At 40.5% G+C, this 142,100-nt stretch overlaps 12 protein-coding genes and 1 pseudogene across 13 annotated transcripts in view; 5 read left to right on the forward strand and 8 right to left on the reverse strand.

Annotated features, from left to right (window-relative positions):
* Positions 1–209, forward strand: part of LOC141015677 (carbonic anhydrase 12-like) — a 2,394-nt gene extending 2,185 nt beyond the window's left edge. Inside the window, exon 9 of one of the 2 annotated variants that reach the window (XM_073489822.1) lies at positions 1–69. This exon is cut by the window's left edge and continues 206 nt beyond it. The gene's annotated coding sequence lies outside the window, so the exon portion shown is untranslated. The other variant, XM_073489821.1, reaches the window with a different exon arrangement.
* A 1,538-nt stretch (positions 210–1,747) lies between these two features.
* Positions 1,748–13,105, reverse strand: mmp25b (matrix metallopeptidase 25b). Its single transcript, XM_073488971.1, has 11 exons — positions 13,017–13,105; positions 12,841–12,936; positions 10,840–10,972; positions 10,571–10,712; positions 8,589–8,893; positions 8,222–8,401; positions 6,635–6,719; positions 6,288–6,370; positions 5,970–6,122; positions 5,176–5,469; positions 1,748–4,517 (listed from the first exon to the last, which is right to left on the reverse strand). The coding sequence occupies exons 2-11, from the start codon at positions 12,922–12,924 to the stop codon at positions 4,258–4,260; spliced, it is 1,719 nt and encodes a 572-aa protein (XP_073345072.1). The 5' UTR covers positions 12,925–12,936; positions 13,017–13,105; the 3' UTR covers positions 1,748–4,257.
* A 5,271-nt stretch (positions 13,106–18,376) lies between these two features.
* pax10 (paired box 10) lies at positions 18,377–24,583 on the reverse strand. The gene is made up of 7 exons (XM_073488972.1): positions 24,449–24,583; positions 24,096–24,290; positions 21,985–22,067; positions 21,719–21,875; positions 21,047–21,120; positions 18,716–18,848; positions 18,377–18,599 (listed from the first exon to the last, which is right to left on the reverse strand). Exons 1-7 carry the CDS (start codon positions 24,552–24,554, stop codon positions 18,499–18,501), a joined length of 849 nt encoding a protein of 282 aa, XP_073345073.1. The 5' UTR covers positions 24,555–24,583; the 3' UTR covers positions 18,377–18,498.
* Positions 24,584–31,985: 7,402 nt separating this feature from the next.
* Positions 31,986–36,961, forward strand: LOC141015115 (serine protease 33). Its single transcript, XM_073489037.1, has 7 exons — positions 31,986–32,073; positions 32,207–32,325; positions 32,509–32,624; positions 32,768–32,844; positions 33,818–34,089; positions 35,937–36,097; positions 36,280–36,961. Exons 2-7 carry the CDS (start codon positions 32,280–32,282, stop codon positions 36,532–36,534), a joined length of 927 nt encoding a protein of 308 aa, XP_073345138.1. The 5' UTR covers positions 31,986–32,073; positions 32,207–32,279; the 3' UTR covers positions 36,535–36,961.
* A 407-nt stretch (positions 36,962–37,368) lies between these two features.
* Positions 37,369–45,142, reverse strand: mapk7 (mitogen-activated protein kinase 7). Its single transcript, XM_073489036.1, has 7 exons — positions 45,055–45,142; positions 43,279–43,559; positions 42,966–43,131; positions 40,534–42,062; positions 39,328–40,445; positions 39,015–39,145; positions 37,369–37,711 (listed from the first exon to the last, which is right to left on the reverse strand). Exons 2-7 carry the CDS (start codon positions 43,553–43,555, stop codon positions 37,564–37,566), a joined length of 3,369 nt encoding a protein of 1,122 aa, XP_073345137.1. The 5' UTR covers positions 43,556–43,559; positions 45,055–45,142; the 3' UTR covers positions 37,369–37,563.
* Positions 45,143–46,901: 1,759 nt separating this feature from the next.
* Positions 46,902–48,879, forward strand: vkorc1 (vitamin K epoxide reductase complex, subunit 1). The gene is made up of 3 exons (XM_073489038.1): positions 46,902–47,184; positions 47,534–47,643; positions 48,458–48,879. Exons 1-3 carry the CDS (start codon positions 47,015–47,017, stop codon positions 48,667–48,669), a joined length of 492 nt encoding a protein of 163 aa, XP_073345139.1. The 5' UTR covers positions 46,902–47,014; the 3' UTR covers positions 48,670–48,879.
* A 7,283-nt stretch (positions 48,880–56,162) lies between these two features.
* LOC141015113 (uncharacterized) lies at positions 56,163–86,024 on the forward strand (annotated as a pseudogene).
* Positions 86,025–86,240: 216 nt separating this feature from the next.
* Positions 86,241–106,465, reverse strand: LOC141015402 (integrin alpha-M). The gene is made up of 30 exons (XM_073489467.1): positions 106,275–106,465; positions 104,023–104,125; positions 103,781–103,899; positions 102,312–102,382; positions 102,025–102,139; positions 101,527–101,654; positions 101,032–101,174; positions 98,434–98,584; positions 97,866–98,016; positions 97,381–97,454; positions 97,062–97,188; positions 94,440–94,576; positions 94,188–94,334; positions 93,885–94,097; positions 93,652–93,785; positions 92,438–92,580; positions 92,193–92,350; positions 91,985–92,110; positions 91,633–91,706; positions 89,360–89,501; positions 89,165–89,263; positions 89,008–89,087; positions 88,826–88,912; positions 88,647–88,716; positions 88,432–88,530; positions 88,208–88,288; positions 87,614–87,724; positions 87,302–87,415; positions 87,112–87,222; positions 86,241–87,023 (listed from the first exon to the last, which is right to left on the reverse strand). The coding sequence occupies exons 1-30, from the start codon at positions 106,309–106,311 to the stop codon at positions 86,928–86,930; spliced, it is 3,441 nt and encodes a 1,146-aa protein (XP_073345568.1). The 5' UTR covers positions 106,312–106,465; the 3' UTR covers positions 86,241–86,927.
* Positions 106,466–108,957: 2,492 nt separating this feature from the next.
* aldoab (aldolase a, fructose-bisphosphate, b) lies at positions 108,958–112,853 on the forward strand. Its single transcript, XM_073489468.1, has 7 exons — positions 108,958–109,025; positions 110,136–110,254; positions 110,486–110,752; positions 110,844–111,004; positions 111,624–111,882; positions 112,052–112,251; positions 112,404–112,853. Exons 2-7 carry the CDS (start codon positions 110,143–110,145, stop codon positions 112,494–112,496), a joined length of 1,092 nt encoding a protein of 363 aa, XP_073345569.1. The 5' UTR covers positions 108,958–109,025; positions 110,136–110,142; the 3' UTR covers positions 112,497–112,853.
* Positions 112,854–118,164: 5,311 nt separating this feature from the next.
* On the reverse strand, positions 118,165–121,894 carry LOC141015975 (chymotrypsin-like protease CTRL-1). The gene is made up of 6 exons (XM_073490203.1): positions 121,840–121,894; positions 120,410–120,424; positions 120,105–120,264; positions 119,325–119,593; positions 118,771–118,919; positions 118,165–118,527 (listed from the first exon to the last, which is right to left on the reverse strand). Exons 1-6 carry the CDS (start codon positions 121,892–121,894, stop codon positions 118,165–118,167), a joined length of 1,011 nt encoding a protein of 336 aa, XP_073346304.1.
* A 2,624-nt stretch (positions 121,895–124,518) lies between these two features.
* Positions 124,519–128,045, reverse strand: LOC141015976 (mast cell tryptase-like). The gene is made up of 5 exons (XM_073490204.1): positions 127,991–128,045; positions 126,741–126,924; positions 125,714–125,982; positions 125,108–125,256; positions 124,519–124,863 (listed from the first exon to the last, which is right to left on the reverse strand). The coding sequence occupies exons 1-5, from the start codon at positions 128,043–128,045 to the stop codon at positions 124,519–124,521; spliced, it is 1,002 nt and encodes a 333-aa protein (XP_073346305.1).
* Positions 128,046–129,966: 1,921 nt separating this feature from the next.
* Positions 129,967–135,669, reverse strand: LOC141015977 (chymotrypsin-like protease CTRL-1). The gene is made up of 6 exons (XM_073490205.1): positions 135,636–135,669; positions 134,122–134,136; positions 133,819–133,987; positions 131,259–131,527; positions 130,520–130,668; positions 129,967–130,275 (listed from the first exon to the last, which is right to left on the reverse strand). The coding sequence occupies exons 1-6, from the start codon at positions 135,667–135,669 to the stop codon at positions 129,967–129,969; spliced, it is 945 nt and encodes a 314-aa protein (XP_073346306.1).
* Positions 135,670–138,053: 2,384 nt separating this feature from the next.
* Positions 138,054–142,100, reverse strand: part of LOC141015978 (chymotrypsin-like protease CTRL-1) — a 4,860-nt gene continuing 813 nt past the window's right edge. The window contains exons 2-6 of the mRNA XM_073490206.1: positions 140,533–140,547; positions 140,197–140,365; positions 139,031–139,299; positions 138,658–138,806; positions 138,054–138,407 (exon numbers count right to left, since the gene is read on the reverse strand). Coding sequence (XP_073346307.1) covers positions 138,054–138,407; positions 138,658–138,806; positions 139,031–139,299; positions 140,197–140,365; positions 140,533–140,547 — 956 coding nt within the window. The remainder of the gene's footprint in view (positions 138,408–138,657; positions 138,807–139,030; positions 139,300–140,196; positions 140,366–140,532; positions 140,548–142,100) is intronic.

The raw sequence follows: 142,100 nt of genomic DNA on the forward strand, positions 1-142,100 counted from the left end.
GCATCGCAGCAACCTACACCCTTTTACCATCACTTCTCTGCTCTATTATGAAAGTATGCACTAAACCAATCATTAGTGCTCTGAAGAGCAGGATGTCTTTTAACAACTGAGCCCTGAAGCCACAATAACGTTATTGCTCTCCAATGTAGCTCTCTATTATATTAAAACTGTTACAGTGAAATGGTTCAAAATAAATATTAAAGCGATGATGGCTGCCTTGCTTTTCTGTGGTTGTCCATCATCATGCTTCCAGGGTTATGATGAGCTGTAAGGAATTATTTATCTATAATTGGATTTTAATCCATTGTAATGCTTGCTTGCAGCCTTTTGCATACGATATTTATGTTTTATATATAAGAATTTATTTGTAGTGTGAAGAATTCGGGCACAACCGTGCCTGTCTGAAGCTGCCAAAGGTGTTTGAGAAAGGGATGAACTTGCACTAAGTTTACAGGGTAGATGAAGTAAGTTTGGAGATCCAACAATGTCATGATCCAACAATGTGTGACTGTATTTAGTTGAAGTTAGCATGTATCTGTCTAGAGTTAGAAGTCAGTCTTTACCAATAGATGTTGCAAAATGTGATTTTTAATACAATGTTCATATTTTTATACTCTTAGCAGATGACATGTAGCCACATTAGCAAAGCTGAGAACTTAAAAATGAAACCCGTGCTGCCTTTTTCAGTTGGTGTGATGAAGGACTGATGTGTCACTCGCTCAGATGAACACCATTATTTATCAGAATTACACCATATGCATGACATGTTTCACCTTGTGTTGCACAACTTGCACATGTAACTGTGACCTCTTCATCTTGTTAAATGTTTGTAAATTAAAGTGATTTGGTGTGAAACTTGTTTCTTCAGTCACTTCACTTTTTTTTAAGCATTGCATTGTGGCATTAAATGTAATCCCTATTGTTACTGAACCTGAGCCGGACACTTGAGACATGGCTTTTGAGAGGGTCACCATTATACAAATCAAAACATTAAATGACATAAAAGCCTGTGATACTCAAAGTCGGTGGATTTTATTACATAGTTCACCCTTTAACTTTGCTTCCTTATAACCGATACTCCTCATTGTGCTTTTAACCATAAAAACCGGTGCCACTTTAGGAACAGAATAAATACTTCCTTGAACAACTTGAATGCACTTTGATCAAAGGATTTAATGTTTAACTAGATTAGATTACCTAGATATTTAACTAGTTATTATTTAATATTCCAAGTTACAAAGAAAAGAGGAAGCACTTTGGAGTAAATGTGCACAATCCTTCTTGTGGAGTTTCCACATTCTGCTTTAATTTTAAGTAAAATTTGAGCTGGTAATTATCAAGTCATCTGAGTGATGCCCAGACCAAATTGTGAAACATCAGCGAGGAACAATCGGAACCATGAAGTAATGCCAGTCCATCAGCCTCAACATACTCGCCACATAGACTCAATCAAGTGCTCACAACTCCACAGAACAAACATAAGTATGTCATGGCCCAGGGGGATGGGTGTTCCTAATGAAGATACTGATCTGAGAGTGACTCATATAGGACTGTCACTTGAGAATGACAGGCATGTATGCCTTTGTCCAAATGTATCATTTCATGTGATTCCTGCATGTGAACCATGAGATAAGAGAGTACACAGCTTTAGTCAGGAGGTGCTGAGATCACAAGATAATTTTCTAAACTATTTAAAAAGAAACTTGTCACATGAGCCAAGGACAAAGACACAACACAAACAGGAACGTATATATTAAGATTTCTGACATTTTATTAAGGATATTTTATATAATACTCACTTAAAAGTTGTTGATTTCTTGCATACAGACCTGCAGCTACAGTACAGCATATCTTTATAGAGACTACATCTGGCCTAACCTGAGAAAAAACATTCATTTTGATCAACAAACCCCAAAATCATACTAACTTTAAAGGTCCAATGTGTAGGATTTAGTGGGATCCATAGACAAAAACTAGAATATAATATTTAAAATTGTTTTCATTTGTGTATAATTTCTTAAAGCTAAAAATTCTGTTTTTGTAAGTGCTGTATCATAGAAAACTGGATGTGTTTCAGTTCCTTGAAGACGTTTCACCTCTCTAACTAACTGGAGGGGGGTTAGGACACACCCAAACAGGGTGTGAAAGCCTGCAACTCTCCTCTAGCTAGTTAGAACTGAAGAGCTGAAACGTCTTCAAGAAACTGAAACAAGTCCAGTTGGTTACGATATAGCACCTAGAATTACCATGACCTGGATGTTTTTGTATCCTTTGAATGTGCCTTTAATATCTTCAAACTGAGCAGGTCCTCCTCCACAGAGTCCTTTATGATGCTCCGCCATGTTTCTACAGTAGCCCAGAACTGACAAACCAAACACCGGCTCGAAAGAGGGCCTGTCGTATTTTAATATGTTTTTAGTGGCAACTGGGGCAGGGGGAGGCAAGGAGTCAACCCCAGATGCCACTAAATTTCACACATTGATGGAATGTAACTAAGTACATTTACTCAAGTAATTTTGAGGTACCTCTACTTTAATCAAGTATTTCCATTCTCTGCGACTTTATACTCAGCATTGGGAGGGTTACTTTAAGAAAGTTACTAATTACCTGTTAAACTTAATCCACAATATCAATGTAATGTAAGTTGATTACTTTCCATTACTTTTGAATTACCTAATACCAAACATATGCAAATAAAGAGAATATTAATATCAATTAAATGAGAAGAACAAATTTAAAGTAATTACTTTTACAGCAATTGGAAAAAACACAAATACTGATTCTGATCTGATCTGATAATTGAAAAGAGCATTAATCGTTTGACCCGTAGAAGTATATACATCCATGAAATTGTATGACTAATTTTACTTTTGCTTATACTTTTGATAGGTACATGAAATATTAGATCCTATAAGACTGTTTCTATTACCTAGAAGTAATATTTAACACTGTTACTCAAGTATGACTTTTGGGTACTTTTTACAACACTGATCTTATACACTGGACCTTTAAGCATTAAATGATTTACTGGATTACCTCTGAAGAGCTTAGCTCCACCTCAAAATCACAGTGACAGAATAAAACAAATTTGAACAATCATATAAAAAAGCAATGAATTTGCACAACAGCAAATCAGTAAAGAATAAGTAAAATATAAAAAGCTTGAATGTGTGTGAGCCGCAACGGCTGTTTCTGTTTGGTCATATTGCTCAATTTTTGCTCTTTTTCCATATTTTTTCAGTAACTCATGGGTATATGTCACTCAGTGGCTAGCTGTGTTGTGGGTAATGTACATGCTGGGTTTTGAGTTTAACAAACACAAGCTGTAAACACACTTCAGTGTGTAAAAATCTCAGTTACCTGCCTTTTCCCACCTGCAGTCCAGTCACCTGCTCTCATCTACCAGCACAACTGTTTCCCGTTTCCTCATTATCTCCCCCTGCATATGCTGTATATCAGCCCTCTTTCCTTGTTGACCGCAGCTTGTTCCTGGTTATACTTGCCAGCTTAGTTTGGCCCTGTGGACTGTTGACCTGCTATGAACTCTGCTTTGAACTCTTGCCAATTAAAAAGCTCTGTGTGTCTGTGTTCAGAAGCTGTACAACAACGATTCCATTTCGTTTTGAAATTACTCACATGTACAACTCAAAAATTTAAAAACCACATGACAAAACATGTTTCTTGTTCATCCTTCTTCACAATCAAGTTTGATTAACCAAAGCATATTCCTGTTTGCACTCTAAATATAGGTATGTGTGCAAACGCATAACTCTGAACTTTTAAAAAATGAGCTCTGATGAAGAAATTGCACTTCAGTGTGTTTGTGTTGCCTGTTTGCTGTCCAAACATTGGGTGGTTGTGTAAGGTCTCATTATGAGGGAGTGCTGGATTTCTGTATTGGATTTCCATACATTCTCCTATACAGACTGTGTGTAACCCAATACTCACTCTAGAAACAGGAGGGGCTGAAATCCTATACCAGGATGGAGAGAGGGAACTCAAGACGGACTATTTTCACGGTTCAGCAGTATGTTGTGATAAGCTACGTATTTACACTGACATAGGCCTTATGTTGAACTATAAGGCGGGTGTTTAACATAGGCTTTTAATGACACTGGCATGTAACTTGAAACCAACTAATGGGCTGTAATCTAAGGTGAGTGTATGATGATGTAAAGAGCCTGCATTACCCTCGAGTGGAAAAAAACAGGAGTAGTACAAAAACATCCTGCAGCCACACATTTCAAACTCAGGTGTCTATTTTCTAATAAACTCACTGATTACCAATATAACAGAGATCAGGAGGAGCCAGCTGCTTCTTTTCAATGAAGATGATCTGTTTAGTTCACAGATGCACGTCTTTGGGTTTCGTGTCCCGACTGGAGTGGAGGTTGTGGCAGGCAGAGCCGGACATCTGAGCCAGTCTACAGCGATGGATTTAGGAGTGACGACTTCTTGGTTCAGTCCTCCGTTCTTCAGCACCCAGTAAAGGTTGTCCTTGAAGAAATAGGCATCTCCTAAAAAGGAGCAGCAGTCAGTAATTTTGTACATTTTTAACAAGGGGGGGGGTGGCTCAGTGGGTTAGGTTTTACATGCTTTAATGCTCACAAAACACTTTGTTTTCTCATACAGCAGCACTGTATTCCCCCTTGAAATGCTGTTTCAGCACTTGTCTCTTTAAGCCATCAGGGAAAGTCATCATTCCCCTTAAAATGCCTACAGATTGCAAATTATAGGCTGACATACACATTGCATTGCACCGACTACATCTATCTGGCAGCCAATGCTTCTTACTTTTTGCAGCCACTTGTAAAAACATTGCTCTATAGTGGTCAAAAACTCCACAGGGACCATTAAAGTAAAAGACCTGAATATTTATTTCCCCACTGTGTAAAAAGTAACAAAATTAAACTCTAAAGATTAAGTTTATCAAACAGTCATCTGAGATTCATTTAATGTGATTTCCTGGTATTTTGTGCTTTTTATGTTTGGCTGTGTGGACTGCTGTTATTCAAGTCACTTCCATTGCTTTGACAATGCCTTCCACCTTCCAACTAACCTGCGTGTGAGTGTTGAAATATACCATCAAACAACCAACAACAACATTCTCTGTGTTTTTTTAAGCAAAGGTCACAGAAAGCCATCACATATTTACACCTCTGAACACAATGCTACCTTCGCCCCAGCTGATGATGTCATCCATGTGGTTTGGCACTCCTGCCCAGAGACTGTTGTCCCGTGGGTAGCCCGGCTCTGGCTGCATGTTCGTCTGTTCCCCCTTACGGCTTTCGTCAAACCTCCAAAACTCCCCACCGCTGAATAGGTAGGTCTTGCCGTTGTGGGCCCAGATGAAGGCTGCCTCCACCCTGTCCACCATCACCCCGCTCCTTCTCTTCATGTTCCATTCGGAGATGGGCCGAGGGTAGCCAGTCATGGCCACCGTGTCCTTGAAGACCCAGTATTGAGATCCTGGTCAGATGGAGGAAAGTTTGAGAATTTTAGAATGTTTTTGTTCAAGTTTAAGTCTGTCCTCGTTCTAGGAGGAAGAGAGAGGGTGGTCCGGATTTCATGTTACAGGAGGCAACATTTTTTGCTCATCATGACTCATTAGACAGCTGTTAGGTAATCGGTCTTGACTGAAACCTTGAATGTGTGTTCTTTTGTCTTTGTGTTCTTCATGTGTTGCTGAATGACTTATACTAATAAAGTCAAGTATGTGGTCAGTATGTCTTTTCATAGATATTCATGAAATATTTCGACAAAATGATTCATTAGGCTAAACTTTCTACATCACTCATCCTCGTTTAAAACCACCACGTCAAAAGTAGCATCATCACTGACAAGTTCCTGAGAAGAATCAACCACATTCACAACCTCTAGTCACACCCTCTGCTTTGGCATGTTTTTGCCATTGCTAAGATTAGATTCACCAAAGACACACCTAACTACCAGATTTTTTTGTCTCTTACCAATAAAGAAGATGATACGGCTGTCGCTCTTCCTCTCATACACAGCGTCGATCTTGTTCGTTCCTTGCGGAAGTCCCATCCAGAAGTTTTTGATCTGAGCCGGATTGAGGGACACCAAAGACCCATCTCGCTTGGTTCTCCAGAAGTGTGCACCTTTCCAGGAAAAAAGAGTGAAAATGACCTACATGTGTGTAAATTCAGACATAGTATAGATGAAGAAGGGGATCACCAAGTCTGTGTATAACATGCCAGGTCATTTTGAATATTTTTTTGTGATGTGAACAATTTAACATGATTTTGGAGATTTGACATCTTTACCTTTAAAAAAGAAGACCTCCCCCCTGATATTTGCCACTGCATCAAAGCCTCCCTGACAGCGCTCGGGGAACAAGGGCTCAGACCTAGGACAGAAAAGTTGAATAAAAACTCTGCAATTTGACAAAAAATTCACTAGAGGGTGCAACAAGACCAAACACTGCCACAGTGAGGATCGATCAGAGGGCTTTTATCTGCATCCACTTGTCTTAAATTACAACATCATCATTCATTTGCCTTAGATTAAACTGAGTGCATTGATAGGATATTCATAGTAAATGCAAATGATAAGTGCATATTATCCAGGTGGATATGCAGTAGCTCTTTATCTTTCCTCTGACTCTACTCACGGCTGTGTTGCTCTGGGAGGAGGTGGACTGGGAAGGCGTGGGAGGTCCGGATCAACCCCACCTGGTGGCCTCTCGTCCTTCACACCTACAACAGAATGGTGACAGCAGACAATGTTGAAGAGGCGGTGAAAGCTGATGAAAAACTGTGCAAGCAGTTGACATTCTTCTCAGTGGCCGGAAGAAGTTGACAAACAGGATGCAAATGCTATCTTAGGACACAGAAGGAAACTGATGAAAGGCGATGCATGAGTGCACCTTTACACACTTTAGTGCTACACTTTTAATTCCTTTATCAGAGGGTGGTTTCTGACTCATGATTGGGTTTTTATGGCCTTTTATATCATTTGTGGAGGGTTTTATTAAGCTATAATTCTAAATAATTTAAATTTGCAATTAACATTGAAGATTTCTTCTTAAATTTTAACTTATTAAACACGCTGTCATCGTATAAATTATAGGTAAACATCATTTACATTTTCTACTGGTTCAAGGCCACTTCTCTGTCTTTAGGAGGATATCACAAGACCATAGCCTACCATAAACCACCAACGGTCATGTTTATATGGACAGTAAGCATTTAATGCCTCAATAAATGAAGTGAAAGGACAATGCTGGACAGGTTAGAGGCCAAAAAGGAACCATCTGGGTTTTTCAGCCATGTTAGTGGTGCAGGATATCAATATTGGTCAATCTGATGGCTTGTCGGTTCACCACTTCTAGACTAAAACATTCAACACCACTGGACGGATTGCTAATTTGGTACAGACATTCATGGTTTTGACATGAAGTGTCAAATGAGTTTCCCTCTTCTGGCCGTCATTAGGTTAGAATTTTTATTTGTCTAATAGTTTGTTTTGTGACAAAAATATGTGCTTATCCAAGGAAATTCCCATCAGCCTCAGCTGCAGTTTGTGTTAAGTGCTAAATATTTAATGTTAGCATGCTATGAGGCTAAACACCAGTACAGCTTGTTTGCTTTGTCACTGTGACAATGTTAGCATGATGATGTCGGCCTTAAGCTCAAAAGGTTAGGGTTAGTCATGACTCCAGACGCTTTTCTGTTTCATTTAACATTTTACATCTTTTCTTTTCAATATTCCTTGTAGGTCAAATAATTTATACAGAATTTTAACTAAAATTATCAACAGAATGTAAAGAAATAACAGTGTTGATGTTATGATGTGTAGGTATTATGTTGCAGGGATATCGAAGCTAACCAGCAGTAGTTAGCAGCAGTTGGCATTTAAAGGAGTTAAAGTACATGTTATTCTTCATTTATCTGACCTATTTTCTGAGTGTGCCATCTACTCACCTGCACAGCTGGGTGGCTTTGCAGAAAACACAATTCTAATGAGAGGGCAACATTTTTGACTGGGGAACAGTCTTTGACAAATAAAGCAAGTGAAGGCCTGCAAAACCGTGTACAACTGCAACAATTCTAGTGAGTTTCATCTTTAAACTTAAATGACGATTTCACATCAGGCAAACATACCAACGGACATGAAAACCACCACAAATCAACACATGCTATAAGTGGGACAGATGTATATGTGCTATAGAATGTAGTCAGTCAAACTGGTTACTGACCGTACAGCTGTTGGATGGCCAGCTTGTCATCCAGGTCCAGCTTGAAGTTGAGAACGTCTTGCACAGCTCCCTGGTAGTACGGCCTCATGATGGACGGGTCAGAAGAGGAATGGGACAAGCCCAGTGCGTGGCCAAATTCATGCACTGCAACTGTGAACAAGTCTGTGCTGCTGCTGTCACCTGAGGAAGTGTGAAGCTGTTACTGGATCACATAAACAACCATGTATTTATGGTTCAACGCCACTGAATAAGCAGACAAAGGACTCTGTTTCCTTTATTCATTACTTTAGATCACTATGTCATTATAGCTTTTACATCAGACACATCCATCATATATCCATCCATCATCATTTCAATCAGTAAATACCTCCATAGCTCCAGATCTCATCATCATCAAAGTGTGTGTCACCCGCCACTTCATCCCTGCCGGGGAAAAAGGCGTGGGCCAGGGTGCCACCCTGCCCGTCAAAAGGGTACCCGTCTTCGTGAAGCAAGCGGTTAAAAGACACTCTGATGTCCCCTCCAGCTGCCGCCCCCCTGCTGTCAGTCGGCAGCCGACGGAAGTTCAGGGGGGCCGCGTCGCTCCAAGCTTTGAAGGCGCGAGTCAGGATGTTGTCCACCAAACCGGGTGCCAGTCTGGGTGAGAGGGCGGTCGATGGGTAGCTGTGGACACTGCGGACAGGAATAGATTTAAGATTTCAACACATTTTTTGACTTTTATCTTTTAATGATCTTCTTAATCTGTTTAATGTGTCTTGTCCTGGAGATTTTTGTTCTGCCTTTTTTGTGTTTTTTGTTTTTTACCAAATATTATATATCATTTTTAATGCGTATCACATTTTCAGTCGAGATTATGTTAAAGTGTCTGCAACTTAAAGTCTCAGACCTAAACAACTGAATAGGTTGACTGCCAGTGACTTTCATAAACGAAATATATCACCTTTCCAAGAACAACATGACTGCTGCGGCTGCCTACGCTCACAGTTTGGTCAGTTTTAGGAAATCATTGTGTGTTGGCCTAAAATAACCACATTACTCATGTAACTTCCTGTCAGCTATCGTTGCACCTACGTACCTTAACTACATTAGTAAATTAAAATAACTCACTTCTGACTTTGGGTTTCACAGTAGGTGCAAAAACTGGCCTATATGGACTTTTCGCTCCTTATACTACTTCGCCTGACTTCCTCTTTCACTGGCTGATTTTGACTTTGATTGTGACTTTATGCACATTCTCGAGTGCGTCATCTCAGTGACTCTCTCTACTTCGCTAACATAGAGCAACAGTAGCTGACGTTAGTTTAGAAATGGAGTCCGTTAACGTAAATAACCGGCTTCCAGCACAACACAGTAGTTCCACAGAGCCCGATTAAAGGTGCAAAAGTGATTCTGGAGAAAGAGAGTTTATTGTCGAGTTTTATTCCCAGGTCGTCAAATACTGGCGCTTTGAGTTGGTAGGCCATGCAGCAGCGGAAAGCGTCAGTATTTGTCAACTTGCAAATGAAACTCAATCATCAGCTATATTACAAATTGCACCTTTAAAGGATGAGTCTGGTCAACAAATCCAATGAAAAGACGAAAACCAATGATGACACTATCCTACTAACAAGTATTGCCTGTGTCGTCACAGCCTGACACAACGTTTGTTGTCCAAAAACTATTAAAAACACATCAATGAGCCTCTCTGTTGTTCTCAGGGACATTTTCCTTTTATGACTATAAACATGATTAATTTCAATCTTGTATACACCTTCCTGTTGCTGTAAATTCTCTCTAGAGCAACAAATGTGTGCTAACCCGCAGCTGACAATAGTCCACAAAAACCGCTGTTGGCGTAACGTTTGGTAAAAACAAAAATTCCCAGCTGTTCTTGGAAATGACTTAACTCTTCCTAAAAATGAAAAAATATTTTGTCTCCAGGAGGAATGAATTGGCCTGACTGCTGCAGGACACAGCAGTCAGGACACATTTGGCTCATTAATGGCACTTTTTAAACTCTGTGTTATGACATAGAGTTTACAAATCAACTTTGTCCTATAATGTGTATGCGATCATAAATGTATCTTTCTAATTTCTCCACAGATGGCGTATTGCAAGGTGCAAATTTCATAATAAACAAAGACATTAGAGTGGTGGAAGCGATAAATCCAAACAATTTGTATGGGCTTGTGTAAATATTTGTCAGATTGTTGGATTAAAAAACAGATTTCCAGTCAAAATGCACACAGAGACACAAAAAAGTCTCTTCCCCACATACTTCCCCAAAAAACAGACATGACATATAAGGCTATGATTCATACAGGGGAAGAGATAAAGCCACAATGTAACATGACAGGAAACATACTGTACCTCCATGTGAGGTCAGTCTTATGCCATTTAAGGCCTGACAGAGCATATCTTTTCCTCCTCCTCCTCCTCAGCATGTCCTCACTCCCAACAATATCCGGCAGGGAGCATCGCGGTGTGGACATGAGTTTGATGGTTTCACTGTCTGGAAGAGAAGGAGATCACATAGTGTGTAATCAAGAGCAGATTACAGGAAGTTTGAGACCTCATGTGGCCCCCGCGCTTGTGAAATCTAAGATACTCAGAATATATTTTGAGTTTTCGGTTGTTACCGAGCACGCCGGTCTCCTGGACGCCACCGAATCTCTGCATGACACGAATGGCTTTCTCAATCCCATCTTTGGTCTGCAGTTTACTCGTGCGTGGGTCAGCAGGAGGAAGGTAGCCATACCTGCTCAACCAATCCTGCACAGAAGACAAGGAAACCACAGTAAATTTGGTAATCTGTGCAGCAACAACACGCTCCAAACATCTGTGAACCAACAATATCAACACAGTCTTCAGGATAAAATGCTGGCAGTTAACGTTTCTGCAAATCACTGATACAGTCACACTTGTACATGTCACACACTACTAAACATATTGACATTTCAAAAACTGAGGCTTTGGGATGTAGGACGGGTCAGCCGCCATCCCACAGCGTCAGTGTTTGACGAGTTGGGATTGAGACTCATAGAAAACTCAACTTTTCTTACAAAAAGCACGTTTAACCCAAAACACAGTTGTTTCCTAACGTAAGATAAAATTGAAAATTGAACCTAAAGAGATGCAACACAAATACACTTCAACACATCCATGGCTTGCAGAAACAAACATTGCTAACATTTATTCTGCCGATACTGTTGAGACTATCACTGAAATCCAACTCTTACATGAGTCAACTCAAAGATTCTGGGCAAACGCTGACATCATGGAGGCCATTTGATCCACAGCTCCACCAGTACTATAAATCAGACCCAGAATGTTCCCTCATAATGCAGTGTGTCAGCCTTTTTTTCCCTCATTAATATTATATGAGCCTGTCCTTGTTGAGTGAGTTGCTTGATGGGATAAAGACAGTGTTGAATTGACAATTCGCATACCAGACGCTCTAATCAGAATAACTGAATGGAGAATGGACTGCAAGTGAAATAAGGTCATAACCTTGGCTCGGTATTGTTCCTGTTGATGTGTATCTCTGTCAAAAGGAAGAACGGTTTCATAAAAGAGATTTTGAAACCTGCTCGTCCTCCACCTTCTGTTGTGGTCGCAGAGAGGAAAAGGTGTTGTCTCGCACGTTAACAGTTAACAGTCTTTCAGTGGGTTTTGAACCTGCACCTCAGTCCTTAAGAAAAAATATATTTTTGCTATTTTTTTAATAACACTTAGAAAAAGGCAGGCTGTATTATGTCTTGAACCCAGGTCTGACCATACACCGGCAGCATCATACACAATGGCGACTCTGATGGTAGAAGAAGTGAAACTTGACTATTTCCCAGAGAAACACATCGACATGCTTTCTTGTGAAGTTTTCTTGTGAAATTGAGCAGCATTGATTTTTTGAGGAAGTGTGTGTGAGCAAACTGGAAATGAAAATCTTTCCAAATTGCGTTTTGCGATTTGAAATATTTGGTCATGACCGAAAATTGCACTCAACTTATTGAAATGTCTTGAGTATAGCAAGCTGCAAAAAAACACAACAACCACTTTAAGGGTCGTCATTTTCCCTCATAAAACTGACTTTTTCTCAATAAATAATTGTCTGAATGCGCAAAACAAGTATGGATTTGATGCCTTTTCTTTTGATTTTTATTGACCTCATGAGTCATCTGAACATGGCCTGGTGTGCATCAGACTCTTTGCCATATGTCATGCGGCCAATAAGACTTCCTGCTCATATAAATCAGAGAAAAGTCTGTGAGAGCCTGATGCAAAGAGAGGAATGGTCACATTTGAACACAACAAACACATACACACAAGAAATGCACAGTCATTTTCCTTAAAAAATAAATCACTCTCACTCGGTGTGTAAATATTTGTTCTTAAATTGACATGGCTGGCATTCAAAACGCCTAAAGTCACATATACAATCAACAAAGTGATCCTCCACTTGCCTATGGTCACATCTAAGAATGAGAAAGTGCATTTCTTCATAAAGAAAAATTTAGATAATCATAATGTGATTTAAAGACAACACTCAGTCACACATTACATTATTAATCAATAATGAAAGGACGGTGAGACACTTTTCAGAGTTGTAGTAAAATGACATTATTCCTCTGTTCAACACTCACCACTGCTCTGCTGTACTGGCCGGACTGTGCAGATGTGCCTCCCGATAGGGTCCAAAGCATCAACACCAGAAGACCCAACTCCATCTCAAACAATCACTGCAACAGAAGAGCTCCGTTATCATCACAACACTTCACATCTGGACACTTCTCGCTGCAGCATCTCAAACAAAGCTCACCGTTGTTTCTCCTGTGAAGCTTCAGTTCTTCTGGGACTAGGCGGTGCTGATCGATAAGTCAACAGTCTGTCTCTCCCCTCAGTATCAGTGAAGACAGCCGTTCATTGACTTCCTTTTTATTCGCCCGTAATGCGCGCGACACACAGCTGGTGAGAGCGTGCACCGCTGATCTCTTTATCAAATTAAACACTAAACCAACTTCCTAATATGCTTCCATAAGAAAGAGGTTTGTTATGGAGGGTTTCAACAGCTAAAACTAAATTAAATAACGGTATAATGACATGACTAAATACATGAGTGAATACATAAGTTTATAACAAAATGCTCAAATAAATAAATTATTATTTAACTTAATGCTTTTTAATGTATAAATACTCAATGTATTTGAGTATTTATTTATTTAACTATAAGTTTACCATCTATTAATGACGTTTATTATAAAGTTTTACCACAAAACATCTGCTATTATAAATGTTACGTCATTAATAAAAGCTTATTACAATGATCAGCTCTTATCCAGAAGGTAAGGGGTCCAACTATGCATTAGATGGATCTCCTTGAATTAAAGAGCTAAAAGACAAAGCAGGTGCCATGTTGGATTGATTCCAGCATGGCCGAGTTTACATGTTTAGAGGCCCAGGGGCAAACATTTGTTGTTGGCCCCCCCTGGCCCCCAGGTTCCCATTAATGCACTCACAGCACTCTGTAGATGAAACATTTACGATTATTTTATTTCAAAATAAAGTGTGCTGAATGATTCAAGTGTTAATAATATTTCAAATGGTCTCAGTTTGGTTAGGTTACCAAAAAAACTACTTGTTAAGGGTTAGGGTTGTGTTTTTTTTTATGTACAGTCAGTTACTTTCCTTACGTAATAACACAGTAGTTGTGATTTTCAACAAAAATCATTTTACCAGTATTATTCAAGACAAATTAGTTAAAATACATTTGAGGGAAATTGACAGCGCTCCAACAAGCTGGAGTGCACCGGCATCTCACATCCCATCTTAGAGTCCCATTATGTTTGTGGGTCATTCTCTCTGCAAACCATCACTGGTATTATATTTCGCTGTCTCTCCTCCCCCCTCTTCCTCCTCTCCAGTCTTTAATTTCTGTCCATACCCCAGGGAACTAAGTGAGTCATGCCATTAGCACAAATGCTGCCCTGCTAATGGGTGGTCAGTTTCCTTCATGTCCACCTCATGTCGCTGCACCAGTGGAAAACAACGGTTGGTTATGATGATGAACGTCCATTAATGCTGTTGTTCCTTTGAAGGCATATGAATACTTCAAGTAATTTACTGTGCATAAAAATCATACTGAAGCCTTTATTGGCAGTGAAATCCTTGTTCTAATACGAACAAGTGTTGGATAATTTCACTCCTCCAGACTGACCCTCATATGCAGCTGGAGCCTTAGTGAAGTCTGGAGTGGACTTCTGATGTTTGCTGCTTTTCAGGTTAGCTGTTTTCTGGTTTTAACAATATCCAAAGTCTGAAAGAGCACGATTGTGGACCTGCATTATCTGAAACAAATAACATACTGTATTTTAAACCTGCATCAACTGCTTTTAGGCCACCTGGGGGCAGCAGAGACATGCTGTAAACAAAACATTGACATATTTTAACCCTTTTAATGCAAAGAATGTGATTTCTTTCCCTAGGGGTAAATCAATCAAAACAATGAAACAAAGGAGTTTGTGGATGTTGATCATGGGAGGTGTTGTCTTCATTGTTAGACAGCCACCATTGCCGACGAATCCTCGGGTCAGGGGGATCCAGATTACCCCCTCCTGGGAACAACACAGTGTTGTCCCTCAACTGTCAAAATCTTTGTAAACATATCATTTTAAATTATATATGAAAATGCATAGAAAAACTTGAGCTAAATATAGACTCAAAACATTATCATTTTTATTATCTGTAACCGCTTGGGTCCCCCCTTCATGTGGCTCACAGTGGTGTGGTCCACTCTACCAACCTGCCCTCCCACACACATTAGTGCTTGGGTATGAGTGTCTCTGGGAGTGTGTTTGTGGTTGCGGCTGACTCCATTAAGTAACTACTTTGCAAAAGTTTACTTAAAACGAAAGATGTGTCTGACATTTTTATTTACATCTCCCTCTCAATAGAACAAAACACATTTACAATAAAACCACACTGCGTTCTGTTCCATCTACTACCACACAGTTGAACCTTGTGCATCAACGTAGCCACAGTTTTAATTGGTAAATGGGGCTGGCGAGAGCAGTGACAGTCCAACCAAATAGTCATTTTGCAGGCCAGAAAGTAATCATTTGATCCATTGTTAATATAAAAATATTGATTATAGCAGCTTTAACTGCTGCCAACTGTAGCTGCCATAGCTAGTTAGCTCAATTAGCAGAGCAGCTAGCGATTTGGACTTAGAGCCCGGGGACTAGGGAAGTTTTAGTGTTAACACCGCAAGCACAAGAGCTTTGGACAGGGATGGGATAGGGCTAGCTGCTTAGCATGCTAACTTCAGTAAATATTTCTGCAACACAAATTCAACGACATCATAATGTCAAACTTGCTATTTATTCACATTCGGTTGATAAATCTAGCTGATTTTTTGAATGTTTTAAACTAAAATCTTTACATATTGCCCCTTTAAATCAACCAAATCCTATCTAATTCTATTTTGTGTTGATTAGCTACACTTCAGTTACAATGTTGATGATTATCTTTTAAAGGTTTAAAAATAATCAGATCGATTAAATTCATATTTTTCAGATCTTACTGAATTTGCCCAAAAATGTAATTATAAAGAATAATTTTAATCATTTTCACCAAAGTTGGTGAATCATACGGCCATTATCAACCTTTTTTTCCCACTTTGAACAACACGGACAGTCAGGAAAATGTCACCTTAAATCAAAAATAAAGACCTGCAAGTTGATATTCATTACACACAGTTTTATTTTCATTAAAGGGATCCAAGGCCTTCACAAAAGGGTTGACTCTTGGTAGCTATACAGTACTAACACAACACACAACAACAACAGAAACAACACAGAGGACTTATGTGAACGAGTGAAAAGACAAATAAATAAGAGCTGAAAGATGTTTCATATGAGTTTAAACTGAGATGCATCAACAAAAACAATATAGTCAGAGGAAAGTGAGCAGAGGTGAAAACTCTGCAAAGTACAGTAACGTTTTTGTACAATACTCGATTTATTTCTGCAAGTAGCTGATTGTCTGTAACGCCTTGTTTTGGTCATGCACAGTTGATAATGTCGTTGCTATTGCATGGACAGTGTTGCAAAAGAAATTCACAGTTTCTCCATTTTTATCTCCTCTACTTCCAGCTTTGATTGTCAGTCTCGCAAGCAAGTGTTTGCATGTGATAGCTGAAGACAGCCTCAACGATTGTCACTGGCTGATTGATATGTTTTATTAGTGATGTGCAAAAAATCTCCAGCCAATCCAAGTATGTATCACTTCTAATCGTGTCATGGACTTGCTTCTCTTTTTTTTAATTGATTTGATTTAAGATGCATTATTTTTGTATATAAAACCAAAAGAAAATTGCTTAACTCTGGTTTTTGGCAAAAATCTGCAACACCTGTAAATCTGTAATATTTTCATGTTTTGCCTTGTATCAGACAATATCCGATACCAATACTGATATGGTGCAATCTTAATTTAAAGAGAAATTTGTGATTTTGAGTCCACACCGTGCTACATTCTTCCCTCCGATAATATCTGACAATATTCCACAGTTATCTTCATCATACACAGATGTCTGTACAAAAATATGCAGTATCAGTCTTAGTGTAACGTTGCTGGCAGGGTAGGTAGGATTTCATTTTTTTATGGTACATTTTTAAGTTTTAGTAAAAGTGATTGCCATAAGCGAGTCTAAAATCTTCACAGTAGCCTCAGACAGCGTAAGGGAACAAGCTCGCTATCACAATATCATTGAGCTGCTCAAGTAACAAGAAACTGTGGTCACACTTCACAATACAGACATCTGCTGGCATTTCCTTAGTACCACGGAAACACTTACTGAAGCATTTCTGAATGGGAGAGTCATAATTATAACTCTTCCATTAGTTCAGCATGTATAAGCAAAACATTTTTTCACTTTTCATATTCTTCCAGGCTACATTTGAAGCTGTTTTTTTAAGTTATTTAAAAAATAAATTAATTTGGGAGTAAATTTCAGTTTATGGGCTAAAAACCTCATAGAAACCTCAGATCAGCTTTCTGAATTGTCTATAATTCAAACCTCTTCTGCCACCTCAATGCATAACATATGTTAAAACATGTGTTAACAAATAATCTAAAGTCAAAAGTCCAGCTTTTCAGAGCTTTTAGGTAGAGCCTACCAACATATCGCCTGATATGAGAGGACGTGAAAACTTTTTGTTTTAGAGAGATTATCATGCAGCAAAAGATGCTTGGGATCATTTAAATCGATTCAATTTCTCAGTGAAGTTTATTGTTTCAGGTCAGTGTTGTCATTTTAGACACTTACATTTATTGGTAAACTGTAAAATATCCTCCCATCGTTACATATCTTAAGTGTTATATCACGATATCAGAATTTTTTACTCCAGATTGAGATTTCTGTTTCCCTAATTTTTGTTTGTTTACCTCCACCAACAAGGTTGTTTTCACCCTTGTCTGTTTGTTTGTTGGTTTGTCAGCAAGATTACACAAAAACTGTTGAACAGATTTCCACGAAACTTGGATGGAGGATTTTTTTTCTCACTTCCTACAATGTTGCAAGATGCCGACATTTTCCTTAATCTCTCAGGGAATTAATTCATGGATCTGCATGAAAAAAAATGAGGCGTATTTCGATGGCTGTTATCTATGAGTGAGAACAATTTGATGCGGATCCAAATAAAAATCTGGATCTAGCGGATTTAAATATGTTTTCTTTTATATTGGATATGGCTCGATTGAATTAAAGTGGACTGTGGGGCCTTGGTGGAGGTATGCTCTCCACTGCGTGCCATTCAAGGTTTTTGTGTGCGTTTTGTTTTTGGATCATTAACTTAAGTACCTAAAGGCCAAAATGTTCAACACAATAATACTAAATAATCATACTGTCACTTGCTGCACCCAAAGACAGTGTAATCTAAACCCTGAATGAAACCTGATCCTAATCCTGACTCTATTTTAATCCTACACTCACCTCAAATTGATCTCATTCATAATCCTCAACACAGCCCTAAGATTAACACACTATCCAATAAAAACAACCTCATAGTACTAAGCAAATACCAGTCTGACCAGAGTACTGTCAAGTGCAACCAAAGCTGCTCTTGGCTGAATTTGTAAACATTTAATGCATTTCGGGATGCAACTCATCCAGGCCCCCTTTATAGCTCAGTCCTGTGCTTCCTTAAAACCTGTGTGTCCCCCCATTTTCTTGACACTTTTTTGTTACATGCCCCTATTTTCCCCTCCATCTTTTCTGTTGCCGGTCGGCAGCGATTGTCTGTTGTTCACTGTAATCTGGCCCAGTACTGACCCAGGTTGTGACTCATGCCCTGCTGATCAGTTCCTGGAACCTGGACCGGCACTGAAACACCAGGCGATATGAGCCCTGAGCGGAAGAGAGGGAGAGAAAAACCAGAGACAGTTAGTCTGTGGCGCTTCTTTTAGCCTGCATTTCAGCAAGCAGTTAGCGATCACAGACATAAAGTGAGTAAGAACACTCACCAGTGTTGGAGTTGGCTGAGGACGGAGTCTGCAGATGTGGTGAGGAGTACGCCGATGAGTCAAAGCTGCGCGGGGCAGAGGGTGATGGAGGCAACATGCAGGAGTAGGAGGAGGCCGACTGGGGAGGAATAGACTGAGAGAGGAGGAAAGATTTGAGTAAGATTCACATTGAAACAACATAAATGACTATATTGTAGAAGAAAACGCCCTTTTCAGTATATATGGTCCTTGAACTACACCATGTGGTGTAAAGGCAGCATGGTTTCAGTTTAACCACATGGTGGTGCTAATGTAGTGTTGTATGGTAGAAATAAAGCACAGCAGGAACAGCTCTCATTCTTTGGATTGTGCAATTGAGAATTTAGCTTTTCACAGACACCTGAAAGACTACCAGTGGGTATCCAAATACAGAATACAGGGTTAATATAACGAGACACAAGAAGAAAACTGACTACTCTAAAATGTATCTGTAATTCAATTGAATGCATAGATAATATTATAATATAATTTTTTTTTTCTATAAGTTACAATTTGCAGTTCTTTTTTCGGGCTGTCAATAAATGCACACTTTGATATTTGGTAATTAAACAAAATTACTTGAATGCCACATGATTATTATTATTATACTGTATGTTAGCATATCTATTTATATTTTGGTATTCAGAGGCAATTGGTTAGTCATGTTCTTATAAGAAAAGTATAGCTAACGTTGTGTATGTTTGAAAATTAATAAATATATAAATGACTGGATATTCTTTTATATTTTTAAAATATTTCAAAATGTATGTTAAACATTATTTAAACTAGGTGGTTGTTTTCTCTTCTGTCTGGGCCCCCTAGTGCCAATAAGGCCCTAGGCATGAACCTACAATGCCTGGATTCTGCACAGCCCACAACGCAAAGTTTAATATGGCTCACAAGATGTTTCAAGTAAAAAATAAAAAAAACATTCTCATATAAAAACCTGTTTATACTGTTTTGTTTTTGTAAGGTAAAACTGCTCTTTAAACATGGATTAATACTTGGGATCATAAAATCACTTCACATCTTATCAATACATCACAATAGGTGTTTGCTTTCAGCACCACTGTGAAGATTCAGTTTTGGCATTCAGGTCTGGATACCACTGGTCTGATGTATTGGTATTGAGGTGTGTGCATGACATTTCATAGAAGAAGAAGAAGAAGAGAGTTTTGTACAGTTCTTAACATTCAAGTTTAACAAGAAAACAAAATAATGTGTCTGTTTTTTTACGCTGCTGTTGAGGCTGTAACGTTTAATTTTGTACAATTAAAAGCACTGTGGACAATAAGCAGTGTGTGTTTGTCCCTAACAAAGTGCCCCCAGGAAAAATATAATTAAGTCTAGTTCCCCAAGCTTTTATAAATCCATCTAAGTAAAGCAGCTTTGTAACTGCTGTTTCCCACCCTCTAGTTTTAAAATTAATTTTAGTTCTGGTGAGGCTCAAACAAAATGGCCAGGCCTGCAGACAGTGTTTTGTTTAATAACGTGATGAAGACTGTGGTTAGTCGTCACAAAAACAAATGTGCATCTCCAGTTGCTTGCACTGGGTGCTCCATGCAAACAGTCTTGAAGAAGCAACGTCACCAATATCACCTTCTTATGGAGTAATGGGTGAAGCTATTTTTCTGTATGATAATCTATTCACCCCTTCCACTGTTGGTCCAGTTCAGGCTTACATTATTTTCTCTACAGCCATTTCATAACTCTAATGACTCAAACAATGAGTTGCTGTATATATTATAATCATGTTTCATGTACATAAAAATCTTTGATGTGCATGTTAAATATGATATTATTAAGGAGTTAAATCTAATCAGAATCAAGATTTGAGGGATCATTGTTTTCAAGATTTAAAAAAAAAGAGTCAAACAAATCTTTGTATTAATAAAATAAATCTTCATTCTTGCTGCATTTAATTTTCATTTAATATTGTTGTTGGTGTTATTAATAAATACTAATGACTGGAAATGTATCAAGATTGTTATTGAAAATTGACCTGAACAACAGCAATATTAATAGTTCTAGTTTAGTTTTAAGTAATTAATTGTTTTATGATTTATGATGAATTATTTAATCATTATAATAAGCAGTAGTCATAGCAGCAGTATTAATATTTGCAGTAGTATTTATTTCTTTATTTCTTTACTTTCATTATTGTATGTTTTATACCCTTGACGTTGAGTTAAGGAGTTAATAAACAGGTTCTGCTCTGAGATGGTGACCTGCTTTGGTAAAGTTTGGAAGGTGCTGATGAATGACGAATGATGAATGATGATGATGATGATGATGATGATGAAGATGTCCAACCTGGACTCCAGATGAGAAAACTGACAGGGAGCTGTAGCTGGGCAGGGACGACTCAGCCTGACTCAACATGGACCCTGGAGAGAGACACACAGAGCGAGATGGTAAGCACACACACACATCGCTGTGGAGATGTTGTAATATAGATGCGCTCTAATGGAGAAACTCTAATGGTTTGGCTGCCTGCGAAATGTCAAGCAGAGGGGAGCTCTGACGTTTATAATTATGAACTAGTTATATATTTCTGTCACCAAATATATAAATCATACAGAGCTTCAAGTATCATTCGTGCTGTTTGAATGAGCAAATCCGCACATGTTATCAACGAGTGTAAGTTAAAGGGGCACTATGTAGTTTTGGAGAAGAAATCCAAACTCAGAATTTTAATATTTACAGTATTAATTAGATTGAAATATAAACTCAGAAATATTTATTTTTTCCGTAACTGAATAAACAAGCTGTTCTCAGAGGAAAATAAGGACCCCAGAACACTGTTTGAAGCTAAATATACACACAGTTAAACAGTATGAAATTGTGTTGTCCTTTCAGGTCAGTTTGTTTATTCAGTCATGAAAAGGAAGAGAGTTTGTTTATTTAGTTTGTCTAAATTAATAAGTTAATGAAGATCTTTCCATTGTGCACCTTTAAACAATCGTCCTTCGGTGTGGTGTTTACCTGAACTGCTGCCGTGCTGCTGATGATAGACGGACGTATTGAAGGAAGTGGTCAGAGGGGCTTGGCTCTGTGAACAGGAAGTCACGCCCCCTGACCTCCTTTGATTGCGCAGCTTCTCCTCCCTCCTCCACTTGGCTCTTCGGTTTGAGAACCACACCTGTCAATCAAAGAGGTCTTTTCATCATGTCGGTGTATATTACAAGACAATTCGACATGTTGTTACAGATTGAGCATCAGGGTTATATAAATAAAATGGGTTCAAGTACCTGTATCCTGGCCTCTGGTAGATCAATCTTGTTTGCCAATCTCTCCCTCGCAAAGACATCTGGGTAATGTGTCCTTTCAAACTCTGTGGAAGACATTAACTAATGTCAAACACGCAGTGTGAGTTGTAATCGAGGATGACAGGACGACTGGAGAGCAGCTCGTCTGATAACCCTCGCCGCGCGATGTTAACATGTTTTGCACTTGCATCTGTCTTTTCATGTGAAAGGAAAAAAAAATCGAGCTTCACGAAGATTCAAATGAAAACAAGTAATAATCATAATTATCCGATAATTTCAACAGATATTAACCTGCATATCGGGTGCTAAAGATCGGCATCGCTAATTATCTTGCCATGGGATATACAAATCCAGAAAGCTGAGATGTATTCTTACAACCATATTTGAAATATTTATCTGTTGCACTTTGTATAAATTATTTATCATTATGGAACATGCAGAAAGTTCAAATGAAAGGATTCAAGTTGAGACGCTGCCTGAGCACTCAGGCTGACTGAAACTAAACTGAAGAAGAAAATCCTCATAGGTTTTTTATTTTGTGGTCATTTATTCCCTAAATTCTTACTGATCAGTAGAAGCATGATGAATTTATGGTTAATTAAACTTTTAGGTTAATAAAACCGTTCGTTAAGTTATTTCATTATCAACAAATGAAAAAATGCTTTATTAACCATTTATTAAGCAACTGTTTATTGTAAAGTTGCAACTGATTTTTGTAAATTGTTAATAAATACTGTGTAGTTAATCTATAAACATTACTTGGATGGCCATTACAAAGTTGCAACTGATGTTTATAAACCTTTACAATCGCTTAATGATTCACAGAATGATCCCTTGTTTGTTAACAGTGCAATAACCATTAACTAACGTTTAATTAATTATACATTTAATATTTAGTATTGATGGATATTTTGTGTTTCTTTAAGTGTTACCTTAATGACCAGTATAACTATTTGGTGTGCTGACTCACAGCATATAACAGACAGAGAGTAACTTGAGGTAACTTAAACAACAGTGTGTTTGTGTCACTGAGACTTTCTGTATCAGAGTATCATTTCTCATTGTGGCAGTTAATTTATAGTTGACAAACTGCTGACATTTTTGTTGTTGACAAGTCGAAACGAGAATATGCCTCACCCACTAACTGACAGTCTGAGTCATCCTAATGAACTCTGAAGTTTCAGGTCTCGTAATGGAGATGTCTTTATAGATGTTACTGTCTGCGCTTATGTTAGTTTGGCAAATGTCAAGAGGGAAAACAAAGCAAATAAATCAGTTAAACTTTTGTTTAAGACAGACTTGAAAGGCAGAAGGATGAGTCATTATGTTTTTGTTTTTTTTAAATTGATGAAAATATAATATACAACACATCACCAACTGAAGTTCACACTGGTGACACTGGTTAATAAATCCATATTGCACAAAGAAAACAACGCTGGCTCTCTGAATTAAGTCTGTCTCACAAATTGTTATAATTGGCTTGGTTATAATTGGCGTCTGTGTCAACACATGATTGTTATTGTGCCTTGGCCGCGCACTGAGGTCAGTGTACCTCATTAATGTCATTTGCACAGAGTGACCACACTGATACATTTCCACTCGGCTGCACAGTGGACATTGCGTCCTTATTTAGCTCAAGGGCCCGCTGCAGCCATATCCAGTCAAGGGTGGCTTTCTGATCCCTCTCAGCGGATATCAGGGCTACGAGGGCCACATCTCGCTGCATAATACAGCCACAGTAATGATGCATTATCAAGACTGCTGCCAGAGGCTTTTTGGAGCAGATAAGGAATATTTGCAGAGTTAAAGATTCTGGATAATTTGCATCTGGAAGTGATCACGGGTGGCACTGTTTGCTCTTTCTTGCAGTGATAGATAAAAATCCTGTCTTTAAATCAAAAGTCAGGCACAAAATCAACCTGATTTTTGTGTGCATGTTTGCAATTTCTAATATTTAAGTCCTTTGCTGTAAAGGTGTTGGCAGGGGAAAAAAACAGCAGGATAAGCTGCGTCATGACACACTCTGGTCTGGCTCAAGGAGGGCAGCGATTGGCTGAAAAGCAGAGCGCTGTGCGTGCTTGCAATGGCCTGACCTTTCTCCAGAGCCTCGATCTGCTCCTGCGTGAAGCTGGTCCTGTTCCTCTGCAGCTTCCTCTTGAGCTGCAGCCTCAGCTGAGACTCCTCGCCCTCGTCCCTCTCCACGGGGACTCCTCCCCCTCGGCCTGTCCCTCCTCCCCCTGCCTCTCCCCCCATGCTGCCCTCGGTGTCCAGCAGACAGCCCTCAGACACTGGAAGGGAGGAAGGTGACAAAAGAGATGTGGAAGTGTCAAGAGAATTTCTAGCATTTTTAGAATAATGTGAGATACATGCTTTGAGCTAACAGGAAGTTGGTGAGACAGCCAGGAGGGCCACATTTAACTGACATGTGTTGAGAAGTTCCCCTCACCTGTGCTGTGTTGCGTCTGAACGCCGGTGGGGTCATGGTACCAGTTATTAGGCCCACTCCAGTTTGAGCCGCTCTGCAGGTTCAGCATGGTTAACTTCTCATACATACTACGAGTGTCCGAACCACCATGAAGAGAAAATAAAAACAGTCCTGTCCTGCGTGTGTCCGCCCCTGTTTACCGTCACCTTTGGCTCCTCTCTCTCCCTCCTTCGATCCTCCAATCCTTCCTCCTCCTGAGGGCTGGGAGGAAGGGGGGTAGAAGAGAAGAAGAAGAAGAAGGAGGGGTTCATATCGCATGAGTTCACACATGGTCGGCATTGTGGTGAATTAGCCTCATGATGACAGACAGAAATGGAGTTAGTTACATGCCTGCTGTCGTAACGTGTGTGTGTTATACATTGGTATGCTAGTATACCATGGGGAGCTAAGGTACATTAGAACCCACTCTGAAAGCTACAACATTTATTATGCTACTTGCTTTTAGCTCTATCTCTGCTGATGAGCCCGAGCATGCAAGCGCACACACGTATGCATGAAAAGACAAACTGGCATCGCACACACCCAAAATCTTTCATAAAACATTCGAACAAAACCCATATTTAACTTTCACTACGTGACTACGGTGTCAGAGTACGACCATAAATATCATTATCTGCATGTGTCAAAGTTAAAGATGAATTTAGGCTGTTATCTTCTCCTTCTATCTGATCTAGCTCTCCCGTTTTTTGGGGAAATTTCCTCTTTGGAGAGTCAGAAAGGAATGCAAAGGTATGTCAATACTCAGGCAAATCTCGCAAACTACTGCAGCAGCACGATGTCAAAGGTCAAACTTCTTTCATTTGGACAAAGCAGCCCCGGGACGACAATTAACTCACACCATTTTCTGTTAAATTAAAGAAATTATTAACTTGTCGTCGACCCCAAAGCCACGACCAAAGTCCGTTTTAAAGCTCTCGGCTCGCACACACGAAAAACACGGGAAAGACTAGATTTTTTAGCAAACTTACCAAGTGTCCAGGTAAAATGATGCGGGGGTCCTGTGTGTTACTTTCCTCCTCTGTGGACCTTTATTCCCCTGTTCCCCCTGTGTCCCTTGTTCTCCAGCTTTGTTGATAACACTGTGTGTGTGTGTGTATGTGTGTGTGTGTAAAGGAGAGAGTAGGAGAGAGATGGAGAGAGTTAGACAGGGTGAGAGAGAGTGAAAGAGGGAGAGGGGGGGCTCTGGAGAGAAATGCGTCTGCGGGCACTCTTGTCCTCCAAGCGATGGAGAGAGAGAGAGAGAGAGAGAGAGTTGGTGAGAGAGAGAGAGGGAGAGAGAGAGAGAGAGAGAGAGAGAGAGAGAGAGAGAGAGGGAGAGAGAGAGAGGGAGCCACCGAGGGGTGACAAAGTGAGTCAACATCAGTGTCAAGTTTGAACTTAATGCCAGCGAGAGGAGGAGGGGAGGCCGAGAGAGTAGAGCATAAAGCACAGATAATGGAGAGATAGTAGATGATAAATAGATGATGGAATTCAATTTTAACCATAAATTGCACATAAATATTGAGCGTGATTGGCAGTCAAGCGTGTCAGTTTTTTACACAAACCAGACGACCGTCATCAGCAGATCAAACTCAATGAAAACATGAAAAACACGTAATTCTTTACAACTGCTGTTGTCTGAATTAAAACAGATGTTCAATGTTTAAAAAGCAAATTGGAAGTCACCTTCCAAAGACGTGTGTAAAGCTATGATATCTAATGTACGGTTTCAAATGTATTTGTGTGGACTGTAATGTTTAATGTATGTTTTTTACATGAAAGTATGCTCTGTGCTTTAGGGCACAGCTAATGGGCATCCTAACAAATAAACAAACAAACAATGCCATTTTTAATTGACCCTTGTCTGAATGCTTACAAGCGATGTTTATGAAACTTTGACAAAGCTTTGACTTGTCCATGTGCATCTGCTGTTGGTTTGTGTTGTTGTACATAATGCAGTCAGCTAATAGATTCCTTTAGGTAAATTTATAATTATTAGGAGTTGACTCTAAGGCATAAAAACACATTGTTATATTGATTTTTCATATTGGTCTAAGCCACTGAAGCAGTAAATACTTTTACACATTACATTAAAACAAATGAATGAGACATTTCTATTATAACAAGTATGCTTGAGCCAATATTAGATAAGATCCAATATCACGATATTTGAATATCGAACAGCTGTGTGATTCTGCACCTGAGATGGACTGCTCTTACTGTATTTTAATTTTAATTCTACATTTTTTACAGTGTTATTTCTCACCTGACTGGCCCTCTAGAATTTAGAGGGAAGGAAAACAGTGACAGAGTAGCTGTCAAGCTACAATACTGTCGGCTATTCAGTTGTCTTTGCATTAAAGTTCTAATTTAAAAGTTATTATTTAACATTATTTTGTCATTTAAAAGTGTTAAACTTTTAAACAACCTCTCAGTCCTTTATTTACAAATAAAATATTTGTATTTTATGTTGTGATAATATCGTGTATTACAATATTTGGGCGGTGTAAAATTTTGGTCACCGCCCAAGCCTAAAAACATGCAACATTAGGCTTAATAATACATTATTGAATAGATTTCTCTGTCTGCTAGGGCCACTATTATTGTATGATGTCGAACATAAAAAAACATGTTATTGCTGGATAATTATAAGTAGTAATATCAGGTACAGAGAGATATAAAGATGAATATTCTTGCTAAAAAAGATTATTTTACAGTCTGTATCATTAACCCTTAAAACATATTAAAACTTCTCTATAATTATATATGTGTCATGTAATTAGGTCGTTTGTTAGTAATGTTTAGCTCATCAATAACTGTCATTGAATTTATTTAATTCAATGTTCTGATGTGATAAAGATGTTAATGTCGAAATTAACAATATTAAACTCTATCCAATCCCCAGATATTTATTAGATACAGATAAGTAATAACACACAAATCCAGATGATTTTTAACTAATTTAGCAACATCAAAAATCTACACATTGTTATCTCTACCCTCCACGGACCTTTGTGACTTCAGTCTAAATCCAATAACTCTACATGTCAGCTGAATCCTATTTATCCTACTAGCCTACTCACCTTAACTGCATCCTTTTTTTAACTCGATATCAACTCATTGCCTGCTATAGCCTTTTTTCAACTGAAATGATGTTTTATTACAGATGCTTTGTTGTTTATGGTAGTTTTATTACGGCATTACTGCTTACTGTATATTTTAGTTGTACATGTTCTATTATTGGTGTTTTGTTGTTCGAATTTATATTTTATGATGTATGGTGACCTTGAATGCCATGAAATAAAATGTATTGTTTTTGCTTTGGCTATGACTAACTGTTTCATTATTGATACATTTTGTGATTAATTGTTTGGTCCATTAAACACCAGAAATATTTAAAGTGTCACATCAGAATTCAAATGTCTTCAGAATGTCTTCTTTGGTGATCGAACCCAAAGTGAGCCAGTTGAATTCACGATAATGTAAGAACATGTGGCACAGTCTCACGGTCTAGTTTGGTATTTTTGTTAGAAAAAATGTTAAAACAATGAATCACTAGCTGCACATTATTGTTCTGGCAACTAATCAATTATTTAACTAATTGATTCAACTTGATGTCTTCCTTTCTAAATGATATAATTGATATCATGCACACATGGATAAAGTAATTTACACCTTGCACTAGTGTTTAAGGCCTACAGTGCTGCTATAGGTCAGCTTAAAAGAGTTTATTCCTTCACAAAAGAGCTGAAACATGCACTGAGTTTGTGTAACCGAGCACCTATGCATTGTTCCCTGTCTGCAGAGGTACTGTTCTCCTGCTATATCACAATGGCCTTACAGCTATGGGACAATAAACAAAGGCATTGTCTGACCCCAGAGCAGGGAGGTCCATACTGAAACCCTTGGTGATAGACACACAAGGTCTGATGTGAGTTGTAAGTAATGACGCAGGTATGACGGTATGTATGGTCGAGTCAAAGAGCGAGAGCAGAGTAGACCCGGGGTTTAAATATATCTCTTTGCAACGGAAGGGAGAGAAAGAGGAGAGAGATGGAAGATGGAAGCAGGGAGGCAGAGGGGGAGAGATAGAGAGAGTGAAGAGGAAGTATGTGACTTTGGGGTGGGTGTAGGGGCTTGGGGATGGGGAGGGTGCCAGCTTGTTTTATTTCCGGTTGACAAGACTTTGCGCTCCCTTTCTCTCTGTCGCTCCCTCTCTCTTTCATACTATGCTATTCTTTCTCCGCTGCCCCCATTGCTCTGACTCTCTCCCCCCCCTCCCTCCTCTTTCTCTGTTACTTTCCTCCGAGACGTGCCTCGGAGAAAGGAAAGGACTTGACAAGTTCAAAGGTAAGAAGGAGTAAGAACAACGGTGAAAGGAAGAAGCATTCAGATTCTTTAGTTAAGTAAAAGTACCAATATCACACGATAGAAATACTCATTGCAAGTAAAATTCATGATTTAAATAAGGTAAAAGTGCAGACATATTATCAGCAAAGTGTACTTCAAGCATCAAAATTATCGCTCATTATGCAGAATGATTGTATATCTAATTATTGCTGATTCATAAGCAGCATTTTAATGTGTAAAGCTGGTCGAGGTGGAGCTCATTTAAGCTACTCTATTAAATCTAATAATCCGTTACAATGCTTTACATTTTACAAGATCACAATATAATTTGTGTTAAATCATAAAATACTTAATTTTCCTTTGAAATTTGGTATAGTAGAAGTAAAAAGTTGCAAAAAAAAGGAAATACTCATGTAGAAGCAACTCATAATTGTACTTCTGTTGAGGATTTGAGCAGGAGTGAGCAAAAGCACTTCAATGAGTGGAAAGAAAGAAAGATAGAGAGGGGAAGTTGAGTAACAAAACTAACAAAAAAGGAGCGCTATGTAGTTTTTGGGAAGACATTTTAATCAGAAGAGAAAGATCATCATTGACTGATTTTTTTAAGGCCTACATAAAAAATAAACCTCTTCTTTTCGTAACTGAATAAACTGAATAAACAAACTGACCTTAGGACAACACAGTTTCATACTGTTTTATTTTGTTTATATTTGGCGGACCCTGCCATCTTTCTAGCCTCAAACAGTCTTCTGGGGACCTTATTTTCCTCTGAGAACAGCTTGTTTACTCAGTTATGGAAAAAATAAATATTTCTGAGTTTGCACCTCATTAATATTGTAAATATCAAAATTGTGTTTGAATTTCTTTACCAAAACTACATAGTGCCCCTTTAAACTAAACCTAAATACATGTTATTAACAACCGCCCTATTCACACCCTTCCCATCCCACCCCCCGTTTTCTGGCTTTTGTTTTTCCTTTATTTAGAACTGGTTGCATCTTATTGTGTTCCAGTTGTTGGAATGTGGCTTAACCTATGTGATCCCTATGTGCTGAGTGCAATAACGTGCGTGTGAGTGTGTGAGTGTGTGAGTGTGTGTGTGTGTGTGTGTGTGTGTGTGTGTGTGTGTGTGTGTGTGTGTGTGTGAGCGAGAGAGAGACGGCCGCGTGCTTCACTGCAAAGATTCATGTAGCTCCAGGACATGCATTTTTTTAGTGCATCTTGTTAGTTCATTCCTGTCACCTCTCTCTCTCTCTCTCTCTCTCTCTCGCTCGCCATCCCTCGCTTTTTCAGCGCTGAAGGGGGGATGGGGAAGGGGTGGTGGACTGGGCTGGGAGGGGAGGGGGAGTGGGGGGCGGCGGCGGTGGAGGCAGTCGCCATGGTTACGATGCCACGACAAATATTCATCAAGTCGTTAAAATAAAAACAAACGGGAGTGCATTATAATTGCTCTTACTGACTGGATCCTGTAATGCGTTCATATATTATGAGTGAGGGGAGCAGAGTCGGAAGGGGCTCACGCACAAAAAAGACGCCGTCAGTGGTTTAAAAAAAGTGATTATCAGTTGACCTGCAGGCAAACACATGTGCCACACACGTGTTTCAACTCTTCGTGTGCAACTTTATTTTCACATTACCTGTTTATGGAATTCCCGATGAGTACTTTTCGTGAGTCTCTCCTCTCTTTTCTCTTTGTCCCTCCATCTCTCGCTCTTCCTCTACTGTTGTGTAGCCCCAGGCGATACTGTGATGTGTCCTCCCTCTGTCCCTCCCTCCCTCTCCCTCTCTCTCTGTCCCTGTCACCTTCAATTGCTCTGTGAAACTAGACACACTGCCTGGGGCAGGGAGGCAGGGAGGGAGGGAGGGATAGAGGGAGGGAGGGAAGAGAGGAAAGGAGAGAAGAAAAAAAGAGAGACAGCTTTATAGACAGACAGAAGGAATAAACATTTGGTGTCATGTAAAAAAAAAATATAGGATTACAGCAGCCCAGAAGTGTGGCACACTCCAACAGCCAATCGAATGTGTTCACAATATGTTCACACTTCAGCCAAAAATGTAAAAGACTTTTATAATTTACATATAGTCACTTACATACACACATCTGCTAAATTTACAACAGCGTTAGACCTTTGACCTGGTTAAAACATACATTTCTTCGAACCAGGAACATAACTTGTGTGTACTCCCAGTTCAAACATATACCTGTTAAACTGGTTATCACACATGGAGCTACATGGAGTACTCCTTGTCCCTACAAAGTGAAGAGAGTAAACCTTCAGTGCAATCTCAAAATAGTGTAAGAATGGAGTTTAATATCTTGAATTCATGTAAGTTATGTTATAGTAGGTATAATATCCAAAAACTAAAACAGAAGAAAAATACATTTTGATAGAAACAAAAACTGCATGGTTTAATGATGTAATGTTGTTGTACATCGGTGTGGGTTTTGTGCCATAAATTGCTTATAAATGCAATTTATAAGTGCAATTGGCAGTCGGGTGTGTGAAAAAACTGAATGGCACATTTAAAGACGCTATTTATTTTTCCTTGAATCTTATTTAAATTCCTGAAACGTAGAGTTGATGTTTAAAACCTTGAAGAGATGTCCACACTTATCTGCAAATGTCTAGGAATGTTTTTTTGGATAATAAGGCGTAATGCATTCAGCAATCCCATCCAAAAGAAGATATTTTATTTATTATTTGGTCAAGATAAATGATAATATGGCTTATTAGCAAAGTATTGAATTGATAATTGGCTGTGCAATTAAAATGGCAACATAAAACATAAATATAAATAAAACACATACATTTTTATACCTCAAACAAACATCATATATAGCATATTGGCTATAATGAGATGCAACATACAGTATATATAGGCTACAACAGGTATAATATCAAAAACACTTGCAGGCTATCACTTACCAATATCTATGCTGCCGAGCATTAAGAGCTGTGAGATGTAATTGTTTGTATAAAATAGAAAAATAAACCTGGATAGAACCATGATAAATAACATTTTATCGCGCTAAATAAGGCGGAAATGATGCTTTATCTGTGACCAAATCACAAGCAGGATACGATTTGTCCCGCTTACATTCCGTTAATTCCATTGGCTCAGGTGTATGAGGAGGGCGGGACATGCAGCTCTGATTGGCTGTAGGTGGCGCAGGTAGCCAGCTGTTTGTGATCGAAGCCTCCACTCTGAATTTACGTGCAGCCTTATTTGGTCAACCTGGAGGGATTTTGTCGAAGGTAAAACGCTCGAAGGGGTGATTTTATCGAAGGAGATGTAACTTTTTAATGATTTCACCTGTACTGCTGGAGTCACACCTGAAGAAGAGGGCAGGTAGATATAACGGTGTTGACGTTTTGTTTTTATTTTTAGGTTTCAGAGATATCATCATTGATTGTGCCCCAGCAGTAGTTCAGACATAATCTGTGCCGCGTAACACCGCAAAATGTCGCCCAAACTTCAGTTTCCTGCCATTTTATTGTGCGTATCAGGTGAGTAACACCCGTCATCCCCCTCCCTGCTCTCGCCATGACTGTCTCTCTTTGTCCACCTGTAAAACATGTTATATGTGCTGTTAGCTGAGCCACAAAAGCTGCATTTTTGTTTCGTACTGTAAAAAAGTTCAGCTGCCTCGGTCAGAGTGAATCAGAAGTGCTATTTATGACCACTTTCAGGTATTTTAGCCTCCTACGCCCAACAAATTTGTGGCCGACCACCGTTACAGGAGAACAGGATTGTGGGTGGGATGGACGCCCCAGATGGATCTTGGCCCTGGCAGGTGGATATACAGGTAGGTCCCTCCGAAGCACGATCCTCTGTGCCTGTAGCAAGTTACATGTGTGGTTTAGTGTTGTTTATCAGACTGACCTGCTGAGAGAGGGGTTTGCCAGTGATGCTGAGATGACTCACTCTTTTTCTCCCCTCGGCTTCCAGAAAGACAATGCTCATACCTGTGGAGGCTCCATCATCACAGAGAACTGGGTCCTGTCAGCCGCTCATTGTTTCCCCAAGTAAGAAAAATCTCCTCACGCTGAAACATCCTCAGGTGAACTCTCAGTTGAGTGCCAATCCACAGGTGCTCTGCTTCTTATATGAGCCGTCAGAGTAATTTCTTTTGCAAGCGCTTCATTGAAATCGATTCTTTTCAAGGAGAGTATGATTAATAATCTAATAGTCTCTTGCAAAGTGCAAAGTTCTTGAACACCAGAATGTTTTTAGGAACTAGAATCCTAAATCCACCTGGTTGATTATCAGGTTTCACTGTTTCCTCTAACTGTTTTGTTTCAGTGGTGGCAGGGGAAACATTTATTTCAATCACTTAGTTTTGGTTCTAGTGCTACAAGTCGTTGCAGCACTAATATTGTTCATGTTTGGTTACCCGATCATAATCAAAGGGCTACTAAGAAGCAGACTCATGCTTTTTTTTTGTTTTATCAGCAAGATTTTAACTTTATATTTCCAATTTTATGTGGCTGCGATGGTCATTTTCTTACTGTGGTGGTCCACCACTCATGAATGACTGTAGGGGAAACACTGGGATATGATATTAGGTTTTTTTTCCAATTATCAGAATCAGTGTTTTCATTTGTAGTAATTACTACAGATGTCCAATAAATGCAGTGCGGTAAAAGTACAATATATGCATCGAAATGTAGTGGAAGTATAAAGTTGCAGAGCCCTGAAAAAAAACATATTGGTTGATACTGAATAAATTTAACTATTAAAAACTAAAAATCCTGCTGACTGTTGGTCTTTCATTTTGGAATTCTGCAGCTTTTAGTTTCAGTTTAAATCAGGACTTACAGTGTTACTGTGTACTGTTGCCTTCAAATAATTAGACTTCTCATGCCTTTCAAAATGTTACCTCAACAATGTGGTAAACATCAAGGAGCACCATGAGCCATTCAAATACCCTCTATTAGTATAAATGTAAGGTTTCAAATTTCCTGTCTAGCAGGTTTTATTCACTCCATCTTCTTTCAGTCCCTCTGACGTGAGCTCTTACATCATCTACGTTGGCCGGTACCAGCTGAATGGCTTCAACTCGCACCAGTCGACGCATCGCGTGAGCCGGGTTGTGATTCCATCCGGTTACACCGAACCCCACGATGGGAAGGATTTGGCGTTGGTGCAGCTGTCCAGTCCGGTAACCTGGTCCGATTACGTCCGTCCCGTCTGCCTGCCCGCCTCTGGCACGCTGTTCCCAGGTGGCATGCAGTGCTATGTCACTGGCTGGGGGGACATCCGGGAAGACGGTAAGACTTCTTCCCATCATGTTGATGTGTGTGCAACTTTATTATTCAGCAGTTAATTATTTCTCCAAAGTCTCCAAAATACTATTTTATTCTTTTATTTTTGGACTCTGGCATGCAAATAATAATTTTGTGTATGTCAAAGAAGATAAAATCAAGGAACAAAAGGATTAGAGATAATCCTCAACTGCTTTCCATCATGATCTTTGTTGCTTTTTCAACAGTATAATGATTAGTGTCAAGTGTCAAGTGCAGGTCCAGGTGAGTAAAAAAAAAAAAAAAGTATAGTAGGTAGTAATACATTTTTAATGATTTACTCTGTCCTCCTATAGGTATCATTTACAGTTACAATATCAGTATCTACAGTAGAGCATGGAACCAGATGGGTTATAGATAGGGCTGTACAATATATCGTCTCAGCGTTGACGTACCCTGCTAAAACCTTTTGCTACTTGTTACAAAAGGAAAACTCCCACAGTTCGCAACCACCAATCGCAATCATTCTCGATCAATTTATAAAACAAGGAAGGGCTCACTTTGGTTGTTTGATAAAATGCACTACCCTACGAAATCATGCCAATCATTTTATAATCATGAATTATTTCCAAATAGAGCATTTCAAGTTATCTGGTGTTCCAGTGTTGTGCAGCACACGTTATAGATGCCAGTAGTGAGTAATGTTTAGAAATCATTATGGCTGATTGAGTTAAGATTAAATATTTTTGTTTACTGACATTCAGTGTACTCTTATTCTGTTATACAATGTCGTTGTCAAATTAATCGTCCGGTTAAATTTTCTTTTACACATGAGAAGAGTTTTTTCTGAAGTAATGCGTGACAGCAGAACAGACACATGTTAGGGGTGTCACGATTTATCGATGGGGATGATAATCGAGATGTTTAAAAATTTACTATCGATATCATGCTAATACTACACAGGTTATAATACTATGTAAATGGTGGTGGTAATGCACCTTAAAGCACTTTAAATAAACCTGTGTCTGAATGATGCCATTTAAATATACTTTCCTTGCCTAATGCTGGTTGCAACCACCATTTATTAAAAAAAAAAAAAAAAAAAAAGGAGATGCAGTAACTAGCTAGGAAGCTGCTACCACAGTGTGTGGCAAAAACATGTTGGAGGAGATGATGGATGAGAGAGAGTCGCTCAATATCCCAGTGTGGATATCGCGATAATGACATCATTGTGGATTCTTTAGGCCACAATAATCATATAGTGAAAATCTTATACCGTGACAGCTTTAACGCATATGTTATATTGATTTCAGACAAAACACGTCTTACAAAGATCAGCGATAGTGGATTTTTCAAAAGTGACTGAGTGACATGTATTTCATTACATAGCATTAAGACGTTAATATTTCAGTATAGGACTTAATTATATCTAATTTACCTTACCTTAAAATTTAATTCGGTAAACATTTATTTATCCCTGTAAAGGCAATTGTATGCAGCAGCTCGCCTTCCAGACCAACAGATACACACAAAATAATTATGAGAAGAAAGAAAAACGGCTAAACTACAAATAATACGACTTCATTTAGTCACAGTATCACGACATGGTGATCTTAAAATAATTTGCATGATGAGCAGTTCTGGCTTGGTTTGGTTTTATCCCATCAAATTAATCCATTTACATATGTGTAAAAATATACAAAGAATATAAAACACAAGAAACACTGGGAAATGATAATAAATGCATGAAACATAGTTAAAATATCTAAGTGGTTATACCTTGTTGATTATATACATGTCCATTAAGCCTGTTGTTTAATTTGCCTTTTTATTCTTCATTCTCTGTTGGCTATCTGTCCTCTGTTTCCCCTCAGTCCCTCTGCCAGGTGTCGGGACTCTGCAGCAAGTGCAGGTGCCAATCATATCCCAGAGTTCATGTCAGGAGATGTACCGCACGGACCCGACTGAGCAGGTGGACATCCTGTATGACATGATCTGCGCTGGATACCAGGAGGGCGGCAAGGACTCCTGCCAGGTACTGTCTGATCAGCTGTTTGTGTGTTTACATTCACAAACTCACTGCTTGCATGCACTGAACATGGCTCTATGTGTGTGTGTGTGTGTGTGTGTGTGTGTGTGTGTGTGTGTGTGTGTGTGTGTGTGTGTGTGTGTGTGTGTGTGTGTGTGTGTGTGTGTGTGTGTGTGTCGTCTTTGCAGGGTGATTCAGGAGGGCCCCTCGTCTGCCAGATGGCAAACGGGACCTGGGTGCAGGCTGGAGTGGTGAGTTTCGGGCTGGGCTGTGCTAAGAGAAACAAGCCAGGTGTGTACGCCAGACTGACCAGCTACTCGAGCTTCATCAGCAACACGGTTACAGAGATCCGGCTGTATGGAGGAGCTAATGTGAACTGGAGTGGGAGGACTGTCATGTTGGTCAGCTGTCTGTCTGCTCTACTGCTCCTGCTTCAGAGATAAGACGTTTACAAACTGGATTTCTGGAAGGTGGAACACCAACCAGGACAAATGAAGGAGATGACGTTGGACTTAGTCCAAAGTTTTCCTGAATAGTAAAATTTTTTTTAAAAATGTACCTGACATGCACATGAAGCCATATTGAACATGAAGCGTAATATAATCTTGAGTTTTAGAATTATGACTGTTATTATGATCTTTGATTCAAATTGGTTTGGATAGGTTTTGTATTTTAAATCAGAATTATGAGATAAATAAATTATGTGTTCTGTATTTGAAATAAATTGTTAACTTGATTTTTTCCCAAAATCAGGTCAGTGCTCAGTTTAACTTCTGATGGCCCTGTTTTGGAAAGTATCATATTTTAGACTTGCAACAATTAATCGATTAGTTGTCAACTATTAAATGTATAAACTATTGTGATAATTGATCGAATTGAGTCATTTTTTTAATTTTCTGATTCCAGCTTCTTAAATGTGATTTACCTTTTGGTTTCTTTAGTCCTCTATGACAGTAAACTGAATATCGTTAAGTTGAGAACAAAACTTTGCTTTGGGAAACAATTCTAAACATTTCCTGACATTTTATACGCAAAACTAATTGACTTATTGAGAAAATCATCAACATATCAATTAACAATGAAAGTAATCATTAGTTGTAGTCCTATCATGTTGCACAAGCAACAAAGACTGCAGTTTTGTTACTGCGATACATTTTTTAAACAAATGTGTCTACAGAAATGCAAATTAATTAATCATTTTACTTGTTATTTCAAGAATTTCTTTTACTTATTTTAAAGTAAAGTAAGTTTGAGAGACAAAGTTAGGCAGAGACAGGTGATGATGACGTTTTCTTTATTATAAAGAAAGTGCAGCATGTCGTAATGGTAAAAAAGACTGCTCAGTAGTGCCTATTAAAAAAGCTAGCTTTTAAATTAATTTGATAAGTCTTGAGTCAAAATTTTCATGCTTAAAAAACAACTAACATTTACACAAATCCAAGTGTCGTCTTTGAAATTCCAGGAAGGGAAAGTTAGGCGTCAGGGGGAATGGTATCAGAGAGGATCATGGGAGAGCCGAGCTGCAACTCCTGCTGCAGCGATTCCAGATCAGCCGGAGTCATGCGGTGAACCTCGCTCCAATCAGATAAGAGGGAGGCCGAGAGGGGGGCTGAGTCATAACTGATGAAGGAGGAGAAAAGTATAGAGAGCGTTAGAGTGGTCCTTTTCTTTGATCATACAAAATCCTAAAACAACTGAGAACCAACACTGAAAGTCAAAACTGTCCTGAAATCAACATGCGAGTCTGCAGCCACTGGAATGTGTCCTTGTCGCGTTAGTTGGATATTCGACCTTCACTGTGCAGACTGATGTATGTGAAGAGAGGTTTCTCTGAGTTCACCTAAAATCTGTCTCTGGTAGACAAAGACTAAGTATTGACTTTTCAGTGAAGTAGGAAATATTTGTGTATTGTACTTAAACTTTTAAAATCGTTTCTTTTGTGGAAAAATCCTATCAGACATTTCAAACCACACTGTATATTCATAGCAGAAATATCTTCCTGTCCTAAAACATGTTTTAGAGGGATCTTTAAGAAAATCCATTTGGTTAAAGCTCATTAATAATAATTTAAAATTTGGTGCTTCAACACTTTTAGAAGTCATCTGAAGTGTAGCTTATTACAAGGAAGTGGCAATCATTAACCAAAAACTAAACAAAAACTGGGAGAGTCAATTACGATATGATATAGACACCTAGAACACATCTCTGCCCTGTTCTCTCATCTCGAATAGAGCCAAAACAATTAAGTAATGACAGAAAATTAATCTATAACTATTTGGACATTTCAGTCATGGTTGAAATCATTTTTTCAACAAAAATGCCAAAGTTACCCCAATTCCAGCTTATCAAATGACTGTTCCATGTTTGTGTATGTCATTTATGATAATAAACTGAATGTAATCCGTTTTTGTTTTTTGTGGTCAAACACAACTACACAAATGAAAACTATTATTTGCAGCTGTTCAACTAAATACTTTTTGGTATAGGGCCATGGCATAAAGACTTGTAGCAGTCTTGATGTAGATGTGCTTTGCAATAATAACACAAAGCTGGATTTTGGTATAAAAAGACTTGAATTTAGGATTCATTTTAACTCAGCCTGCTGCAGCCTCATATTGGCTTCAGAAGGACTTTGTCCCACAGTAACTGCGGCAACCATTTATGTTATTAATGTACACATGGGCATGGCATGTGAGCATTTGAACCTATCCTTTGAGTTAACTTGTGCTGCACCCATTATGATGAACCTGACATAAAACATTACATATGTAATGACAGTAATGTGTGGCACACACAGCTGTACGAGGTCAATTAAAAACTCTTTGAGCACCATTTGCCTAAACGACGACTACCAGAAATACACAGAAGCAGATATTAGTCTAATTAAAATCTGGTACCGAGCTCACACCGTCTTAAACCTTACCTGTCCCGGTCACAGTGCTGCAGGTCTGTGAGAGACTGATTGAGAAGATCATCCAGGTCAAAGCCCACACCGTACCCAGCCCCACTGCCTTTAGGGGTGACCGAGAACACAGGGGGTAAAACGTCCTCCACCTGACAGGAGCAAAGGGGGAAACATTGCGTCAACTGAACTTGGTGACCTTAAGATCAGGAAGCACAAGATTGTGACATTTAAGCCTGGTGTGTATGTTTTTGTATAGCTTCTATGATGAAAGCTGTATCAGTGCTCTGCCAACCTGCAAAAAGCAATGGAATATTTTACAATGAAGACACACCTGGGACTTTGAGAGCTGCAGTGTTACTGTGTGGATGTCAGGGGCGATGGAGGGCCCCTGTTGTCCAGTATCTGTGAATCCTAAGCTGGGATGAGGCTGTGAGGGGACCCCTAAAGCCCCACAGAGAGGGTTTGTGGTCTGTGGCCCGGATTTCTCTCCTATGGAGGGGCACAGCTTCTCCATTCGACCGGCACTTGTAGTTGAGGGGTTAGGGTGTGAGTTAAGGTTATTCTGGCCTCTGATATCCACGTTGCCATTTGTCTCTCTGGTGGTCAGTGTTGGAGCTTTAGTCAAAAAAGTCTCCAGAGGTATCAGCTGCGACTGAGGTTGAGGCTCAGGCTGGGTTTGAGGTTGGAGCTGGGGCTGAAGAAAGCTTGCCGTGGGAGGCTGCGGCTTCCTGTTTGGTTGTGGTTGCTGTCCTGGCCTCGTCTCTAACTGCTGCCCGCTCCAGTTCCCCAAACAGTTGAAACCACTTTGTCCATTGCTCTCGCTGTGAGGTTTGAGGGTGTTGTTCTTAACGAAGCCACCAGCGACAGTCATTATTTCTATCCCTCCGCTTACAGCAACAACAATATCCGCTGGAGGCTTCCTCTGGCTCATGGAGAAAAGTAATGACGGCTGCTGGGTGCTGGGAGGCTGAAACATGCCCTGCTGGTTGGGTTTAACTTGAGAGATTAACTGTTCATGAGACTGAATCTTCCTTGCCTCTTTGTCTGTGGTGTTGTTCAGTGCTCCTTGTGTGCTATCACCGATGGCTACACACGGGTGTGAGTTCACAATACAGTCCTTGTTTTTTGCTCCATCGTTATTATTAGGAATCTGAGATTTCTCACCGCCTCTGTCCATCATCTTTGTCCAACGCTGCAAAAGGCTTTTGTCGTTGTCACTCAGCAGAACCCCACCCAGCGAGTCCCCCTGCTTTCCCTCTCGTCTCTCCTTTTCCTTCATTTTCCTCTCCCTCTCTCTTGCCCGTTCCTGCCTCTTCCTTCGTTTCTCCTCTCGTTCTCGTTGACGCTCCTGTGCTGTGACAGGCCGACGCGAATCTGCCACAGAAGACAGCGAGGACGATACACCTCCTCCTGCACCAGCGTCGATGCCCAGAGCAGAGGTACCTCCATCTGCAATGAAGACATCAAATTCAAACAAAATTGGTTTAAAGAATGACATGTCAGTGATACAAGTAGATATGGAAAACAGTGAACTCACCACCCCTGGCTTTGTTTCTGAGAGCTGACTTCAATAAAGCTGCCTTGAGTGCAGCTTTGGTGTCCTCTGAAATGGCACCTTCTTTTCTGGTTCCCTCTCCTGCACCTTGAGGAGGCCTCGCATTCTTGGACAGTGACTGTGAAAGGGACTGAGACAGTGACTGGGCCTGTGCCACAGAGAGAGAAAGGGAAGGCACAGTGGTGGGGAGGGGTGTCAGGGTCTGTGCTGGCGTTGCAGGAATGGAGGTGGGAGCCTGGGTCATGGACTGGCTCTGGGTGGGCTGAGTCAGAGGAGCCTGACTGCTAGTTAGCTGCTCTGGTACCTCACTGTCTCTCATTATTTCTGGTGGAGTGTCCTGACTGGACACTGGTGTGGTTAAATCTATGGTCTCTGGCTGACCGCTGTCTGAGCTGGCACTGGGCATGTCCACATCAACTGGGTCACTTTCACTTTTCGAGAGCAGAGGCAGATTATGGGTCACATGAGGCGGGATGACTTCCAAAAGGGATGCAGGCTTGTTAAAGGTTTGCAACTGATTTGTAAATGTGTGGTTCACTTCTGCTGGTGTGTGGTCTTGTTGCTGTTGAGGTTTTACTTGTGCTGCTTGCGGGTGTTGTGCCATTGGAACCAGTGTTGGTTTGCTCAGGTTAACAGTCGCAGGCTGAACATTACACTGGTTACTGCTTTGTGCCGCAGCTCTGACGTTCGCCCTCGGCAAAGGCCTGAACTGCAGCCTTTGACGACAGGTCTGTTTGTTTTGATGAAAGTCCTGGATCTCCATCAGAATCGCCTCTTTAATTTGTTCCTTGTTCATTGGAAGCTTGTCAAATTCAAAGTCAAAAGCTGGCACGCAAATTGGCTCATCATCTTGGTCGTGGTACTTGTCCAGGTAAGGATGCTCCAGCGCTTGTGTCACACTGATTCTCTCACGAGGGTCAAAGCGCAACATGGCCGCCAGCAAGTCCAAAGCCTCTGCTTCGGCTTGCGGGTACAGTTTGGCCAAAGGCACAGAGGACCGTGATGGAAGACTCTGAACATAAGAGCGTACTCTGTCGGCCCTTATAGCACCAATCAACCCCTCTGGAGGAGTGCCTAACACAGACAGAATGAGCTGGAGCTGGTGGACGTAGTGCTTCCCGGGAAAAAGCTGCTTACGGCCCAACATTTCTGCAAAAATGCAGCCAACAGACCACAAGTCAATGGCCAAACTATAGTGATTCAGAGACAGCAGCAGTTCAGGAGCACGGTACCATCGAGTCGCCACATATTCAGTCATGAAGGAGTGAGACTCCTCGGGGTGTGAACTTAGACCCCGCGCCATGCCGAAGTCCCCGATTTTTAGCTCACAGTTCTCGTTCACCAACAGGTTGGAGGGTTTGAGGTCACGGTGGATGACGTTGGCAGAGTGCACATACTTAAGGCCACGGAGGAGCTGGTACAGGAAGTAGCGGGTGTGCTCTGAGGTGAGCGTCTGGGCAGAGTGTATGATCTGGTGCAAGTCACTCTCCATGAGGTCCAGCACCACGTACCTGCACAGAAGGGAAGTTCAGAAAGACAGATGAGCTCACAACAGTTGAACAAGCTGTCCAGAACTGAAGTCATCTTGATTTACTAATAGAAGTGAACTGTGGCCATGTGAAAAAAATTCCAATTGCAATATATTGTAGTGGATTATCTTCAAAGAATTCAAACAGCAGATTATACTGTATGAGCTCTAAAATTCACCCAATGCGTCTCTCATCTAAACATAAATCTTCTGAACAAACTCCATTCCTTTGTCAGGGCATAAAATGATCTCTAAACATATGAAAATCTTTATAGTAGAAGAAAAGGCAGGATATATATAAGATTTAACCAATACAATGTGTAGGATATGTTTGATAGGCATGATTTTTTTTCTCCAGCATCGATTATTATGTATAGCCACATTAAATTAGAGATCTGTGGAGTCATAAAGTATATCTGAAAGAAGTATTTCACCGCTGGAAAGATGGTCTTTTTTTAAAACACGGCTGTCTATGCAATAAAAAGACTGCAATTTTGAAATGAATGCTACATGACTAAAGAAAGGAGAGATCAGGGCTGTGGTATTCCCTTTTGCTCAAAAGGTGGAAAACTTTTTGGTTATTGATCTATATTACTGAAAACCTGTGAGATGAAAAACACAACTAGACAAATAGTTAGATTAATGTGAAAATTGTTATTCAGCGACAGCAAGTGAAATGCCTCTGAGTACATAACTTGATAGAAAGTTTAGTTGTGTGTAAACAGGTCGAGTAACATTACATATCCAATTTTTGTGAATGAAAGTTTTAGATATTTTCTTAATGAATACACTTTCAGAGTTCTGCAGACATCTCTGGCCTGAGCAGGAACCTTGTGAACCATGTGTTGTTTGCTACCAAAGCTACAATGGAAACAAATGTACATACACAGACTTGAAGGCAGAGTGAGGAAGGTTCGGCTGCAGGATGTCTTTGATGGCGATAATGTTGTCATGTTTGAAGTGCTTGAGGATCTTCAGCTCTCGCAATGTGCGTTTGGCATTTGTCAGCACTTCAAAGGCATTGGAGATCTTCTTTATTGCCACCTGCTGGCCTGGAAAAACACAGCAGGACATACAGGATGTACAACTGAGTTTGAATAACAATGTTAAACCAATATTGAATTGCCACATTTAACATTAAGACTCTTAGTATACACAGAATGAGTTATAATGTTATTTCTTCATCAAATCCACCCTACCATTATCCCGCCTCCTGGCAGATGAAACAACGCCATAGGCCCCTGTGCCGATGGTTTCTATAACATCATACTCCTCTCCGACGTCGAACTTCACATCCAGAGAGTGTGCTTTCAGTATAGCCAAGTTTTTTGCTGTTGTGCTGGTGTCTGCGGTGCCTTCCGCTGCCTGGACGCCACGCTGGTTCTGGTTTTCTCTGCTTTTGTCAGTGGCCATTCTTTCAGGCGACATGGCAACAGGTTGATCATTTTTCCCTTCCCCGCCCTCCTTAGTTGACATTTTTCTGTAAAGAATCAAAAATAGCAACATGAGAGGTATTCATTGGTTTGATTTCTTAGCTTCTTGACCACAATGCTGTGGATTATATAACTTTACTGCTTGTTTTCAAGTGTTATACCTTATAACAAGTGACACTGTATTTGTCCAATGTCATTTTCAGTGTTTATAATTGGTGTTTCTATGATCCTTTCTTGTTATGTTGATCAACAGACTGCAACTATTTCGATGATCAAATAGTAATTTTTGATACTTGAATATCTTCAGGTTTAGGGCCATTTGTCAGACAAAACAAGCAATTAAATTTGTTTCTTTTGGCTCTGTTTTGTTCTTGTCTCACACTGAATAGACAGGGCAATTAATCAGTTAATAAGATATAATAGGGAGACCAATCAATAATGAAAATAGTTGTTAGTAGCCGCACTGAATAAAAGTGTCATGTTCTTTAACAAAACACTTAATAGCCTCACCTGCTTTTGAAAACGACCATATCAGTATTGTGTGGGAAACGTGTGCTGTGCTAATTAAAAAAAGGAAACTGGTCCATTGCTGACTGCTAGTTGGAGCTGCAACAATTAATGGATTAGATTGTCGCAAAACTGTCAAAAATTTGCTGGTTTTAGCTTCTTAAATGTAAGGATTTGCTTTTTCTTTGCCTATCTATGATATTTAATGAAGAGTTTGGATTTTGGACTGTTGGTTGGACAAAAGAAGCAATTTAAAGATGTCATTTTGGCGTCTGGGAAATTGAACATTGAGCATTCTTCAAATTTTTGGGGACTTTTTATAGACAAAACAATTAGTCGAGTAATCGTGAACATGATCAGATTAATCGACACTGAAATCAAATGTTTGTTTCAGCCCTACTGCTGGTCAACAACATTGACTGTGTGTCCCTGCACTTATCAGTCCTTGCTTGGACAGCTACAGTCACACAATGTGGCAGAAACACTGAGGCCCCCAGGAGCCACTGCAGGAGGTCAGTCAGTGATCACTCAGGTGCAGCACAGACCAATCAACTTCACAGGGTTAAGATAATGATTTGGCAACTGTTTAGTCACGACTACAATGAGGTATTTTATGTTTAACACCTCTGAACACTACAACAAGCTGACAAGACAGAAACGAGGCGTGACCAACACGCTGCCCAGCAACTTCACACACACAAGGCCTGTCAGTCAAATGACCAAAACCTGTAGCTCTCAGCCAAGAGACGTCTGAGTTCAGCTCGAGTCTGCTGACAAATACACTATAAACAAACCCACGAGAAGGTGTGTTTAGCAGCCCGCTAGTTGTTTGTGCTACAGAGTGATTTTAGAGAATAATTAAACACATGGAAAGACGCAGCATTACCCACTTTTGGCGCAGGGGCGTAGGCTAGTTACCTGAAGCTTTCTAGGATTTCTAGGAAATATTATCCGTCAAACCTTGTTTATATAATTTTATACAAACAACCGAGTGAACACAGAGACGTGTTTCTAAGTAACAGAACAGGACTTCACCTTGTGAGTCAACCACGACATCCGTAATTATGTCTTTAATCCCGTAGTAGCACGGCTATCTCTTGTTTTTGTCTGCCGCTTCCTCGTGCAGTTCCGCGTTGGGTTTTGAGTGCCATGTGACGGACCAATGAGGAGAGGCAACGTACAGTGGAACGTCCAATAGGAGCAGAGATCGTGGTTAGAGGCGGGACATGAGTGTAGACAGTAGGGTCTCTGTTTGTTGGGTGGGTTAGGTGACGTTGTTTTCCAGAATTTAATCATTTGAGGTGGAGCCACATTAACAAAAAAATACCTGCACTTGAGCCTCTTTGTATGTATGACGGACTTAACTAACGACTAGTAGAGTGGTATCATGTTTAAGCATGTAAGAAATGTAATTATCTCATCTATTTTCATTATATATAGGTTAAATAGCCAATATTTAGGGACTTTATTGAGTAATATGCACCATGCAAGCACAGTATAAACCAAAATCAAGACTTTAAATTAGATTTTGACACAGATACGACAGGCTGCAATTACTGGGTGATAATACAAACACTGAACCTGGAGCTTTTGGGACAAATGTCCTCTTTGCCCGGTGGTTATACAACCTTATATAATAAGAAATAAGCTTAAAAAATAAAAAATACTTCTGTATATTGCAGGCCTTTTACTCATAATGTGGTATTTTTAGACTTTGGCATTACTACTTGCAGTGGTGGAATTTATAAGCACATTTACTCACCCTAAGTACAATTTTGAGGAAGGCCTTGTATTTCTTCTCCACCATTTTTGAGGCAAATGTTGCATTTTGTACTCCACTTCATTTCTTTGACAGGTTTAGTTACTAGTTACTTTGTAGATTCAGATTATTCATACCAAATATAAATCTTTATTTATACTGGATTAAACTATCCTGCAGTATATACAGTAATCGAGATTAGCTCCACCTTTACCAGCTGCAACATTAAAATGATGTTCACATTAATGCATCAGCAGGACCAACAACAGAGGTGGCTGCATAACGCAACATAGATCTTCTGAGTTTTTGAGCTCTCTCTGTTTGAGCAACCAATTTTCTTTTGGAGCTCAGTAACAAGTTATATAAGAGAATGCTGCAGCTCCACTGATTTGAAATTTAAGATGAGATCATGGCTTAAATCGACTCAATCATGTACCCATCGAGCAAAGAGGAAAACACTCCATCTCACGACATCTGGTTGTTCATGTTGTAAAGTTTTGAAACTGTCGTTGTTGGGGTTGCTGATGTTGTCTTACAGTAAATATTTACTGTCTTGTAACTGTGTTTTTTATACAATAATGTTAATTTTATTATCAGAGATTTTATTTCTGTCTCCTGCCCAAGGACTACAGATGTAAATGTGCTTAAAGCTAACTTAGGTACAGCTAAGAGGCTGTACACCGTTCCTGTCAAACAAACAAACAAACAAACAACTAATAAATAATCATAATCCAGTAATTTAATTTATTTGGGTCTGAAATGTGCCATTTAGTGTTATAAATACAATTACCTTTCGTTAAGGTACATATTGATACAACAGGATTTTACCTTGTAACACAGTATTTCTACACTTTTATTTTGTAAGTGGGACATGAGACATTCATGTGCTGAACACATACAGGCCACATTATACAGTGAAAAGCAGCAGTGGCTGGTGTGAGCACAGTGGGGGCAGTTCTTAACACTTCCCCCAGAAGACCAAACAGACTGAAGTCCACAGTAATCACACAGTCAACTCCCCTCTGGCTGCTCCACATCTGGACCGGGCTGTCCAATGAGAGGCAGCGACCAAAATCTGACAGACCAATCAAAAGTGAGAATCTGGCTTTTAACACGTCGGCTCGACTAGGTGAAGTTGGGTGAAGTTTGAAAGGAAAACGAAGCGGACTGAGGTGCTGTTTAGTCATTTTTACGCCATTTTAAATTCATCTCAAAGTGTCCCGAGCTGAAGCAGTCATGGCTGTGCCGACGTGGGAGAGGAAAACGCGCATATTTCTGTGCGTTTTCGGTTTGTTTCTGTCTGTTTACGCGCTTCACGTCGAGCTGTCCCGAGAGAGGAACCCAGATTACAGAGCGATGTGTGACCTGGGGGAGTCGGTGAGCTGCTCCAAAGTCTTTACCTCCAGGTATGTTTTGTTTTATCAGCTCATACCTTTTTTTTACTGTGCAGAAATACAAGCCCTCGGTTTGTAGCTACTTTAGTGGCCATCGAAGCATCTCTTTTTTCTAACTTGTATGCATACAATCTGGATATTTTATGGCAGGTCAGACCCCCTTTGCTGCCACGTGTTAAATTCCTCTGCAAATACTTCACATCAGCTATTTATTTCAGGAGAATACTGACTGGATATTCATCTTCCTGTCCAATTTCTTTCAATAAAAAAAATATCTCTTCTAAAATATTTTTTGGCTGTTTTTTTTCATGCTCCTGTCATTATTGAGTTGCTCTGACTGTTTCTTCTTTCTTTTTGGCAGATGGGGACGTGGTTTTGGCTTGGTCCAGTTCTTTGTGGCCGAAGATAGCCCTCTGAACCAGCCCAACAGCGTGCTTGGCATCATATTTTACACTCTACAGATGGGCCTTGGTTAGTCTGTTATTGTCTTCTGCAAATTACACAGCAGTGCTGAATGTTTTTAGGCAAAATAGCTACAGTATGTTAGTGAACTGTGGCTTACATTCCAGCTAAATTCTAAGTTGGATGTTGTTTTAGTTGAAATAAAGCGATATAGTTCTTGTGCATGCAAAAGATCTTAAAAGTTAAAAAGCCAAAAGTCTGCATCAACAGAAGCTCCTCTCTCCCACAGAAAACACTGGTGCTGAAACGCCTCGTCAGTAGTCCCGCCTTAATTCAGTGACTTTGTGACATCACACTGTGTCACCATGTCAAACATAGTAGTTTGGCACATAAGAATTGATTTAGCACAGCCCTGCTGTAGTTGCTAGCAGAGCTGGCTCAGGCGTTTGTGAGCTGACCAATCAGAGCAGACTGTGTATTCAAGAGAAAGGAGCTAAAACAGACTGTTTCAGACAGAGCGGGAATACAGAGCTGCAGTACCGGACAGTATGAAATATAAAAAAAATTGTGAACCTGAAAATGAGCATAATATGTCTCCTTTAAGCTATGTAATATGATAGATAGATAGATAGATAGATAGATAGATACTTTATTTATCCTGAGGGAAATTCAAGTGTCCAGTAGCATACAAAATACAAAACATACATTACACATATATAATATATAAAATTAAAATTAAAATTAACAGTAGCTACAGTAAACAGTGTAAACAGTGCAGATGGAGTGGAGTGCAAATGGAAGTAAAACAGTGCACATGGATGTGCAAATAGAGGTATGTTCTACTGATGGACTGAATTCCTGTTGTATTTGCCTTTTATTGCAGGACTGTCTCTGTCCAGAAAAGCTGCAGTGTTTTTGATCTTCTCCTCCTGGGTGTCTGTGGCCGGCTCGCTCTATCTCGCATGCATTCTCGCCTTCGTTCTGGGGGATTTCTGCATGGTCTGCGTGTCAACATACATTGTCAACTTTGCGCTGCTCTTCACCAACCTGAAACGAAGGAGAGCTATTGAAGGAATGAAGGAAAAGGCCGGATAGAAAGGGTCACTTGTGAAATTCAACACTAATATTTTTTCTCTCCTGAGCTGAAGCTGCACTGGATCTGAAAAGTAAATTCCCTCCCACAGTGTTTCTGCTGTGTTTACACCTGTTAAGACTTTTCAGAGAAACAGGACTGGACGAGCACCTATGAAGATCTGTAAGATGATTTTAGTAGACAAACCTAATAAAGCAGCAGTCATTTTTGTATATCAATGTGTATTTGGGATACTGATTACACACCTTTTGAATACTTTACCTTGTCTCGTGTGATTTAGGCCCGGCTTGAAAAGCCAACAAAATCCTGGAAGTGTATAAACACAAACTAAAAAGCTGGTGAAGAGGTACAGCAACATGTAATTACTCAGTTTAACCAGCAGATAGAGCTAAATATGCAGGGTTATCATTGTGTGGTGACTGTGGTCAAATTTAATGTTATATTTCAACAACACAGGGAGGTGCGTGACAAGTACAGCAAGAATAACTTATCCTGTGTTAGGTTTACTCCCCGAGGATGTTTGATATCAGTTGGTGGACTTAAAGGCAGACAGTTTTATGGTTGAAATCAAAGGTGCAGATTGAACTCATCACACATCCAGCACTACATTTGTTTTATTAATCGGTGGTATATATTAATTCTTGCTTTATTTGTGTACTACTTCCATCCACTACCATCTATAAATCTATCATTTAAGTTCAATGTTTACTTAATCAGAATATATTCAGAAGTGAGTAAAGAGTCCAACAGTGCGCAAACATTTAGCTGATGCACCGCCTAGTTAAATAAAGAAACGATTAAACCAAGATAAACGACAAAGGAACAACTATTATATCTGTGCCTCTTTCCTGGAATAATATTCTTTGACTGTTTATTATCACATTGCATATAAACACAACAGATGAAGATAGACAATAGATGAGTAAAGCAGCTTTAACATACTGAAAAAATGTAATTATTTAATCACATTTAGATTGATGATGAGGTTTTTTTTTTCAACAAAGAAAGTGGATAACAAAGCCCTTGCAGTGCAAAGTGCAAATTAAGTGATCATGTCTCAGTGTGCTGTGAGCACACTGACAAGACAAACATTTTTTGATACCTACATGTTGCCAGAAGGTGTTGCACAAAAAGCCTAAAGTGAATTAACAACCCTCAACGACAGGTTTCAGCAGCTTTTGTCAGCATTCCCATTATCGGTTGACTCCCAGTGTGGACAGATGTCACTGAAAGGAGACACACAAACAAAGACTTTCTTACAACATATCCAACGTGACATTCTTGTCTATTTTAGCCTCTTTTCTTTATGTCACTCCTCACCATGCATCATCCTTATGATTTACTCTTTCCAGTGCCCTTTACAGTTTACTTCCTTGGAGGGTAACTTTCCACAAAATCTAGTTGATTTTTGACAACGAGTGACTCAGTCAGCTGTAATGTTTAATCCCTCATATCACCATGACAAGGCCACTTCTCCTTTTCAGATGACCAGAGACAATGGATGACGACTTTCAAGAGACCTGTTGCAAAAGTCACACCATAAATAAGGACACAAAGAAAAACATTTTGTGATTTTAAGACCATATTCACATGGCGGCCATTTTCATCTGACATCACGCTCAGGGTGGGAACCTCAAATTCCATACTGCCTGGTTTCAGGCTTTAAGTTGTAAGCTATAAACACATGAAATCTGACAAATTGTTATAATTTTACCCAATTAAAACTCCAATAGCAATGGAGAGTGAAAATCCAGAGAGAAATTAAGCTACATTCTCAGCGTACGTTAGCAATCAACTCTGTCCTAGCTAACATTACTGTTTGATGGTGTTGCACGTTACACTAGGAGAGGCTTGAATTAACTCACACAATCAACACACACATCTTGGACACATTTATCTAACCCTGAGAGTGAAACACACTGGATGAAATCAAACTGTCAGGTTAGCTAGGAAGTGGTTGAATGCTAACGTTAGCTAATGGGCTATCAAATTTATAGTTTTATCTTGAAATAAGGCCCGATGTCCCTCCAGATTTTCACTGTCCATCATCTTTTCATTTGGCAAATGGTAAATTGAAAACAATTCTGTCAGATTCCTTACCTTTATATGACATGAAACCTGGAACACAGCAGAATTACATGGCCCAGCAGTCGAGCTTCCCACCCTGAGCATGATGTCAGAGGAAAATGGCCGCCATGTGAATATGGTCTATGGCCTAACTAATAAAGGCTGTTTAATTACATCCTTGGCTTGATGTGAATGTACCTAAAGTAAGCACACGTGATTCCTTTTTCTAAGTTGATCAGTTTGACTTCAAGAGCACCCCGCATTCACCTACGACTCAACAACCGAGAGCATCCGGTGTTGTGTCTTTTTGCAAAACTATGTTTGAGTCCTTTGTGCTACTTCTATTTTAGAAAGTGGAGTGTTGAGGATGAGTTCAGGAGTCTCACAGCCTGGGGAATGAAGCTGCCCTGTAGTCTGGTGGTACAGCAACGGATACCTTGTGTATCTTTTGCCAGATGGCAGCAGGGTGAACAGACTGTGGCTGGGGTGGGTGTAGTCTTTAAGTACCCTTTGGGCTCTGTGCAGACACCTCACTTCACCAATGTCGCTGATGCTGTGGAGATGGTACCAGTGATGTTCTGGGCAGTTTTAACCAGGGTGGTGATGTGTGATGACCAAGCTAGTTTCTCAGTGATCTAAAATCAACAATCAGCTCCCTGGTTTTGCTGACGAGCAGTAGATTATGCTTCGTGCACCACTCTGCAAGATTGTTGATTATATGAACTCTCATCGTTGTTTATAATGCGACCAATGATGGTGTTGTTGTCACCATACTTCACTATAGAGTTCACTGGGAGTGCAGTCAAATATCACATTTGACAAATATCTTAACACTTCCTCGAGTGAATCAGGATCAGGCTCGCAGAGTAGAATCTTATCACCTCAGTTTCACACCCAGTGATAAAGATATATTGGTGCCAGCACCCATTTAGAGGTTAGTGTGTCAATTCTCTGTTTTGGAAGAATAAAGCATGAGATCAGACATGCTTTAAATGTCTTGTGTAAATGTCTTGTGACTTAAATATTAATCCCACATCAATAAATGATTAAAACAATGACTAACTGAGTATAATAACAGTTCAATGTTCTTTTCAGGTAACCATGCAATCATTCCAGGAAGTGGGAAAGCATTCAAATTGGATGGGTGGCTCTTTTTACTTATTGTCCAACACTGGCCTGCTGCCAGTTTAATGTAATGGAGAGCACTTGTGACAACAAAATACATAAGGCTCCATTCTTTCTCTAATTCATTAATGAAAAAAGGCACAACTCATCTTGTGACAATATGTGAATGTGAATATCTTTGAATTCCTTGAGTTTTACACTTTTTTTGGTACTAAATGTTCATAAAATAAAATAAAAAGTCATCATTATGTCGTCAAGTGACACTGAATGGGTATAAAATTAATCCAAGTTTCACAGAGGACTGAGGGCTGTTGTTTTTCAAACGTTATATAACTGCGTCTGAAAAGGCCTTTCTCCTTACTGTCAAAATGCATATTTGCTCTTTAAAAATACACAGAAAATGATGGATGAGGTGTAAAGGATGCAGCCAGAGCATGAACGTATATCACGTGGGTATTATTGTTTTTTGTTTGGTGAGTTACGTCATCCTCATGTCAGCGGGAGCTATTTATCGCTTCCTTTGTTCAGATTTGTTCTGTTATGACTGCACTGACAGACACGTACAGGTGTTATCATTGATGACTTGTAGCCTCAAGGTGCTGGTAGAAATAATACTAAAGTGTATCTGAGAATGATGCACGTATCCACACTTCCCGACCAAAAAAGCAGCTGTCTGATAGTCATTGGTTCTGATGAAGATGACTGATTCCAGTGGTTTATGTTGTGAGTTGAAAATAGACTTCTTTGGATTACTCAGCAACCAAGATGAAAACATGTATGACTTATTAAATCAAGTGACATCACACTGTAGACACATGCTATGTAATCTACTGACTAATGACTAAAAACATTAGTAATGTATATATTTTAAGCAGTGATGGAATTTCGCTAAGTATTTTACTTTACTTGAGCATTTCCATTTTCTTATACGTACTAGTTCTACATTTTATTTGATGATTTTAGTTTCTTCGCAGATTGTATGCTGTATCAGAGCTTAAATAGTGTATTTTGAAGTTAATTTATTTTATCGGCAATTAGATTTAAAACTTATTCCGATCATCCGAAAAATGCTGATCCCTATCCAGTATACAGTGTACATGTAAATATATGTATACTGTATAAATATGAATATATTTATACATTTACTTTAAAGTTGCAGTATGTAAGAATTGCCCATCCATCTATTATCTGTCGTATACTCGAAACAAATAGGGGTTAGCATATCACCAGAGTAACTACTAACTGCTTCAATTTGTAGCTTCCCGTTAGCTAGTTAGCTCAGTTAGCAGTGCAGCTAGCTGTCTGTACTGGGATGAGGGGAGTGTTAGTGTTTACACCGCTAGCACAGGAGCTTTAGCGCAGGACGGGCTGAGGCTAGCTGATTAAATCTGCTAACTTTAGATATCTCTGTAATAGGCTACAATAAATAGACATCATAACATCATAAATAGTATTTCTTCACATTCAGTTGATCATTTTAGTTAATTTGTAAATGTTTTCAACCAAAATGACATATTGCACCTTTAACTTGTACTTACTTTAGATACCTAAGTACATTTAATATCAGATTTTAGACTTTTACTCAAGTAATTTTCATATGTATAACTTTTACCAAAGAAATATTAAGACAATATTTTTACTTTTACTCAAGTATGACTTTTGGGTACTTTTTACAACACTGGTTTTTAGATAATGAGTAAGTTTCAAGAGTATCCTGAATATTACATCCAGCATGATAATAGCAGGTCTGCAGGACAGCAGTGACATAACCAGATGTTTTGTCCTTCAAAAACTATTCTATCTATTCTTTGTGAGCCAAGGTGCTGAAATGCCTAATTGTCCTACAACAATGACCCCAGACATCTCCCTTAGTCACATTGTGCAAAAATGTTCCATTGCTGGCTATTTCTCAACCTTTGAACATGTGAAGTATTTACACTCTCTCAAGTCTCACATGTGACTGGTTTGTGCACATCTTTGATAGCAACACAGAAGAAGTGACAGCCAGCCTCAATTATTATGCAACATGTGAGACTGCAAAAGAAGCAGTTCTCTGTCAGTAAAACCATGAATTATTAAAGTTTATTCCAGATATCACATCAAATAAAAGGGGAAATTAAAGTTTTGATATTTCTTCTACACTTTGTTTAATCTATGTGTCTGTTTGTTTAGCCAACTGACCACACCTTTAATTCTTATTGTTAAAGCAGCTACAGTAGTGACAGTGCTTTCTAAGCTGTGTGTGTAAAAGAGGACATTACTGGATTGCTGTAGTCTTTTTCCCAAAAAATGAAGCAAAATGAACAAGGAAACTGTTATTGTGGGGGTTGCCTCATGGGGGAGGCACACCTCATGGCAGGTGACAGGCCACACCACACCAGGTACAGTATATAAAGAGTGACAAACAACAACTGTGCAGTCACACAATGGCTTTGAGGAAGTGGATCTGTATATTGACCCTGGCAGGCCTTTTATCTGCAGGTAAGTCACTCCAGATGCTGGTTAAATAGTTTGAATATATTAGGCCTGCTTAGAAATGAAGAAAAACTCGACATTTCTCAACCTGGATAGTACTGTGACTTTAGAGACTTTAGAGAGTATTTTACAGACAACGGTTTGAAAGTAATCCAAGCAAGTGATGCAAAAATTTACACAAGGCTTTTATAAACAGCAATTAGATTTACAGTAAGCAGGAAACATGTATATTTTTTAAAAGCACATATTGATTTTCCTAATGTACAGGAAAAAAAGATCAACAGAAGAATCAATGTTTTTGTGGTATAGGTTGGTGCTTGTGTAAAATGTATTTGAACTCATTATAAATAACTAAATGAATAATGTATTAGTACAATAAAGAATTGTATTGCCATAAAAACAATTGTTAAAAAGTGATACAATAATTATCTGTAGCAGTGTGTTTTATCTTTAAATGTTAAATGTAAATAGATTGAAAATGATTTCACATTTCTTCTTTGTCTTAATGTATCTTTCTGTCACATGCCATATCATAGGCCTAATTTATATTCATCTCATGACTACTTCAGTTTAAAGAAATTTGCATATTTGTTAAAAACATGAAACATCTGTCACCATGGATACTGATAGACACTGCCTGCTTACTTACTGCTGTATATATGCTGTGTGAAATAGGTGATGTGAATATAAATGGGTGTCAAACCAGGTAAAGTTAGGGAATAAAATTATGGTCAAAAACCACCAAAGAATGTGTACAAAGTTGCCAGATGGAGAAATTACCGGACACCTGAGTTTCTGTCACACTGCTGCACAACCATAGTTGTATTGCTTTTTAAAAAATGAATCTTTACATGTACTATTAGTGAAATGCAAATGTAATAATCACCTTTTTTCACTTAATGTGATTATTATTTCACACAAAACCACTGATCACTTTCTAATGAGGCTCTTTATAAGAGATTTGTGAGATGTACGCGATGGCTTTATTAATTATGATCCAATCTTTTACTGATGCTGTAGAGATCCATGATAAGCTATTAATATGAACAATTCTTGTGTTGCCAGGTTTTGGCGGGTGTTTATGCTCCTCCAGCAGGACATTTGCTTTATCTTTTTAGCTCTTATGTTCTTCAGGAAAATACCTTTTGCTAATAAAAACTTGTGATAAATAAGTAATAAATAAAGAAGTTTATTGACTTGACTGGTAGCTCATCAGATGATTTATTAGATAGTTAAAAAGTATTTTTTATTTATTGGTGTACAAACTTTTTTCCATAACCAGGGAACCCAAAAGTTATACTTATTGAGTTATAACTGATCTACAAAGCATGATTTATGATGATTTATTAATGGCTTACAAACCTTACAGTTCAACTTATAAAGCTGTTGTGACACATATTCAGAAGTGAGGCCCAAAATGATATAGAATTATTAAGATGATGCAAAGAATTTCTTTTTCTGAAATCCCATACTACTCAGACTGATATGACTAACCCATTTATGGTGTCTCTTTCCCAGAATCACATGCTCAGCTTGACGGTGAGTTGAATACAGTATCCGTTTCATCCTACAAGATTTCATTCTGTATCTGCATTTCTACATTTTTAACATTAAAATAAACATTTTAACCTGCAAAAACGAAATTTGTTAAATAATGTATTTAAAGTGTCTTGACTGACTCTTTTTTCCAGTATGTGGCACTGCTCCCCTGAACACCAGGATAGTTGGAGGTGAAGACGCTCCAGCTGGAAGTTGGCCCTGGCAGGTTAGTCTGCAGAGATTTGGCGGCCATGTTTGCGGTGGTTCCCTCATCAACAGAGAGTGGGTGATGTCTGCTGCTCACTGCTTCTTCAGGTGGGTCCTGTCATATAATAGAGGACACAATTTTCAGTGTTTCAGTCTACAGTTTGACTTTTAGTCCACATTCTTTCAAAATACAATAAATTCTGTCATTTTTCCTTCAGTCCAAGTACGTCTGGATGGCAGATTTCTCTGGGTCGTCAGAACCTGCAGGGCGACAACCCAAACGAAGTGTCCAGAAGTGTTTCCAGAATCATTTTGCATCCAAACTATGACAGCGACACCAGCGACAACGACATTGCTCTGCTCAGACTCTCCTCACCAGTCAAATTCACGGACTACATCAGGCCTGTGTGTCTGGCTGCCAGTGACAGTGTGTTCAACAACGGTACTGATAGCTGGGTCACTGGCTGGGGCGCAGTCCAGGAGGGAGGTGAGTCTGCTTGTTGTTGTTTCTGAGTTCAGTGTTCATGTGATCTATAAACAGTAGGTGGATGTGTGAATTGTCTCTGTTCCTATTTGCTCCCTCAGTGTCATTACCGTTCCCTGAAACTCTACAAGAAGTGGAGGTGCCGGTTCTTGGAAACAGACAGTGTAACTGTCTGAATGGAGTCGGTACAGTCACAGACAACATGATCTGTGCTGGTGTTCTGGCAGGAGGCAAAGACTCATGTCAGGTAGGCTGCTTCGTTTCATTTGTCACTTGTTGGTAAATGTGTTTAGGATTTTCTCAAATCCTCAGACGTCTCCTCTCCATCTCCTCAGGGTGACTCAGGAGGTCCAATGGTCAACAAACAGGGCTCCGTCTGGATCCAGTCTGGAGTTGTCAGTTTTGGTTTTGGCTGTGCTCGGCCCAATCTGCCAGGAGTCTACTCCAGAGTGTCCAGATACCAGTCCTGGATCAACTCCCACATCAGCTCTGATAAGCCAGGCTTTGTCCAGTTCACCTCCAGTGGGCTGGATGCTGACAGCAGCTACACCTGTCCTGGTCTACCACCTCCTGTTCTTACTACTACAACTAAAACTACAACCACTGCAGAACCAGATGTTACAACCACAACTTTAGCATCCACTGATTCAAGTGCTGAATGTAAGTATCATGACGACCACAGTGTTTTGAAAATATGTATCAGTAATTCTGTAACTCATGGAATTGACAAATAAGTAACCAACTTTTCAAAATATGAATTTTCATACTTTTATCTGTTTGAGCTTGAGGCTGTTTTTCCATCCGACATTGATTATTTAATTCAGAAACTATTAAAGCCATCCTTTCGAACTTCTGGACGTTCATGTATTTGACGCCCGAAAGTGGTAAAGTAATAAAATGACACTGTGCAGAAAATTAAGACAGTCTCATTTACAATTGGTGCAGTCTTTATGTGAGGGAAGAGTGATAGAAGAGTAAATTGCGTTCATGGGGTTGTTTTTTCAAACTTCCACTATGAGTCACCACAATCTTAAATAGGTAGTGAAAGACCGTATGTAAAGGTAAATTTATTCAAAGATTTGATAAACTGTAATGTTTTGTGTGTTGGTCTACATTGTAACTCTATGATCCACTGATTGCGACACATTTGTTTGCAGTGTGTGGCGTCACTCCCCTGAACAGCAGGATAGTTGGAGGTGAAGACGCTCCAGCTGGAAGTTGGCCCTGGCAGGTTAGTCTGCAGAGATTTGGCGGCCATGTTTGCGGTGGTTCGCTCATCAACAGAGAGTGGGTGATGTCTGCTGCTCACTGCTTCTTCAGGTGGGTCCTGTCATATAATAGAGGACACAATTTTCAGTGTTTCAGTCTACAGTTTGACTTTTAGTCCACATTCTTTCAAAATACAATAAATTCTGTCATTTTTCCTTCAGTCCAAGTACGTCTGGATGGCAGATTTCTCTGGGTCGTCAGAACCTGCAGGGCGACAACCCAAACGAAGTGTCCAGAAGTGTTTCCAGAATCATTTTGCATCCAAACTATGACAGCGACACCAGCGACAACGACATTGCTCTGCTCAGACTCTCCTCACCAGTCAAATTCACGGACTACATCAGGCCTGTGTGTCTGGCTGCCAGTGACAGTGTGTTCAACAACGGTACTGATAGCTGGGTCACTGGCTGGGGCGCAGTCCAGGAGGGAGGTGAGTCTGCTTGTTGTTGTTTCTGAGTTCAGTGTTCATGTGATCTATAAACAGTAGGTGGATGTGTGAATTGTCTCTGTTCCTATTTGCTCCCTCAGTGTCATTACCGTTCCCTGAAACTCTACAAGAAGTGGAGGTGCCGGTTCTTGGAAACAGACAGTGTAACTGTCTGAATGGAGTCGGTACAGTCACAGACAACATGATCTGTGCTGGTGTTCTGGCAGGAGGCAAAGACTCATGTCAGGTAGGCTGCTTCGTTTCGTTTGTCACTTGTTGGTAAATGTGTTTAGGATTTTCTCAAATCCTCAGATGTCTCCTCTCCATCCCCTCAGGGTGACTCAGGAGGTCCAATGGTCAACAAACAGGGCTCCGTCTGGATCCAGTCTGGAGTTGTCAGTTTTGGTTTTGGCTGTGCTCGGCCCAATCTGCCAGGAGTCTACTCCAGAGTGTCCAGATACCAGTCCTGGATCAACTCCCACATCAGCTCTGATAAGCCAGGCTTTGTCCAGTTCACCTCCAGTGGGCTGGATGCTGACAGCAGCTACACCTGTCCTGGTCTACCACCTCCTGTTGTTACTACTACTACAACTGAAACTACAACCACTGCAGAACCAGATGTTACAACCACAACTTTACCATCCACTGATTCAAGTGCTGAATGTAAGTATCATGACGACCACAGTGTTTTGAAATTATGTATCAGTAAATCTGTAACTCATGGAATTGACAAATAAGTAACCAACCTTTCAAAATATGAATTTTCATACTTTTATCTGTTTGAGCTTGAGGCTGTTTTTCCATCCGACATTGATTATTTAATTCAGAAACTATTAAAGCCATCCTTTTGAACTTCTGAACATTCATGTATTTGACGCCCGAAAGTGTTAAATAATAAAATGACACTGTGCAGAAAATTAAGACAGTCTCATTTACAATTGGTGCAGTCTTTATGTGAGGGAAGAGTGGTAGAAGAGTAAATTGCTTTCATGGAGTTGTTTTTTCAAACTTCCACTATGAGTCACCACAATCTGAAAAAAGTAAACCTTACATATGGTCTTTAACAATCTATTGAAAAGATTTGATAAATTGTATTGTTTGGTGTGTTGGTCTACATTGTAACTCTATGATCCACTGATTGCGACAAATTTGTTTGCAGTGTGTGGGGTCACTCCCCTGAACAGCAGGATAGTTGGAGGTGAAGACGCTCCAGCTGGAAGTTGGCCCTGGCAGGTTAGTCTGCAGAGATTTGGCGGCCATGTTTGCGGTGGTTCCCTCATCAACAGAGAGTGGGTGATGTCTGCTGCTCACTGCTTCTCCAGGTGGGTCACTGTCATATAATGTCTGTCTCAGTCTGTAGTTTAGCATTGCTTTTTGTCCATGTTCTTGCTAACATGAAGCATTTATGTCATTTTTCCTTCAGTCCAAGTACGTCTGGATGGCAGATTTCTCTGGGTCGTCAGAACCTGCAGGGCGACAACCCAAACGAAGTGTCCAGAAGTGTTTCCAGAATCATTTTGCATCCAAACTATGACAGCGACACCAGCGACAACGACATTGCTCTGCTCAGACTCTCCTCACCAGTCAAATTCACGGACTACATCAGGCCTGTGTGTCTGGCTGCCAGTGACAGTGTGTTCAACAACGGTACTGATAGCTGGGTCACTGGCTGGGGCGCAGTCCAGGAGGGAGGTGAGTCTGCTTGTTGTTGTTTCTGAGTTCAGTGTTCATGTGATCTATAAACAGTAGGTGGATGTGTGAATTGTCTCTGTTCCTATTTGCTCCCTCAGTGTCATTACCGTTCCCTGAAACTCTACAAGAAGTGGAGGTGCCGGTTCTTGGAAACAGACAGTGTAACTGTCTGAATGGAGTCGGTACAGTCACAGACAACATGATCTGTGCTGGTGTTCTGGCAGGAGGCAAAGACTCATGTCAGGTAGGCTGCTTCGTTTCGTTTGTCACTTGTTGGTAAATGTGTTTAGGATTTTCTCAAATCCTCAGACGTCTCCTCTCCATCTCCTCAGGGTGACTCAGGAGGTCCAATGGTCAACAAACAGGGCTCCGTCTGGATCCAGTCTGGAGTTGTCAGTTTTGGTTTTGGCTGTGCTCGGCCCAATCTGCCAGGAGTCTACTCCAGAGTGTCCAGATACCAGTCCTGGATCAACTCCCACATCAGCTCTGATAAGCCAGGCTTTGTCCAGTTCACCTCCAGTGGGCTGGATGCTGACAGCAGCTACACCTGTCCTGGTCTACCACCTCCTGTTCTTACTACTACAACTAAAACTACAACCACTGCAGAACCAGATGTTACAACCACAACTTTACCATCCACTGATTCAAGTGCTGAATGTAAGTATCATGACGACCACAGTGTTTTGAAAATATGTATCAGTAAATCTGTAACTCATGGAATTGACAAATAAGTAACCAACCTTTCAAAATATGAATTTTCATACTTTTATCTGTTTGAGCTTGACGCTGTTTTTCCATCCGACATTGATTATTTAATTCAGAAACTATTAAAGCCATCCTTTCCAACTTCTGGACATTCATGTATTTGATGCCCGAAAGTGGTAAAATAATAAAATGACACTGTGCAGAAAATTAAGACGGTCTCATTTACAATTGGTGCAGTCTCTATGTGAGGGAAGAGTGGTAGAAGAGTAAATTGCGTTCATGCGGTTGTTTTTTCAAACTTCCACTATGAGTCACCACAATCTTAAATAGGTAGTGAAAGACCGTATGTAAAGGTAAATTTATTCAAAGATTTGATAAACTGTAATGTTTTGTGTGTTGGTCTACATGTTAACTCTATGATCCACTGATTGCGACAAATTTGTTTGCAGTGTGTGGCGTCACTCCCCTGAACACCAGGATAGTTGGAGGTGAAGACGCTCCAGCTGGAAGTTGGCCCTGGCAGGTTAGTCTGCAGAGATTTGGCGGCCATGTTTGCGGTGGTTCCCTCATCAACAGAGAGTGGGTGATGTCTGCTGCTCACTGCTTCTTCAGGTGGGTCCTGTCATATAATAGAGGATACAATTTTCAGTGTTTCAGTCTACAGTTTGACTTTTAGTCCACATTCTTTCAAAATACAATAAATTCTGTCATTTTTCCTTCAGTCCAAGTACGTCTGGATGGCAGATTTCTCTGGGTCGTCAGAACCTGCAGGGCGACAACCCAAACGAAGTGTCCAGAAGTGTTTCCAGAATCATTTTGCATCCAAACTATGACAGCGACACCAGCGACAACGACATTGCTCTGCTCAGACTCTCCTCACCAGTCAAATTCACGGACTACATCAGGCCTGTGTGTCTGGCTGCCAGTGACAGTGTGTTCAACAATGGTACTGATAGCTGGGTCACTGGCTGGGGCGCAGTCCAGGAGGGAGGTGAGTCTGCTTGTTGTTGTTTCTGAGTTCAGTGTTCATGTGATCTATAAACAGTAGGTGGATGTGTGAATTGTCTCTGTTCCTATTTGCTCCCTCAGTGTCATTACCGTTCCCTGAAACTCTACAAGAAGTGGAGGTGCCGGTTCTTGGAAACAGACAGTGTAACTGTCTGAATGGAGTCGGTACAGTCACAGACAACATGATCTGTGCTGGTGTTCTGGCAGGAGGCAAAGACTCATGTCAGGTAGGCTGCTTCGTTTCGTTTGTCACTTGTTGGTAAATGTGTTTAGGATTTTCTCAAATCCTCAGATGTCTCCTCTCCATCCCCTCAGGGTGACTCAGGAGGTCCAATGGTCAACAAACAGGGCTCCGTCTGGATCCAGTCTGGAGTTGTCAGTTTTGGTTTTGGCTGTGCTCGGCCCAATCTGCCAGGAGTCTACTCCAGAGTGTCCAGATACCAGTCCTGGATCAACTCCCACATCAGCTCTGATAAGCCAGGCTTTGTCCAGTTCACCTCCAGTGGGCTGGATGCTGACAGCAGCTACACCTGTCCTGGTCTACCACCTCCTGTTGTTACTACTACTACAACTGAAACTACAACCACTGCAGAACCAGATGTTACAACCACAACTTTACCATCCACTGATTCAAGTGCTGAATGTAAGTATCATGACGACCACAGTGTTTTGAAATTATGTATCAGTAAATCTGTAACTCATGGAATTGACAAATAAGTAACCAACCTTTCAAAATATGAATTTTCATACTTTTATCTGTTTGAGCTTGAGGCTGTTTTTCCATCCGACATTGATTATTTAATTCAGAAACTATTAAAGCCATCCTTTTGAACTTCTGAACATTCATGTATTTGACGCCCGAAAGTGTTAAATAATAAAATGACACTGTGCAGAAAATTAAGACAGTCTCATTTACAATTGGTGCAGTCTTTATGTGAGGGAAGAGTGGTAGAAGAGTAAATTGCTTTCATGGAGTTGTTTTTTCAAACTTCCACTATGAGTCACCACAATCTGAAAAAAGTAAACCTTACATATGGTCTTTAACAATCTATTGAAAAGATTTGATAAATTGTATTGTTTGGTGTGTTGGTCTACATTGTAACTCTATGATCCACTGATTGCGACAAATTTGTTTGCAGTGTGTGGGGTCACTCCCCTGAACAGCAGGATAGTTGGAGGTGAAGACGCTCCAGCTGGAAGTTGGCCCTGGCAGGTTAGTCTGCAGAGATTTGGCGGCCATGTTTGCGGTGGTTCCCTCATCAACAGAGAGTGGGTGATGTCTGCTGCTCACTGCTTCTCCAGGTGGGTCACTGTCATATAATGTCTGTCTCAGTCTGTAGTTTAGCATTGCTTTTTGTCCATGTTCTTGCTAACATGAAGCATTTATGTCATTTTTCCTTCAGTCCAAGTACGTCTGGATGGCAGATTTCTCTGGGTCGTCAGAACCTGCAGGGCGACAACCCAAACGAAGTGTCCAGAAGTGTTTCCAGAATCATTTTGCATCCAAACTATGACAGCGACACCAGCGACAACGACATTGCTCTGCTCAGACTCTCCTCACCAGTCAAATTCACGGACTACATCAGGCCTGTGTGTCTGGCTGCCAGTGACAGTGTGTTCAACAAGGGTACTGATAGCTGGGTCACTGGCTGGGGCGCAGTCCAGGAGGGAGGTGAGTCTGCTTGTTGTTGTTTCTGAGTTCAGTGTTCATGTGATCTATAAACAGTAGGTGGATGTGTGAATTGTCTCTGTTCCTATTTGCTCCCTCAGTGTCATTACCGTTCCCTGAAACTCTACAAGAAGTGGAGGTGCCGGTTCTTGGAAACAGACAGTGTAACTGTCTGAATGGAGTCGGTACAGTCACAGACAACATGATCTGTGCTGGTGTTCTGGCAGGAGGCAAAGACTCATGTCAGGTAGGCTGCTTCGTTTCGTTTGTCACTTGTTGGTAAATGTGTTTAGGATTTTCTCAAATCCTCAGACGTCTCCTCTCCATCTCCTCAGGGTGACTCAGGAGGTCCAATGGTCAACAAACAGGGCTCCGTCTGGATCCAGTCTGGAGTTGTCAGTTTTGGTTTTGGCTGTGCTCGGCCCAATCTGCCAGGAGTCTACTCCAGAGTGTCCAGATACCAGTCCTGGATCAACTCCCACATCAGCTCTGATAAGCCAGGCTTTGTCCAGTTCACCTCCAGTGGGCTGGATGCTGACAGCAGCTACACCTGTCCTGGTCTACCACCTCCTGTTCTTACTACTACAACTAAAACTACAACCACTGCAGAACCAGATGTTACAACCACAACTTTACCATCCACTGATTCAAGTGCTGAATGTAAGTATCATGACGACCACAGTGTTTTGAAAATATGTATCAGTAAATCTGTAACTCATGGAATTGACAAATAAGTAACCAACCTTTCAAAATATGAATTTTCATACTTTTATCTGTTTGAGCTTGACGCTGTTTTTCCATCCGACATTGATTATTTAATTCAGAAACTATTAAAGCCATCCTTTCCAACTTCTGGACATTCATGTATTTGATGCCCGAAAGTGGTAAAATAATAAAATGACACTGTGCAGAAAATTAAGACGGTCTCATTTACAATTGGTGCAGTCTCTATGTGAGGGAAGAGTGGTAGAAGAGTAAATTGCGTTCATGCAGTTGTTTTTTCAAACTTCCACTATGAGTCACCACAATCTTAAATAGGTAGTGAAAGACCGTATGTAAAGGTAAATTTATTCAAAGATTTGATAAACTGTAATGTTTTGTGTGTTGGTCTACATGTTAACTCTATGATCCACTGATTGCGACAAATTTGTTTGCAGTGTGTGGCGTCACTCCCCTGAACACCAGGATAGTTGGAGGTGAAGACGCTCCAGCTGGAAGTTGGCCCTGGCAGGTTAGTCTGCAGAGATTTGGCGGCCATGTTTGCGGTGGTTCCCTCATCAACAGAGAGTGGGTGATGTCTGCTGCTCACTGCTTCTTCAGGTGGGTCCTGTCATATAATAGAGGATACAATTTTCAGTGTTTCAGTCTACAGTTTGACTTTTAGTCCACATTCTTTCAAAATACAATAAATTCTGTCATTTTTCCTTCAGTCCAAGTACGTCTGGATGGCAGATTTCTCTGGGTCGTCAGAACCTGCAGGGCGACAACCCAAACGAAGTGTCCAGAAGTGTTTCCAGAATCATTTTGCATCCAAACTATGACAGCGACACCAGCGACAACGACATTGCTCTGCTCAGACTCTCCTCACCAGTCAAATTCACGGACTACATCAGGCCTGTGTGTCTGGCTGCCAGTGACAGTGTGTTCAACAATGGTACTGATAGCTGGGTCACTGGCTGGGGCGCAGTCCAGGAGGGAGGTGAGTCTGCTTGTTGTTGTTTCTGAGTTCAGTGTTCATGTGATCTATAAACAGTAGGTGGATGTGTGAATTGTCTCTGTTCCTATTTGCTCCCTCAGTGTCATTACCGTTCCCTGAAACTCTACAAGAAGTGGAGGTGCCGGTTCTTGGAAACAGACAGTGTAACTGTCTGAATGGAGTCGGTACAGTCACAGACAACATGATCTGTGCTGGTGTTCTGGCAGGAGGCAAAGACTCATGTCAGGTAGGCTGCTTCGTTTCGTTTGTCACTTGTTGGTAAATGTGTTTAGGATTTTCTCAAATCCTCAGATGTCTCCTCTCCATCCCCTCAGGGTGACTCAGGAGGTCCAATGGTCAACAAACAGGGCTCCGTCTGGATCCAGTCTGGAGTTGTCAGTTTTGGTTTTGGCTGTGCTCGGCCCAATCTGCCAGGAGTCTACTCCAGAGTGTCCAGATACCAGTCCTGGATCAACTCCCACATCAGCTCTGATAAGCCAGGCTTTGTCCAGTTCACCTCCAGTGGGCTGGATGCTGACAGCAGCTACACCTGTCCTGGTCTACCACCTCCTGTTGTTACTACTACTACAACTGAAACTACAACCACTGCAGAACCAGATGTTACAACCACAACTTTACCATCCACTGATTCAAGTGCTGAATGTAAGTATCATGACGACCACAGTGTTTTGAAATTATGTATCAGTAAATCTGTAACTCATGGAATTGACAAATAAGTAACCAACCTTTCAAAATATGAATTTTCATACTTTTATCTGTTTGAGCTTGAGGCTGTTTTTCCATCCGACATTGATTATTTAATTCAGAAACTATTAAAGCCATCCTTTTGAACTTCTGAACATTCATGTATTTGACGCCCGAAAGTGTTAAATAATAAAATGACACTGTGCAGAAAATTAAGACAGTCTCATTTACAATTGGTGCAGTCTTTATGTGAGGGAAGAGTGGTAGAAGAGTAAATTGCTTTCATGGAGTTGTTTTTTCAAACTTCCACTATGAGTCACCACAATCTGAAAAAAGTAAACCTTACATATGGTCTTTAACAATCTATTGAAAAGATTTGATAAATTGTATTGTTTGGTGTGTTGGTCTACATTGTAACTCTATGATCCACTGATTGCGACAAATTTGTTTGCAGTGTGTGGGGTCACTCCCCTGAACAGCAGGATAGTTGGAGGTGAAGACGCTCCAGCTGGAAGTTGGCCCTGGCAGGTTAGTCTGCAGAGATTTGGCGGCCATGTTTGCGGTGGTTCCCTCATCAACAGAGAGTGGGTGATGTCTGCTGCTCACTGCTTCTCCAGGTGGGTCACTGTCATATAATGTCTGTCTCAGTCTGTAGTTTAGCATTGCTTTTTGTCCATGTTCTTGCTAACATGAAGCATTTATGTCATTTTTCCTTCAGTCCAAGTACGTCTGGATGGCAGATTTCTCTGGGTCGTCAGAACCTGCAGGGCGACAACCCAAACGAAGTGTCCAGAAGTGTTTCCAGAATCATTTTGCATCCAAACTATGACAGCGACACCAGCGACAACGACATTGCTCTGCTCAGACTCTCCTCACCAGTCAAATTCACGGACTACATCAGGCCTGTGTGTCTGGCTGCCAGTGACAGTGTGTTCAACAAGGGTACTGATAGCTGGGTCACTGGCTGGGGCGCAGTCCAGGAGGGAGGTGAGTCTGCTTGTTGTTGTTTCTGAGTTCAGTGTTCATGTGATCTATAAACAGTAGGTGGATGTGTGAATTGTCTCTGTTCCTATTTGCTCCCTCAGTGTCATTACCGTTCCCTGAAACTCTACAAGAAGTGGAGGTGCCGGTTCTTGGAAACAGACAGTGTAACTGTCTGAATGGAGTCGGTACAGTCACAGACAACATGATCTGTGCTGGTGTTCTGGCAGGAGGCAAAGACTCATGTCAGGTAGGCTGCTTCGTTTCGTTTGTCACTTGTTGGTAAATGTGTTTAGGATTTTCTCAAATCCTCAGACGTCTCCTCTCCATCTCCTCAGGGTGACTCAGGAGGTCCAATGGTCAACAAACAGGGCTCCGTCTGGATCCAGTCTGGAGTTGTCAGTTTTGGTTTTGGCTGTGCTCGGCCCAATCTGCCAGGAGTCTACTCCAGAGTGTCCAGATACCAGTCCTGGATCAACTCCCACATCAGCTCTGATAAGCCAGGCTTTGTCCAGTTCACCTCCAGTGGGCTGGATGCTGACAGCAGCTACACCTGTCCTGGTCTACCACCTCCTGTTCTTACTACTACAACTAAAACTACAACCACTGCAGAACCAGATGTTACAACCACAACTTTACCATCCACTGATTCAAGTGCTGAATGTAAGTATCATGACGACCACAGTGTTTTGAAAATATGTATCAGTAAATCTGTAACTCATGGAATTGACAAATAAGTAACCAACCTTTCAAAATATGAATTTTCATACTTTTATCTGTTTGAGCTTGACGCTGTTTTTCCATCCGACATTGATTATTTAATTCAGAAACTATTAAAGCCATCCTTTCCAACTTCTGGACATTCATGTATTTGATGCCCGAAAGTGGTAAAATAATAAAATGACACTGTGCAGAAAATTAAGACGGTCTCATTTACAATTGGTGCAGTCTCTATGTGAGGGAAGAGTGGTAGAAGAGTAAATTGCGTTCATGCAGTTGTTTTTTCAAACTTCCACTATGAGTCACCACAATCTTAAATAGGTAGTGAAAGACCGTATGTAAAGGTAAATTTATTCAAAGATTTGATAAACTGTAATGTTTTGTGTGTTGGTCTACATGTTAACTCTATGATCCACTGATTGCGACAAATTTGTTTGCAGTGTGTGGCGTCACTCCCCTGAACACCAGGATAGTTGGAGGTGAAGACGCTCCAGCTGGAAGTTGGCCCTGGCAGGTTAGTCTGCAGAGATTTGGCGGCCATGTTTGCGGTGGTTCCCTCATCAACAGAGAGTGGGTGATGTCTGCTGCTCACTGCTTCTTCAGGTGGGTCCTGTCATATAATAGAGGATACAATTTTCAGTGTTTCAGTCTACAGTTTGACTTTTAGTCCACATTCTTTCAAAATACAATAAATTCTGTCATTTTTCCTTCAGTCCAAGTACGTCTGGATGGCAGATTTCTCTGGGTCGTCAGAACCTGCAGGGCGACAACCCAAACGAAGTGTCCAGAAGTGTTTCCAGAATCATTTTGCATCCAAACTATGACAGCGACACCAGCGACAACGACATTGCTCTGCTCAGACTCTCCTCACCAGTCAAATTCACGGACTACATCAGGCCTGTGTGTCTGGCTGCCAGTGACAGTGTGTTCAACAATGGTACTGATAGCTGGGTCACTGGCTGGGGCGCAGTCCAGGAGGGAGGTGAGTCTGCTTGTTGTTGTTTCTGAGTTCAGTGTTCATGTGATCTATAAACAGTAGGTGGATGTGTGAATTGTCTCTGTTCCTATTTGCTCCCTCAGTGTCATTACCGTTCCCTGAAACTCTACAAGAAGTGGAGGTGCCGGTTCTTGGAAACAGACAGTGTAACTGTCTGAATGGAGTCGGTACAGTCACAGACAACATGATCTGTGCTGGTGTTCTGGCAGGAGGCAAAGACTCATGTCAGGTAGGCTGCTTCGTTTCGTTTGTCACTTGTTGGTAAATGTGTTTAGGATTTTCTCAAATCCTCAGACGTCTCCTCTCCATCCCCTCAGGGTGACTCAGGAGGTCCAATGGTCAACAAACAGGGCTCCGTCTGGATCCAGTCTGGAGTTGTCAGTTTTGGTTTTGGCTGTGCTCGGCCCAATCTGCCAGGAGTCTACTCCAGAGTGTCCAGATACCAGTCCTGGATCAACTCCCACATCAGCTCTGATAAGCCAGGCTTTGTCCAGTTCACCTCCAGTGGGCTGGATGCTGACAGCAGCTACACCTGTCCTGGTCTACCACCTCCTGTTGTTACTACTACTACAACTGAAACTACAACCACTGCAGAACCAGATGTTACAACCACAACTTTACCATCCACTGATTCAAGTGCTGAATGTAAGTATCATGACGACCACAGTGTTTTGAAATTATGTATCAGTAAATCTGTAACTCATGGAATTGACAAATAAGTAACCAACCTTTCAAAATATGAATTTTCATACTTTTATCTGTTTGAGCTTGAGGCTGTTTTTCCATCCGACATTGATTATTTAATTCAGAAACTATTAAAGCCATCCTTTTGAACTTCTGAACATTCATGTATTTGACGCCCGAAAGTGTTAAATAATAAAATGACACTGTGCAGAAAATTAAGACAGTCTCATTTACAATTGGTGCAGTCTTTATGTGAGGGAAGAGTGGTAGAAGAGTAAATTGCTTTCATGGAGTTGTTTTTTCAAACTTCCACTATGAGTCACCACAATCTGAAAAAAGTAAACCTTACATATGGTCTTTAACAATCTATTGAAAAGATTTGATAAATTGTATTGTTTGGTGTGTTGGTCTACATTGTAACTCTATGATCCACTGATTGCGACAAATTTGTTTGCAGTGTGTGGTGTCACTCCCCTGAACAGCAGGATAGTTGGAGGTGAAGACGCTCCAGCTGGAAGTTGGCCCTGGCAGGTTAGTCTGCAGAGATTTGGCGGCCATGTTTGCGGTGGTTCCCTCATCAACAGAGAGTGGGTGATGTCTGCTGCTCACTGCTTCTCCAGGTGGGTCACTGTCATATAATGTCTGTCTCAGTCTGTAGTTTAGCATTGCTTTTTGTCCATGTTCTTGCTAACATGAAGCATTTATGTCATTTTTCCTTCAGTCCAAGTACGTCTGGATGGCAGATTTCTCTGGGTCGTCAGAACCTGCAGGGCGACAACCCAAACGAAGTGTCCAGAAGTGTTTCCAGAATCATTTTGCATCCAAACTATGACAGCGACACCAGCGACAACGACATTGCTCTGCTCAGACTCTCCTCACCAGTCAAATTCACGGACTACATCAGGCCTGTGTGTCTGGCTGCCAGTGACAGTGTGTTCAACAAGGGTACTGATAGCTGGGTCACTGGCTGGGGCGCAGTCCAGGAGGGAGGTGAGTCTGCTTGTTGTTGTTTCTGAGTTCAGTGTTCATGTGATCTATAAACAGTAGGTGGATGCGTGAATTGTCTCTGTTCCTATTTGCTCCCTCAGTGTCATTACCGTTCCCTGAAACTCTACAAGAAGTGGAGGTGCCGGTTCTTGGAAACAGACAGTGTAACTGTCTGAATGGAGTCGGTACAGTCACAGACAACATGATCTGTGCTGGTGTTCTGGCAGGAGGCAAAGACTCATGTCAGGTAGGCTGCTTCGTTTCGTTTGTCACTTGTTGGTAAATGTGTTTAGGATTTTCTCAAATCCTCAGACGTCTCCTCTCCATCCCCTCAGGGTGACTCAGGAGGTCCAATGGTCAGCAAACAGGGCTCCGTCTGGATCCAGTCTGGAGTCGTCAGTTTTGGTTTTGGCTGTGCTCGGCCCAATCTGCCAGGAGTCTACTCCAGAGTGTCCAGATACCAGTCCTGGATCAACTCCCACATCAGCTCTGATAAGCCAGGCTTTGTCCAGTTCACCTCCAGTGGGCTGGATGCTGACAGCAGCTACACCTGTCCTGGTCTACCACCTCCTGTTGTTACTACTACAACTAAAACTACAACCACTGCAGAACCAGATGTTACAACCACAACTTTACCATCCACTGATTCAAGTGCTGAATGTAAGTATCATGACGACCACAGTGTTTTGAAAATATGTATCAGTAAATCTGTAACTCATGTAATTGACAAATAAGTAACCAACCTTTCAAAATATGAATTTTCATACTTTTATCTGTTTGAGCTTGACGCTGTTTTTCCATCCGACATTGATTATTTAATTCAGAAACTATTAAAGCCATCCTTTCGAACTTCTGGACGTTCATGTATTTGACGCCCGAAAGTGGTAAAGTAATAAAATGACACTGTGCAGAAAATTAAGACAGTCTCATTTACAATTGGTGCAGTCTCTATGTGAAGGAAGAGTGGTAGAAGAGTAAATTGCTTTCATGGAGTTGTTTTTTCAAACTTCCACTATGAGTCACCACAATCTGAAAAAAGTAAACCTTACATTTAGTCTTTAACAATCTATTCAAAGATTTGATAAATTGTAATGTTTTGTGTGTTGGTCTACATTGTAACTCTATGATCCACTGATTGCAACAAATTTGTTTGCAGTGTGTGGCGTCACTCCCCTGAACAGCAGGATAGTTGGAGGTGAAGACGCTCCAGCTGGAAGTTGGCCCTGGCAGGTTAGTCTGCAGAGATTTGGCGGCCATGTTTGCGGTGGTTCCCTCATCAACAGAGAGTGGGTGATGTCTGCTGCTCACTGCTTCTCCAGGTGGGTCACTGTCATATAATGTCTGTCTCAGTCTGTAGTTTAGCATTGCTTTTTGTCCATGTTCTTACTAACACAAAGCATTTATGTCATTTTTCCTTCAGTCCAAGTACGTCTGGATGGCAGATTTCTCTGGGTCGTCAGAACCTGCAGGGCGACAACCCAAACGAAGTGTCCAGAAGTGTTTCCAGAATCATTTTGCATCCAAACTATGACAGTGACACCAGCGACAACGACATTGCTCTGCTCAGACTCTCCTCACCAGTCAAATTCACAGACTACATCAGGCCTGTGTGTCTGGCAGCCAGTGACAGTGTGTTCAACAAGGGTACTGATAGCTGGGTCACTGGCTGGGGCGCAGTCCAGGAGGGAGGTGAGTCTGCTTGTTGTTGTTTCTGAGTTCAGTGTTCATGTGATCTATAAACAGTAGGTGGATGTGTGAATTGTCTCTGTTCCTATTTGCTCCCTCAGTGTCATTACCGTTCCCTGAAACTCTACAAGAAGTGGAGGTGCCGGTTCTTGGAAACAGACAGTGTAACTGTCTGAATGGAGTCGGTACAGTCACAGACAACATGATGTGTGCTGGTGTTCTGGCAGGAGGCAAAGACTCATGTCAGGTAGGCTGCTTCGTTTCATTTGTCACTTGTTGGTAAATGTGTTTAGGATTTTCTCAAATCCTCAGACGTCTCCTCTCCATCTCCTCAGGGTGACTCAGGAGGTCCAATGGTCAGCAAACAGGGCTCCGTCTGGATCCAGTCTGGAGTCGTCAGTTTTGGTTTTGGCTGTGCTCGGCCCAATCTGCCAGGAGTCTACTCCAGAGTGTCCAGATACCAGTCCTGGATCAACTCCCACATCAGCTCTGATAAGCCAGGCTTTGTCCAGTTCACCTCCAGTGGGCTGGATGCTGACAGCAGCTACACCTGTCCTGGTCTACCACCTCCTGTTGTTACTACTACAACTAAAACTACAACCACTGCAGAACCAGATGTTACAACCACAACTTTACCATCCACTGATTCAAGTGCTGAATGTAAGTATCATGACGACCACAGTGTTTTGAAAATATGTATCAGTAAATCTGTAACTCATGTAATTGACAAATAAGTAACCAACCTTTCAAAATATGAATTTTCATACTTTTATCTGTTTGAGCTTGACGCTGTTTTTCCATCCGACATTGATTATTTAATTCAGAAACTATTAAAGCCATCCTTTCGAACTTCTGGACGTTCATGTATTTGACGCCCGAAAGTGGTAAAGTAATAAAATGACACTGTGCAGAAAATTAAGACAGTCTCATTTACAATTGGTGCAGTCTCTATGTGAGGGAAGAGTGGTAGAAGAGTAAATTGCTTTCATGGAGTTGTTTTTTCAAACTTCCACTATGAGTCACCACAATCTGAAAAAAGTAAACCTTACATTTAGTCTTTAACAATCTATTCAAAGATTTGATAAATTGTAATGTTTGGTGTGTTGGTCTACATTGTAACTCTATGATCCACTGATTGCAACAAATTTGTTTGCAGTGTGTGGCGTCACTCCCCTGAACAGCAGGATAGTTGGAGGTGAAGACGCTCCAGCTGGAAGTTGGCCCTGGCAGGTTAGTCTGCAGAGATTTGGCGGCCATGTTTGCGGTGGTTCCCTCATCAACAGAGAGTGGGTGATGTCTGCTGCTCACTGCTTCTCCAGGTGGGTCACTGTCATATAATGTCTGTCTCAGTCTGTAGTTTAGCATTGCTTTTTGTCCATGTTCTTACTAACACAAAGCATTTATGTCATTTTTCCTTCAGTCCAAGTACGTCTGGATGGCAGATTTCTCTGGGTCGTCAGAACCTGCAGGGCGACAACCCAAACGAAGTGTCCAGAAGTGTTTCCAGAATCATTTTGCATCCAAACTATGACAGTGACACCAGCGACAACGACATTGCTCTGCTCAGACTCTCCTCACCAGTCAAATTCACAGACTACATCAGGCCTGTGTGTCTGGCAGCCAGTGACAGTGTGTTCAACAAGGGTACTGATAGCTGGGTCACTGGCTGGGGCGCAGTCCAGGAGGGAGGTGAGTCTGCTTGTTGTTGTTTCTGAGTTCAGTGTTCATGTGATCTATAAACAGTAGGTGGATGTGTGAATTGTCTCTGTTCCTATTTGCTCCCTCAGTGTCATTACCGTTCCCTGAAACTCTACAAGAAGTGGAGGTGCCGGTTCTTGGAAACAGACAGTGTAACTGTCTGAATGGAGTCGGTACAGTCACAGACAACATGATGTGTGCTGGTGTTCTGGCAGGAGGCAAAGACTCATGTCAGGTAGGCTGCTTCGTTTCATTTGTCACTTGTTGGTAAATGTGTTTAGGATTTTCTCAAATCCTCAGACGTCTCCTCTCCATCTCCTCAGGGTGACTCAGGAGGTCCAATGGTCAGCAAACAGGGCTCCGTCTGGATCCAGTCTGGAGTCGTCAGTTTTGGTTTTGGCTGTGCTCGGCCCAATCTGCCAGGAGTCTACTCCAGAGTGTCCAGATACCAGTCCTGGATCAACTCCCACATCAGCTCTGATAAGCCAGGCTTTGTCCAGTTCACCTCCAGTGGGCTGGATGCTGACAGCAGCTACACCTGTCCTGGTCTACCACCTCCTGTTGTTACTACTACTACTACAACCACTGCAGGACCAGATGTTACAACCACAACTTTACCATCCACTGATTCAAGTGCTGAATGTAAGTATCATGACGACCACAGTGTTTTGAAAATATGTATCAGTAAATCTGTAACTCATGGAATTGACAAATAAGTAACCAACCTTTCAAAATATGAATTTTCATACTTTTATCTGTTTGAGCTTGACGCTCTTTTTCCATCCGACATTGATTATTTAATTCAGAAACTATTAAAGCCATCCTTTCCAACTTCTGGACATTCATGTATTTGACGCCCAAAAGTGTTAAATAATAAAATGACACTGTGTAGAAAATTAAGACGGTCTCATTTACAATTGGTGCAGTCTTTATGTGAGGGAAGAGTGGTAGAAGAGTAAATTGCGTTCATGAGGTTGATTTTTCAAACTTCCAATATGAGTCACCACAATCTGAAAAAAGTAAACCTTACATATGGTCTTTAACAATCTATTCAAAGATTTGATAAATTGTAATGTTTGGTGTGTTGGTCTACATTGTAACTCTATGATCCACTGATTGCAACAAATTTGTTTGCAGTGTGTGGCGTCACTCCCCTGAACAGCAGGATAGTTGGAGGTGAAGACGCTCCAGCTGGAAGTTGGCCCTGGCAGGTTAGTCTGCAGAGATTTGGCGGCCATGTTTGCGGTGGTTCCCTCATCAACAGAGAGTGGGTGATGTCTGCTGCTCACTGCTTCTCCAGGTGGGTCACTGTCATATAATGTCTGTCTCAGTCTGTAGTTTAGCATTGCTTTTTGTCCATGTTCTTACTAACACGAAGCATTTATGTCATTTTTCCTTCAGTCCAAGTACGTCTGGATGGCAGATTTCTCTGGGTCGTCAGAACCTGCAGGGCGACAACCCAAACGAAGTGTCCAGAAGTGTTTCCAGAATCATTTTGCATCCAAACTATGACAGCGACACCAGCGACAACGACATTGCTCTGCTCAGACTCTCCTCACCAGTCAAATTCACGGACTACATCAGGCCTGTGTGTCTGGCTGCCAGTGACAGTGTGTTCAACAAGGGTACTGATAGCTGGGTCACTGGCTGGGGCGCAGTCCAGGAGGGAGGTGAGTCTGCTTGTTGTTGTTTCTGAGTTCAGTGTTCATGTGATCTATAAACAGTAGGTGGATGTGTGAATTGTCTCTGTTCCTATTTGCTCCCTCAGTGTCATTACCGTTCCCTGAAACTCTACAAGAAGTGGAGGTGCCGGTTCTTGGAAACAGACAGTGTAACTGTCTGAATGGAGTCGGTACAGTCACAGACAACATGATGTGTGCTGGTGTTCTGGCAGGAGGCAAAGACTCATGTCAGGTAGGCTGCTTCGTTTCATTTGTCACTTGTTGGTAAATGTGTTTAGGATTTTCTCAAATCCTCAGACGTCTCCTCTCCATCCCCTCAGGGTGACTCAGGAGGTCCAATGGTCAGCAAACAGGGCTCCGTCTGGATCCAGTCTGGAGTCGTCAGTTTTGGTTTTGGCTGTGCTCGGCCCAATCTGCCAGGAGTCTACTCCAGAGTGTCCAGATACCAGTCCTGGATCAACTCCCACATCAGCTCTGATAAGCCAGGCTTTGTCCAGTTCACCTCCAGTGGGCTGGATGCTGACAGCAGCTACATCTGTCCTGGTCTACCACCTCCTGTTGTTACTACTACTACTACAACCACTGCAGGACCAGATGTTACAACCACAACTTTACCATCCACTGATTCAAGTGCTGAATGTAAGTATCATGACGACCACAGTGTTTTGAAAATATGTATCAGTAAATCTGTAACTCATGGAATTGACAAATAAGTAACCAACCTTTCAAAATATGAATTTTCATACTTTTATCTGTTTGAGCTTGACGCTCTTTTTCCATCCGACATTGATTATTTAATTCAGAAACTATTAAAGCCATCCTTTCCAACTTCTGGACATTCATGTATTTGACGCCCAAAAGTGTTAAATAATAAAATGACACTGTGCAGAAAATTAAGACGGTCTCATTTACAATTGGTGCAGTCTTTATGTGAGGGAAGAGTGGTAGAAGAGTAAATTGCGTTCATGAGGTTGATTTTTCAAACTTCCAATATGAGTCACCACAATCTGAAAAAAGTAAACCTTACATATGGTCTTTAACAATCTATTCAAAAGATTTGATAAATTGTATTGTTTTGTGTGTTGGTCTACATGTTAACTCTATGATCCACTGATTGCGACAAATTTGTCTGCAGTGTGTGGTGTCACTCCCCTGAACACCAGGATAGTTGGAGGTGAAGACGCTCCAGCTGGAAGTTGGCCCTGGCAGGTCAGTCTGCAGAGATTTGGCGGCCATGTTTGCGGTGGTTCCCTCATCAACAGAGAGTGGGTGATGTCTGCTGCTCACTGCTTCTCCAGGTGGGTCACTGTCATATAATGTCTGTCTCAGTCTGTAGTTTAGCATTGCTTTTTGTCCATGTTCTTACTAACACGAAGCATTTATGTCATTTTTCCTTCAGTCCAAGTACGTCTGGATGGCAGATTTCTCTGGGTCGTCAGAACCTGCAGGGCGACAACCCAAACGAAGTGTCCAGAAGTGTTTCCAGAATCATTTTGCATCCAAACTATGACAGCGACACCAGCGACAACGACATTGCTCTGCTCAGACTCTCCTCACCAGTCAAATTCACGGACTACATCAGGCCTGTGTGTCTGGCTGCCAGTGACAGTGTGTTCAACAACGGTACTGATAGCTGGGTCACTGGCTGGGGCGCAGTCCAGGAGGGAGGTGAGTCTGCTTGTTGTTGTTTCTGAGTTCAGTGTTCATGTGATCTATAAACAGTAGGTGGATGTGTGAATTGTCTCTGTTCCTATTTGCTCCCTCAGTGTCATTACCGTTCCCTGAAACTCTACAAGAAGTGGAGGTGCCGGTTCTTGGAAACAGACAGTGTAACTGTCTGAATGGAGTCGGTACAGTCACAGACAACATGATCTGTGCTGGTGTTCTGGCAGGAGGCAAAGACTCATGTCAGGTAGGCTGCTTCGTTTCATTTGTCACTTGTTGGTAAATGTGTTTAGGATTTTCTCAAATCCTCAGACGTCTCCTCTCCATCCCCTCAGGGTGACTCAGGAGGTCCAATGGTCAGCAAACAGGGCTCCGTCTGGATCCAGTCTGGAGTCGTCAGTTTTGGTTTTGGCTGTGCTCGGCCCAATCTGCCAGGAGTCTACTCCAGAGTGTCCAGATACCAGTCCTGGATCAACTCCCACATCAGCTCTGATAAGCCAGGCTTTGTCCAGTTCACCTCCAGTGGGCTGGATGCTGACAGCAGCTACACCTGTCCTGGTCTACCACCTCCTGTTGTTACTACTACTACTACAACCACTGCAGGACCAGATGTTACAACCACAACTTTACCATCCACTGATTCAAGTGCTGAATGTAAGTATCATGACGACCACAGTGTTTTGAAAATATGTATCAGTAAATCTGTAACTCATGGAATTGACAAATAAGTAACCAACCTTTCAAAATATGAATTTTCATACTTTTATCTGTTTGAGCTTGACGCTCTTTTTCCATCCGACATTGATTATTTAATTCAGAAACTATTAAAGCCATCCTTTCGAACTTCTGGACATTCATGTATTTGACGCCCAAAAGTGTTAAATAATAAAATGACACTGTGTAGAAAATTAAGACGGTCTCATTTACAATTGGTGCAGTCTTTATGTGAGGGAAGAGTGGTAGAAGAGTAAATTGCGTTCATGAGGTTGATTTTTCAAACTTCCAATATGAGTCACCACAATCTGAAAAAAGTAAACCTTACATATGGTCTTTAACAATCTATTCAAAAGATTTGATAAATTGTATTGTTTTGTGTGTTGGTCTACATGTTAACTCTATGATCCACTGATTGCGACAAATTTGTCTGCAGTGTGTGGCGTCACTCCCCTGAACACCAGGATAGTTGGAGGTGAAGACGCTCCAGCTGGAAGTTGGCCCTGGCAGGTTAGTCTGCAGAGATTTGGCAGCCATGTTTGCGGTGGTTCCCTCATCAACAGAGAGTGGGTGATGTCTGCTGCTCACTGCTTCTCCAGGTGGGTCACTGTCATATAATGTCTGTCTCAGTCTGTAGTTTAGCATTGCTTTTTGTCCATGTTCTTGCTAACACAAAGCATTTATGTCATTTTTCCTTCAGTCCAAGTACGTCTGGATGGCAGATTTCTCTGGGTCGTCAGAACCTGCAGGGCAACAACCCAAACGAAGTGTCCAGAAGTGTTTCCAGAATCATTTTGCATCCAAACTATGACAGTGACACCAGCGACAACGACATTGCTCTGCTCAGACTCTCCTCACCAGTCAAATTCACGGACTACATCAGGCCTGTGTGTCTGGCTGCCAGTGACAGTGTGTTCAACAAGGGTACTGATAGCTGGGTCACTGGCTGGGGCGCAGTCCAGGAGGGAGGTGAGTCTGCTTGTTGTTGTTTCTGAGTTCAGTGCATGTGATCTATAAACAGTAGGTGGGTGTGTGAATTGTGTCTGTTCCTATTTTCTCCCTCAGTGTCATTACCGTTCCCTGAAACTCTACAAGAAGTGGAGGTGCCGGTTCTTGGAAACAGACAGTGTAACTGTCTGAATGGAGTCGGTACAGTCACAGACAACATGATCTGTGCTGGTGTTCTGGCAGGAGGCAAAGACTCATGTCAGGTAGGCTGCTTCGTTTCATTTGTCACTTGTTGGTAAATGTGTTTAGGATTTTCTCAAATCCTCAGACGTCTCCTCTCCATCCCCTCAGGGTGACTCAGGAGGTCCAATGGTCAGCAAACAGGGCTCCGTCTGGATCCAGTCTGGAGTCGTCAGTTTTGGTTTTGGCTGTGCTCGGCCCAATCTGCCAGGAGTCTACTCCAGAGTGTCCAGATACCAGTCCTGGATCAACTCCCACATCAGCTCTGATAAGCCAGGCTTTGTCCAGTTCACCTCCAGTGGGCTGGATGCTGACAGCAGCTACACCTGTCCTGGTCTACCACCTCCTGTTGTTACTACTACTACTACAACCACTGCAGGACCAGATGTTACAACCACAACTTTACCATCCACTGATTCAAGTGCTGAATGTAAGTATCATGACGACCACAGTGTTTTGAAAATATGTATCAGTAAATCTGTAACTCATGGAATTGACAAATAAGTAACCAACCTTTCAAAATATGAATTTTCATACTTTTATCTGTTTGAGCTTGACGCTCTTTTTCCATCCGACATTGATTATTTAATTCAGAAACTATTAAAGCCATCCTTTCGAACTTCTGGACATTCATGTATTTGACGCCCAAAAGTGTTAAATAATAAAATGACACTGTGTAGAAAATTAAGACGGTCTCATTTACAATTGGTGCAGTCTTTATGTGAGGGAAGAGTGGTAGAAGAGTAAATTGCGTTCATGAGGTTGATTTTTCAAACTTCCAATATGAGTCACCACAATCTGAAAAAAGTAAACCTTACATATGGTCTTTAACAATCTATTCAAAAGATTTGATAAATTGTATTGTTTTGTTTGTTGGTCTACATGTTAACTCTATGATCCACTGATTGCGACAAATTTGTCTGCAGTGTGTGGCGTCACTCCCCTGAACACCAGGATAGTTGGAGGTGAAGACGCTCCAGCTGGAAGTTGGCCCTGGCAGGTTAGTCTGCAGAGATTTGGCAGCCATGTTTGCGGTGGTTCCCTCATCAACAGAGAGTGGGTGATGTCTGCTGCTCACTGCTTCTCCAGGTGGGTCACTGTCATATAATGTCTGTCTCAGTCTGTAGTTTAGCATTGCTTTTTGTCCATGTTCTTGCTAACACAAAGCATTTATGTCATTTTTCCTTCAGTCCAAGTACGTCTGGATGGCAGATTTCTCTGGGTCGTCAGAACCTGCAGGGCAACAACCCAAACGAAGTGTCCAGAAGTGTTTCCAGAATCATTTTGCATCCAAACTATGACAGTGACACCAGCGACAACGACATTGCTCTGCTCAGACTCTCCTCACCAGTCAAATTCACGGACTACATCAGGCCTGTGTGTCTGGCTGCCAGTGACAGTGTGTTCAACAAGGGTACTGATAGCTGGGTCACTGGCTGGGGCGCAGTCCAGGAGGGAGGTGAGTCTGCTTGTTGTTGTTTCTGAGTTCAGTGCATGTGATCTATAAACAGTAGGTGGGTGTGTGAATTGTGTCTGTTCCTATTTTCTCCCTCAGTGTCATTACCGTTCCCTGAAACTCTACAAGAAGTGGAGGTGCTGGTTCTTGGAAACAGACAGTGTAACTGTCTGAATGGAGTCGGTACAGTCACAGACAACATGATCTGTGCTGGTGTTCTGGCAGGAGGCAAAGACTCATGTCAGGTAGGCTGCTTCGTTTCATTTGTCACTTGTTGGTAAATGTGTTTAGGATTTTCTCAAATCCTCAGACGTCTCCTCTCCATCCCCTCAGGGTGACTCAGGAGGTCCAATGGTCAGCAAACAGGGCTCCGTCTGGATCCAGTCTGGAGTCGTCAGTTTTGGTTTTGGCTGTGCTCGGCCCAATCTGCCAGGAGTCTACTCCAGAGTGTCCAGATACCAGTTCTGGATCAACTCCCACATCAGCTCTGATAAGCCAGGCTTTGTCCAGTTCACCTCCAGTGGGCTGGATGCTGACAGCAGCTACACCTGTCCTGGTCTACCACCTCCTGTTGTTACTACTACTACAACTGAAACTACAACCACTGCAGAACCAGATGTTACAACCACAACTTTACCATCCACTGATTCAAGTGCTGAATGTAAGTATCATGACGACCACAGTGTTTTGAAAATATGTATCAGTAAATCTGTAACTCATGGAATTGACAAATAAGTAACCAACCTTTCAAAATATGAATTTTCATACTTTTATCTGTTTGAGCTTGAGGCTCTTTTTCCATCTGACATTGATTATTTAATTCAGAAACTATTAAAGCCATCCTTTCGAACTTCTGGACATTCATGTATTTGACGCCCAAAAGTGTTAAATAATAAAATGACACTGTGCAGAAAATAAAGACGGTCTCATTTACAATTGGTGCAGTCTTTATGTGAGGGAAGAGTGGTAGAAGAGTAAATTGCTTTCATGAGGTTGATTTTTCAAACTTCCAATATGAGTCACCACAATCTGAAAAAAGTAAACCTTACATATGGTCTTTAACAATCTATTCAAAAGATTTGATAAATTGTATTGTTTTGTGTGTTGGTCTACATTGTAACTCTATGATCCACTGATTGCGACAAATTTGTCTGCAGTGTGTGGTGTCACTCCCCTGAACACCAGGATAGTTGGAGGTGAAGACGCTCCAGCTGGAAGTTGGCCCTGGCAGGTCAGTCTGCAGAGATTTGGTGGCCATGTTTGCGGTGGTTCCCTCATCAACAGAGAGTGGGTGATGTCTGCTGCTCACTGCTTCTCCAGGTGGGTCACTGTCATATAATGTCTGTCTCAGTCTGTAGTTTAGCATTGCTTTTTGTCCATGTTTTTACTAACACGAAGCATTTATGTCATTTTTCCTTCAGTCCAAGTACGTCTGGATGGCAGATTTCTCTGGGTCGTCAGAACCTGCAGGGCGACAACCCAAACGAAGTGTCCAGAAGTGTTTCCAGAATCATTTTGCATCCAAACTATGACAGCGACACCAGCGACAACGACATTGCTCTGCTCAGACTCTCCTCACCAGTCAAATTCACGGACTACATCAGGCCTGTGTGTCTGGCAGCCAGTGACAGTGTGTTCAACAAGGGTACTGATAGCTGGGTCACTGGCTGGGGCGCAGTCCAGGAGGGAGGTGAGTCTGCTTGTTGTTGTTTCTGAGTTCAGTGTTCATGTGATCTATAAACAGTAGGTGGATGTGTGAATTGTCTCTGTTCCTATTTGCTCCCTCAGTGTCATTACCGTTCCCTGAAACTCTACAAGAAGTGGAGGTGCCGGTTCTTGGAAACAGACAGTGTAACTGTCTGAATGGAGTCGGTACAGTCACAGACAACATGATGTGTGCTGGTGTTCTGGCAGGAGGCAAAGACTCATGTCAGGTAGGCTGCTTCGTTTCATTTGTCACTTGTTGGTCACTGTGTTTAGGATTTTCTCAAATCCTCAGACGTCTCCTCTCCATCCCCTCAGGGTGACTCAGGAGGTCCAATGGTCAGCAAACAGGGCTCCGTCTGGATCCAGTCTGGAGTTGTCAGTTTTGGTTTTGGCTGTGCTCGGCCCAATCTGCCAGGAGTCTACTCCAGAGTGTCCAGATACCAGTCCTGGATCAACTCCCACATCAGCTCTGATAAGCCAGGCTTTGTCCAGTTCACCTCCAGTGGGCTGGATGCTGACAGCAGCTACACCTGTCCTGGTCTACCACCTCCTGTTGTTACTACTACTACTACAACCACTGCAGGACCAGATGTTACAACCACAACTTTACCATCCACTGATTCAAGTGCTGAATGTAAGTATCATGACGACCACAGTGTTTTGAAAATATGTATCAGTAAATCTGTAACTCATGGAATTGACAAATAAGTAACCAACCTTTCAAAATATGAATTTTCATACTTTTATCTGTTTGAGCTTGACGCTGTTTTTCCATCTGGCATTGATTATTTAATTCAGAAACTATTAAAGCCATCCTTTCGAACTTCTGAACATTCATGTATTTGACGCCCCGAAAGTGTTAAATAATAAAATGATACTGTGCAGAAAATTAAGACGGTCTCATTTACAATTGGTGCAGTCTTTATGTGAGGGAAGAGTGGAAGAAGAGTAAATTGCGTTCATGGGGTTGTTTTTTCAAACTTCCACTATGAGTCACCACAATCTTAAATAGGTAGTGAAAGACCGTTTGTAAAGTTAAATTTATTCAAAGATTTGATAAACTGTATTGTTTGGTGTGTTGGTCTACATTGTAACTCTATGATCCACTGATTGCGACAAATTTATTTGCAGTGTGTGGCGTCACTCCCCTGAACACCAGGATAGTTGGAGGTGAAGACGCTCCAGCTGGAAGTTGGCCCTGGCAGGTTAGTCTGCAGAGATTTGGCGGCCATGTTTGCGGTGGTTCCCTCATCAACAGAGAGTGGGTGATGTCTGCTGCTCACTGCTTCTCCAGGTGGGTCACTGTCATATAATGTCTGTCTCAGTCTGTAGTTTAGCATTGCTTTTTGTCCATGTTCTTGCTAACACGAAGCATTTATGTCATTTTTCCTTCAGTCCAAGTACGTCTGGATGGCAGATTTCTCTCGGCCGTCAGAACCTGCAGGGCGACAACCCAAACGAAGTGTCCAGAAGTGTTTCCAGAATCATTTTGCATCCAAACTATGACAGCGACACAAGCGACAATGACATTGCTCTGCTCAGACTCTCCTCACCAGTCAAATTCACAGACTACATTAGACCTGTGTGTCTGGCAGCCAGTGACAGTGTGTTCAACAAGGGTACTGATAGCTGGGTCACTGGCTGGGGCGCAGTCCAGGAGGGAGGTGAGTCTGCTTGTTGTTGTTTCTGAGTTCAGTGCATGTGATCTATAAACAGTAGGTGGATGTGTGAATTGTCTCTGTTCCTATTTGCTCCCTCAGTGTCATTACCGTTCCCTGAAACTCTACAAGAAGTGGAGGTGCCGGTTCTTGGAAACAGACAGTGTAACTGTCTGAATGGAGTCGGTACAGTCACAGACAACATGATGTGTGCTGGTGTTCTGGCAGGAGGCAAAGACTCATGTCAGGTAGGCTGCTTCGTTTCATTTGTCACTTGTTGGTAAATGTGTTTAGGATTTTCTCAAATCCTCAGACGTCTCCTCTCCATCTCCTCAGGGTGACTCAGGAGGTCCAATGGTCAACAAACAGGGCTCCGTCTGGATCCAGTCTGGAGTTGTCAGTTTTGGTTTTGGCTGTGCTCGGCCCAATCTGCCAGGAGTCTACTCCAGAGTGTCCAGATACCAGTCCTGGATCAACTCCCACATCAGCTCTGATAAGCCAGGCTTTGTCCAGTTCACCTCCAGTGGGCTGGATGCTGACAGCAGCTACACCTGTCCTGGTCTACCAGCTCCCACAACACCTTCACCAACATTAAGACCAGTTACTCCTCCACAACCTGTAACCAGTCCTGCAAGTCAGTATCCTGAAACCAAGCCGTCATCTCCATTTATCCACTGAGATTATTTAGCTTTCCTTTATCTGTTATGTTTTTCTGCTTCTATTTATTAATCAATGGTTCACATTTAGGATCCGTGTGTGGCAAAGCTCCCATGAACAGTCGTGTTGAAGGTGGCAGTGGAGTTGTACCCGGTGGAACATGGCCCTGGATGGTCAGTCTCCACAAAAATGGGGTCTACACATGTGGAGGAACCCTCATTGCTGACAACTTTGTCCTCACATCTGACCAATGCTTCTCAACGTAAATATAAAAGACTTTGTACTTATTATTCATTAAAGACATTTAGGAATGGATAATTATTTATGGTGTTCTTTATCGACTTTTCCCACAGTCCCAATCCAGATGTTAGTGAGTGGAGCGTGTTTCTGGGCCAGCGACTTGTGAACGGTGCTGAAGAGTTTGAGATGTCTCTGGGTGTTGTGGACATCAAAGTGAGCAAAAATGCAGGTTCCAATATCGCCCTGCTGCAGCTGGCTAAACCTGTCAGCTACAGAGATTATATCCAGCCAGTGTGCATGGACATTAGCAACACCAGATCCTTCCCCGCTGGAACTCGATGCTGGGTGGCAGGCTGGGAAAAGGGGAGCAAGAGCACAGGTAAGGATCTATCAAGCTTTTGATTTTGTTGCTAATATATATAGAAGCCCATTTTTGCCAGTTATAGAAAAAAGTAAGGTGAAAACTAAGCCTGATTAAAACAAACCCATGCTGAGTCAAAGTTATTGCGTAAAAAGTCATATTTCTCAATTAATTTTAAAAAGTCAAATTATAAAATAAAAAGTTTAAATCATGAGATAAAAAATTGAGTCATAAGATATTAAGCCATAATTATGAGATTACGTTAAAAGGATAAAAATAAGTCACTTGTAATTTTGACTTTTTTGATCATTTCAGCTTTTTATTTCATACAGTAATTATGATTTACCATACCATTTTTTATCAAGGTGAAGTTTTCACCATTTTTTTTTCTTTGACTGGCAGAACTGGGATACCATAGATATAAGTGTAATTTCAGTACATCTTGACTAGACTGATGATTCACAAAAACTATATGTATTGAAGTGAGTAAATCATTTTTCTAGGCACTGTCAAGGCCGGCTCAGGTCTGCGAGACCTTGAAACCCAAGTGGCGAGTTGTGAGAGTGTTTCTGATTCAGAGAACATTTGCACTTACACCATGGACCTTCGACCGGTAAAATAAAAGTTTTCTTATTCACCAGTATCTTTTAAAACCTGTCTGCCTTCTCATTGGGGCAGACATTTTCAGTTTGGAGGTGTCATGAACTGTCTTTTTTTATATTTTCAGGGGGATCAGGGCGGCCCTCTGCTGTGCAAGTCCGACTCATCTTGGTTCCAGGTGGCTGTTGTATCAGTGAGTGGAGGAAAATCAGCCCGAGCTGATGTTCAGGTCTTTGCCAAAACGTCAAGATTTGGGTCCTTCTTAAAGGAGACAGTTGGAGACATGCCATCTCCTGAAACAACTGCCACAGGAAATGCACCAAGTTTCGCAATTTCCTTATTCCTCTTTATCACTGTACCCATTACCTCAGTGTTCCTGCTGTCATGATGTTAGTCACTTCAGTGGTTCATTATTGCACAGTCAGGTTGTCTGACAGCTTTAAACACTATTCTCTCTCTGTGAATGCACATAAGATTCTCAGGTCAATATGTGATAGAAAAAAAAACGTTCCAACTAAGTTTATATTTTTGTATCAAAAAGGGTATTTTTCTCTCGTGTGAAATGACTTGTACATGGGTATTGCTTTTTCAATCTGAATCCAGTTAAATGAAGAACAACTTTTGTTATTTATTCTGTATTCCATTATACCCGTTTTCTTTCTACATAAAAATTTGATGATGACTCGTATATGAAGTGAAATTGTTGAGACAAATTATGTAATTGTAATGTAATTAATGTCATTTTAATCACATACATTTAATAAATACTGATGAAGCATAAAATGTGTCTTTTTACTTAAATCAGAACTCTTACATCAATAGTGCACATTTGATAATTTATTCACAAAGTAAAGCAATTCAGTGCCAATAAAAGTTTCATCAAGTAGTTATTTTTTGCAAGTGAGCAGGTATTCAGCATACAATTTTGTATTTCAGCAGTTTTATATTGCAATATGTGACAAAAAACAGAATCCACCTGATCTTACTGGAGTTTTTTTCCACTATAAAGCAAATTTTACAAATTTTAGCAATAGCAAACACATTTTGCAAAAATACAAATTCAGAAATGTTTCATTGTAGCCCAACAATGGGCTATCTGGTTGAAATTTTTGGATAAAAAAATTACATTTTGTAAAGCCTATGTTAAAAACACACAGTAAAAGTGCCCCTATATGTTGCCCTTCCAGTGGACAAAATGTGGTAAGTGCCCTCTCTTCACCATAAATGCATCAAGACTTTCTGCACAATGCTGAAGACGTAAAACTAGGCTGTATTCACTTACTTTAACTTCCTAACTTGTGACCCCTTGTTGGAAAAAGGTTGAGAACCTCTGTGTTAGGAAACAATGAACAAGATAGTGATATCAGACACAGCCAAGCTTTATAGTTTCATGAATTGAAAGTGGTGGTACGGAACTGTGAGTAGTGGTATGGGTGAACTGGTCAGAGATAACCGCACCGCTGTGATGAAACAGGTGTGTTGTTTAGTGGTCGGCTGTATCAGCCATCATTTTATGCTTCTGGTTCTGGTGCGGGTCCACCTCCATCACCCCCTGCCGCTGTATTTTCATCAATCATCTGCTTGTATTTACTCTTGAAAAATCCAGCCTAAGAGTCCAAAACAAAGAAAGTTATATGAACACATACATGATAAATAAATCAAAAGAGCCAAACTAGATATGAGAATAGCTGTCACCTTATACAGGCCTGCAGTGAGCAAAGCCAGTAATGCCAACCCTCCAAGGGATCCTCCGACAATCTCTTTGGTAAAGTCTGGTTCAGGATACACCTCCACCACTGCCTCAGTCTGAGAGATGAGATGACAGAATGTGGGTCGAGTTCAAGCTCTTGTAAAACACAAATAAATAAAAATAATGTGTAATCACCTTGTGAACAGGAGGGTTGTTATTAGACGATGTTGAAAAGTAGATGTACTGGTTTTCGTCGTACTCCAGACTGGCGGTGCTGGTCAACATGAATTTGGCAGATGGAAGTCCAATCTGTTTGAGAACAAAAAGAGAGTAGGATGAGCCTATTGACACATTTCTTCTGAAAATAATAATTTCGAAAATTTTAACACAGACATTTTACCACTTCATACCAGTTGGAAACAAAATACATCCAAATGCACTTAAAATATGAATAATATGTAAACTCATGAATCAATCTGTCTACATACAACATTATACATGCATTACCTGCTCTATCCATCCAGAACTAAGGTTGGCAGTGATATTGTAGGTTTTCCTCTCCAATCTTCCCATGAACCTGGTGCACTTGAACACTTTGCACTTTGCAACAGAGCAGTCCTGAAAGCAGAGATAGCCGTTAAAAAGCCTGCCAACTCCAGTGGGATGAAAAAATAGTAGGTATGTGACTGTCACACCAGTTCTATGAGTATGTGCAGAGCACCCTAAACTTCATTGGAGTTCTGCCTTGGCACCCTGAGACAGATCTTTGCACTCACCACCCAAGCAATGGGCAGAAACGACACATTATAAAGCAGCTGGGCACCTGCTGTTCAGCTGAACTGAGCAACGGGAACAGAAGAGGGGCCAGTTGATAGAAAAAGCCCCAAGAACTCTTCAGATCCATGTGAATCACGAAGGTGCCAGAAAAAATACTTTTTCATACTTTCTTTTCTTTTTTCCATACCTATCCAGACCTGAACATTACTAAAATCAAATTCCATACTTTTCCGTACTAAGTAGGAACCCAGCCAGTTTATTTATTTGACTTAACAAAAAAAAGAAACACACACACACACTGTTCAGGAAAAGTTAAAAACTTACCACTTTCTTATTTTTCTTTATTTGGGCTACAAAATCTGTGACACGAGGTCCGTCATCTTTGTCTGGTTGGCAGTCTGGAAACTGAAATAGAGCCGATTCAAGTCAATTTAACAGAGAACAAGATCTGCTCCCCATATAACCATACCCACCCTTCCACGAGGCTGTAAAAACAGCTACATTTAATACATTTTCATTGGTTCAGTAACTATTAGTTCCCACGTTACCTGCAAGCTGCTGGAATCCACCCAGATGTCTTTATCACCGAGCTTTACTGGCACCTTGATCACCACAGTTAAATTCAGTGCTCTGATATGATTTACAACCTGTGAGAAAAGGAGGAAATTAAAAGGTTGGCAGGCTAAACAGACTCAATGAGCTTTAAAGTAACACCTGAATCAAGTTGATTAACTAATACTGGTATTATGATAAGATATTTTACCTCAATTGATTGCTTGAATGGTTTCTGCAAATTATTGTATCTGTAAGTGAAATTGGTGTAGCTGAGGGAACTAAACAGACATATTAAACAGTTGATTAATATTGCATAATGAAATGTCAACTTAAAATAATTATTACTTTTTAAATCATGTCTTTCGCTTCACATAGAACAACACAAACCTTTGCATTGTTACAAAAATGCTGTACTTCACATCAATCGCTTGCATTTTGTAGAGTTCGCTTGAGCTGGAGTGCTCCAGATTCCCACTAACAGAGAGGTAAAGTTATTTGTAGAAATGGTTATAGCACTATTGCATACATACTGTACATTCTTGCATATTGTTGTGCATACTGAACAGTACCTGGTAGCCCTTGCAGTGACATTAATCTTCTTGTCAAGTTGACTATTGGTTTCAATCCCATAGGAGATGATGAAGATAGCCTGAAGTGAAATAAGAGATCAGATTACCTCCTCTTTCTGCAGCGGTGAGAGGAGATCCTCCTGTACAAAAAACAAACCTTAGTGTTGCTCTTGAAAATAGGCTTGTCAATAGTGCAATCTGTCTTTCCTCGGGACAAGCCATCTTCACTGTCCAGGGAGCTGCACTCGATTCTTCCCTTTATTAAAAAGAGATTTTAATGAAAGAAGAAATGAAAGCACACACGACAGCTGATCTCAGATGAATTGAAACAGACTTGATCCTGACGCCATACCTGCAGGATTGTAAACTTCCTATAGGAGAGTCCATATGGGTATGTCACAATGACACGGCTGTTGTAGGAGTTCTCCTCGGTGTTCTCCACTGAGACGGTGACATTCAACAGCGCATCAATGCCCACTTTAACAACTGAGGAGCTGACGGATTATGAGGAAAAAGAAAATGAGGGTATAAGAAAAAGAAGACTCCGAACTACAGCCATGCTTTTGGCTAAATGCTAACGTCTTGTTTACCATCTTAGTTTAGCCTGTTAACTTGCTCACATGCTAATTAGCGCAAATCACAGAGCACAGCAGAGGATGATGGGAATGTTTTTTATGTTTTTAAAAGGTATTTGGCCTTAAAATTAAAGGTCTGGAGAAACATGATGATGATGATGCTAGATACAAAAAGTTACAATTAATCCTGAAGGGGGCATGAATGTGTGCACCACATGCCATCACAATACACCCAATAATTGTTGGGGCTTTTCTAGTAAAAACATTAATTAAAACCTAAAGATGTTCTTGGATGAATTCTCTGGGAACATCTGTACAACATTTTGAGCCATTCCATCTTCCATTTGGTGGCAGAAGAGGATCACCAAAGTCCTCAAGATTAATCGTCTGGGCACCATGAATGTCTGGACTAAATTTCATGGCAGTCCATATGATAGATGAAATATTTCAATCTGGACCACAGCAGTGGACCACCTGTCTGCCTGCTACAGAAACACCAACACTCCTGGCCCTGGAGCCATGCCACTAGTATGGCTAAGGGCATTACACATTGAGGTCTGGGGTTCCAGTAGGTACAAAAAGACTTCATACAACATCACTGAATTATCTGTGGTCTGTGAAACTGATAAAAAAAATAAAAAAATAAAATAGAAGAGCGTGCAAACTCTTTGTACTTGTGGAAAAGAGGAAAGTGACCACACACTAGGGATAGACCGATTATCGGCCGGGCCGATTATCAGTGCCGATATTCGGCATTTTGACGCATATCGGCATCGACCTCTTTTTTAATTCTGCTAGTAAAACGAGTCATTTCGCGGGGGTTGTGACACTCAAAAAAAAATTATCCGCTGATTTACAGACGTCTCTTTCACAATGTAAGTCTATGGGAAAAAGTTTTTTTGGGCCAGTGTGCATCACGTGACGGACCCGGAAGTTGTAATTCCACTGTTTGGCCACCATGTAAAACTGGATTCAAAGCCCAGCGCTGTTCCTGGGGGCTTGGTTTCGAAGGTAAGTTAAGGCAGCAGACTCTCCTAAAATTGTAATAAACATCCAAGTCCTCTATACACAACAACTACTAGTAACATTACTGTGAGCCCATTAACGTTATATAAACATAAGCGGCAGCTCTGCTCGCTCGCAGTCCCTCCAGATGGCATGTTAATCACTCGAAACAAGGTTGCTGATAATATCGATATGGAAATAGTCCGTAGTTTGTTTGTACTTAAAAACAAAGTGAAAGATTAACATTTTAGTTATATTGAAATTTTGGAAAACTTTATTTACTGTAGAAAACTTTAGGGAGCTATTTATTTGTTTAAGTTTTCATTTAACTTTATAAGACATGCTGCTGAGCCTGGGAGCTCCCTGCACTTTTTGTTAGAATTTTAAAACAAAGATGTCTATTGTCTAAGATAAAAAAAAACCTTTAACATGTTGCAAATCTGATAAGCTGTTTAATAAACATATGCTTAAAGGCATTTAAACGAAGTTAAGTGTTGGAGTTTGTATTATTCAAAATTTTGACGCCAATATTTTCCCTTTTACTGCAAATGAAGATTGGCTCCAAATATCGGTTATCGGCCTCCTTGACTACTAAAAATCGGTATCGGCCCTGAAAAAACGATATTGGTCTATCTCTACTACACACCCAAGTTAAGGGCTGTCCACACCAAGAGCTATAACAATAACAATAAATATATTGCTTTACAAATCATTCTAACTCAAGTGGATGAGTCCACACCACAGCGATAATGACAATGACAGTGATGACGATATTGTTGGGATCACTTTCAGAATGATTTAATGAATGACAAACACTGACAGCCAATCAATGAGCTTGATTTTTGGGGCTATTTTTTTTACTACATAATGTTGCATGAATGCAGCTGTGCGCCAACCGCTTTTAAGTAGGCTAATTGTTGGCATTGAGGAAATATGATTAGATGATTTACTCTAATAAATCAGTCTTGGTTATAACATTATAATTATTGTCATAGTGACTGCTCTTGTTGTGGAGGGCTCTTTAGGCTTCATTTTTGTAACTCACCTGGTAAAGTTGAAATCCACTTTCAGTTTGTCTACACATTTGTTGTCAGTGCCGCAGTTGATTTCGAACCCTAACTGTGGAAGAGAGTATAAAGTAAACCTTTTTGGCTCAGAAAGTGTCATAGCAAACAGCCGGCAAGGACCTGAAAGTCTGACTGCCTACTCTTACAGGTAAATCATTGGTAAAATCGGACATTATTTAGAAGGCATGACGATTCCTGTGTATTTCAAAGCACTGCAGAGCTCCACACAGTAGCTAACGTGTTGTTCAGTTAACATTCTGACAGATAATTTAAGAAATATGAGCAAGTTCAGACTGAACAATTAACAGAGTGTCTTTAATGATCACTTACAGGATGAATGGTTGTTGTTTGAGCCTGCTGGGCGAGACTTGGTCTGAGATTTGTGTTGGAAGGCAAACCGTCAAATGTGAATCTGAGTTCATTGGAGAGTGAGTTGAGAGCATCTTCTGGACAAGCCTGCAAGAAGAGGGCAGTATCGATGATGTTCAAAAGCCCATATTCTACCCTTTTTAAACAAGGTGTACGTCTAAAAACTCACCTCAACAAAGAAGTTCACAGTAACGCACCCAGGAGGCTGTCCTAAGTTAACATCAGTTGATCCGGTCTGCACTCGTTGTTTCTCATTGATGTAAGCTCGGTTGTTTGGGACCTTGCGGGTGGCATCCAGCGTTAAAGTAAAGTTGATCCTTGCTCGAGCTGAGAATAGATTAGACTTTCATTAAGAGGCTATTGGTGCACACACATAAATGTATCTAAATGGATGGACAGTGGCGAATCAGGAACCTTGTGCTACTTCAGAGTGTCTGGTCATGGTGAAGCAGATTTTAGCTGTGTTCTTCAAAGGTGTTGAGCAGTCTGAGTTCTGAGTCGGGATTTGGTTTGGGCTGAATGTCATCTGAGCTTCCACCATTACTATGGGCTTTGATCTGGAAATGGACAGAGCAGTAAAATATGAGTCCAGTTACATTTCAAAGGTGCCAAATACTGACATTTCCCTCTGTGTCTCATACTGATGCTAAAGGTTGCCTTCTGTGTCTGTATTACCACTTTCACACTGGACAAAAAAAAAAAAACAATACAATCGGCATTGACTCCCGCATTAATTTTCACCCCTCATCAGACGACGTGATATGATGTGTGTTGAAGTTAAGATTGTGGCTTGTTAATACTTTTCCATCTGTCTTGTTCAGTTGGCGCTGAATTTGAAAGAGAAACTGAAATAGAAGATATTAAAAATGTAACCGTTGTTAGTGGCTTGTCAGCTGCCTGATTGGTATAGTACATGCGCAAGTCACAACAGAGATGAGAAAGAAACAAGTTTTAAAAAAACAGAAAGGCAAACTCTCCTGGCATTGAGGAAGGCATCGAACGGCTACTTTTAAACGGTTAGCCCTTGTTTAAAAACCTGCATATACACACATATTTTGTTGTAAAAGTGCTATGAGAGACACACCTGGCTTTAAACCAACTTAAATGTAAACACATCTGCAGAAAAATGAGACGATCAGAGCAACTGCTCCACCCGATATAGTATACAGGAAAAGTTGGGGTTGAATGGTGGGTGAGGACCTTCACCCATGAGAACAGAATTTGCATTCCGTGTAAAACCAAACATAATTGATTTTTTCCTAAGCCTAACAAAGTAGTTTTTGTGCCTAAACCTAACTAAACTGCCACTTCACCTAAAGATTTTACGCATCACATACAGAAGCTACAGGAGACTTCATGAGTCGCAAAGGGGCGTGACAAAGTGCCATCGGTATTTGATGACCTGGGTTGAAAATACATGTGAATAACCTTTGGTTCTGAGATTAAATATCCTAATAAAACTGGATATCTTAGCTGTCTGATACAATCCTTTAATGAACAGTTGTGTCCTTAATTAGTACACACACAGCACACTGCAAAGCTCAAGTTTAATTAACCCTTAAAAATGAACACAAATGGTAGAATTATACTAGAAAGTACAATGTATGACAGGAGCCTCTTGGACTTACCTGAGTAAGACAACTGTGCCCTTTGAACCCACCGCTAAGTCGGGCAAACCGTCCATACTATGGTCAAAAGATGACTGACTGATTGACATGCCGAAGAACTTCAGCCCTGACCTGACTTTAGGGCCAGCAATTCTCTGTGTAAATGGAAATATTAAATTCATCAAATTGGTTTAATATTAAATACAGTGGCAAACAGGAAGCCATACTTCAGGATCTTCTTTGATCTCACTCACCTGTGAGTAAGAAAGACTGATTCTTCCTCTTCCTTCACCGTGGAATATGTAGATGCTGCCTTGACCGTCGTTCTCCAAAGGAGCTCCAACGGCCAAATCATTGAAACCATCTCTGTTAAGATCAGGCAGTACAGCAAGAGAAGAGCCAAACCTTCCTTTGTCAGATGCATCCCCTCTTAATACTGATGGAGAATGTAAGTGACAATCGACATTCTGGTGAAAATATAAGGATGAGAGTTAATGTTTGCGTTGCCAGTGAATAAACACATTGGATTAATGGCACTCGATAAAACTGTCATTTACCAAACCAGATAATTCACAAACGTAAACTCTTCCCTCTCTGTCAGTGTCCACGAACATAGGGGCAGATATGAAGATCAGGTCAGTGAAGGAGTCACGATCAACATCCATGGCACAAACCTCTGCCCCAAAGTATTCGCCGCTCTGATACTGTAATAATCAAATAAAAGAAGAGATCAACCAGTATTTTTTTGAATGTGCGTCACACTGTCTTTTAGGACCGTCTACCCATCTTAACTGATTGTAAATACACACCTTCCATTCATGGGGGTCAATCTTTTTGTATCTTCCCTTTGCCTCAACTGTCATCACAATTCCTCGGTGTTTATATCTTGGAGCACCAACAATTGTCAATGGGCCTTGCCTCGTGTTGGCAACTGCAATGGAGTAACCTAGAGTTCAAGAGTCAAACATAAGTTATCCATTAATATCTAAAGGGTTGGCCAACTGTGGATATGTGTGTGTGTGTACATATATATATATATATATATATATATATATATACACAGTCATGGAAAAAATTATTAGACCACCCTTGTTTTCTTCAATTTCTTGTTTATTTTAATACCTGGTACCACTAAAGGTATAATACAATGAACACGACAAAAAATGCAGCTGATCACATAATACTTTATGTCCTATTTGACATTCTTAAGCTTAATTGTATTCCCAGGGTATATAAGAGGCCATGTCATGTCATAAGCAGCACTGCACATGCAAAGGCTTAGAGTGGTATCCTGCTTACATTCAAGCCATAGCACAACTCAGAAGTTGTCAGCTCTCACATAATGCCTAAAACAAAAGAATTATGTGAAGCCACAAAGGCAGCCATCTTGGCACTGCTGGAAATTGGCATGAGTGAGAGACAGGTAGCAAAAAAACTAAAGATCTCCAAGACAGCTGTTCATTACAACAAGAAAAAAAAAGCCGAACACGGCACTACCAAATTGCTACCTGGCCGCGGCAGGAAACGTCTCTCTACCCCACGAGATGACCGTGCACTCGTCCGTTCCTGTGTCAGGAATCGTCGTCAGACCTCCAGGGACCTTAAAAATGAGTGGGCACTGTCGAGAAATGTGACTTGTTCGGCAAGGACAGTTCGAAACCGACTTGTTGAAGCTGGTCTGAAGTCACACAGAGCACGGAAGAAGCCCTTCATCAACGAAAGGCACAGGAAGGCCCGGTTACTCTTTGCTAGGGATCACAAGGATTGGACTGTTGATGATTGGGCTAAGGTTCTCTTCAGTGATGAATCCAATTTTGAGTTGATGCCCACTCCAGCTAACTTACTGGTTAGGAGGAGGCCTGGAGAAGCCTACAAACCAGACTGTCTTGCCCCTACAGTAAAACATGGGGGTGGATCAGTGATGATCTGGGGTTGTTTCAGTATGAGTGGAACAGGGCAAATGCAATTGTGTGAAGGGCGAATGAACCAGGTCATGTACAGGGCTACTCTTGAAAACAGTCTTCTTCCATCAGCTGGAAAACTCTTTCCTGCCTCGAATGACTGGATTTTCCAACAAGACAATGCCCCTTGCCACACAGCAAGGTCAGTTAAAGCCTGGATGGAGAACCACAACATTCGCACCATGCCTTCGCCTGCTCAATCACCAGATCTGAATCCAGTTGAAAACCTATGGAAAATCATCAAACTCAAAATGGAGAACCACAAGCCCAAAAACAAAGCAAATTTGTTTGAATTTGTGCAACAGGAATGGGCTGCTGTGACAGCAGAACAATGTCAGAAGCTGGTGGAGAGCATGCCAAGACGCATGGCTTCAGTCATCAAAAACAATGGTTACGCAATCAAGTACTAACTCCTGTGTGTATCATGTGTTTAAAGCAAACAGAAAAGAAAACATGGAATGCTTAAAAGCAGTGTTTTTGGCAGTACAGTGCCATAGCTATTGATGTAAGAACTTAAGTGATTTTGGTTACTATCAAGAAAACCATGGAAAATGGCTAGATATCAGCTCTTAAATTAAACTCTTACGAGCTATTTTTGTTGTTATCATTATATTTGTCCAAACAAATGTACCTTTAGTTGAACCAGGCATTAAAATGAACAAGAAATTGAAGAAAACAAGGGTGGTCTAATAATTTTTTCCATGACTGTATATATATATATATATATATATATATATATATATATATATATATATATATATATATATATATATATATATATATATATATATATATATACACATGAAGAGTTTTCACGTTGGTCTCCTCAAAAGACATTTGCAAAACCATAAAAATTTCTACATTAGCTGCTCTTCCAGGATTTGTTTATAACTTACTGCCTTCTGTGCTCTACTCTGAATTAGGTCTACCAACAGGCTCAATAGCAGGTGTGGTATTTGTTTCTTTGAATAGTCTTTGGGGCGGCTGTAGCTCTGTTGGGCTGCTGTAGCTAAGGAGGTAGAGTGGGTCGTCCAGTAATCGGAAGGCGGCTGGTTCAAATCCCCAGCCCCCCCGGCGGCAAATCAAAGCATCCTTGAGCAAGATACTGAAACCAAAATTCTCCTGATGAGCAGGTCGGCACCCTGCATGGAAGCCTCTGCCATCAGTGTATGAATGGGTGAATATGACAAGCGTAGGAAAGTGCTTTGAGCGGTCAGTAGACTGGAACAGCGCTATAGAAATACAAGTCATTTATCTTTGACTAACCTTGCTGTCACCTCCTTTTTCAAAAATACAATCCTTTGTCATATTTCCCTTGTGAGATTAAATAGGAACAAAAACCAAAACAATGCTCATACACAGACCTTCATACCTTTGACTCCTTTTTTGTCATTCATTCCAAAAGATGGAAAGACAAACTGAAGGATTACATCTACATGTGTAAGTTAGTTAATAGCGTCATATTCATACCCAGATAACTGTCAGTCTCCATGTAATCAGGCAAATAAGACTTCCCTTTCCCGCCAGTGCTTGTGTATCGCAGGAAGCCTCCCTTCCACTGGTTGGCGCCAACAACAGTCATCTGAAATCCCTGCCGCTTGGAGAGAAATTTAAAGAAAATGTATTTGGCACGAAAACATCAGCCAGAGAAAAGACTTACTGCATCATTATTTTAAATCTGGATTCTGTGTAAGTGTATCACTGTGTGTGCTTTTCAGCCACAGAGTGTGAGTCTATGTGTCTAACACTTTATTGTCCAGTGCATTTCCAGTGTTTTTTTTTAAATTACCCCAGGCACATAAGCTGCTCTGAATCCCTCTTGAGACATTTCCATTTCCAGTGTATTTCCACTTGCTTGAGATCCTGTAACAGCAACATAAATGAGCATGAAGGTTTCATTATGCAGCACGAAACTATGAACTGCACGCCAGTTGCATTCCACAGTTCCATAAGACCTATCCAGTGTATTTACAACGACAAACTCAATAAAACAACTCTGATTTACAAGTTCATGCTTAGACTGAAACAGTACATAGATTTACAATTTTATCATGGCCCCAAGAAGTAATTGCCAATGATTATTTCTTGTTTGTTAAAGTATTTTAGTATAGCAGGTAAGACTATTTACTCAAAGTGTTGATTTCACTAATGTCAAATGACCTGATAGCTTAAAATGTGACTTTTACCTTTTTATCCTTTGGAACTAAATATTTACGTTTATTTCTGAAAATCCAAAAATGTTGGCATACTGTTATGGTAAGTTAGCATCTATACCTTCGATAGAGAAGATTTTCTCCTGCAAATTCTGTCTTATTTTTTCAAGTGCAACAAAGCTCTCCACTTGAAACACATGGTCTGTTGGGGGAGAAGATGCAATGGTTCCCAGTTCCTGTTTTGCATCCGGTCTATGAAATGCAGTCCCCACCTAGAGATGTTGAGAAAAATTTTAGAGGTTTTGAACTTGTTGTTAAATATAGAGTCTATTCATATAACTGACACTCAAATGTATTCTTTAATCGGCAAGAGTTTAGTTAGAAACTATGAACATTTAACATTTTTGAAAATACATTCTCATTATTTCTTCTTTTATTCAATAATGGTGATATAAACATAATCAAAACAATATAACTGAGACACCCAATGTATTATTTAATTACTATCATTAATATTTCAAATAGTTTGGGCCCCAAAAGAATTACTTATTAGAATCATTTCCCCTTTAAATTTGATTTGTTTTCCAGTCCAGTAAAGTGTAAGATCATTACAGAACCACAACGGTTTTAAATAGTAGCATACATTTTATAAAGACGTGATAAATCAAAGGTATATCAATACAACTTACCCCAATAGCAAATCGAACAATCTTTTTACTTTCAGCTGAATCTGCTGCCCTGTCCAAGTCATCCCGGTCATTAGATTGTCCGTCTGTAATTACTATCAGAACCTTCTTTACATTTGGCCTGGAACCTCTTTCTGCTGTGAAGACATAGTTGCTGACAAAAGACAGACCTGCTTTCAATACATTCTTTTAGTACATTTAGTCGTTTTCATATAAATGAAATATCTTGTATCGTTAAGAAAACCCACTAAAGGGTTAGTTCACCTAAATCCTAAATGACAGATGCAAATATGTATTCAAACATTAGTATATTAAATAATGTGTGCAACAAAAAGTAAATAATAGTTTACTAATGTGATCAAAATGTAATTGTTATCATCTCTTATGTTATCAGCTCTGATGGAATATATTTTTTATAGACAATTTTTATCTCACACAAACCACTAATAAAATTGTTTAAAAAGTTATAACATTACTAACATTTAGTAAACATTGTTAATTTTAATGTAATTGTTTGTTACCAGTAACAAAAAAATAAATATTAAACTATTAATTTACTATTTATTAAAGGGATAATTTGTAATATACGTGCAGGATTCAAAGTTAGCTCCAAAACTATAGGGGGTAGCGTGTTGCCTGAGCCATGACTTAGATCAAAAGGGGAGGCGCCGCAGGCAATGAGGTTCAGCTCAACCTGGCTTAGCAGCCTAACAGTGAACATGGCTGGACAATGAACTGGGACTGAACAAGATGGATGCCAGTTTGAATACAGGGGATACAGTCAAGCCCCCAGGAGGAGTGCCAGGTTCTGAAGCCTGTTTTCGTTTTGGCCAAACCGTGTAATTACATCATCACATGATGCACTGCAGCCCAAAAAGACTTTTCCCATAAGCTAACATTGTGAAAGAAGGGTCTGTAAAACGGTGGATATATTTTTTGGAGTGTCACAACCCTCGGGAAATGACTTGTTTCACTATCAAAATTTGAGCCATTCGGTCTAATAACATTTGGAAAGTCTAGAAGAGACACACAATTAAATTATTTTATCCCACTCAAGTTCGCCGGGCGCTTAACCGGAAGTTAGTTCGGTTGGCAGATGTCTCTAGTGCGTATGTTCTATGGGCTGCACAATGCAGAAGCTATGCGGAAGAGCCCCGGGCAGAAGTCGAGTGTTTTTTGGCTTCATGCGCCACTGAGCAGCTTTCATAGAAATGAATGGGGCTCCGCCTCGAGGGCTGTGTCCAGTAGGAATAGGTCCATGGATACAGTACAGATGTGATTTACAGCAGCTCTGATCAGGACTTTGACTTCAGGGATGACAAGACACGTCAGTCGGGGACAAATAAAAAATAGTCTAATTGTCTTCCCTGAATGCTGATGATTGATCTGTTTATAATTATTATTGCTATTATGATTGTTACTCATGCTATTATTTATACTATTTACATCATTACATGTTTTTTGCTATAATATTATCTTACTTATTTGTTTGTTTATATCCTTACTATATTGTTATTATTCAGTCATATCAGAAAGTTCATAGATTTCTTTTCAACAGATTTCACTCATTATCATGAAACCTGCGGCCTTATGTATTATTATTATTATTATTATGTATAATGTGTATTGCTAGGTCTACTGATTATTACCCCTTAATTTAATTTAAGCAACATTTTGTAGAAATTGGCATTTTGTGTGATTTGGTGCCACAATTTTTGAGTGCAACACCACTGTTGTAAATACAATCTGCAGACTAGGACTCGCTGCACTTGTGGCAATGAGCCTTGTCTGCATCAGCTTTAGTGAACAGACTTTTAAGCACACTTTCATCAGAGCAGGTCTGTGTGCATGCAGGCTGAGAGAGCTGCCCCGCCCCTTGCGCATCGCACTGATGACAGCCTCATGACAAGGAGAGATCTCTCTTTTGAAGTGAAAGTAGCAAAAGTACAGCGAATAATGCAGCACCCAATAAAAACTTTGAATAAATGTCTCAAAATCTGAGGGGGAACTCCGCCCTCCCTTGCGAGTAGATGCAAGTTTCAACTGGTGTAAACTTGCAGACAATGCCCCCTTTCAAAACTATCGCTTCAAGCGTCCCCTGACAATCTCTGAAAGCCCCCGTTGAGAAACACTGCACTAAAAGCTAAGAGAGCATCTGAAACATTGTAAAATTGCCACACACATACATGGCAAATGGTAAATGGTAAATGGACTTGCATTTCAATCGCACTTTTCCAGTCTACTGACTGCTCAAAGCGGCATCTCCCAGCTGAAGCTACGGGGGGTTTTGGACTATCACCTCTTGAGGTACAAAGGACGTGCCCATGCTAGCTGGTTAGCATAGTTACTTCAGTATACATCTCTGCATCACAATACATAGACATCATTGACATAATGTCAACTCTATTGTTTCATCCGTACTCTGTTTATCATGTTTGTATTTATGTTTAAAATGATAATTTTGGCCATAATTTACAAACTGCCCATTTACTGATGATTATTAATGTTAGTGTTACCGTTTAACTTTATGGGAACAATAAAGTTTGCTATATAAAATCATCATAAGGTAATGTCTCACATTAGCATCATGACAGCACTTACACAACATGTCTGATGGCGGCAGCTGTGTAAGTCCATCCACCAAACTGTCTTATTGTCTGAATTTGATTTTGCCAGTTATTAGCATCAAATGTATTAAAGTAATAATGGATGATGGGGCTTGTGGAGAACTGGACAATGGCAAACTGCAAAAAAGAAGAAACAAATGTAAATATGCATGGCTACAAATTGAAATATTTAACAGTCAAATCATCTATAAAACAGCACCTTTCTGTGAGGACAATTAAGAGAATGAAGAAGCAGTTGAAGGTGGGGGGTACTTGGTGGATGTTTGGTAGACTGTTTAAATTTGTCAATTGCTAATCTCACTTTCTGTAACTTTTAAAACACACACACACACACACACACACACACACACACACACACACACACACACACACACACACACACACACACACACACACACACAGCCTAAAACTGCTGAATTTCCAATTCTCTGGCTCATTCTATGGTTTCAAAAGAATTCAGTGATCAAACCTTTGTGTCTTCTCCTGGGAATGAGCGGACCAGAGCTTTCACAAATTCCTTCATTCTTTCAAAATCTGCTCCATCTACGCTGCCGGAGCCATCCAGCAGAAATGCAATGTCTGCTTCGGTCCGGCACTCTGTCAAAAAAAAGAGCTGGATCAACGTCTGAACAGTCTTTGCAGTTTCCCCTCAAGTCAGTCATGACTTAGTTTTTTTAATGTCTCATTGTATTTCTTTAACATCACATGTAGGTATATTGTCTGTTTGCTTGTTCTGGGGCTCAAGTGCACTGTTAGACTCGTCACGACAGACAAGCCTCTTGGAAAGGTGCGATAATGCAACCAATACAATACTCCAATACTAATTTCTGTCAGTATGCATGTTGGGTTGTGTGTGAAAAAAGTGTGAGAGTGATATTATCAGATCTTTTCCACCACTTTATCATTATTGGTATGCTTTTAACTCTGCCTTTAAGATAATTAAAACATGACTTAAAAACATATTTACCTTCAGGGGAAGAAGGCACAGGACCTCTAACACCATTATTACTGTCTATCTGAACGCAGACACCATTGTACAAGGTGATACTTTTGCAGTCCTTTGGGATGGTTGGACCACATACCTGAAAAGAGACATGGTCAGTCCTGATTAATAGAAAGTCTGTTGATTATTTCCTGTCCCTAAGTAATACATTTTCAAGCTGCAAGAAGACTGTTACAATGGTAGAGAGATGAATCAAAGTGAAAAAGGGTTCATAACAAAGTAATGTGAATATTTGCAGTTCATCAGCTCACCAGTGTGTTTTGTGTGGTGGGATCTATTGTCATTGTCAAACCAAGGGACGTGTTGACTGCAAATTCTGGCACTGCATTGACAACATTCATCAGTTATGTTCAAACAGTCATTCAGGATACATTGTGATAGCAACAGTGTCAGTGACCAAACAAACCACAGCCACCATTATTAAAATACTTCCTTGTGTGATTTCATAACTTTTAGCAGCATTAGATAGTTTAAGCTACATTAGTGCCATCTAATAATTATTTTCTGTTATTCTTAAAAACAAGCAGTGGTTGGAATAGTAAATATAAATAAAAAATATAAATAAATATAAAAGTAGAATAATATATAAGCCGAGTATGGCCATGCTTGCAATTATTTTTTTAATGCCATGATCATGAGTTTATTATTTCATCATCTCAAGATAACAAAGCTATTTTTTCTGTGATAACAGCAGTGATAAACACAGGTAACACATTATAAAATTAACGCTTTAGGTAGTATTATTACAGTTCCATGTCAAGTCACGTTTTACCATTACGTGTTTATTGAGGTTTTATTTAATGAGTTGTTTTTTTTATACCATGCCACCTCCACCAGTGTGCCACCACCCTCTTATATAAAAGAAGAATCGTGTTGGCTAAATGCCAGAGTTTATCAGAAAAAAGTACAAAAACATAAGAGTCAAGGGCACTCTATTTTTTGAGAAGCTGAGGGAGCCCTCTACAGCAAGAGATGTCAAAATTTATCAGACCATTTTGTAAGATTTGTAATTAATTGCAAAATACTTTAGCTTCTGTGCTACCCCCTAACCCACTAAGAAACAACATTACCCTCTTCTATTTTATAACGCCTAGTCATACTTCTGCATGTTTTGAAGTGAGAGTAATGCAAAAGTAATGTAAAAAGTAACTCATTACCCCACGAGTAGCTGGTTTGAGTGTTCGTTATGTACTATAAACTTAATAAATGGTATAGTGTAGAAACAGGGCAGAATGATCAATAGGTTTATAAACAGTGGTCAACCTAACAGCAGATGTGTTCAGCAGAGCGAAGAGCTCTTGTAGGCACAGGCTGAAGTACAGTATATAATGGGTTAATTATCAAGCTTTCTTGCAATAATTAACTTGTGATCTTGAAATGAAAACAATATGAAGAATAATTGCAAGTATGGCCATTTTCGTTTAGCTACTCAATCTTCTGGCAAGTTAAGCCAACATACATCTTCAAGGCTGAATCTTATGTCAAATAAACTTTTAAGACCTATTACAGTAACTTTCCCAGAAATATCCTGAAACCATACCTATCAGGTGATATACACAAGGTCCCATCTGTTGAAAATCTCTGCCCTCAGGAATCAAAAACCAAACCCTCACGCTTGTAATTTTTTTAAATGATAAGAGTTAATGAGAATCCTTGTGCGTACAATCTTTTAATCATTCAAGTATTGTTTTATGAAGAATTTGGATGAGAAGCTGCTTACGTGGAACTGGTAGTTTGCTGCAGGAGAGTGGAGATCTTGAAGTGGTGGTCGTGGGGCACTTATATATTTGCCCCCGTTCACGGGATGAAGACTGTTCAAGAGGAGCACTGACTAGTAAGCTGAGGAAGTAAAGCCAGACATGTGAAAGTTGCCTATATATGGTGTTGCTATACATGACAATGCTACGTAACTGATTTGTCAGTACCACCCTTGTTGACAACAGCATGCATGCTTTGACTTACTCTGATCCTCTCTGCACCACCTGGTATCCAAAGCCTGCAGCATTGTTAGTTACGGACTTCCAGGCCACAGGATCGACATTGAAACAAAGTGCAGCTTTTAACACTGAGGAAAAGAAAAGAAGGAACAATTTTTTTCTGATTTAAAGCTGGGGTTGGTAAAATGGAAAAACCGTGATGCCCAGGCTACATTTTGAAAGTATGCAGCCAGAAGATCCCACCCCCGTTTCCTCTGGCCTCTCTCCAAAGCCACTCGACCCAAACCATGAACAGCTTTAAAGCCACTATGTGTAACTGTACTTTAAAATCATTCTGATCACATGCTGTATGTCTGAGTGTGTTGTATCATCTGTGTGTTGCTTTCAGAGCATTTACAGGGTGGAGAGTTGTGAGTTGATGTCTGCCAGAGTGTATTCTTTGATAATACCACAGAGGGGCACCAAAGTCAAAAGCTAACATGTGGCCCAAAACAATTATTCAATTCAACAACATATTTTGAGCCAGTTATCTGCCCACTTTTAATTCTGATTCTCTGTGATGTTTCATCTATTATCTAATAGCAAAAAACATAAAATAAAACATAGACTAACTGAAATGTAAAGATACAGTTCTACTTTAGTACTACTTTACATGGCAACATGTAGGAGGTCCTCTTTCTATAATTGCTTTTGCATGGGATTTTCTCACATTGAGTGATATGGTGCAAACAAAGACTTCCCTTTTTTCTCCTTTTTTGGCCACAACAGGAAGTTTCCAAACATGGTCAATATTATACAAAGAAAAGATTTACCTCTGATGAATAGTAATTCATTTTCTACATGTCTGTTCACTTCATAGTGACGTCATATTATATATTTTTTTTGTCATAGTTTCCTTCAGACGTATACATGAACACATGAATCACCATGAGACCTACACCCTCAGGTTCTGCTTTTTCTTGGCATCAATACAGCATTTGTTAGGTTACTTTGGCCTTTACAGCTTCAGAAAGACAGCAACATTAATGAGCTATTATATAAAAATGTTTCCAATGTATTATTTTATTTCTGTTGTATTCTGAGGCAGTGGATCATGTTGAATGTACATCAAGTCCAACCACCAGTGGCAGAGGATATTACTAATGCAACTTCAGGAAGTCGTTCACCACCTCCCCACCTACAGATAACAGCTCATCGATCAAATCAGTTTTATTCATACAGCCAAAAAGCACTTCATCTCTCTCTTGTGTCTATCGGTGTCACAAGTCAGGTCGGTCTTAGCAAAACAATCATGTTTTACTCCTAAGAGCCTCATAATGGCTGTTGCAGCTTGTTTATGGTTAATTTTAATTCATAACAATATAATAATTTAGGATGTCTCTCCCTTAAGACTTTTCACTATAAAACACCTTCAGTCCCCTGCAGCTCTGCACAGGCTAACCAAACATGCATTATGAATGGATAGATTGATAATATATTTAAGATCTTACATTCAGTTACACAGGTGGTTAAGGGCCAATTAACTAGTATTTAGTTGTAGTTGTTGTCAGTGGCATCTTGTGGATAAAGCACTCATACAATCTAAACAGACTGTATTCAGTCACGCCCACTTTTGTGCTTTTCTTTTTTTACAAACGAATCACATACCTCCTCCTCCAGTCTGACCAAATTTGGTATATGACCTTTTTGAATATCTTAATGACCCTGACTTAATTGTTGATATGTCACAATGTATTCCTTAACTACTTGCCAGACTCTTGCAGGTGTGAGCTATTTGTTACAAACTTCCATTACATCTACTGTGTGCAATATTTCATACGTTTAAACGGCCATAACTCAGTGCTCAAAAGTCTGACTCAATTGTTTTGTTTTTTACATTACTTGCAATTGAATTGTATTTGTAAAAAAGAAAAACATAAGATCTCGGACAGGACTTAGGTATCCTTTTAAAATCGAGCAAAATGTTTTCTACCATAAAAATAAAAAACACAGAGGATTGTGCTTGGTGAAGCTATTTTTTAGGATCAAGAGTTTGAGTACACTTGTCACATACTGATGCAGGTAGTTTGATTCACAGAGGAAATGAAATACAAACATTCAGGTTTTCTACATACTGTTATCTTTCAGCCCTGGTGGCTTTAAAACAACACAGATAACACTTCCTGATGATTTATTACTACACTTCCAGCATGTTGCAGGAACTTACAGAATATTTTCACTGCTGGCACAAATATTTATAATTAATAGACAAAATCAGGAGATATAAACTTGTCTTACCTGACAAAAATACGGTAGCTGTTATTTTCCAATCCATTGTGATACTCCCATGGAAAATACAAAGTGATATATATTCACTAAACTTGTGCAAATTAATGTGGAAATGTTATTTCTGGCTCCCTAGTAATTTTTTCTACAACTGAAACTGTCAAGGAGGAAGATGTTGACAGAAAAATGGAGAAATCATAAGTGGACTCAAAGCTGAGGCAGCTAGTTTGAGGAACTATTATGTAGGAGGGGTTAAAATATTGTCACACTTTCTGTTTTATAAGAGTGCACTGTATGTTGTCATTTGATTGCACAAAGCAGGGGTATTGTTAAATCGAGATCCAATCTCTCAAGCACTTACTCAAAGATTAATGCTTAAAAAATAATTTATTTATAAGTTAGTCTAAGAGCAAACAGGTTAAACTAACCAGGAAGAGTGGATACTGATGCTCAATTGGGTGCATAGCTGATAAATAAGGACTAGATCATGAATAACAAGCACATCATCGTTGTTGGGTGTGGTGCCAAATATTTTGCTGATAAAAAAAGGAAGTAAATGTTAGCCATCATGGTTTTATCATTCAAAACATCATGGCAGATTCAACAGCAGCAAGATGGCCTTATGTGTATTCAGATGTATATAGAAGAATATATATTAAAGGAAATTCAAGTGAAAAATTGCCTGTTTTCTTTAGATACTAAGTTTTTTCCAGTCAGGGAGAGAGGGAGTAATATTTTCTAATATCAAGACATTTACAACAGGCAAATGATTTTTCACCAAAGCCCTGATCAAACAGGGCTCCTCACAGAAAACACAAACTAAAAATACAAAGATCCATTTCTCCTTTTTGCTAGACTTCCTCTGCACTGTCTCATCCCAATTGTGAGCCAACCAATCTGTGTGTGCCAGTTTTTGAGAGGCATGCACTATGAGTAGGACTTCATGTCTCTCCTCAGCTGTTCATGTATGATTTTAAAAATGAAAAATGTTTGTGGAGGCGCCTACTGTGAATGTTAATCTATCAATTTACGATGGATTACATAAATTACTTTAAACTATGAATTACATATACTTCACTGTCAAAGGAAACAGACAAATGAGCTGATTAGACAGAGATAATGCCTTATCAAAAGCTCACTGCTGTCTTGCTGTTTGAGACATTTCTGTCTGATAGATGATAAACTGAGCGACCCTGCTAATTTTGTGCCCTTGTCATGTTGCATGTTGACTCATTCAGCCCTCAGCTTCTGTTCAGGAAGTGAACCTCTTTTCCTACCAACAACAAAGTTGGTACTATTGTCAGCACCACCCATGTCCATTACTTTGACCATCTGCATGGTGCTTTTCAAATGTGTCTTTCTTTGGCAACCTAGCCGAGTCACAAAATGAAACACAGATATAGTGTTGCAACTTGACTGGTTGACTGTGCAACCTTTGCCAGTCACCAGTTGACCCTTTCCTGCCGAGCAGACACGATCGAGAAAGGTCATGAAAAGGTCAAGGATCAGCGTGCTGTGGTGCTGTGTCTGGATTAGATTTCTAAGGGCAGGTTAGTAATGTTGTCACATGCTCTCGAAGCCTCTGTGTGAGCGCGTGTGTGCGTCTGTGTGTGCACTACATACTGCAGTTACCCCAAAGTTATCTTCCTTCACACAACCAAAGGACCTCTGGGTGCTGAGATGCTCTTCTCATTTGAGACAGCGACTTTTAAACAAACTGCACTTGAATAGTGTATGAAATGATCACACAATTACATTCACCGCAAAATGAAAATTCATTTTGAAAAGTCATTATCTACTCGCCCTTGATCAAAACATTTCACAGCATTCTCTGTAACAACTGAAGTAGATGGGGACTTGTTTTAAAACATACAAAACAACTGAAAATAACATAAAATGGCTTTCTACAACTTGTCTGTCATATCCAAGTCTCAAGAGGCCCAGAGATCTCAAATTGATTTGAAAAGACGTTTTTTTACACCCTCAATGCTCAGTAAATGAGGTGCGCTAATGCTTTTAGCTTAGAAGCTACAGTGAAGATTTGGGTTATTAGATAGGGTGTAAATAACGTCTTTTCTAATCAATGCGGGATCTTTGGGCTTTCTGGAGATGTGGATTATGCTAAACTATTTGGAGTTGGATTTTATTTACTTTTTACAACAAGAACTCATCCACTTTAGTCATTTAGGAGAATGCTGCAACACTGTTTTACTGAGAAGCTCCAGAAATGTTTTAAACTTCACCTGACTTCCAATTGGCATGAGGGTGAGTAGATAATGACTGAATTTTCATGTTTGGGTGAACTTTTCTTTTAAACTAGGATTTACAGGGTGCAGGGATGTGCTCGGAAGTTACATAACTTTGTGTAAGGAGGATGCAGAGAACACTGACATCAAAGTGTCATTCTTTATGAAATAATTCTACCTATTTAATGAACTATTTGTACTATACCATCAAACCACATTTCTACTTTTGTCCCCCCCCCCCATCTCCAACCCTAACACTCGCTTTCTCTGCCATTCAATGAACCACTCTTTGCCCTTTCACTGGCTGCTCACCACCATGTTACTCCAGCCTGAGTCCCTCTGAATGTCACGGGCCATCTCTGGTTGCGTCCTGTTCTTTTAATAGCCGGGCAGCTGAAATGTGAGGGGTCACAATGGGAGGATAAATACAAGGGCCAGCGGGCAGCAGGGTTGTCGCAGACGAAGGCTGGATCTTCTCCCCCTCTCTCTTCTCTCAGCTCTCCTCCTAACCTCAAAGGTAAAAAGAACAGAATGTCCAATTGATAAATTAACTACTTTAAATGGCTTTTTGTACTACCTGTTGAAAACTTTGCTCTTATGCAGCATGAGGTGCATGATCTTTTACACGTAAGAGAGCTGCTGCACTCACACTTTCTGCTAAAACCCACTGTGGTTTCTTTAACAGCTAGCGCTTAGGAGTGTCACATTTTACCCACAGACAAAGGTCCTCTCACATACCTCTGACACTGAAACACCACAACGTTTTCAGTGGCACATTTATAGTCACTAATGAATTGTTTCACTTCACTCTAGATCACAGTATGCATTTCTCCCCCTTCTCTGTATTTTCACACATTTTTTACACTGTACATTTCAGCACTATAGCTTCAGTGCATCAGTGGTTGTTGCTACACACTCTTTTAACTGATGCAAAGTTTCCATTGCATTGTTTCTGAGCAGTCACCGGTGATTCACTTTCTGTGAGCTCCTATTTAAAGCCATCTAAATTTGACATGCTGACTTCTTTTCAGTCTTCCTGTCTGAACACTGGAGGTTTTAAGCTACACACTTCTCTTTAATGTAATGCCTTCTTTGCTGAGCCATAGTGCTTTCATTGCCTTCCTGTAGTACACTGTTTATATTTAGTTCAGCTTACCGATAGTGGAGAGCAGGAGGGGTGGGTACAGGGGGTGTGGGACAGAGGAATGACGAGGGAAGATGGCATCGAAGGGGAAGGGAAAGGTCAGGGATAAGAGGCTAGAAAATGGCATAGGTCACCCACATGCTTGTCATGTTTTGTAAAGGGTGGTCAGATATGTGAAGGGTTGGGCAGAGGATTGTGGAGGGCTCTCTGACACTGGATCCCCTGTGCCTCTGCATATTGTGCCTGGGGAATAGTGTGGAACCCCTTAAAGTGCCTTAAGAAACTGGAGCAGTTATGGCAGATGATGTAGAACCAGACGGACACACAGGAAAGAAACACGCTCCCATACATTCACAAGAACCACAACTCAAATGTCAAGCGTTGCAACTTGAGTTGAACTTTTCCCCTCGTGCCTCTGTGTAATTTCAGCCCTGTGTCTTCCCCATTACATCTCATCATTGTCTTCTTCCTCCTCCTAACTAGAGTCAGGATGCCTCACGCATACCCTTTCCTCACTCCTGAGCAGAAGAAGGAGCTCAGCGATATTGCTCACAGGATCGTCGCTCCTGGCAAGGGAATCCTCGCCGCAGATGAGTCCACCGGTAAAGAATTAAACAAAAAATTTGCTTTTTGTAGTAAAATAATCCTTGATCAGTCATTTAGTGTGGCCAACATTCATCTCAAAAACAAGTGTATTAGATTGAGCCATTAAACAGTCTATAAAGCACACAACAGAGCTGGCAAGTGTAGAAGTGAAATGAGCCAAACATTTTCTACCAATGCTTCACAAATGGACCCAGTCTTCAACTATCTCATGTTTCCACAACCTCCAGGCAGCGTTGCCAAGCGCTTCCAGAGCATCAATGCTGAGAACACTGAGGAGAACAGGAGGCTGTACCGCCAGCTCCTCTTCACCGCTGATGACCGCGTTGCACCTTGCATTGGCGGCGTCATCCTCTTCCACGAGACCATGTACCAGAAGACCGATGATGGCAAGCCCTTCACCCAGTACCTTCATGGGAGAAAAATGGTGGTAGGCATCAAGGTCGACAAAGGTGTTGTCCCCCTGGCCGGAACCAACGGCGAGACCACCACCCAGGGTAAGCAAGGAACAGATTTAGCAACAAAGAGAGCAGTCACCTTTTATATATTACCCCAGCTTATACAGTGGCCCCTCTCCCTCTTTCACAGGTCTCGATGGACTGTACGAGCGCTGTGCTCAGTACAAGAAGGATGGTGCTGACTTTGCCAAGTGGCGCTGTGTGCTGAAGATCACCCCTACCACTCCCTCCAGACTGGCCATCATTGAGAACGCCAACGTCCTGGCCCGCTATGCCAGCATCTGTCAGATGGTAAGACACACCAGATAGATGCTAAAATCAGTGTGGCCTCTTCACAGATTTTTCTCCACAATTTTATAGGTTTTGCTCATAAGTCATTTAGTAGAAAAACTCTGAAGGTCTGTGTGGCTGCTATATTTTGTTCATTTTATATTTAAAACACAAAAAGTTCCAACCAAATTACATCAAATGATTTGTCAATTGTCCCAAAAGCTTTATCATCTTCTATCACATGCACAAAAAAATCAGTATCAGCACTGCTCTTTGTTTTGCATGACATGCATTTAATGTTATGATTCTGCCAACTTCCTGTATGGGTTTCTAATTGAACTTACAAAATATGTCATTTATACCATCTCAAAACACGTTTCCGCACAGTTGAAAGAGATGCTATTTCTCTCTGAAATGTTGGCATAGCAATTTCAGTACATCACAGATAATAATGCCAATTCACTATGAAAGTAGCCATTTTAACCTCTGTTTTAAATAAAGTCATAAAGTGTAGATAAAAATCTTCCGGACCAAGTTCTGTAACCCTTGAAACAGTAAGAAACTAATAAAGGTTACATAACATCTGCTGCCTGCCGTGCTGTCACTGTAATTTTGACCCTTTTCTCTGTGCCTTCCTCAGCATGGAATCGTCCCCATTGTTGAGCCTGAGATCCTCCCCGATGGTGACCATGACCTGAAGCGTTGCCAGTACGTCACTGAGAAGGTCCTGGCTGCCGTCTACAAGGCCCTGTCCGACCACCATGTGTACCTGGAGGGCACCCTGCTCAAGCCCAACATGGTGACCGCCGGACACTCCTGCTCACACAAGTACACCAACCAGGAGATCGCCATGGCAACTGTTACCGCCCTGCGCCGCACTGTGCCCCCTGCAGTCCCTGGTGAGCTGATTGCACACGATACACTCTTGAAGACAAGCACACACCGGCAAACGTCACAGACAAACATTTTTTATAAAAAGTATTTCCAGAAACATTCTGTACTGAAAAGTCTGCCTGACATTACTTCCTGAGAAGTGCATTGTTAAACTGTCATGCTCTTCCTGTAAAGGCATTACCTTCCTGTCTGGTGGTCAGAGTGAGGAGGAGGCCTCCGTCAACCTGAACGCCATGAACCAGTGCCCTCTGCACAGGCCCTGGGCCTTGACCTTCTCATACGGTCGTGCCCTGCAGGCCTCTGCCCTCAAAGCCTGGGGCGGCAAGAAGGAGAATGGAAAGGCATGCCAGGAGGAGTTCATCAAGAGAGCTCTGGTAAGTGAATACAAATAGAAATATTATATAAATAAGTCAAAGGAAATGTTTCACAGAAGCTGCATTAGAATTTTGTTCCAAGATCTGTATGAATTGTAAGCATCAAACTTGTATAATGCAATCAGTAATACTAGCCTTTTTGTATCTTACAGGCTAACAACCTGGCCTGCCAGGGCAAATATGTGGCCGCTGGAGGCAGCGCCGCCGGTGGAGAGTCCCTGTTTGTGGCTAACCACGCTTATTAAGCATGGACACTCACCACTCCCTATCCACCTCCTTGCCACCATCATAACGTTACCATGGAACCGGCCATGTCCACTTAGGCACTAATGCCTAACAGCACTTTTACAGCATCTTCATCGTAAGTGAAAGAGAAAGATGGGAAAAAAAACTTTCCTATGGGTTGTTGCTGCAACTGGGAGATCCTGAAAAAAAGTTCTGCCTCCATTCCCTTAGCTTTTGTTTTTAAACACCTTTTCTCAGGTGAAGATTCCCAAACTGTTTGTTTTTACAGAAGTCGTACCATTTTGTTCCTTGGTCTGATTCCACCAAGTGCAGTATATGATTTATACTGGAACCATTGAATAAAGTATTTACCCTTACATGTTGCTTAACTTCCTTTTTGAGTCTTTTCATAACACTATCTTAAGGTCACATGCAAACAGCAGAAAGAAGCTGAGGCCACTGTAGCCTGGTATTTCTGCGACAGAAGCAACATTACCAGACAAAAGAACAATGTTTAACAGATCAGTACTTTTTTCCCTAATGAATATGTTTGGAGAAGACTGATTATTGGCCCTGGCTGAATATCGGGGCCAATATTCAGCATTTTACAATTGTCGACATCTGTGATTTTTCTGTCAGATTGCCAATAAAATAAACTAATTTTAAAAAGTGCTACTTTGGCTCTGATATAACATCCTCTCACACAATGCCCCGCCAACAATATCTGATTCGGTAACACGTCACAATTAATAGCCTAAAAATACTAAAATAATCTGATTCTGCAAAATAACTAGTTACTAAATGTATCAAATAAATGTAGTGGAGAGGAAAGTAGCAGAAAATGGAAATACAAAAAAGAAAAGTACCTTAAAATTGTACTTAAGAACAGCATTTCAATAAATGGTACTATTGTAAATTACTGCAAATGAACATCAGCTAACATGTGACTGCTAGGACCAGTACTTGAAGCATTTTTCTGGTGCAGCTAAAGAAATGATGCCATTTCTTTTTGTATTGTATCCCTGCTAAGAAGCACATTCATGCACATAAAGCAAGACAACATGATATGAAAGAAGAACACATGAGATGTATCCACCAAAGATACATACTACATGAATAACAGTGGTCTGATCCATGTTGCTATCAGCATCAAGTTACACTCACCTGTCAGAGAGAGACTGTGCAGAAGCGGTGGAAACTTTAGGGCATGGTTCTGCTGTGAACTGACGTTTTGAAGGCTGGAAGCTGATGCATCCTCTCATAACTATATGACACAGAAATAGGATACATTAGCACATTTGTAAAACGTCCAGTTCAAAGTCTATATGAATGGACGTCATATAAATACCCATGGCCATCTCTAGGCATAGGCAATATTGGCGGTCGCCTAGAGCGCCATCTGCTGGAGGGGCGCCGCCAGTCACCCTCGAGGGAAAAAAAAAAATAATAATAATAATAACAATTTTCGATGCCCATTGGTGCCCTCCCTTCATGTTCTGTCTTGAAAATAATAAATATTAACAACATGAAGAAACAGATAAACAATGGCATGTTTCTCACTTGTGGTGCTGAGTCACGTGACGTGTGGTCATTGGCTGCGCACCTCAGAGGGTCAGATAGGTGTCACGTCAAGTGACAGACAGGTTATGTTTTTTTATTTTGCGAGATGAAACGGCCGTCAAAGCCCTCGGGTGCGCGATACCGAAAGAGAAGAAAAGAGGAGGAGAAGAAGAAGTCCCAATATAAAGGTAACATTATGTCATCTTTTTTTAAATGCCATTTGTGTGAAGACTTTTCATTTGTATTAGCTTGCTAGCTACGTTGAAATAAAGCAATTGGCTTAACACGCTATACAATGACACTGATAGCTACTAAGAAGGATAAATGAATCATGAATCAAAGTAGAGGCCAACCTGTGCGAGATGCGCCACCAGTGCAGGTTGTACTCTGTGTTGTTTATTGTGAAATAGTAGTGAATCTTTTATTATAAGGTAATTATAAATGTTATGTTGAACACACCACTTATGCAAATAACTGCTGCAAGCTGCAACAGTTGTTTGTCCTATTCTGTCTGCTGTAGATGCGCTCATATAATATTTTCAGACACCCCTAACAGCTGCTGGAGAGGGACCTTCTGATGCAACATCCACACCATTCTCTGAAGCATGTAAGTTTAGCCAATTGTTTGTGGTCTCTTATGCACTGCTATGTTGTTGTTGTTGTTGTTATGATTATTATTATCATTATTGTTGTTGTTGTGACTGAATGGTACAAGCTTGACAGTATGGATGTACTCTATGTTTGAATACAGCTACAAGTCAGGCGTCATGCAGCAGCAGCGCTACCACATCAACCACACCACCCACCTCTGAAAGTCAGCTTGAAGCAGATGAGTTATGCAATTGCATGTTACAGCTGCAGTCACATTACTGAACAATACTATGGTTCATAATTTATGCTTCAGATGTGTTTATTGCCTGATGTGCTGTTATTTGTAAATTAGTTGAAACACATGCTGGAAAGAGTGACTTGAAAGTTCATTGTTGTTGTTCAAATAAAACTGTTGTGAGTGTTCGGACGGTTCAGATGTTGTCATTCAATTGTATGATGGTGGGTTTTTTTTTCCATCTAACGACATCAGATCACAAATACAATGCAAACTATATCCACAGATATATGCAATCTTCCAATGACCTCTGAACAGTGGACTTGACCTTTCACACGTGTAGCACACAATCTCTCTCATACAACCTCTCACATACAGCTCGCAGCCCAGGGTAGCGGTGCATGTGTGAACACTGCTATATGGATCAGATCCACAGCACGTGTAAACGTTGGCCTTCGTGTCAACTGTGACGTTACATGTAAATATGGGGCAGTAGTCTATCACAGCTAGCTAGCAAACGGTAGCTCAAAGCTGAAGATGCTAAAGAAGTTAGCGCTGGGCCAATACATACAACAGTAACATAAGGAGCCAACGTTAGCTACGTTCACTACATAATGCAGAGTAATAATACATTTCCCCCAACTAACCTGTCCAACAGAGACACAGCTACCACGGCGTCCGTTTTCAGGCCGCTACTCCGTCAGTTGTCTTCGTTTCACCTCTCGAGCTATCCAACGTCTTTTTGTTTGTGGCCTTCTCGAGGTCGGTCTTTCTTCTCTTGCTCTGTTTGGCAGTGAAGATGCTGTAAGTACAGCTGGTAATGAAGAGTGTGGCTGTACTCTCTCTGCCATTCTTGTCCGTAAACAATGAGCTCACTCCACCACAGGAGTGAGGTGTAGACTCCGGTCACGCGCAATGAGTGGTGGGCGGAGTCAGCGCAGGGTGGGCGGGTAAGGACAGATTGATTGACAGGTAGACTGTCCATACAATATCTTCGGCTGCTAAAATTGATTGGTTGATTTTTTCCGCAAAGCATTTTATATTTTGATTGCTGTCTGGATGTTAAGAGATTTTATACAAATATAATTTAAAAAATGCTTCTGAACAGAATGACCAACCCCAGTTTAAAACTACATATGGACTGTTTGGTCTTTTGAAATGTATAGGTATCAAATAAAATATATACGTACCCCATAGGATGAATCAGAATGGCTTTAGTAAGTAGCCTTATCTCCTAACCTTTCATCTGGCGCCACCAACAACAGGTCAGAACTTCCACTTGTTAAACCCTTAACGTTAGCTGGTTCACTGTACAAGTTAGCTAGCTAATGTTACCTGTAACTTTACAGATTCTTACATGCTAACATTAAAATTAACCGGCTAACATGCTTCCATGGCAAACATTATTATGCCCCATGCAGGTTGTACCTCTCATGTATAACTAACCACGACATACTGGAACAAGATAATATGCTAACTACGAGCCAGCTAACATGCTAACGACGCCATCTAGGATCAGATGATCATGTCTGCAGGAGAGGTTGTGTTTCATAATGTGAGGGACTTGGTATTCTTATCTGTCAGCCTATTTACTGCATATTTTAATGAGCATGTGATACTCCAGTAATGTTATTCTTTTACCCCACCATATGTATCTGATGTCTGTAGTTACTTAATTATAGAAATCCAGAAGGATATAATGGTAAAATGATCAAATATTATGCATTATTTGGGATTGAACTACACAATTTCTTAAAATAGTGTGACTTTGAACCATTAAGACCAGCTCCAGTATTAAAAAGCTGATAACACAGTGACCTAACCATAACTCAAAGTGTAGCTCCACCAATTTTACACATTAAAGTGTGTTTACAGGTCTTGTGGAGTGTAAGGCCTACTCTATGTGGAAAACGTAGTATAACACCTTTTGTGGCTCCACAGGAAGTTGCATGTAATCTGATAAATTTCCATTGTGTGTAACGTAGGCACCATTTTTTTAAAAGCAGACCAATGATCTATCATTGTGCTCCTATTGGACTCATTATGGGCAGTTTGAAAACAAATAATCAAAATCGAAACAGCAGAACCAGAGATATCACCTTTTTCATTCAAGGCTGTCTTCTTCCTTTTCAAAAACAGGAAGCATACATTATCCACCATGCAATTTAGCCAGAGTGGCATCAGTGGCAGCATTTTTTCAGATTACATGCAGCTTCCTCTTGAGCCACAAAAGGCTTTATTTCTACTTTTTTCACACATGCAGTACTGTAGTAGTCCCCAACACCTGTAAACACACTTTAATGTGTAAAATTGGTGGAGTTACCCTTTAATACTCAAAATTGGACCAAGTTCTTATTTACCTATCTGCTGTTTACATAAGTAAAATTTAGAACGCAGGACTTATGATTGAGACTTTTTTTTATCAAGGGTCTGAACATATCTGCAACCATTGTATGCAATGCCAAGTCATTAATTACTTTATCAGTACCAGCAGAACCTTGTATTGTAAAGTGTATTGTGGTACTGATAAGAGATGGATGGCTTTATGATTTTAGCTATAAAAGTGACTGGCATTTCAAAGAAGATGTTTGTGTTAAATTAAGTTTGTTTTACACCAAATTAGGCCAGTAGGAATAAAAGGGCAATGCAAAAAAGGTTTGTCATCATAGTTTATTTTCTACCATTAATCAGCATTCAGTAACTTCAAATAAATAACCACCATCAGACTCTTAGGAACCAAACACTGAGATACAGAAGAACAAAACTCTTCTTCTTTGGTAAAAAGTAGTTTATTCTTTAGATTGCAGAAAGTACAAAAGAAATGTGGAATACAAAGGGTCTCGATTCAGAATTCGGACTAGCAACAATTTTCCTGGCATCATTTTTTAAACCTCCCAGTCGCCTTCCATGCTCAGCTCCACCTGAGGGGATGGGAGGATGCCTTGGTCAATAATCAAACTAAAAAATCTTTGATTGGTATGACTTGAGAAATGTGTCATTACAAATGCTGACTAAAAAAAATAACCTGCCTATACTTTAACTTACTCACATCCTTCATAAGGGTCTCACAATAATACACTCTTTGATACAATAACAACCAAAGGTCAAAGACTTACTTCCTGATTCTCAGAGCTTCATATTTTCTTTGATTAAAATAAAACAATAACAATTTCTGCCACAATCATCATGATGTTATACATCAGTATAATTTGAAACGTCATAAATTATTAGATTAAATGATTCAGAAGACAAACAAGACAATGCAACAGAAGAAGTTTAGAGTTTCTTAGTGCAGAACTGTGCTATATAGCTAAGATGTGCTGCAGGAACACTGTCACTGAGATGACAATGACCGTAAGCTCAGTTGTAGCGGTTGATGCTGTGGAGGATGGAGTGGTAACATTTCCTGGAGCCGATGTGGTTGCATTTCCAGAGCCTGTGCTGCGACATGCAAAGCTGCTGTCTGGGTCAGTGCCAGTGGAGTCGAATGTCACAAAGTTAACATTGGCTCCCGCCACTTGACCCAGGATCCAATCCTGGAACTCAGACACTCGGGCATAGACCTCAGGGAAACCAGCCAGGGCACAAGGTACTCCAAAACTGGTAATGCCAGCCTGGACCCACCTTGTGCCTTGTTTGCATTGCAGAGGTCCACCTGAGTCACCCTGCAAGAGGAGAGACAAAACACCATAAGTGAATGGATACTGCTGGTAATGTACAGGATGAGACTTGAGTAGACTTATCTAACCTCACCTGGTACATTCTCACTGACAAAAATATTTTAATAGCACAAATATGAAAGTTATGTATTACGGTGGGGAAATTGGTAAGGAGGAAAGAGGATGGAACAAAGTATCTTATGAGAAGACAGGATGTCAAATGCAACAATAAATGTTTATTATATTTACCTGACATGCTCCTTTGTTCTCTTGCCCCGCACAAATCATTTGGTCAGTGATGTTTGCCTCTGGTGCTCGGATGTAATTGCAACTGCACTGCTTGTTTCCAATGACAGGAATCTGAACCTCCTGCAGTGGAGTCGAGGCGGGCAAGGACTCTGTGAAAGAGAAAGTGGGCTATGAAATCAGCGGACGCACTGAGGTAGAGATAGTGGCTCTGTATGCTGTACTAGTCACAGTGGAGCTAAATGCTAACGTCAGTATGCTAACATGCACCAAATGGCGACTTCTATCTTAAGTAAGCATTCCAACATTTGTTAAAGCTCCTGTAAGTGACATATATTAATTAAAATAAATGTTGAAAAGCTCTATATTCCAACAGTAATCACTCTATTAGAGTGTTTGGTCAGTGACCCATGTCTCTCCTCCCCCTGCTCATGAAAAGTACACTTGAGGCAGATCGGAATGTCATTTTTTATTATTTTGTCATAACCTGAGGTTTTGGGCGAATCAAAGCTTTGACTTGATAATAGCACTAGATTAAAAGCCTGCAGGATACTCACCATCCTTTCCAAGCCTGCCCCAGCCAGTAGCCCAGCAGGAAGTGGAGTTGTAGAACTGGCTGGAGTTACTCGCCAGGCAGATGGGTCTGATGAAGTTAGTGAAACTGACAGGGCTGCTGAGCCTCATTAGGGCAATATCATTGTTAAACAAGGTGTTGTTGTAGTCAGGATGGACGATGATCTGGGACAGCGTGCGGCTCACCTCATTATCATTTGGGCCACTCTGAGTCTCTCTTCCAAGGTAGAGGGTCCATGCACTAGGTGTGTTGCTGGATAAAAAGAATACAGATAGCAAACGCATACAAAATATTTCCAGGAAGATATTTTTTTTTTAGACAATTGTTATGACAAACATAACAAGATATGCAATCTCCTAAAAAGTGAGAGTGAAAGGAAAGTTTTGTTGGTACAAAGAAGCAAGGCCTGTGACAAAAGTCAGCAAAGTGACTTAATCATGGTGGAAGGTGTCAAGGCGCTGCAACGTTATTGACTTGTGAAATTAGTGCTCTGCCCTTTGCCCTTTGAGATGAGGTCAATGTCCTGAATGTCAAATACTGTAGATGTTACTTTCAGATCATTGAAATTTGAGGCGGAGGCAGACATGCTGACTACAGGTTTTCCCCCAGTTAAGACAACCCTTGTAAATTTCATTGTACACATTATGTGCCCCTTTTGTACCGTTATGTTTTCTTTAAATCAATCCATCTCGGTTTAGAAAGGATTGTTACTGTATTTTGAGTTTAAATTTCTAAGCACACAAAATGAAACCGTTTCTCTTACATTGAGATGCAGTGGGCTGCTGTCATCACCCACTGTTCACTGATGAGTGTCCCTCCACAGATGTGACTACTGAGGTGCAGGCTGACCTGCCAGGGCCATGACCCAGCCGGGGCATTGTCACCACCCACTATCCTCGTGTTCAGAGGTGCCGTTCCACAATCTGAGCATAGACAACCATGTGTAAGTACAAATAAATAAAGGTAGGTCCATTTGTAGCTCTGTTTCTTCACAGTCATTTGTGGTTATTGTTCTTACAGAGCATCGCCACAGCATTTATGGAATATATGAAATATGACTGTGCTTACCCTGAGCCCTTGACCCTGTAGAAAAGAGAGATAGAAAGAGTGAATCTCATCTGTATGCGTCAATGTGTGTTTCATTGTTAGACCCAGCAAACTTTGCAGTAAAGGTATTAGTAGTGTAGTATCTAGCCTCAGACACAAGGTGGCGCTAGAGTTCCATCTGCTTCCTCTAATGGACTAGAGTACTTAGTAAAAAGGCCTCAGACCTTTCCCAAGGCAACAGGATGAGAGAGGGGGAGTGACATGCAGCAAAGGGCCACAGGTCGGACTGGGCACCCCTAGAAGATATGTTTCACTATTACACATCACAGTACAGTCTGATTATTCTGCCCCAGTAGCGGATCATATCAACAAGAGTACACTTGTTCAAGTACGCTTGGGAATATTAACAACAATGAAAAAAAACACACATTTCCTGCATTTTAGATGATTAATTTCAGTTGTATTTGACTGTAATTCAGGTGTGTTTTGTGGTTGGATTAGCTTTTGATATTTTCAATAGTAATACGTCATTGTGTCCACAATATAAAAAGAGAAGATTTCTTTTGATCCCTGACAGCTGAAAAAGAGCTAAAAGTTTCAAATGTTGAAAAGCTTAAAGTATCAGAAACAGTTGAAAATGTTGCTTAACGCAACAACTAAATGGTAATGTTGGCCAATTATCTACTTAGGCTACTTGTTATAATGTTGGACCAGGTGTGTTGACAGAGGTCACACTGTAGACACTACCCAGTGTTGTGTGTAAACACCAGGAAGAAAAATACTGCAGGCCTTTTTGCAGGAGGCATGTATTTCCATACACGCCTCCTGTACAGTGTCATCATTATATTTCAATGAACCTTTGGTGAGATATGAACATAATAACATTTAAACAAGTATAGCTGTGGTCCTGTTCTCACACTAATAAGAAAGATTTAACACCTGTTAAGTAGGCTACTGTTTCTGTCTGTTTATTTAATTTGATTTAATTTGATTTTATTCAATAGCGTAAACTCAAATTATATCAACATGTTCCTGCAAGAGGCAAGCTATCGATAGCTTGAAACATTTACTAAGCAACCACTCTACAACACACCTCTCAATAGTTTACAGGCATTTCAATGTTGATAATTATCACTTATGTGAGATCATTAATTGATAGATCTATACAATACAGCATTTCTGCAACAAACCCAGTCTCAATTAACCTTATATTCACATCATATTTAGAGTTGTTTTGCTTCTCTTTTGAAAAGAAAAGGAAACTTTAGACAGATATTTCAACATAATATAATCAAATACAACACCACTTCTAAATAAATCAGCAAAAATGACCATAAAGTTGGATCAAAATTTCAACACTGATTAACTAAATATACGGTTTATTGTTATTAAATGAGAGAATTATTGATTTGTAACAGATAACAAACTGCTAAGTCAGTATAAAAGCTCACCTTGCCCAGTGAGGGCTGTATACATCAGGAGCATCCATACAGTCCAGGCTGTCATACTGTACTGTCTTCAACCTTTTGCCTTCAGGTAAACGCAGACACTCTTTCTGATTTAGCTTTTTGCTTTGTCACTTCTCAGTCACTCACCTGCTCTATTTAAAGCATTCACACACAATAAAACCTGTTTTTCTTAATACCTCAGGCGGGCATTCGCCTACACGTCAAACTTGGCAAACATGCCTTTTGATGAGGATGAACTCCATTTTTGATGGAACTGTGATCATTGCATTGATTAGATCACTGGAGGACATACAGTTTTGTCAGTGGTTCACTGATTCATATGTACAGAGTATGTAAGTAATCTGTGGAAGAACACCTCTCCAGATAGGCATTAAAACTGTCTTTCCATGGAGTGCAATTCATTTTGTAATTGCGACTAACAAATGGTTAAAGTGGATGCGTCGATGCCTATAAAGGACTACATACAGTAGCACCTCATGACAGAATGGTGGACCTCATAACAAAGGACATATTCAAACATTTCCCATCCTGTTGAATCAGGCGTTAGCGTGTTGCTCGGCTAATGTGGCTACTCTTAGGATACTGATGTTGGACAATGTAATATTCAGGGACAACTGTATAAATGTTAAGTCTCATTTGAAGCCAACTGAAAATAAGTAATAGGTTTGATGCCTGTTACATTTTTTTCATGTTGCATTATTGCAGTGCTAGCTCAGTTAGCGTTACCTTTATTTTCATATGAAGCCTGTTTTGCAGCAGGATCCTTAATTGGTTTAGAGGCAGTTCTTTTATGTGTTTGTTGCAGCTGTGTGTAAATTAACCTGATAGACATGCCCTGAAGATTAGGATATAGTTGGACATAAAAAAGAAATGGTCAAACTACAGGAATTTGTTTGCTTGGCAACCATGTGGAAGCTGATTAGCACTTGGCCTGTTGGGCAGTGATGCTGAGGCTAATATAGATCATCCTCCTTCGCCAACATGTGTGGTGAGGAAGTTATTTACTCTTTGCTTCCTGAATAGTCCCACCCGTCCCACTTGCTGATTGCTACAGAAGACAGATCCTTTACTCAGATCTCACATTTACATAAAAAACACCCTTCCTGCTCTTGCGGTTGTCATTGCTGCTTTGGCCTGAAATACCAGTCAAAGCGTTGATGACAAGCATCCACCTCTATGTTACCACAAACATTTAAAGAACATTCAACCTAGAATAGTCAAGTCCACGCCCACCCCTGGACCGTTCTGACCTAAAATGTCATCCTGTTACTGCCAAGATCTATCTATCTCTTTTGCTTGCAATTAATGTAAAAATCTTCCATGCAAAATGTCTCACTTTTCAGGCTGCTCATTTTTCTGAAGTGATTCTTCATGATGATTACCACAACTCTCACATGAAGCATAAAAATTACAGGTTATGGTTTTACAGGGGCTTATGTGCTAGACTTTTTCTTGGCCGGAAGCAGTAACTCTTGCCGTCACCAAGGGATTGTCAGGAAACCAGCGAAGATTTCAGGAAGGATGTTGTTGACTTTGAGCTCGCCATTTCTCCCTGTTTTGTACAAAGCATAATTTTTACTGGACGAACATGACAGACTATTTCTTTAATATATCATTTACCTGTGTATCAGCTCTGTTTATATCTAGTGTACTCAAACTAAGACAATGACTTTCTTGTTGCATGAGCTAATTAGTCTTTTGTTTGTTTTAATACTAACTGAATCATGACACCAGGAAGCAAGTGAAAGTGAATTTCCCTGTAAGCAAGTCTAGCCAATCATTAATCCACAATACAGAACATTTTACCACACCTTCAATTAAAAGGACACACTTGAAACAACAGGCAGAGTAAATTCCTGTTGTCTGACTCATCTGTTGAATACACAACAGTTTGTACACATTTTTTTCCCCTAAAAATCATATAATTTGGGTCGCTGTTGCCACCAAATGCCACAATATACTTATTATGTAATATCTGAATAAATAGTTGTTGATCAAAAGTCCACGCTAGGATGACACGCCCATTTCAAGGACTAGTGTGTGTAACACTTCAGGCTTGTACACCTTAAAAGGATAAATGGTAAACAGACTACATTTACAAAGCGCTTTTCCAGGGAGCCAAGTGCCTTGACAATGGATACATTACAAAAAGTACTGAACATCCTTATTTAATCTCACAGTATATAAATCATATACATGTTTGTCATATTTCTGATTATCAAGCACAACATCCAGTAGTGTTATAAATGCACTTTTACTACATGGTTTTCCTGCTCAGAAGAAGAAATGTTCTGAGGGTCTGGGTTCAGAATGCAGACCTGCAACAATTTTCACGTCCTCATCTTTTAAACCTCTCAGTCCCCGATACTGTAACTGACGGTCAAAAATCAAACACTTTCTCTTAGAACAATACACTTTTTGTTACATTGACAACCAAGCGCTTCATATTCTCTTTGATATTAGAGGGACATCTTGATTATAACTGATTTTTTAGGAGACGCAATTTTCGTTAACACTTTCATCATACAACCTCAGTCATATTATCATGATGTTATACAGCAGTATAATTTGAAACTTCATAAATTATTAGATTAAATGATTCAGAAGACAAACAAGACAATGCAACAGAAGAAGTTTAGAGTTTCTTAGTGCAGAACTGTGCTATATAGCTAAGACGTGCTGCAGGAACACTGTCACTGAGATGACAATGACCGTAAGCTCAGTTGTAGCAGTTGATGCTGTGGAGGATGGAGTGGTTGCAATTCCTGGAGCCGATGTGCCGCTGTGACATACAAAGCTGCTGTCTGGGTCGGTGCCAGTGGAGGTGAATGTCACAAAGTTAACATTCGCTCCCGCCACTTGACCCAGGATCCAATCCTGGAACTCAGACACTCGGGCATAGACCTCAGGGAAACCAGCCAGGGCACAAGGTACTCCAAAACTGGTAATGCCAGCCTGGACCCACCTTGTGCCTTGTTTGCATTGCAGAGGTCCACCTGAGTCACCCTGCAAGAGGAGAGACAAAACACCATAAGTGAATGGATACTGCTGGTAATGTACAGGATGAGACTTGAGTAGACTTATCTAGCCTCACCTGGTACATTCTTACTGACAAAAATATTTTAATAGCACAAATATGAAAGTTATGTATTACGGTGGGGATATTGGTGAAGAAGGAAAGAGGATGGAACAAAGTATCTTATGAGAAGACAGGATGTCAAATGCAACAATAACGGTTTAATATATTTACCGAACATGCTCCTTTGTTCTCTTGCCCCGCACAAATCATTTGGTCAGTGATGTTTGCACCTCGTACAGGGATGTAGTTGCAACTGCACTGCTTGTTTCCAACAACAGGAATCTGAACCTCCTGCAGTGGAGTCGAGGCGGGCAAGGACTCTGTGGAAGAGAAAGTGGGCTATGAAATCAGCGGACGCACTGAGGTAGAGATAGTGGCTCTGTATGCTGTACTAGTCACAGTGGAGCTAAATGCTAACGTCAATATAAGTAAGCATTCCAACATTTGTTAAAGCTGCTGTAAGTAACATATTTTTATGAAGTGTTGAGAAGCTCTATATTCCAACAGTAATCACCCTAATAGAGTGTTTGGTCAGTGATCCATGTCTCTCCTCCCCCTGCTCATGCAGTAAAAGAGAAAACAAATTTCTGGTATCCCTGCCCACTTTATCCAATCAGGACAGAGAACACCAGCAGCTTTAACTAGCACTCAACATAAAGTACACTTGAGGTGGACCAGATTGTCATTTTTTAGTATTTTGTCATAACCTGAGGTTTTGGACGAATCAAAGCTTTAACTTGATAATAGCACTAGATTAAAAGCCTGCAGGATACTCACCATCCTTTCCAAGCCTGCCCCAGCCAGTAGCCCAGCAGGAAGTGGAGCTGTAGAACTGGCTGGAGTTACTCGCCAGGCAGATGGGTCTGATGTAGTCAGTGAAACTGACAGGGCTGCTGAGCCTCATTAGGGCAATATCGTTGTTCAACAAGGTGTTGTTGTAGTCAGGATGGACGATGATCTGGGACAGTGCGCGGTTCACCTCGTGAACATTCGGGCCGCTCTGAGTCTCTCTTCCAAGGTAGATGGTCCATGCACTAGGTGACTTTCTGGATAAAAGCATAATGAAGACCAATTAAATCTGTCAGCACATGCAGATTAAAGCCTTGTGTTGCATGATACCCCAACCTGTCTCCATCTTTTACCTACCAAATACATTGAGTAGGATATTTTCTGAAATTGTCAAATCGTTCATTTGGCCGATGCTTACTGGAAAACATTGAGTTCCAGTTTGCTATATTGTAGCTAAGATTCCTTAGATTAGCTAAGACAATTCAATGATCACATTCTCCTTGAGTGAAGGGCACATATGTTGAACAATATGTGTGGCAGGACATCAGAGGATGTTTGACAGGGTCAGTGATATGTGGTTTTATGCATGTTTGTCTTCATCATTTTGCATCATGTTTTAGATTAATTGCTGAGTGTTTCCAACTCGACTGTTTTCTTTATGACCTTTTAATCTTTTATTCAGTGTGCATTCCCCAGATTGTTGTGCTTTATAGTTTGTGTTATTGCATGCTGTAGTGTGTTTTTTCCGACTTGGGAGCAAATAAAAAATACATTTAAAAACATAATTCAAAGTGGTGAGTAGGGTTACTTCTGTATATTAAAATCTCAACATGTGCAAATGCTCTCTTGTACCCCACTCTCAGGTTCAGATCTCTGCTTTTTTATCAAAAAAGATCAATCCATCTCGGGTTTAGAAAGGATTGTTACTGTATTTTGAGTACAAATGCTTTGAACCTGTGAAGGCTTCTAATTTGTAAGCACAGGAAATTAAACGAGCTGATTGCATTTCTCTTACATTAAGATGCAGTGGGCTGCTGTGAGCACCCACTGGTCACTGATGAGTGTCCCTCCACAGATGTGTCTCTCCACAAGATTGAGGTGCAAGCTGACCTGCCAGGGCCATGACCCAGCCGGGGCATTCTCACCACCCACTATCCTCGTGTTCAGAGGCGCCGTTCCACAATCAGCTTGAAATGAGACTGTCCGATAAACAACATAAATCGATTAAATGTTACCGTTGCAAAAATGCAAATGCAAAAGAAACAAAAAGGGAGCTTTATTTTCAAAGCCTGTATCTGTAGTTGAAGTGCTCGGATTGGTCTTGATCCCAAGACCTTTTTTTGAAGGTCTCGGTCTTATCTTGGACTATAGTACACATACTATACAGTATATATTAGAACCCAACTAATACACAATTTTGGAGGTCAATATATATACACAAATTATTTTGCAATGATCCCTCAAATGTGGTTATCAAACACTTGTGACAAAGATATGTAACGGAGGCAGAATGTTTTACAGTTTAACAATAAACTTTATCGTCTAAAATGACATCAGGGCACGGAAACGGTAAACTTCACTGGAAGTTTAAGAATTAGACATCACTTTTCTGCTTTGTTTTACCTAAACTACAATTTAGTTATTTGGCCAAAGTTAACGTGTGTTACTGACCCACTTATGTCTGATCAACAAGAGATTTTATTGCTGTTATCATGCAGATTATGAAATCATATCCAGGTTGAATCATTAATAGTAGTTTGAATAAGACATAAGACGATAACTTCATTATCGCCATATTAATACTAATATTTGAGCTATAATTTTCCCTTCTGTTCTAACCACTGCACCACCATAGCCCACATGTAATGTGTTTTTAATCAAGCAAGAGACAAGTCATTATCCATAACTCCTTTACAAAAGCTGACGCATTGGAAACAGTTACTAAGTAATGACCTGATGACCTCACAATAGTCTATAGGCATTTCATTTTTTGATTATTATCCACGATTATCACTATTGTAAAATCAATTATTGATAGCGCTGTACAATACAGTTGTTTTTTTACTCTCTGGAAAAGAAGACTTTTGACAGACATTTCAACATAACACAATCAAGTACAACACCAACACTAACTCCTCAAAAATAACCATAAGGTTGGATCAAATCCTCTCTAACACAAACTAAAACAAGATATGAGGTTGTTGAAAAGACAGAATAATGGATTTGTAATAGATGATAAACTGTTTAGTCAATGTTTAAGCTCACCTTGCCCAGTGAGGGCTGTACACATCAGGAGTATCCACACAGTCCAGCCTGCCATACTGTACTGTCCTTAAAATTGTGCCTTCAGGTAAGCGCAGAGACTCTTTCTGATGTAGCTTCCTGCTTTGTCCTTCCTCAGTCACTGATCTACCCTATTGACAGCATACACTCCCTACTAAAACCCGGTCATATTGCTACATCAGGCAAACATTAATCCAGCCACCCATAAAAGCTCACATGTTGTGCCTGGAAAGGGTAATTTGTCTCAATAAAAAAATGATCAATCATGTAGGGATATCAATGTAAAGTGTGCCTTTTATTTATATATATATATATATATATATATATATATATATATATATATATATACACATACATATACATACATACATATACATATTCACATAGGCTTCTCTGCCTCTCATCACCGTGCCATATCAATTAATAAATGATAATCACCAATAAACATTAATGATCATTATCCATTGTACCTGCTAAACAACATCTTTTTGTACATTTTCTTGAACTGGTTGATATTTGGACTTTGCTTGAGTTCCTCACTTAGATTGTTCCAAAGCTTGATACTGGAAATAGATATACAGAAACTTTTCAAGGTTGTTCGTATGTTTTAAGATTTTGAAGTTATGTTCCCCTCTTAATTGATAACCTCCCTCCCGATTCCCAAATAAATTTTGGATATTTTCTGGTAATTGTCTGTTTTTTGCCTTATACATGATGATTGGTGTTTGATATGATACAATGTCAGTGAATTTCAGTAGTTTTAATTGTATAAAAAGTGGATTTGTATGTTCCAAGTAGTTGACCAATGTTGGACTGATGTAATATTGAGGGATAGTCAAGGGAAACTGTGTGATTCACTGACTGTACAAAATAGTGGACAGAGCCACCGTGATGTCACCCATAGCTCAATGTCAGTGACACTGGACGACGCTATCTTGGCAGTACCTGAGTCCGCCTAACTCCCGACTAATCAAAAATGGGCAAAGAGGTGGAGCGTGGGTGGAGCTGAAACTGAGCTAAACAAGCCCACCTAGCTGAAAGCTACCAAGCTAGCTAAGGCTAATGAGCTATCTGTGTTGTGCACACATAAAGATGAGCACATTTGGCTTAGGTTATTTGATCGCAGGATCATTTGTGTTGTGACCTTCAGAGCTCACCAGCTCCTGCAGCTGTCTGCACAGTCAATGCTAACAGGTTGCTCGTTAATCCAATTTTTAAACTAACTGCTTGCAACAGTCTCTGTACTTTTCAGGTTGCTCAGGAAGTAATTCTTAATGAGGATAGATGAGCAGATTGATAGAACTCTCAGTGAATCGTAAAACTGATCTGTTATGGTTTTACAGGGGCTTTTGTGCTGGACTTTATCTTGGACAGGAGCAGTAAAACTTGCCGTCTCCTGCTCCCTGATGTATATTAGCTAGTGGTAATAGCATAATAAATTCAATGTGTCATCACTGTAGGATAAAAATGTATTCTTAAGTATATAAATTATATACGTGTTTGTCATATTTCTGATTATCAAGCACAACATCCAGTAGTGTTATAAATGCACATTTACTACATGGTTTTCCTGCTCAGAAGAAGAAATGTTCTGAGGGTCTGGGTTCGGAATGCAGACCTGCAACAATTTTCATGTCATCATCTTTTAAACCTCTCAGTCCCCGATACTGTAACTGACGGTCAAAAATCAAACACTTTCTCTTAGAATAATACACTTTTTGTTACATTGACAACCAAGCGCTTCATATTCTCTTTGATATTAGAGGGACATCTTGATTATAACTGATTTTTTGGGAGACGCAATTTTCGTTAACACTTTCATCATACAATCTCAGTCATATTATCATGATGTTATACAGCAGTATAATTTGAAACTTGATAAACGATTAGGTGAAATGATTCAAAAGACAAACATAACAGAATAAGACTTAGAGAGGTTGTTAGCACAAAAAACTTTTCTACAGAGCTAAAATATGCTGCAGGAACACTGTCACTGAGATGACAACGACCGTAAGCTCAGTTGTAGCGGTTGCAGAGTCTGTGCTGCGACACACAAAGCTGCTGTCTGGGTCGGTGCCAGTGGAGTTGAATGTCACAAAGTTGACATTTGCTCCCGCCACTTGACCCAGGATCCAACCCTGGAACTCAGACACTCGGGCATAGACCTCAGGGAAACCAGCCACAGCACAAGGTACTCCAAAACTGGTAATGCCAGCCTGGACCCACCTTGTGCCTTGTTTGCATTGCAGAGGTCCACCTGAGTCACCCTGCAAGAGGAGAGACAAAACACCATAAGTGAATGGATACTGCTAGTAATGTACAGGATGAGACTTGAGTGGACTTATCTAGCCTCACCTGGTACATTCTTACTGACAAAAATATTTTAATAGCACATATATGAAAGTTAAGTATTATGGTGGGGAAATTGGTGAAGAAGGACAGAGGATCGAACAAAGTATCTTATGAGAACACAGGATGTCAAATGCAACAATAATGGTTTATTATATTTACCTGACATGCTCCTTTGTTCTCTTGACCCGCACAAATCATTTGGTCAGTGATGTTTGCATCTTGTTCAGGGATGTAGTTGCAACTGCACTGCTTGTTTCCAATGACAGGAATCTGAACCTCCTGCAGTGGAGTCGAGGCGGGCAAGGACTCTGTGGAAGAGAAAGTGGGCTATGAAATCAGCGGACGCACTGAGGTAGAGATAGTGGCTCTGTATGCTGTACTAGTCACAGTGGAGCTAAATGCTAACGTCAATATAAGTAAGCATTCCAACATTTGTTAAAGCTCCTGTAAGTGACATATTTTAATTAAAATAAATGTTGAAAAGCTCTATATTCCAACAGTAATCACTCTAATAGAGTGTTTGGTCAGTGACCCATGTCTCTCCTCCCCCTGCTCATGCAGTAAAGGAGAAAACAAATTTCTGGTATCCCTGCCCACTTTATCCAATCAGGACAGAGAACACCATAACGAGGCCGTCCTGTCTGCTAATGAACTTGCAGAGAGAAGGATCCTCCTGTGTGCTGCTCTGTCTGCCGAATATCGCTGTGTGTTCATGTGACAGGAAGTTAGCTCAAATGACAACATTGCTTAAAGCAGCTTTAACCAGCACTCAACATAAAGTACACTTGAGGCAGATCGGAATGTCATTTTTTATTATTGTGTCATAACCTGAGGTTTTGGGCGGATCAAAGCTTTGACTTGATAATAACACTAGATTAAAAGCCTGCAGGATACTCACCATCCTTTCCAAGCCTGCCCCAGCCAGTAGCCCAGCAGGAAGTGGAGTTGTAGAACTGGCTGGAGTTACTCGCCAGGCAGATGGGTCTGATGAAGTTAGTGAAACTGACAGGGCTGCTGAGCCTCATCAGGGCAATATCGTTGTTAAACAAGGTGTTGTTGTAGTCAGGATGGACGATGATCTGGGACAGCGTGCGGCTCACCTCATTATCATTTGGGCCACTCTGAGTCTCTCTTCCAAGGTAGAGGGTCCATGCACTAGTTGAGTTGCTGGATAAAAAGAATACAGATAGCAAACGCATAAAAAATATTTTCAGGAAGATATTTTTTTCTTTAGACAATTGTTATGACAAACATAACAAGATATGTAATCTCCTTAAAAGGGAGAGTGAAAGGAAAGGTGTGACCATTGGTTCTCCACATTAAAACAAACCTCCACAGACAACGACATACGGTTAAATATATTTATTTGGCTAAATAGTTCAGAGTAAACAAATCAAAAGGCAAATTAAACAGATGACAAGATTAACAGGTAACAGAAAGATGTTGAGTCTGTAATGACTAATGTAACGAAATGAAATATCTCATTATTTCAAATATAATGAAATATGTGCGGATGGTGAAATTGCGGCCGGTGAAACAATTAAATATTAAGAGAATAACTTAATGCTGAAAAATATAAAAGTGACAAAAATAACGCGCTAGCAACTTCTCTTAAGAGTGAGGTCTTGAAGAGAGTAAAACTTGGAAGTATAAAAGAGCAGTGTGTAAAATAAAAGTAAAGAGCTTAAAGTGAAGTGTAATTAGAAGGGTGAAGAGAGAAGTGAGTTCAGAGAGACATGTCCCTCTGTGTTGTCCAGTCTGATAGCAGGCGTGACTCAAGGGGGCAGGGCTGCCAATGTTCTCACTATTGAGAAGATAACAGGTCTAAAACTCACAGAAACTAGCTAAAACTAAACTAACATTTTAATGTTTCAAATTGTGTTTCACCTTTCCCAGAATGTCACCATGGCTTAATGTGGACTGTCTCAAACACAAATCGCATGAATCATTAAATCATTAACATTCAAAAATAATAATACTTGTTTAAACATTTAATCACACTTGATTACAGTAGAAATAATTACTTACACATACACACTTACACTAGCCTGATGCTATTATAACAGGGAATATACTTTGACTGGTAACATGCATAAATGAGTTAGAGAAAGTCTTTTCAAACTTGTCTAAATCTTACCAGGGATCATCACTGGCGAGCGCTGTGGCTCCATGGAATACAGGTCATTTTCACATATTTAAATTATCTGTCAATTTTCATCACAGAGAAATGAAATTAATATTAATTTTATGAACTTTGTTTCCTGATTAATAACATGTTAATTTCCAGAAGATTAGGTTCTGGCTTAATAGTTATTCTAACTTTGTGAAAATCTGGAGGGGAGAAGAAGACTCTACCCCAGGAATGTAAAAGGGAGTTAAGTCATAAATCACCATGCTGTGTGTGTAAGTGTTATCTGATCCAAAAAGGATGAGAGGAGGAAAAAGGGGGGAAGTGGAGTCTGGGTGTGTGTGTATGTGTCAATTAAATAGGAGAGAACAAAATGATAGCAGTTTTTAGTCTCACTTACAGATACAAATAACATTCAATTGTAACCCTAACCCCCATCCGTGGATTCAATTGTGATCAATTGAACCTAGCTTGACCCTTAAAGGAAAGGTGTGGGTGTCTGGGGAAACAGTGGTAAATCCAGTTACACCACCTAAAGGGCCTCTCGAGATGTATTCAAAAAGGGAAATAGTATCTGTGGAGTGTCCGAAGTGATGTCTTTATTACAAAGAAAAATAAAAGTTTTCCTGTCCAGATAGAGGTAATCGGAGACTAGCTGGAGCCTCCTGGTACAAGGGGTAACAAGGTCAATTAAGCTATAAAAAGATGTTTACCTCCCAGAGAAACAAGGCCTCAGTTCATAGATCATAGAAGAGGCATGAACACATCATGTGTTCCTACAGTTGGTACAAAGAAGGGAGGCCTGTGACAAAAGTCAGCAAAGTGACTTGACTTGACTTGTGAAATTAGCTTTTGAATTAAATTTCAATGACTTTCTCAAGTTGAAAAAAATGTCTTTTAGATTGACAAGCATCATAAGTCTTGCGTCTTATGTCTTTACGTCTCTTCCAGAAGCCTCACAGAGCTTTTACATCGAAGTGCTCTGCCCTTTGCTCATTCTCAGAAGACTGCTAGGCTTCGAAAGGACACATGTGACCACAGTGAACTGATAATGTCACTGTAGGATGTGTTAGGAGATGAGGTCAATGTCCTGAATTTCAAATACTGTAGATGTTACTTTCAGATCATTGAAATTTGAGGCGGAGGCAGACATGCTGACTACAGGTTTTCCCCCAGTTAAGACAACCCTTGTAAATTTCATTGTACACATTATGTGTCCCTTTTGTACCGTTATGTTTTCTTTAAATCAATCCATCTCGGTTTAGAAAGGATTGTTACTGTATTTTGAGTTTAAATTTTTAAGCACACAAAATGAAACCGTTTCTCTTACATTGAGATGCATTGGGCTGCTGTCATCACCCACTGTTCACTGATGCGTGTCCCTCCACAGATGTGACTCCTCACAATATTGAGGTGCAGACTGACCTGCCAGGGCCATGACCCAGCCGTGGCATTGTCACCACCCACTATCCTCGTGTTCAGAGGTGCCGTTCCACAATCTGAGCATAGACAACCATGTGTAAGTACAAATACATAAAGGTAGGTCCATTTTCTTCACAGTCATTCGTGGTTATTGTTCTTACAGAGCATCGCCGCAGCATTTATGGAATATATGAAATATGACTGTGCTTACCCTGAGCCCTTGACCCTGTAGAAAAGAGAGATGGAAAGAGTGAATCTCATCTGTTTGCGTCAATGTGTGTTTCATTGTTAAATAGGAGCCAGCAAACTTTGCAGTAAAGGTATTAGTAGTGTAGTATCTAGCCTCAGACACAAGGTGGCGCTAGAGTTCCATCTGCTTCCTCTAATGGACTAGAGTACTTAGTAAAAAGGCCTTAGACCTTTCCCAAGGCAACAGGATGAGAGGGGGGGAGTGACATGCAGCAAAGGGCCACAGGTCGGACTGGGCGCCCCTAGAAGATATGTTTCACTATTACACATCACAGTACAGTCTGATTATTCTGCCCCAGTAGCGGATCATATCAACAAGAGTACACTTATCCAAGTACGCTTGGGAATATTAACAACAATGAAAAAAACACACATTTCCTGCATTTTAGAGGATTAATTTCAGTTTCAATTTGACTGTAATTTAGGTGTGTTTTGTGGTTGGATTAGCTTTTGATATTTTCAATAGTAATACATCATTGTGTCCACAATATAAAAAGAGAAGATTTCTTTTGATCCCTGACAGCTGAAAAAGAGCTTAAAGTTTTAAATGTTGAAAAGCTTAAAGTATCAGAAACAGTTGAAAATTTTGCTTAACGCAACGACTAAATTTTAATGTTGGCTAATTATCTACTTAGGCTACTTGTTATGATGTTGGACCAGGTGTGTTGACAGAGGTCACACTGCAGACACTACCCAGTGTTTTGTGTAAACACCAGGTAGAAATATACTGCTGGGCCTTTTCCAGGCGTCCCCTGAAAAAGGTGCAGTCATTATTCAAACCACAAAATCAAGTAGTCCCTTTTTACAGTACAGTTACAGCAGGCCTGTATTGTACAGGAACAGGTAAATATATTCTGCCTCTGCAGCTTTACAGGAAATTTTGGTGACTGAATGTTACCATACATGCCTCCTGCACAGTATCATCATTATATTTCAAAGAACCTTTGGTGAGTTATCAACATAATAACATTTAAACAAGTATAGCTGTGGTCCAGTTCTCACACCAATAAGAAAGATTCAACACCTGTTAAGTAGGCTACTGTTTCTGTTTGTTTATTTAATTTTATTTAATTTTACTTAATTTTATTTTATTGAATAGCGTAAACTCAAATTATATCAACATGTTCCTGCAAGAGGCAAGCTATCAATAGCTTGAAACAGTTACTAAGCAACCACTCTACAACACACTTCTCAGTCACTCACCTGCTCTATTTAAAGCATTCACACCCTAATAAAAACCTGTTTTTCTTAATACCTCAGGCGGGCATTCGCCTACACGTCAAACTTGGCAAACATGCCTTTTGATGAGGAAGAACTCCGTTTTGATGGAGCTGGGATCATTGCATTGATTAGATCACTGGAGGAAATACAGTTATGTCAGTGGTTCACTGATTTATATGTACAGAGTATCTTAGTAATCTGTGAAAGACGGTTACATGCTGCCATTCCGACAGACCGCCATTACGACATGCGAACGTCCCGCCATTCCGACAAAGTTTCGTCCCGGCATTCCGACAAGGCTAACCATAACCCGCAACCTGCAACCCGTAACCCTAACCCTAACCCTTTTAAAAGATTTGTCGGAATGGCAACACGTTTAAAAAAGAAATAAATACCACCATTCCGACCTTAGGAGGCAAAAAATGTCGGAATGATGGGACGTTTAATTAAAGGTTTAAGTGTTGCCATTCCGACAATTAGGGCCTAATGTCGGAATGGCGGTTGCCTCCCGTGAAAGACGACTCAGTCGTCCAACACCTCTCCAGATAGGCATTAAAACTGTTTTTCCATGGAGTGCATTTCATTTTGTAAATGCGACTAACAAATGGTTAAAGTGGATGCGTCGATGCCTATAAAGGACTACATACAGTAGCACCTCATGACAGAATGGTGGACCTCATAACAAAGGACATATTCAAACATTTCCCATCCTGTTGAATCAGGCGTTAGCGTGTTGCTCGGCTAATGTGGCTACTCTTAGGATACTGATGTTGGACAATGTAATATTCAGGGACAACTGTATAAATGTTGAGTCTCATTTGAAGCCAACTGAAAATAAGTAATAGGTTTGATGCCTGTTACATTTTTTTCATGTTGCATTATTGCAGTGCTAGCTCAGTTAGCGTTACCTTTATTTTCATATGAAGCCTGTTTTGCAGCAGGATCCTTAATTGGTTTAGAGGCAGTTCTTTTATGTGTTTGTTGCAGCTGTGTGTAAATTAACCTGATAGACATGCCCTGAAGATTAGGATATAGTTGGACATAAAAAGGAAATGGTCAAACTACAGGAATTTGTTTGCTTGGCAACCATGTGGAACCTGATTAGCACTTAGCTTGCTAACACCATATTCTTTGTATTAAACAGTTGTAACGTTAGTGGCCTGTTGGGCAGTGATGCCGAGGCTTAGACGGATCATCCTCCTTCTCCAACATGTGTGGTGGTGAAGTTTTTGGTTAAGCAAGCAGTCCTTGTAGTGATATTTACAGTAGAAGTGCAGCTAACTGGAAGCTAAAAACACCAGTAGAGCTGACCAGAGACACACTGAATGTAGTTGGCTCAGGCCTGTGTGAGCTGACCAATGAGAGTTGACTTTTTTGGGAAGGGGGCCTGAAGTTGGAATAAATAATGTGTTTTTTGAACATTAAAGCAAGTAAATATATTCTGGTAGACACCTTAAATGAAAATATGAACCTGAAAATGAGCATAATATGTCTCCTTTAGTGGATTATAGTTACTCATCGACATGGACGGACCAAACACAAATGTCTCAGCCTGCAAACCTTTGTCAATGACATATTTAAACTTTGCCTCCTGAATAGTCCCAGTGTAAGCTCAGTTGGAGTGGTTGCAGAGCCTGTGCTGTGACACACAAAGCTGCTGTCTGGGTCGGTGCAAGTGGAGGTGAATAGGCCAATAAGAATTTAAGTGCAATGCAAAACATTTGTGTTGTCATGGTTTATTTCCTTCATTTGATCGGCGTTCAGTAACTTTAAATAAATAACCACTATCAGGCTCATAGGAACTGAACACTGAGATACAAAAGAACGAAACTCTGCTTCTTTAGTAAAAAATAGTTAATTCTTTGGATTGCAGGAAGTACAAAAGAAATCTGGATTATGAAGAATCTGGATTCAGAATGCAGATCAGAAAAAATGTTCCTCATCATCCTTTAAACCTCCCGGTCCCCCGTACTATACTTGATGGTCAAAAATCATACATTAACATTACATTGATCATACTGAACAACAAGTGCTTCATATTGTCTTTGATATTCATGAAACACATCTAGGTTATGAACTGATTTTTAACAAAGACACGATTTCCTTGAACACTGTTATCATACAATCTTGATAAGATTAGTCTACGTGCTGTATCGTAGGCAACTGGACTCAAAGGAATGAGAACAATGTAAACATCTTGGCCAGAGAAGACAGATGGTTTGAAAGAGGAGTAAAGGAATCCATCTATGTCAAACTGGAACAACCGTTTTTGAACAGAGGAGGTGGCCTAAGACATTACTCATCACCCACCTACAATGCTGTACTGAGTTCTCTCCCCAGACAGCTCGACAACCATTCACACCTGGGCTCACCTAGCCTTAGCAACCCACATGAAGGACCAACGACCCACAAGTGGCCCTAACGACTCTGAACCTCAGAGCTCACACGTGTCCTTAACAACTCTGTAAGAACACTCCTCAAAAGGAGTATAAAAGCCTGCCAACTCTTCTCCAGCTCGTAAGAACTGAAGAAGCCTCTTGGATGAGAGGTAAAATGTCTTCAAGAAACTGAAACAAGTCCAGTTGCCTACGATGCAGCACCTAGATTTACCATGACCTGGATGACTGAGAACCTTCATTAACATGTTGATAAGACTAGATTAAATAAAATTATTCAAAAGTCAAACATAATACGAAACAATGAAAAGATGACAAATGCAAGTGCAGTGGTAAAGGTTGATGCTGTGGAGGATGGAGTGGTTGCATTTCCTGGAGCCGACGTGGTTGCATTTCCAGAGTCTGTGCTGCGACACACAAAGCTGCTGTCTGGGTCGGTGCCATTAGAGGTGAATGTCACAAAGTTGACATTCGCTCCCGCCACTTGACCCAAGATCCAATCCTGGAACTCAGACACTCGGGCATAGACCTCAGGGAAACCAGCCAGGGCACAAGGTACTCCAAAACTGGTAATGCCAGCCTGGACCCACCTTGTGCCTTGTTTGCATTGCAGAGGTCCACCTGAGTCACCCTGCAAGAGGAGAGACAAAACACAAACAGTTCATTGATACTGCTAGTAACTGGTTCAGAATAAGACTGGAGTAGCATTATCTAGCCTAGCTCTAAATATACAGTTGGTTGTTAAATTGATAAAGAAAGGCATAGGACGAAATAACGTAACATTTTTTTCTGATATTTTTGGACTGTCAAAGAAGGAAGAAAAAATAAAATGAGTCAGTTCTGCAACTTCAAATACAAAGATAATGGTTTATTATATTTACCTGACATGCTCCTTTTTTCTCTTGCCCTGCACAAATCATTTTGTCAGTGATGTTGGCCTCTGGTGCTTGGATGTAATTGCAAGTGCATTGCTTGTTTCCAATGACAGGAATCTGAACCTCCTGCAGTGGAGTTGAGGCTGGCAAGGACTCTATAGGAGAAATTTTGCAATTTTTAAGGGGATCGTTTTTGTTTTTGTTTTTAGGTGGCGTGGCGGGCGATTAAAAGTCAAGTGTAACAAAATTATTGGTATGGTGACTGGATGGTGACTGCTTCAGTAAAACTCCTTACCTTACCAAAACTTTGGTAAGGTATCGGACAATCAAAGCTTTGACTTGATAATAGCACTAGATTAAAAGCCTGCAGGATACTCACCATCCTTTCCAAGCCTGCCCCAGCCAGTAGCCCAGCAGGAAGTGGAGTTGTAGAACTGGCTGGAGTTACTCGCCAGGCAGATGGGTCTAATGAAGTTAGTGAAACTGACAGGGCTGCTGAGCCTCATTAGGGCAATATCGTTGTTAAACAAGGTGTTGTTGTAGTCAGGATGGACGATGAGCTGGGACAGCGTGCGGCTCACCTCATTAACATTCGGGCCACTCTGAGTCTCTCTTCCAAGGTAGAGGGTCCATGCACTAGGTGAGTTGCTGGATAAAAGAACAAAAACATTTGATCACTCAGCAAATGCAGATTACAGTCTAACTTCCAGTAAAACCACTGGGCCAATCTGATAAAAAGGATTGCATGCTTGCTTACACAGCTAGCCTGTTGGCCGTAACTGGTCTGCCTTACCATTTTTGCCAGTATAGTATGTATTAACAAGTTGGACAAGTCACCAAAAGGTTTTGTCAAATATCAGCGCTGTTCCTGGGGGCTTGTTCAGAATATGAATTGAATTCTCACCTCCGAAACTTAACTGCTGAGCTACTATTACTCTACTACATCCGTGTCCTGTCAACTCTACAGTAATGTTACCTACGCCGCTAACTTAATCGTGCATTCCATCACTTCAGAAGTCATGGGTGGGGATGACTTCACACCTGAGTCGACTGTGTTCCAGTTGGAAAACCGTCCTTGTCAGGTTCAGCATTTTAAGCCATTTTTTAGCATAACCATGCATTATGTCCATTGAAACACCGAAGCAACATGTCCACAAGTAGAAAGACTGAATTATGGCAGACAAATAGGACAGAAGTGCTAACAAACAGTTTATTCTACAGATTTCACGACTGTTGATGCACAAAACAGCCATCTTGGAAGTTGGAAATCCAACTTCAAGGGGCGTTGCAGTTGAAATTGTTGACTAAAAGATTCGGACTTCCCAGTTCAAATGGAACACACTGTTAGTGATCCCAGTTCTTTTTAAGCCTTACTTCACTTTTTACAGTTAGATTTGTACATATCTTTAACACTAATTTTCATCCTTGAGTCAGTTAGCAATTAATTTTGAGCACACATGTTTCAAACCTGTGGAGGCTTCTCATTTTTGCAAGAGAGAAATTTAAGACCAGCAAATGAAACAGGAGCTGATGAGTTCCTCTTACATTAAGATGCAGTGGGCTGCTGTCATCACCCACTGGTCACTGATGAGTGTCCCTCCACAGATGTGACTCCCCGCAATATTGAGGTGCAGGCTGACCTGCCAGGGCCATGACCCGGCTGCGGCATTCTCACCACCCACTATCCTCGTGTTCAAAGGTGCCGATCCACAATCTGACAGAGCATAGACAACCATGTGTAAGTACTTTTACAGGAAAGGTAAGGCTGATTCATGTGTTCATTTGTAGCTCTATATATTCAAAGTTCAAAATTCTTACAGAGCATTGCCTGAGCATTTACATAAACAAGAGCATTTGTGGAACATATGAAAGGTGACTTACCCTGTGCCTTTGACCCTGGAGGAAAGAGAGATGGGAAAAGTTACATTACATAAAAGTTACATTTATATGCCTCAATGTGTGTGATTGTACGACCCAGCAAAACCTTCCAGTAGAGGTATTAATGGTGTGGATGTGTGTAACTACAGACACAAGGTGGCGCTAGAGTTCCACCTGCTTCTTCTAACTCCTGCTGAGGCGTGTGATGGTCTGTACATACAGTGCTGTGCAAAAGTCATATTCTATTATTTTGGTATACATTTACTTGGTCAGTTAAAATGGCTTCAGGCTTTTTCAAAGTGCTGCCTGTCACTTCAATATTTTGGATTGGTACGTTAGGAAACAGATACAACACAAATGAAACAAGTTTCACTCAGTGTGGAGGTTGAGTAGATTTCTGTTCTGCAAACAATAAGCTGATAAAACAAGGTGTGCTTCAGTGTATGAGGTATGTTTTACTATTACACTATTGCGATTTGATGTTGTTGTTGTTTTCTTGTCATATCCTGGATGCTGCTATTTTGACCCTGTCCTCATTTGAGGAGAGATTTTAATCTCAAATTGACTCACTAGTTTATTAAAGCAACATTATGTAACTTTTTAACCTGAAAATAACAAAATCATTTTGATGGTACAGTGTCTTGTAATAGGGTGAATGGTGTTCTCTGCGTCCCATCACTTGTTTCTGCACTATGTAACTTCAGTGAGAGGGTAGGACACATAACATTGTTATGATGTAATGAGTTTGTTTGTAGTTTGTAGCACCTACATTACCTCTGACAAATTGGCATAGATCTGGGATTTGTACTTACGACAGTGGTGCTGCATTAAGAAACTGTGGGGGCCGCCCTTCTTTTAAATAGTCATACATCAAGTTTTTTGTTTTTTTATCCCTAAGCTGGAAGGCCAAACATCACTATGTTGTTGGACCAGGTGCACTGACAGGTGTGGTCAGTAAATGCAGTCATCTCATTGCTCTGTGTCAACTCAGTGTATGCTTTTGTACCTCTTCCTCACACTTCTTTTGGGACTTGTCTTTCTTGTTGATACTATACCATTCAGTAAGCAGTTACAGTATGAAATTCAGATAGTTGATTGTTGTGTCTTATTCCTAGGTCATCAACCACCTGGGAATGAGACTCAACAATCAATTATTCTTCTTCAGAATCACTGACACCAAGGCATAGTAGACCTATAAAAAATAATAAAAAATTAGGAAGAAAGGCTGTCCCCATTTTGACTTAAGTGAAAGACTTTACAGATTGATAAAGTGGAGATTAAGGGACTCCTGTGGTACTTCCGTGTTGTGCTGGAAGCTGGTCATTAGTTTTGGTTAGCGGACACCATTTCTAAACTAATGTTAGCTACAACTGCTCGAGAACGTGTATAAAGTCACATCCTTTGGACTGTCCACAGTAAACAACTCAAACAAATCATCCACAGGCTTATATAGGCAACCGAGAGAGACAAGGAGGGTCTCATTTTTCACGTCACGTTACAATCCGCTCGCATATGGCCCATAAAAAGGTGATTAATTCATTCAAATTACTACAAATTGTTACAAAAAACTC

Source organism: Pagrus major, chromosome 20 (assembly GCF_040436345.1).
Source record: "Pagrus major chromosome 20, Pma_NU_1.0".
NCBI classification, from domain to species: domain Eukaryota; kingdom Metazoa; phylum Chordata; class Actinopteri; order Spariformes; family Sparidae; genus Pagrus; species Pagrus major.

Coding starts and splice junctions, on each gene's coding strand:
- mmp25b (XM_073488971.1), bottom strand. CDS start 12,924: ATGGAGTTGGGTCTTCTGGTGTTGATGCTTTGGACCCTATCGGGAGGC. Junction 6,371..6,634: donor CCTCCCAGAGCAACACAGCC/GTGAGTAGAGTC, acceptor TTTCTGTCCTAG/GTCTGAGCCCTTGTTCCCCG. Junction 6,123..6,287: donor GGAGGTCTTCTTTTTTAAAG/GTAAAGATGTCA, acceptor TTTCCTGGAAAG/GTGCACACTTCTGGAGAACC.
- mapk7 (XM_073489036.1), bottom strand. CDS start 43,555: ATGTCAACTAAGGAGGGCGGGGAAGGGAAAAATGATCAACCTGTTGCC. Junction 43,132..43,278: donor TGCCAGGAGGCGGGATAATG/GTAGGGTGGATT, acceptor GTGTTTTTCCAG/GCCAGCAGGTGGCAATAAAG. Junction 42,063..42,965: donor CACTCTGCCTTCAAGTCTGT/GTATGTACATTT, acceptor CCTTCTGTGCAG/GTACGTGGTGCTGGACCTCA.
- aldoab (XM_073489468.1), top strand. CDS start 110,143: ATGCCTCACGCATACCCTTTCCTCACTCCTGAGCAGAAGAAGGAGCTC. Junction 110,255..110,485: donor CGCCGCAGATGAGTCCACCG/GTAAAGAATTAA, acceptor CACAACCTCCAG/GCAGCGTTGCCAAGCGCTTC. Junction 111,883..112,051: donor TGTGCCCCCTGCAGTCCCTG/GTGAGCTGATTG, acceptor CTTCCTGTAAAG/GCATTACCTTCCTGTCTGGT.
- LOC141015402 (XM_073489467.1), bottom strand. CDS start 106,311: ATGGATTGGAAAATAACAGCTACCGTATTTTTGTCAG. Junction 98,017..98,433: donor TTGTTCGATTTGCTATTGGG/GTAAGTTGTATT, acceptor CAACATCTCTAG/GTGGGGACTGCATTTCATAG. Junction 89,502..91,632: donor GTGGATTTCAACTTTACCAG/GTGAGTTACAAA, acceptor ATAATCCGTCAG/CTCCTCAGTTGTTAAAGTGG.
- LOC141015975 (XM_073490203.1), bottom strand. CDS start 121,894: ATGACAGCCTGGACTGTATGGATGCTCCTGATGTATACAGCCCTCACT. Junction 119,594..120,104: donor GCAGCCCACTGCATCTCAAT/GTAAGAGAAACG, acceptor CTTTTTATCCAG/CAACACACCTAGTGCATGGA. Junction 118,920..119,324: donor GGGCAGGCTTGGAAAGGATG/GTGAGTATCCTG, acceptor TCTCTTTCACAG/AGTCCTTGCCCGCCTCGACT.
- LOC141015976 (XM_073490204.1), bottom strand. CDS start 128,045: ATGGCAGGCTGGACTGTGTGGATACTCCTGATGTGTACAGCCCTCACT. Junction 125,983..126,740: donor GCAGCCCACTGCATCTTAAT/GTAAGAGAAATG, acceptor GCTTTTATCCAG/AAAGTCACCTAGTGCATGGA. Junction 124,864..125,107: donor AGAACAAAGGAGCATGTTCG/GTAAATATATTA, acceptor CTCCTCTTGCAG/GGTGACTCAGGTGGACCTCT.
- pax10 (XM_073488972.1), bottom strand. CDS start 24,554: ATGTATGAGAAGTTAACCATGCTGAACCTGCAGAGCGGCTCAAACTGG. Junction 24,291..24,448: donor TCAGACGCAACACAGCACAG/GTGAGGGGAACT, acceptor CCTCCCTTCCAG/TGTCTGAGGGCTGTCTGCTG. Junction 18,600..18,715: donor CTCAGCCAACTCCAACACTG/GTGAGTGTTCTT, acceptor TCTTCCGCTCAG/GGCTCATATCGCCTGGTGTT.
- LOC141015977 (XM_073490205.1), bottom strand. CDS start 135,669: ATGCCGGGACGAAACTTTGTCGGAATGGCGGGAC. Junction 130,669..131,258: donor GGGCAGGCTTGGAAAGGATG/GTGAGTATCCTG, acceptor TCTCTTCCACAG/AGTCCTTGCCCGCCTCGACT. Junction 130,276..130,519: donor AGAACAAAGGAGCATGTCAG/GTAAATATAATA, acceptor CTCCTCTTGCAG/GGTGACTCAGGTGGACCTCT.
- LOC141015115 (XM_073489037.1), top strand. CDS start 32,280: ATGTCGCCCAAACTTCAGTTTCCTGCCATTTTATTGTGCGTATCAG. Junction 32,845..33,817: donor GCCGCTCATTGTTTCCCCAA/GTAAGAAAAATC, acceptor ATCTTCTTTCAG/TCCCTCTGACGTGAGCTCTT. Junction 36,098..36,279: donor GCGGCAAGGACTCCTGCCAG/GTACTGTCTGAT, acceptor TCGTCTTTGCAG/GGTGATTCAGGAGGGCCCCT.
- vkorc1 (XM_073489038.1), top strand. CDS start 47,015: ATGGCTGTGCCGACGTGGGAGAGGAAAACGCGCATATTTCTGTGCGTT. Junction 47,185..47,533: donor TCCAAAGTCTTTACCTCCAG/GTATGTTTTGTT, acceptor TCTTTTTGGCAG/ATGGGGACGTGGTTTTGGCT. Junction 47,644..48,457: donor CACTCTACAGATGGGCCTTG/GTTAGTCTGTTA, acceptor CTTTTATTGCAG/GACTGTCTCTGTCCAGAAAA.